Below are 144,179 nucleotides of genomic sequence, written 5' to 3'. Positions count from 1 at the left end.
CAGCCCAGTGGTATGAACATCGACTTCTCCAACTTTAGATAGTTCTTCTGTCCCTCTCTTCCCCTCCCCCTTCTCAGTTCTCCCTCTATCTTCCTGTCTCCACCTATATCCTTCCTTTGTCCCGCCCCCCCTGACATCAGTCTGAAGAAGGGTCTCGACCCGAAACGTCGCCCATTCCTTCTCTCCTGAGATGCTGCCTGACCTGCTGAGTTACTCCAGAATTTTGTGAATAAATACCTTTGATTTGTACCAGCATCAGCAGTTATTTTCTTATAGTCTATATTGATAAATAGCCAGTACTTAATAGCATCACATCTTCCATTGAATGTTAAATTGAAGCAATATGTCCATGTTGGACGTCGGTGCCTATACAAACAGATCTCCAGCCAAGACTGGTGCTCCACCCTTCTATCATTGTGTGCCTCAGATATGCAGGAAATTCCCAACAATTAACATGAAAAATGAAATCCTTCTGGGAATGTGTCACAAATTGTTAGAAAGGCCCATTTTTATGAAACCATGCTCAAGCTTTGTAACAAATCAAAATCTACGTTCCCAAGTAGTAGGAAAAAAAACTGCAGATGCTGGTTTAAATCGAAGGTAGACACAAAATGCTGGAGTAACTCAGCGGGACAGGCAGCATCTCTGGAGAGAAGGAATGGGTGACGTTTCGGGTCTTGACCCTTGGTTGTTTAAGTGACTATAAACGCAATTCATAATAAACTTTAGAGAAAGATACAATGTTTAAACACTAAAAAAGTTCTCTGAAAAATTCTTTTTTTTTTGGAATGAATAAACAATTCACTACAACAAAAGAAATGAACAAAAACCCTCACAAAAATTCTTATTTTTTTAAATGTAATAACTAACATGTGGTGACAAAACTGGAGATACACACACATATGGGGAAGTATTTTCACTGGTGTATAAAGTGTGTTTAATTTTTATTGCTGCGTTCATTTGTAATTATATTGTGCAGATTTGAGTACTAGTATTCCCATCCCTTTTTTTAGGGAAAATGTAAAAGATTATGGAGCATTTTTTCGATGCTTCCCACACACAACAATTGTTAATGTAAAAACAAAGGAATTATATAACCAACTAAATTAATTCCTAAGATAGACACACAATGTTGGAGTGGCTCAGTGGGACCGGCAGCATCTCTGGGTAGAAGGAATGGGTGACGTTTCTCATCGAGAGAGTGGTGAAGACGACACAGCACATCACTAGCAACTGTCTCCCGGCCATTCAGGACATTCTCTACCGGCGGTGCCTGTGGAAGGCACGCAGCATCATCAAGGACCACAGCCACCCAGCACGCAGGCTGTTCTCCTTGTTACCGTCAGGCAGACGATACAGGAGTATGGCTGCCCGTACCACCAGACTTAAGAACAGTTTCTACCATCAGGCCATCAGGCTTCTGAACTCATAAACACATTTCAAATCATATATGTTGATTATTTTTAATATTGTCTTTTTACCTATTTTTAATATTGTCTTTTTACCTTACTAATGTCATTTATAAAATTCTTATTTATCCTTGGAATATTACTGCTGAGGTGACCCGTTGTCGTCAAATACATTTCATTGTATCGTTGACCCTGTGCCAACCTACATATGGCAAATAAAATGTATTATTATTATTATTATTCTCATCATGGAATGGCTAAAGAGCTTTGGAGCCAGTCATTATGCTTTAGAATTAGTAATTGATACTTTAGGAAAGAGCAATGATCAATTCAATCACCAGATTTTTTGGTGTGTTTTTTTTATTGTTAGTTAAAACTGTGTCAACTTCCATTGCTAGGTATAAACATACACCGATCAGCCAAAATATTATGACCCACTGAGCCAAAACATTATGCCCACCTGCCTAATATGCTGTTGGTCCTCCGTGTGCAGCCCCATACGCAGCAGGGTGCGATGCACTGTGTATTGTGACACATTCCTCCCGTGACCACCATTAACATTTTCTGTGACTTGTGCCACAGTCGAACTTCTGTCAGTTCGGACCAGACTGGATAGCCTTCGTTGCCCTCGCGCATCGATGAGCCTTGGGCACCCAACACCCTGTCTGTCGCCGGTTTGTGGGTTGTCCCTCCTCGGACCACTGTCGGTAGGTACTCACCACTGCTGACCGGGAGCACCCCACAAGCCTTGCCGTTTCAGAGATGCTCTGACCCAGTCGTCTGGCCATAACAATTTGGCCCTTGTCAAAGTCGCTCGGGTCTTTACTCCTGCCCATTTCTCCTGCATCCAACACATCAACTTCAAGAACTGACTGTTCACTTGCTGCCTAATATATCCCACCCCTTGACAGGTGCCATTGTAACAAGATAATCAATGTTATTCACTTCGCCTGTCAGTGGTCATAATGTTTTGGCTGATCAGTGTTTTATATCTGTAACTTTCCCCAGTTCTGATGAGAGGTCACTGACATGAAACATTAACCTGGTATCTCCATCCACAGGTGCCTTCTGATGTGCTAAAATATTTCCAGCATTTCTTATGTTTATTTCAGATTACCGGCATCTGCAATATTTCGCCTTTAGAAAGTACGAAGCCCCCGGATGTCTTTGAAGACGGTATTCTTCACTCGAACAGGTAGAAGAGGTTTGCCACCAACTGGATTATTTAGTGAATGCTCAAGGACTGAGCGTGATGTGGCACCAGTGCATAGTTTCCAAAGATCACCTCACACTGGGCAAGAATCCATCGCTACAAAATGCATTCAGCAAGTTAACCTGTAAATGCCAGCGTGATAGTACAATTCAGAAGATTCATAGGTTACACGTATTTTAATCATATCTTGACCCAATACGGTTTGGAGGAGCTGGGCTGGCGCCAAGAATTCGGTGAAGCACACAGCCATGGTGAAGAGTAGTGGGGTTGTGGGAGAGCCACTCTCTCTCAACTGTGGGAACAAACTTAACAACAAGGTTGTCTTTGTGTTGGTCTATGTGGTGACCAGCTTGCTCCCAGGCTCCAGCAGACACCAAGCCAACTTCCATTACATCCAGAGATTGAAAATTGATTGTGTGTCAGAGATACTCATATCATACTCATATCATACTTTATTAGCCAAGTATGTTTTGCAACATACCAGGAACTTCATTTGCCATACAGTCATACCAATAAAAAGCAACAGGACACACAAAATACATTTCAACATCAGCATCCACCACAGTGACTCCTCCATATTCCTCACTGCGATGGAAGGCGAAAAAAAAGTTCAATCTTCTTCCCTTCTTTGTTCTCCCGCTGTCGGGGGCCTCGAGCCTTCCGTTGATGGGACGATCTTGGCTCCCGTAGCCGGCAGTCGGGCCCTCCGTGTCGGGGCGATCCAGCTCCCGCATCGGGGGGGAATCTCAGCTCCCCCGCGCCGGGCGATCTGACCCCGAGTCAGGACTGGTTGGACCTCCTGCGACTTTGAAGCTTCTTGACATCAGTCTCTACGCGAGACTGCGAGCTCCTCGATGTTGAAATCCCAGGCAAGGGATCGCACGCTCCGATGGTAACTCCACGTCCCCGCGGTGGGGCTCAAAGTCAGTCTCGAGCAAGGCCGCCAGCTCCACGATGTTAGGCCGCAGAGCGACCGGAGATACGATCCGGAAAACAATCGCATCTCCGGCAAGGTAAGAGATTGAAAAAAGGTTTCCCCCTCCCCCCCCCCCCTCCCCCACATAAAACAAACCAGAGAACATTAACACATACTTTTAAAACACACTAAAAATAACAAAAAAGATGAAAAGACAGACAGACCGTTGGCAAGGCTGCCATCGCTGACAGTGCCACCCGGTACAATGCATAAACCATCCAAGAAAGGGGGAAATGGTACTTAAAAGAGCAGATCTCCACTAACACTAGAACAGTTCTTCATGTTGAATGTGTGGGACACCTTACAATTAAACAAAACTAATATTGAAAATTTGCTTATCATTTTTCTCCAGAGATGCTGCCTGACACACTCAGCTACTCCAGCACTGCGTCTTTTTTTTTGTTGCAAACTAGCATCTACAGTTCCTTGTGTCTATAATTAATATTGTATTGTTTAATGCCTTAAAATTCTGCACAATGACCTCTTTGATGTTGGATTAAGTTGCATTAAGGCTAGGTAACGTCGAGAGAATGTATTCCATGATTAAACATTCGGGATGCCTTGGTGGAAAGATCTCTGTTAGTGGCCATTGAAATATCTACAGTACCTCCTTTGCATTTGCTCTGGATTGCTGGCATTTTCTGTTTTATTTCAGGTTTTTGATAATGGCAATGTTTTGAGTGAAGGTGCCCAACCATTGTGCATGACTAAGTGTGTCATATTAGACAGTTCCCTGATGTCCAGCTTGGCCTAGCTATGGAGCAGGTATGAAAGAAACATTTCCAAATCTTTCTTCAAAAGATTAAACAGATTGGGCAGAGTGCACCGAATACCAAATGTATCGTGAATTCTACCCACAGGGGTGGAATGCGAAGAATGTAAAGAATGGGATGTTGGCCTCATGCAATTTACCCTGCTCTATTTTCAAAATACTGATTTATGTTCATCTTATGTAGAATGCAAGGCATCCTCTAATATATCAGACAGTTTTTATATTTAAAGGCGTGATGAGTGTATATTGGTTACAACTCAGCACAACTAATTCTATTTTTGATTTTGTCCATCCCTAAACCCAAAGCACTAAAGTTGATTATAGCACCTCACATTGCAATCAAAGTTTACAATCGTTTCAGATTTTTGCCTGTGGGAGATCCCTGAGTTGAAATCAAGAGGCCTTAGTCCTGAATCATGGGACCATCTCCGATGGCTGAGATAGTGGATAGTCAGCATGAAAATCTTTTCATCGTGCAGCTGAGACAGGCTGCTTTAGGAATATGAGCAATGAGAAAATATTAATTCTTGGTTTTATACCCATCTTTAGAAAACTTTGTGAGATAATTGGCCATTGGGGGACCGGTGAGAGGACAGAAAGGCAGGACTGAAGACTCGAAAATGTACGACAAATGACAGCTGACACAGCCGATACAATCTAGGATAACCAAGAGAAGTCTTTCTTTCGAACGTCAACTACAACAATCAAAAGTGGCAATTGGTGCTTCAGAGTACCATAGTTGACGCTTTGCTGCAAATGTTGCCAGTTCCGTAGGACTACCCAGGGTGCACGACGAAGATGTAAAGCAGCTCCCACCCCAACCAAGAGACGTGATCGTGTGGCAGAGATTTGCTTTGTCACGTACTTTGTGGTCTTTATTATGGTCTTTAAGCTTCCTAGCGTTGTGGAAACTTTGTGATAACTTGTGCAAAGTCCAAAAGATGCACGATTTAAGGCACTTTGTGATAACTTTGGTACAAAGCCCAAAAGATGCACTATTTAAGGCAACAGCAGTTTCACCAGACGTAAAGAAAGTAAAAACCTGTTGAAACGAAAAACTGGAGATAGTTGGTGCGTTGAGGACAAGGTTGTGTTTGGACCTGCAATATAATTTTTTTATGTCTTTTGGCAATGATCATTTAACTTTGGAACTTTAACAAAGGTCAAGTTGACATGAATTTAAAAAAAAATATTATCAATCGGGAAAAAAACTGCAAGAAAATAATTTCCATTAGTCGTATGTCAAGGTAAAAAGGCAATGAGAGGTATCATTAGGACAGTGTCTTCCACATTTTATTTTTAATTGGCTCCAGATGCTGCCGAATCAGGTATGTCTAATGTGAACAATGCAAATTGGAAGAGCTGGTTAATCATGCCATATATTTACATATTTAACTTGCAAACTTTCTGCTTTGCAATTATTAAGGCAGATTCTCAATGCTGTAAGATGCCAAACTGGCAACCTGTGTCTCCCACTAACTATACAAAATATCCCATTTACACTTTCAAATGCATGCTTGCATTGCAGATCAAAATCCATCTCACTTTATTTTGAACTGTTACCTCAGTCTATTGTGTTTTACATCACACGAAGAAGTACAAAGTTGGTGTAAGATGCACTACTCTGTTTATTTTTCCTCTTTTCCTTCATTTAGTTTAGATTTTTAGTTTTAGAGATACAGCACGGAAACAGGCCCTTTGGCCCACCGAGTCCGCACCAACCTGTGATCCCCACACATTAACACTATCCTACACACACTAGGGACAATGCATATTTATACCAATCAAATTAATCTACAAACCTGTATGTCTCTGGAGTGTGGGAGGAAACCGAAGATCTCGGAGAAAACCCACGCGGTCACGGGGAGAACGTACAAACTCCGTACAGACTGTACCCATAGTCAGGATCGAACCTGGGTCTCCGGCGCTATAAGCGCTGTAAGGCAACAACTCTACCACTGCACCGCCAGATAGTGAGTGTCCCTGGCCAGGGTCAGTAATTCCTGCCCATTCCTCATCGTACTTGGCTGCCAGACTTAACCAAATGGAGTCATGTGTAGGCCAGACCAGAACAGTATGGTACATCTTTCATATTTGGCTGTTCATGAAGCAGGTTCATTTTACAGCAATTTTACACCTATTATGTCATTTTCATCTAACGGTAGATTTTTTAAATTTCAAATATATTTAATTAACTAAATCTAAGTTAAATTTAAATTTCTCATGGCATAATTTCAGCTCATGTTCCCAGACCATGTCTCCAGGCCAAAGCATCAATGATTGTCACCACCTGAACAGAATGTTAGTAAATTTCCAGAAGGCCCCAAAATTGGTGTAGTGGACAGTGAAGAAGATTGCCTGAGGATCTAGATCAACTGGGGATGTGGGCAATGGGATGGCTGACGGAATTTAATTCAAACAAGTGCAAAATGATGCATTGAGATATATTCAACCCGGCCAGGACATAAACGGTGAATGACAGGGCCCTCGGGAGTGTTATTGAACAAGACATCGGCTTACAGTGACATAGTTCGTTGATAGTGGAAACACAGGTAAACAGAGCGAAGAAGGTGGTGTATGGTGTGCTTGCCTTCATCGTCCAAGGTATTGAGCGTAGGAGTTGGGACATCATGTTACTGTTGTACAAAACATTGGTTCGGTTACACTTGCAGTATTCTATGCAGTTCTTGTCACCATGCTACAGGAAGAATGTGAATATGCCGGAGATGGTCCAAGAAAGATTCACAGGGTATGACGTGTGGGGGGACTTGGGTTAGAAGGAGAGATTAGGTAGGCTTAGACTGGACTGGAGGTGGCTGAGAGGTGAACTTATTGTGGTTTATAAAGTCATGAGAAGCACAGGTAGGGTAGATGGTCACATCATTTTCACATGTATGGACAGGTTTATGAATAGAATATGTACAGTGGGAAATGGTCCAAATACAGGCAAAAGGGACAGGCATTGAAAAGCATTTTGTTTGCATGAATGAGTTAGTTTCTGTGCTGCCTATCACTATGAATCTATGAATCCATGTTCTGTATTTCCGTTACTCTCCTGAAACGTTCATTATCATTGCAACATCTTCAGGGAAAAACACCCGTTAGTGTCAATAGACAATAGAAAATAGACAATAGACAATAGGTGCAGGAGGAGGCCATTCAGCCCTTCGAGCCAGCACCGCCATTCAATGTGATATTGGCTGATCATTCTCAATCAGTACCCCGTTCCTGCCTTCTCCCCATACCCCCTGGCTCCGCTATCCTTAAGAGCTCTATCTAGCTCTCTCTTGAATGCATTCAGAGAATTGGCCTCCACTGCCTTCTGAGGCAGAGAATTCCACAGATTCACAACTCTCTGACTGAAAAAGTTTGTCCTCATCTCAGTTCTAAATGGCCTACCCCTTATTCTTCAACTGTGGCCCCTTGTTCTGGACTCCCTCAACATTGGGAACATGTTTCCTGCCTCTAACGTGTCCAACCCCTTAATAATCTTATACGTTTCGATAAGATCCCCTCTCATCCTTCTAAATTCCAGTGTATACAAGCCTAGTCGCTCCAGTCTTTCAACATATGACAGTCCCGCCATTCCGGGAATTAACCTAGTAAACCTACGCTGCACGCCCTCAATAGCAAGAATATCCTTCCTCAAATTTGGAGACCAAAACTGCACACAGTACTCCAGGTGCGATCTCACTAGGGCCCTGTACAACTGCAGAAGGACCTCTTTGCTCTTATACTCAACTCCTCTTGTTATGAAGGCCAACATTCCATTGGCTTTCTTCACTGCCTGCTGTACCTGCATGCTTCCTTTCAGTGACTGATGCACTAGGACACCCAGATCTCGTTGTACGTCCCCTTTTCCTAACTTGACACCATTCAGATAATCCTCTGCCTTCCTATTCTTACCACGCAAGTGGATAACATTTATCCACATTAAACTGCATCTGCCATGCATCCGCCCACTCACACAACCTGTCCAAGTCACCCTGCAACCTCATAGCATCTTCCTCACAGTTCACACTAACACCCAGCTTTGTATCATCTGCAAATTTGCTAATGGTACTTTTAATCCCTTCATCCAAGTCATTAATGTATATTGTAAATAGCTGCGGTCCCAGCACCGAGCCTTGCGGTACCCCACTAGTTACTGCCTGCCATTCTGAAAGGGACCCATTTATCCCCACTCTTTGCTTTCTGTCTGTCAACCAATTTTCTATCCATGTCAGTACCCTACCTCCAATACCATGTGCTCTAATTTTGCCCACTAATCTCCTATGTGGAACCTTGTCGAAGGCTTTCTGAAAGTCAAGGTACACCACATCCTAGTTACATCCTCAAAGAATTCCAGAAGATTAGTCAAGCATGATTTCCCCTTCGTAAATCCATGCTGACTCGGAACGATCCTGTTACTACTATCCAAATGCTCCACAATGTCGTCTTTTATAATTGGCTCCAGCATCTTCCCCACTACTGATGTAAGACTAACTGGTCTATAATTTCCCGTTTTCTCTCTCCCTCCTTTCTTAAAAAATGGGACAACATTAGCTACCCTCCAATCCACAGAAACTGATCCTGAATCTATAGAACATTGGAAAATGATCACCAATGCGTCCACAATTTCTAGCGCTACCTCCTTAAGTACTCTGGGATGCAGACCATCAGGCCACAGTTTAAGAATAAGTTGTACGGGGCCCTGGTGAGACCGCACCTGGAGTACTGTGTGCAGTTTTGGTCTCCAAATTTGAGGAAGGATATTCTTGCTATTGAGGGCCTTTACTAGGTTAATTCCCAGAATGGCGGGACTGTCCTATGTTGAAAGACTGGAGCGAGTAGGCTTGTACACACTGGAATTTAGAAGGATGAGAGGGGATCTTATTGAAACATATAAGATTATTAAGGGGTTGGACACGTTAGAGGCAGGAAACATGTTCCCAAAGTTGGGGGAGTCCAGAACCAGGGGCCACAGTTTAAGAATAAGGGGTAGGCCATTTAGAACTGAGATGAGGAAAAACTTTTTCAGTCAGAGAGTTGTGAATCTGTGGAATTCTCTGCGTCTGAAGGCAGTGGAGGCCAACTCTCTGAATGCATTCAAGAGAGAGTTAGATAGAGCTCTTAAGGATATCGGAGTCAGGGGGTATGGGGAGAAGGCGGGAACGGGGTACTGATTGAGAATGATCAGCCATGATCACATTGAATGGCAGTGCTGGCTCGAAGTGCCGAATGGCCTCCTCCTGCACCTATTGTCTATTGTCTATTGTCTATTGCCCTGGGGATTTATCAGCCTTCAGTCCCATCATTCTACCCAACACCATTTCCTGCCTAATGTGAATTTCCTTCAGTTCCTCTGTCACCCTATGATCTCTTGCCACTAGAACATCTGGGAGATTGTGTGTATCTTCCTCAGTGAAGACAGATCCAAAGTACCGGTTCAACTCGTCTGCCATTTCCTTGTTCCCCATAATAAATTCCCCTGCTTCTGTCTTCAAGGGACCCACATTTGCCTTGACTATTTTTTTCCTCTTTACATACCTAAAAAAGCTTTTACTATCCTCCTTTATATTATTGGCTAGTTTACCCTCGTACCTCATCTTTTCTCCCTGTATTGCCTTCTTAGTCATCTTCTGTTGCTCTTTAAAAGAGTCCCAATCCTCTGGCTTCCCACTCTTCTTTGCTTTGTTATACTTCTTCTCTTTTATTTTTATGCTGTCCTTGACTTCCCTTGTCAGCCACAGGTGTCTCTTACTCCCCTTAGAGTCTTTCCGCCTCTTTGGGATAAATTGATCCTGCAACTTCTGCATTATTCCCAGGAATACCTGCCATTGCTGTTCCACCGTCTCCCTGCTAGGGCCTCCTTCCAGTCAATTCTGGCCAGCTCCTGCCTCATGCCTCTGTAATCCCCTTTGCTATACTGTAATACTGACACTTCCGATTTTCCCTTCTCCCTCTCAATTTGTAGAGTAAAACTTATCATATTGTGATCACTGCCTCCTAATGGCTCTTTTACCTTGAGTTCCCTTATCAGATCAGGTTTATTACACAACACTAAATCCAGAATTGCCTTCTCCCTAGTAGGCTCCAGTACAAGCTGTTCTAAGATTCCATCTCGGAGACACTCCACAAACTCTCTTTCCTGGGGTCCATTACCAACCTGATTTTCCCAGTCTACCTGCATGTTGAAATCTCCCATAACCACCGTAGCACCATAGTGTCTCACCTGTGAGCATTGGCATTGGTAATGGTTTTGCATTCACTGCTCTGGAGGCTTGATTTCTTTGGTAGCTCTCTCCACTTGTCCAGCCTCTACCATTCAGAAAGCCAATGCATTCGAAACATAGATAGATCTCCATCTCCTGGAGCAAAGTACAAAGTGCTGGGGTAAATCAGCAGGAGTGTTTACGGTTTGCTCAAGGTTACAGCATCGTCAGTCTCTGTGCCTCCACCAGCTGAAGGTTCCCTCTCAGGTCAGACGCCACTTTAGCTTGGAAAGATGCAACCAATGCTCCAAAATGTGTAAATTCCCGACTCAATACCAATGTGTGAGTAACAATACAAAATGTTGGCCCAGCAGCATCTGTAGAGTGAGAAACAAAGTTACAGTTCAGGACAACGACTCTTCATCAGAATTTCATTGGCTCTTGTGGATTATCTTGATCAGGATTGCAACAAGCAAATGGCTTCAGCACCACCTTCTCAAAGCCATTAAATGTTGGTCATGGCAATTATGCCTGGCAATTGACATCTCCAATGGTCTCTGCGGGATCACAGGCCAGTTCCTGCAGTGTTCATCCCAATGATGTCCTCTAATGAGCAGGCAGACCCCTGCGTAAAGCTTGGTGCCAATTACTGTATCCTTCACTTTCTCACTTTGGTGAGAATGTGTGAGAGTAGGATGCAGTTGACCATGAGCCTGAAAGATTACCTGATGCCTGTGGAAATATGCCCTTTCCTTCTCCCACCTCATTGACCTCTCCCTCAGAAATGCCTTTGACAATTAGAATGCCGGCTGTTACCCATAATCTGCCGTGACTTCTTAAACCGTGGGATTACTTTAGTCATTGACCACTAACGGAGACAGATTCAGTTTGGTCTGGCTGCCTTCCACTGCCAGCAGATGCTCTTGAAATGGGGCCCTGTGGACATGTACAAAGACAATAAGCAGCCAGTCAGTCGACTGAAAACCAAAATCATATTAATGAAGTGGCAGCAGTTTTTTGTGTGAACCCCACAGGTACGTGTTTATCGTGTAATACAACCCCAACAAGTGTTTTCCTGTGCTATCCAATACAGACTCAGTATAATATCCAATACAAACTCGATATAATATCCAATATAGACTAGTATGATATCCAAGGTATTTATTCACAAAATGCTGGAGTAACTCAGCAGGTCAGGCAGCATCTCAGGAGAGAAGGAATGGGTGACGTTTTGGGTCGAGACCCATAATATCCTATACAGACTCAGTATAATATCCAATATAGACTAGTATAATATCCAATACAGACTCAGTATAATATCCTATACAGACTCAGTATAATATCCTATACAGACTTGGTATAATGTCCAATTGTCTATTTGGTGCAAGCAGCAGATTTATTGGTAAGTAGCATCATAGTTTATATGTAAAGTAGATGCAAGTTGTCAGTGTTTTCATTATAGCTGGGAATTCTGATTCTCTTTCTGTTTACCACCGGACAATATGATGCAGTCATTGACATTGTTGAAAAAAACATCATTTCACTTGCATGTTGTGAAAACGCCTCTCAGCTTTTCTGGACATTTCCTATTCTCAAAACAGTGGCCACCGATTGCCCTTGAAGATTTACAACACACAGTTAAAATGTATCAAACCACTGCTACTATTGTACGGAACAGTTAGAACAGACTGCCGTGCATATAAAACCACCATCTTGAAGAGCTAATCCTTGGAGCGCTAATATTTATATAATATTTATACAATAAATCTTTATTACTACTCTCCCTCTCCCTCTCCCTCTCCCTCTCCCTCTCCCTCTCCCTCTCCCTCTCCCTATCTCTATCTCTATCTCTATCTCTATCTCTATCTCTATCTCTATCTCTATCTCTATCTCTATCTCTATCTCTATCTCTATCTCTATCTCTATCTCTTTCTCTTTCTCTATCTCTATCTCTATCTCTATCTCTTTCTCTATCTCTATCTCTATCTCTATCTCTATCTCTATCTCTATCTCTATCTCTATCTCTATCTCTATCTCTATCTCTATCTCTATCTCTATCTCTTTCTCTATCTCTATCTCTATCTCTATCTCTATCTCTATCTCTATCTCTATCTCTATCTCTATCTCTTTCTCTCTCCATCTCTCTCTCAAAGGGAAGTTTAAAAAAAAACTTTCATTACTGGAGAAATTGTTCAGAACTGAGTGTCTGACAAACCCATCAAGGTGCTGATGGGAGAGGTCAGATGAAGAAGGAACATGTATTTCCACCCAGACAGGGAATGACCTGAAACTCATGCACCACGCATGATCAAGAGATTGCCAAAGGCTCTCATCAGCCTGAATAAATGCAGGCTGGACTCAGGGGTCTGTCAAGAATAGCAGATCTTTGGGCCAGATCTTCACTTCCCCAATTCTCTCATCAGCACTTGGCACCAATCCAACCTCAACCCTCTCCTCTCCACTACTTCCTTCATGACCCAGCACAAAGCAGATTCCCCAGTCTAAATGCAGTGGAATTGCAGGAAGTTAGCATCCTGCCCCTATTTCAAGTACAGTGGTACAACATAGATGGCCAAATTCCTAAAAACCTGTTGGAGAGTTCAAAACCTGTTGGAGAGTCTTGAAATTAGTGATGTTTAGTGGGAAAATTAAAAACACCCCTTTTGTGACTGTAATGATATCTTCACTACCATCAATCTGGGACAAGGCAACATGGCCACAAATGTGTACGTGGGGACTCATTCTTCATGGGAAGTAGTTAATTGGTTGTAACAATATTTAGATGCTTTCTAAGGGCAAACAAGAAATTACAAACAGGTTATGCAGACTTGAACATTGAAAGCTTTTCTGCAGTAGCACTCAAGTGACTTTCTTCATGGTCAGTAATCCCATCAAAAAACCCCTGCCAGATTAGTACTTGTAAATAATCGTTTTGGGGACAAAGAAGTGCCTCTCTTTTTCTTCTGAAGATAGACACAAAATGCTGGAGTAACTCAACAGGACAGACAGCATCTCTGGAGAAAAGGAATAGTTGACATTTGGGGTTGAGACCTTTCTACAGACTGACTTTTCTCCTGTTCCCTCACCACCAACTCCATCCAACTTCAGCATCCTGTGGCTCAGTTCCTTTAAATTATCCATCAGAATTCATTCCCTGCATTGTCAAATAAGTATGCTGCTGTTAAAATGATAGCTGCAGTTCAACTCTTTTATGCACCCCATTTGTCAAAGAGCTTGCAGAAAATGAACGTAACTTAAAAATCCCATACACAAAGTGGCCACTTGTGTAAATGACATAATATAGTGTTTACACTCACTTTGGCCATTGTGACCAGGCAGAACATCTGCCTGTTCTCCTCATTCATTTAGACAAGTTTGTCAAGTTTTCTTGTCCAATTTCTCTTCTGCAACGAAGTAAACTTAAAATGTATTTACAAGTCATTTCCCGTAATATAGAATGATTGAATGAATGAATGAATGAATGAATGAATGAATGAATGAATGAATGAATGAATGAATGAATGAATAAGTTTATTGGCCAAGTATGTGCATATATGTGGAATGTGCCTTGGTGCTCTGCTCTTAAATGACAACACAAACATACAGTTAACAATTAAGAATAAAGCATAAACACATCAAAACAATAAGGATACACCATTACGGTCTAAACATGTGGGTGAAAATAAACCAGAGCAAAAAAGAGACTCGACTTTGGTTATTGAGTAGAGCTCTCACTCGTGGAAAAAAGCTGTTTCCACATACTAGACCAAGAGGACCCGATAGGCCCAAACCTCTCCTGCATTGGTGCAGCACCCTCTTCTCCTCCCTCCCCCTCCCCCTCCCCCTCCTCCCTCCCCCTCCCCCTCCCCCTCCCCCTCCCCTCATCCCTCTCCCCTCCACTCTCCCCTCCCCCGCATCTCCCCCCTCTCCCCCTCCCTCTCCCCTCCCCCTTCCCCTCAAGTAAAATCTTGTGGAAAATTAATTTAAACTTTTTATTCTAACATTCAATATCGATTCATCCCTACTCTATATTCCAATAAATTTCCTCCTTTACAAAATATGAGCATGTTCTATCTATGTTGAACTGCTAACCTAATTATTTTACGCAGCACATTAACAAAATGCGCTGGAATTACTCAGCAGGCCAAGGTGCACTTGTGGGAAAAGAAACGGGGCTAATATTTCAGATTGGAGACCAGCATCGTCTGGTTTTGATTTGGATTTCCAGCATCTGCTGTTCTCTTTGATTGCCACTTATTTTACACTTATTATACAACAACATTAAGGTAGTTTATACTTTGAAGGCAACGAACATTAAACTGAGGATAAATAATGAATCTTTCAAGTAATTAAAATTCACATCGTTATTGGATTTAGGTCCATTTAAAAAGTCAGAGACACCTTTTGTTTATTTTGCCACTCGCTGACATCATCAGTTATCATTGTCTTTGTGAAGGTTGAGTACATTAAATCACAAAAACATTTCTCTTGGCTAATTTGTTTTTGAGATTGGCAATGAGATTGGAGATAGAGAAAAAAATACATCGGTGTGACATCATGAAAATGAAGGATATGTGGGAAGGAAAGTATTAATTAATTCCTTGATGTGTTGTAAGTCCTATATGTGGAACTACAAAGCAGCATATAAGAGAAGATGAAGCCTCATTCGCTTATTGGTACAAATAGAGTGTGGGCAGTTTCACATCTTTTGCAGAGACTCTCAATGAATAAGATACAGAATACAGAATACAGAGCCTTTATTTGTCATTCGGTGCCGAGGTACCGAACGAAATTACGTTACCAGCAGTCACACAAAAAAAAAAGAACACAAGACACATGACCCCAACACAAACATCCATCACAGTGACTCCAAACACCCCCTCACTGTGATGGAGGCAACAAAACTTCCGCTCTCTTCCCCACGCCCAAGTCCCCGCCGCCGAGCCGCACCGGGCGCTGAAACATCCCGCGGCCGAGCCGGGCGATGGAAGGCCCCGCGGCCGTACCATGCGCTGCTAAGTCCCGCGGCCGAGCCGCACCAGCGATGTAAAGTCCTGTGGCCGAGCCGCACCAGCGATGTAAAGTCCCGCGGCCGAGCCGTGCCGGGCGATGTTAGGTCCCGCGGCCAAGCCGCGCCGGGCGATGGAAGGCCCCGCGGCCGAGCCGCACCTGGCGCTGAACCGTCCCGCGGCCGTACCGGGCGATGGAAGGCCCCGCGGCCGAGCCGCACCGGGCACTGTTAAGTCCAGCGGCCGAGCCGCACCGGGCGATGGAAGGCCCCACGGGCGATGGAAGGCCCCGCGGCCGAGCCGCGCCCCGCGCCGCAGGGGAAGAGACCTAAAAAAGAAAGGTTTCCCTCACCCCACCCCCCACCCCTCCACACCCCACACCCCCCCACCCCCCCACACATACACAGCCAAAAAACAAAAACAAAAACGATCCCAACATCGACACACAACAAAAAAAGGAAAAAAGACGAACAGACGAACAGACTGCCAGCGAGCCGCAGCCGTTAGGTGAACATTTAGGTGAACTTTTGCTCTATAAAGGAATCTTTTTTTTCAGGCATTGCATCCTTTCTGGGCAAAATGATGCAGGACATGAGAATATCCTCCTCGGAATCATCATCATTCTTCTACTTCCGCTAGCCTTTGTCTTGTTCTTTGGTCCTGGCTTTGTAAAAGACATGGGTAAGATTACACTTGACGTACTTGCCTAGTTATAGGAAGGATGTCATTGCGTTGGAAAAGGACAGAAAATACTGACAAGAAGGGTTAAGAATGTGGGAGTTAGAGTGGTGAACATATGGAGAGATATAAAATCATGAATGGCTTTGATGAAGTGAATGGTCAGTCTTTATCCCAGGCTAGGCAAATCTAAAACTAGAGGATATGGACATAATGTGAGAAGCAAAGATATAAAGAGTGCCTGAAGGGCAACCTTTGCACACAGAGGGTGGTGGATATGTGGAATGAGTTGCCAGAGGAAGATGTAGAAGCAGATATAACTACAACTTTAAAAGGTATTTGGACAGGTACATGGATAGGATTTTTATTGTGACTATTGAACCTAAGAAACAGTGATTAACCCATCCACTCAGGCACTTGAACACATCAGAATGTTCTGATATTTTAGTTCAGTTTAGTTTAGAGATACAGCGTGGAAACAGGCCCTTCAGCCCACCGAGTCTGCACCGACCAGCGATCCTCACACATTAACACTATCCCACACACACTAGGGACAATTTTACATTTGTACATTTATACCATGCCAATTAACTGACAAGCCTGTACGTCTTTGGAGTGTGGGAGGAAACCGAAGATCTCGGAGAAAACCCATGCAGGTCACGGGGAGAACGTACAAACTCCGTACAGACAGCACCCCTAGTCAGGATCGAACCTGAGTCTCCGGAGCTGGAAGGCAGTAGCTCTACCGCCGTCCTATTTTGTGGAATACTAATGGAATGAGATGTTTTCAGGGATGGGATGTTAAAACAAGTCTTGGCTGACCTTTTAGATGGCAGAAAGATGTTTCACAGCATGCAAATTTGAAGCATTAAAATGAGCCAAAATTAGCATGTGTCTTTTAGACATTAAATTGCCTCTGTCTCTTACCTATTGATTGTGTTTTGAGTATTTATGTCCTCTTGGGGCATTTCAGAATCCCCACTACAACTTGCATTAGCCCCAGCAATAGGTCTTGGGCGTGCAAGCCATAATTGATAAGTTGACAGAATGCATGGATGTAGTAAATGACAGCAGACAAAATACAGACTTGCTGGAACTCCCGATGGCTGATCATTTTAACTCCCTTTCCCATTCTTATACCAACCTCTCTGTCCTTGGCCTTCTCCATTGCCAAGGTGCAGCCACAGTCAAACTGGAAGAACCTCATTTTGGTAGTTGGGTAGCTTACAACCCAACAACACGGTAGCGGCACGGTAGCACAGCGGTAGAGTTGCTGCTTTACAGCGAATGCAGCGCCGGAGACTCAGGTTCGATCCTGACTACGGGTGCTGCACTGTAAGGAGTTTGTACGTTCTCCCCGTGACCTGCGTGGGTTTTCTCCGAGATCTTCGGTTTCCTCCCACACTCCAAAGACGTACAGGTATGTAGGTTAATTGGCTGGGTAAATGTAAAAATTGTCCCTAGTGGGTGTAGGATAGTGTTAATGTACGGGGACCGCTGGGCGGCACGGACTTGGAGGGCCGAAAAGGCCTGTTTCCGGCTGTATATATATGATATGATGATATGATATGATAACATGAACATTGAATTCTCCAATGTCAAGATTCTAGCACCTTCAGTTGTGCCTCCACTACAACCTTCTTTCTCCTTCCACCAAGCCAATTTTGTATCTAATTGCCTAGCTCAATGGTCCATGTGATATCTTCTGGACCGTTCTACCATGTGGGACCTTGTCAAAAAACCTGCTATAGTACACATAGACAGTGTCTACTACCCTACCCATGTTAATCCTCTTGGACACCACTTCAAAAAGCTCAAGTAAATGCATGAGACACGATTTTCCACACACAAAGCTATGGTAACTGTCGTTAAACACAGCCCAGTCCATCACGGGCTTTGACTTCCCCACCATTGAAGGGATTTACCTGAGTCGCTGCCTCAAAAAGGCAGAGACCCACACCATCCTGGCCACACACTCATTTCACCCCTGCATCGGGAAGAAGGTACAGGAGCCTGAAAACTGTAAAATACAGGTTCAGGAACAGCTTCTTTCCTACAGCCATCAGGCAATTAAACACTACGACCACCAAATAAGGTCCGAACTACGTAGATTTAGGGGCATTGGTTTTGTCTTTTTGCATTATTATTGTTTGTTTGTTTTTTATGTGTGCATAAATGTGTGTGTGTGTGTGTGTGTGTGTGTGTGTGTGTGTGTGTGCGTGTATATATGTATGTATATGTGTGTATGTACACACTGAACTTGATAAACACACTGAACTTTTTTTTCCTCGTTTGTTATATTGTTTACAGTGCACTATGTTTACATATTCTGTTGTGCTGCTGCAAGTAAGAATTTCGTTATTCTATCTGAGACATATGACAATAAAACATTCTTGACTGATCAGTCCTTGCCTATGTTAAACGTGGGAAGCTGGCCTAATGTCTCCAGCTGTAGCTAGTGGAGGTACACTGAAGTTGTGTTTGGAGTCACTGTGGAGCATCCGTTAGGCTGACATCTTTGAGTACAGCACACTTAGAGGCATGGTCACCTCCCAGCCTAAAAGGGTGTAGCACGGTTGCACAGCGGTAGAGTTGCTGCTTTACAGTGCTTACAGCCCCAGAGACCCAGGTTCAAACCTGGCTACGGGCACTGTTTGTACAGAGTTTGTACGTTCTCCCCGTGACCTGCGTGGGCTTTGTCCGAGATCTCAGGTTTCCTCCCACACTCCAAAGACTTACAGGTTTGTAGGTTAATTGGCTTGGGGTAAATGTAAATTGTCCCCAGTGTGTGTATGATAGTGTTAATGTGCAGGGATCACTGGTCGGTGCGGACTCGGTGGGCCAAAGGGCCTGTTTCTGCGCTGTATCTCTAAACAAAACTAAAGCTGTCAACCGGGCAGGGTGGAAGAAAGCAAATAACATACAAGTCCCCCTGGGCATGCCCCTCTCAAGCAGAACAATCATTTTGGATGTTTTTAGGGGTGTTGAATTCTCAGCAGCAGCAAAAACCAACTTCATGGCACAGTGGGTGGCTGAGCAGCAGGAGAAGGAAGTGAAAAGAATAGCAGAGCTGAAGAAACAGGGGATTTAATTGCAAGGGGAACAGATAAGTATTTCTATGCCTCAAGCATGACTCTAGGATGCTGTTGCTTCCCTGGTGTTTCGGGCCAAGGATGTCTCAGAGCAGCTTCAGATTATTACAGAGAACATAAAAGAGTGCAGCGCAAAAACAGGCCCATCAGCCCACAATGTCTGTGCTGAACATAATGCCAAGAACATCACATCTGAATGAAGGAATGAATGAGCGAATAAGTTTATTGGCCAAGTATGTACACATACAAGGAATGTGCCTTGGTGCTCCGCTCACAATTAACAACACAAACATATAGTTAACAATTAAGAATAAAGCATAAACACATCAAAACAATAAGGATACAACATTATGGTCTAAACATGTGGGTGAAAATAAACCAGAGCAAAAAAGAGACTACAGACTTTGGTTATTGAGTAGAATTACCACTCGTGGAAAAAAGCTGTTTTTATGTCTGGCTGTGGCTGCTTTGACAGTCCGGAGTCGCCTTCCAGAGGGAAGTGCTTCAAAGAGTTTGTGCATACCTGTGCATAACCCATAGAAACATAGAAACTAGGTGCAGAAGTAGGCCATTCGGCCCTTCGACCCATTCAATATGATCATGGCTGATCATCCACAATCAGCACCCCGTTCCTGCTTTCTCCCCATATCCCTTGATTCCATCAGCTCTAAGAGCTACCTGTATATCTAACTCTCTCTTGATTACATCCAGTGAAATGGCCTCCACTGCGTTCTGTGGCAGTGAATTTCACAGATTCACAACTCTCTGGGCGAAAAAATGTTTCTTCATCTCAGTCCTAAATGGCCTACCCCTTATTCTTAATAATCCCTCCATTCCCTGCATATCCATTTGCCCAAAAGTCTTTTAAATGCCACTAATGTTTCAGCTTCACCCACCACCCCCGGCAGCGCACTCCAGACACTCACCACTCTGCGTAAAAACTTGTCCTGCGCATCTCCTTTAAACTTTGCCCCTCTCACTTTAGAGCTATGCCCTCTAGTATTTGATTTTTTCCATCCTTGGAAAAAGATTCTGACTGTTTACCCTATCTGTGCCTCTCATAATTGGAAATACTTCTCTCAGGTCACCCAGCAATCTCCTGCGTTCCAGAGAAAGCAATCCAAGTGGCACAGTTACGCAGGGTGGGTCTGCTGCCTCACAGTGCCGGAGACATGGGTTCGATCCTGACCTGCTGTCTTTGTGGAGTTTGTACATTCTAATTTTCTCTGAGATCTTCGGTTTCCTCCCACACTCCAAAGACATACAGTTATGTAGGTTGATTGGCTTGGTAAATGTAAAAATTGGCCCTATGTGTGTAGGATAGTGTTAGTGTATGGGGATTACTAGTCGGCACGGACCCTCTGGGCCAAAGGGCCTGTTTGCACGCTGCATCTCTAAACTAGGGGCCACAGTTTAAGAATAAGGGGTAGGCCATTTAGAACAGAGATGAGGAAAAACTTTTTCAGTTAGAGAGTTGTAAATCTGTGGAATTCACTGCCTCAGGAGGCAGTGGAGGCCAAGTCTGAATGCATTCAAGAGAGAACTAGATAGAGCTCTTAAGGATAGCGGAGTCAGGGGGTATGGGGAGAAGGCAGGAACGGGGTACTGATTGAGAATGATCAGCCATGATCACATTGAATGGTGGTGCTGGCTCAAAGGGCCGAATGGCCTACTCCTGCACTTATTGTCTAAATTAAACTAAACTAAACATACCAATGCGACACACACAGAATCATAGAATTTTATACTCTTGTTCTCCTGAAGTTAATAACTCACATGCATACCATTTCTGCTGGATTAGAAGCTGGAACATAGAGCATTTAGGTATGCGTGTAACTGCATTTGCAAAATGTCCCCATAGAAACATTTTAAAATGGACTGTAGTTGTCAGCAGATCATATTGTATGACGATGTACAATATAGGCTTATCTACATCTAAATATATTGGGTCAAATCAGTCTGAAGAAGGGTCTCGACCCGAAATGTCACCCATTCCTTCTCTCCAGAGATACTGCCTGTCCCGCTGAGTTACTCCAGCATTCAGTTTAAACCAGCATCTGCAATTCCTGGTCAAACCTTGCTGTGTTTGGTCTGTCACCTGGACTCTTAGTTCTCACCTGATTGTTCTTATCTGGGCAGGATACAGAGGTTTGAACTCACGAATCCTCCACAGATGGAAGGAGTAAAGCAAGGCACAGTAATTCTGCAATTGTAAATGGGCCTTGGGGATAATAAATATCATAAAAAAATGTAAATGATCGAAATATTTAAAAAAAAGAATTAATCCAAACTATTAAAATACTGAGAGATGGGAGACTGCAGATGTTGGAATCAAATTACTGGAGGAACTTAGTGGATCAGGCGGCATCTGTGGAGGCAGATACTTTTTGGGTCGTGACTCTGCATCAGGTCTGAGAGTGTAGAGGGGAGAAAACCAGTATAAAGAGGTGACGGATAGCAGTGGGGCAGGAACTGGCAGGCCTTAGGTGGAACCAGGTGAGGATGGGGATGGTGGGCAGAATGAACTAGTTAGGGGAGGGATAGGAGCCCCAGTAGGTTGATGTGGGTGATGGGCCATGGAGTAATGGAACCAGGTTGTGAGTTGGAAAGAAAGGGGAAGGCGAGAGAACGTGGATGGATCAGAATGAGATAGAAAGGAACAGAGAGGGCATGGGTTGCCGAAAATTAGGAAATGTAATGCTCATTGCATGTGAAAAATTGCAATTTCCTACAAACGACAACATTAATATGACCAGATTATTTGCTTCTTGTAACAAAATTTGGATGAGAGATAAATTTTGGCCAGGATAATCCAAACTGCTCTTTTGTCAAATCCTAGAAAGGATGGGTCTGAATGGGTTGATGATACTTTGGTTTGATATCTCAGGTGAAAGAACTTACTTCCAACTATTTAGCCCCGATCACAGCCTCGGCCTTGACAGGGAATCTCAGCAAAGGTAGGCTCCACCAATAGGTTCTATATGGATTCCAAAGACATCCACATGGACATGAACATTGATATACATTCTTATTTTATTGCAATTACATCAGAATATCAAATTACATCACAAAACAGATTGAACAATTTTGTTCTTCAACAAATTTTGGATGAAAGTATTCTGTAATTGTTATAAAGTGGAACACACAATAGACTGCATTCTAAGTTTAAAGTCCATGCATCAGAATACACAGAGCATGTAGTATAACCATAATACCTCACAAACTACTCACCCACCTGTGCCAAAGCACACCTCCTGCCCTATCTATGGAAGGTTCCCACATTAGCCTCATCTCAGATCGTCCAAAACAGGTCAAAGGATAGGTGATAGGAGCAGAATTTGCAGAATTAGGCCATTCGGCCCATCACGTCTGCTCCACCATTCAATCATGGCTGATCTAGCTCTCCCTCCTAACCCCATTCTCCTGCCTTCTCCTCATAACTCCTGACACCCCGTACTAATCAAGAACAGCAGTGGAAGCAAGTCATCTTTGATTCTGTGGCATAGCCTCAGAAGAAGAAAATAAGAAATAAAAGAATGATAAACACTCTGCACCCCTAAAAGAACAAGACGGATATCCCACCGATGATGATGGTCCAATCCGGTTTACTTGTGGTGTTTGCCTTTGCCCACAGTTATCCAAACCTCCCGCTCCATCCATTTACCTCATCTGAGAATTACACCAGTATTTGTGATATTGGAAGTAGTTGTGCTGATTCAAAAGTGTATTTTACTTACAATATTCTTTGAACATAAATGCACATAATCTAAAAACTCATAAGTATTTAAAATTGAAACTCTGAAGGCAGTTAAGCTGCTTTATGATGTCACGAGAAAGTTGTTGACATCATATCAGTAAATTGTGACATATTTAAAAATATTTTCACTTTGGATAAGGAAACTTGTAAATAATGTAAATATGTAAATACTCCCAATTTGTTTAATGAAGCCAAATTCTTGTTAAGAACAAACCATTCCTCTTCTTAGGAAAACCTTTTCAGTTCCAATGTACAGACTGTGATGGAACAGAGTGAGCTATCAGGCACCTAATTAACCTATATATTATCTTTTAGAACTTTATTACGTTGTGTTCTGTTGATTCCCCCATGGGAAGATTGTCAATTTGAAGTAAAATAACCCGATACATCAGTTTTGGGTTCAAACAATTATAATGAAAATCTAATTTTCTGTTAAGAACAATTTCTAATGTCAGCACGTTTTTTTCTTGGCAATTTCAACTTTCTCTCTGAATAAACTGACTGCACACTTGAATAGAATTGGTAGATATTTAGTGTTATACTTCAATGATTATGTTCCCTTCACTAAGACAATAATCAAAAATTACCTTTGTTTGGTATCTTTATAAGCTGAATCTTTGCTAGTATGACATTATTGTATATTTTGTAATGACCATATCATGACTGATAGGCTTTGTACAAATGTTACTAAGTGGTCTGAAATATGGAATTGCAAAAGGAAATATTTTCTAAAGTGCTATATTCTTTATTATTATAATACAATATAATGCAAATCTAGTCACATTTACAGTAACTGAGAATATAGACCCTCACATACAAATCCTTATATGTACAGTTCCCCATTCTAATCTGTATCATTCGGAAAAGGACAGATTGAGAGAATTCTCAATCAATAGAAATAGAAGAAAATCAAAACATTTCTAATTTGTACAATTGTAAGCAACATAGTTCATAAATTATGTATATCCTCAAAACAATATAAAACATGATATTTAGACAATACACAAATATGGACACATGCATAGATAGTATTTTAGTTTCTTTTAGATTTTGTATTACGGTCAAAACTACTTAGATCAATTGTTGATACTGGAATTCTGAAATGAAAATCAATGGTAATAAAAACTAAAATCAATGGTAATATTCAGGTCAGGCAGCATGTGTGGAAAAGAAACAGTGTTGACATGTTGGATCTGAGACACTTTGTCAGAACCTTTTTGAAAAGTAAACTGTGTTTCTCTTTTCACACATGCTGAGCATTCCCATCATATTCTATTCATATTTTTGCTCAATCTGTTGAAATTAGCTTAGGTTATTTGAGAACACTTCCATCCATGTATTGATAACTTTAATCAGCTAAACTAGGCTGGCATTGAGATGGAATGTTTCACTGAGACTCTGTGAGTTAATGGAAAACCAGTGTTCTTTCTTCTTACTTTTTGTGGATAATGCCCAGCTTTTTGCTCTTTTATTGACAAAAAAACCCAGGGTTTTTTTGTTTTTTCCACCTCGGATTCTGTCTGCACCTGCTAAAAGCACTTTCCGTTTTTTGTTGCATTGCAAAAATAATATATTGAAATTATAAAGTATTTAGAGCATTTATCTAAATAACAACTAAAAAAATCTAGTGTGCAAAAATAAAATGAAGTGTAAATATGGTGCACGGTGTGAGAGTTGTTGGCAGAGGCTGAGGGATGTGTGCAGTGTGTGGAACAGAGCCAGGGTTGTAAGGAGAAGTGTCTCGACCCGAAACATCACTCATTCCTTCTCTCCTGAGATGCTGCCTGACCCGCTGAGTTACTCCAGCACTTTGTGTCTACCTTCAATTTGAACCAGCATCTGCAGTTATTTTCCAATGCATAACTTTTTCCTCTTTTAATGACAAAAAAAAAACAGTTTTTGTTTGTTTTTCCCCTCTCAGATGCTGTCTGCACCTGTTAAAAGCGTTTTCCCTTTTTTTTTGTTGCACTGCAAAAGTAACATATTGAAAATATTAAAGTATTTAGGGCATTTTTCTAAAATAACAACTAAAAAAAAAATCTAGTGTGCAGAAATACGATGAAGTGTAAACGTGGTGCAGTGTGCGAGTTGCTGGCAGAGCAGAGGCTGAGGGATGTGTGGAGTGTGTGTGTGTGTGTGCGCGCAGTGTGTGTGGGCGCAGTGTGTGTGTGTGCAGTGTGTGTGTGTGCAGTGTGTGCAGTCAGTGTGTGTGTGTGCAGTCAGTGTGTGCAGTGTGTGTGTGTGTGCAGTGTGTGTGCAGTCAGTGTGTGTGTAGTGTGTGTGTGCGCAATGTGTGTGTGTGCGCAGTCAGTGTGTGCAGTGTGTGTGTGCAGACAGTGTGTGTGTGTGTGTGCAGTGTGTGTGTGCAGTCAGTGTGTGCGCAGTGTGTGTGTGCAGTCAGTGTGTGTGTGTAGTGTGCAGTGTGTGTGTGTGTGTGCAGTGTGTGTGTGTGCAGTGTGTGTGTGCGCAGTGTGTGTGTGCGCAGTGTGTGTGTGCGTAGTGTGTGTGTGTGCGCGCAGTGTGTGTGTGTGTGCAGTGTGTGTGTGCAGTGTGTGTGTGTGTGCGCAGTGTGTGTGCGCAGTCAGTGTGTGTGCGTGCAGTGTGTGTGGGTGCAGTGTGTGTGTGCGTGCAGTCAGTGTGTGTGTGTGTGCAGTGTGTGTGCGCAGTCAGTGTGTGTGTGCGTGCAGTGTGTGTGTGCGCAGTGTGTGTGTGTGCGCAGTGTGTGTGTGCGTAGTGTGTGTGCGCAGTGTGTGTGTGTGTGTGTGTGCAGTGTGTGTGTGCAGTGTGTGTGTGTGCAGTGTGTGTGTGTGCAGTGTGTGTGTGTGTGTGCGCGCAGTGTGTGTGTGTGTGTGTAGTGTGTGTGTGTGCACAGTGTGTGTGCAGTCAGTGTGTGTGTGTGCAGTGTGTGTGTGCAGTCAGTGTGTGTGTGTGCGCAGTGTGTGTGTGTGCGCAGTGTGTGTGTGTGCGTGCAGTCAGTGTGTGTGTGTGCAGTGTGTGTGTGTGCAGTCAGTGTGTGCAGTCAGTGTGTGTGCACAGTGTGTGTGTGTGTGTGCAGTGTGTGTGCAGTCAGTGTGTGTGTGTGCAGTGTGTATGTGTGCAGTCAGTGTGTGCAGTCAGTGTGTGTGTGTGCAGTCGGTGTGTGCAGTCAGTGTGTGCAGTCAGTGTATGTGTGCGCAGTGTGTGTGCGTGCAGTCAGTGTGTGTGTGTGCAGTGTGTGTGTGTGTGCGCAGTCAGTGTGTGTGCGTGCGCAGTCAGTGTGTGTGTGTGCGCAGTCAGTTTGTGTAGTCAGTGTGTGTGCAGTGTGTGTGTGCGCAGTCAGTGTGTGTGCAGTGTGCAGTCAGTGTGTGTGTGTGCGCGCAGTGTGTGTGTGTGTGCAGTGTGTGTGTGTGCAGTGTGTGTCTGCAGTGTGTATGTGCGCAGTCAGTGTGTGTGTGCAGTCAGTGTGTGTGTGTGTGCAGTGGGCAGTCAGTGTGTGTGTGTGCAGTGTGTGTGCGCAGTGTGTGTCAGTGTGTGTGTGCAGGTGCATGCAGTGTGTGTGTGCAGTGTGTGTGTGTGTGTGTGTGCGCAGTGTGTGTGCAGTCAGTGTGTGTGTGTGCAGTCAGTGTGTGTGTGTGCAGTCAGTGTATGTGTGCATGCAGTGTGTGCAGTCAGTGTGTGTGTGTGTGCGCAGTGTGTACGTGTGCAGTCAGTGTGTGTGTGTGTGCAGTCAGTGTGTGTGCAGTCTGTGTGTGCAGTGTGTGTGTGTGTGTGCAGTCAGTGTGTGTTCAGTCAGTGTGTGTGTGCAGCCAGTGTGTGTGTGCAGTCAGTGTGTGTGTGTGCAGTCAGTGTGTGTGTGTGCAGTCAGTGTGTGTGTGTGCGCCGTGTGTGTGTGCAGTCAGTGTGTGTGTGTGTGTGCAGTGTGTGTGTGTGTGTGCGCGCAGTGTGTGTGTGTGCAGTGTGTGTGTGTACAGTCAGTGAGTGTGCAGTGTGTGTGTGCGCAGTGTGTGTGTGGTCAGTGTGTGCGTGTGCAGTGTGTGTGTGTGCAGTCAGTGTGTGCGTGTGCAGTGTGTGTGCAGTCAGTGTGTGTGTGTGCAGTGTGTGTGTGTGTGCAGTGTGTGTGTGTGCAGTGTGTGTGTGCAGTGTGTAGTGTGTGTGTGCAGTGTGTGTGTGCGCAGTGTGTATGTGTGTGTGCAGTCAGTGTGTATGTGTGCAGTGTGTGTGTGTGCAGTGTGTATGTGTGTGTGCAGTCAGTGTGTATGTGTGCAGTGTGTGTGTGCAGTCAGTGTGTATGTGTGCAGTGTGTGTGTGCAGTCAGTGTGTATGTGTGCAGTGTGTGTGTGCGCAGTGTGTATGTGCAGTCAGTGTGTATGTGTGCAGTGTGTGTGTGCAGTCAGTGTGTATGTGTGTAGTGTGTATGTGTGCAGTGTGTGTGTGTGCAGTGTGTGTGTGCAGTCAGTGTGTGTGTGTGTGTGCAGTCAGTGTGTGTGTGTGTGTGTGCAGTCAGTGAGTGTGTGTGTGAAGTCAGTGAGTGTGCAATGTGTGTGTAGTCAGTGTGTGAGTGTGCGCAGTGTGTGTATGCGTGTGTGCAGTAAGTGTGTAGGTGGTTGTATCATCAGCGTTTGTCGTTGGCAGGAGCGAGCGTCGGCAGGGTCAGGGGCGGCGCGGCTGGCCCCGGCGGTGTCACGTGGCCCTGCCTTCGTCTCCGGAACGCTAGGTGACGGACGGACGGTCGGTCGGTCGGCGGGAGCGAGCGAGCGAGCGAGTGAAGCGGCAGCGGGAGTGGCCGAGAACAGCCGAGAGCAGCCGAGCGTTTCCGAGTCGAGCCGAGCCGATCGTCCGGCTTTGCGGACTGAGGAGGAAGGTACGCCATTATCGCCCCGCGCCCCGCCATCCAGCGCCATCCGCAGCGTGGACGCTTCATGGCCGCCCAGCCCCGGCCCGGCCTCACCCCTCTTGTCTTTTTTAATGATCCGCAGGGACAGAAGAAGGAAAAGCAAAAAGGTCTTGACGGCGGCGGCGGAGGGGGAGCGTGTCCTTCCCGGGTAAGGACGGGCGGGTGTGTGTGTGTGTGAGTGTGTGTGTGAGTGATGGCCCCGGACAGACCCGGGCCCGGACAGACCCAGCGGGGGGAGCCTCCCTCCGTCCTTGCTTTGTAGCCCCAGCTCCAACTCCCGCTCCCCGGGGCCGCGAGGGGGCCGGGCCGGGCCGGGCCGGGCCGGAGAAGGCGCCTCCAGACACCGGGCGGCCGGCGGCCTGTTCCCGCGGCCTGGCTCCCTGTTCCCGCGGCCTGGCTCCCTCCCCACTCTCACTGCCGGCCCTGCCTTGCCCTGCTCCTGCCTGGTGCGGGCGGGCGGGCGGGCCACACAGTCAGACACCCTGCCCTGCCCGGCCTGGTGCGGGCGGGCGGGCGGGCCACACAGTCAGACACCCTGCCCTGCCATGCCATGCCATGCCATGCCCGGCCTGTCCCTGCCCTGCCCGGCCTGGTGCGGGTGTGCATGCTGTCCCTCCCCTCCCCTGGTGCGGGTGTGCATGCTGTTGTGGGCTGAGCCTTCCCGACTCCTGCTCCTTGCTCGCTGTACTGTTGACTGCGGGGAGTGCTGTGCCGTGAGCCCTAGTGCCGTGAGCCCTAGTGCCGAGGCCCCGCTCCTCTGCCACCATATGGGGAGCTGGCTGTGGTGCAATGTAACCCAGCCCCCAGCCCATGTGTGCGGCCAGCGAGGGCTACGAGACCACCACCAGAGTGAGAGGCGGTCATGGTGAACCCAGCCCATGCCATGTGCACCGAGGCCTGTGCTCTGCTCTGCCTGCCACCATATGGGTGATGGTACAATGTAACCCACCCCATCGGCGGGGAGGGGAGGGGAGAGCGCACTCAATCTTTCCTCCACGTTGACATTAATGTAGGAAAAAAGCATTTAATGTTTTATCGCGCCGGTGTTGGCTGCAGGGGAGGGGAGGGGAAGGGGGAAAACCACTTTAGAGGTGTTGCGTTTGCTACACGAGCCTAAGCTGACGCGTTAGTACTAGAGGGGGAAGATACACCGGTAAGGAACCATGTGCGAGCATGGCGCAGGCAGTCAGTGTCACCTCCTCCCCTCTCCCACACAGATCTGCGGGCTCACACTGCAGAAAGCCCGACACACTCAACTGCTGATATTAAATGAAAGAATCTGACTTCGCCTTTATCTATATATAGAAATGGATTCAGCAATGGGCATAAAGTTAACCATGTGATCATTAAAAAATATATATACGAGGAGGAGGGGGAAGAGAGCTTGGATTAAAACGGAAGTGCAATAAAGTTTTAACCATCTTTGGGAAATGTGTTTAGCGAGCAATGGGGCAAGTTGTAGCAACCTTGAGCAGTGGCGCAATGCTGCATTGCTTGGAACACGTAAGAGCAATTTGCTGGTCGAGTTTTTATAAAATGCTTGGAGATTGCATGCAGTAAACTTGCTATTTTAAAACAATCTTTTAGTTCACTTTTCAAGTTATAATGTGGGAGATAGTGAAGCGAAATGTTGGGTTCATCGAAATTTCTTCATTTCGAAGTGACCGATGTACATGAATGTCGTGATCGGAAATAGCCATTTACCGATTTCAAAACTATGTTATATTCTTACTGATTTAAAGTTGCATGGTATCGTCATTTGAAGTAAGGCGAAGGTTACCCCTATGAGAGTGACGTGTATTTGTCTAATCCCGTTTGTAAATTGCCGGGCCCAATTCATTTTTTCGGCCGATTTGAACCTGGTACTAAAGTAACACAGCGTGGCATTTACTAATCTATAAAGTGACAGTTATTAGAAAGAAATTAAGTTATGACCGTCAAATTGAAGGCTTGCTTATTTCATATTCGTGAATCTTGTTCAAAATTAATGTTCTGGTTAGGTTAATGTTTAACTTCACAACGAAAATGTAATACACGAATGTTGGAAGTCTTAAAGTGAAGGTTCTCGTGTGATAAAGTTAAATGAATTGAAGCATGCGGTGAATCTCTGCATGTGCATTGGAGGCCTAGCTTTTTTTTATCGACATGTTGCACATGGACGCGCAGTGCTGCTTCCTGACAGTGGGTGTGGTTTTGATGTTCATTGCAATTTGTAGGCCTCTGCACTGCAGTAACAGACAGTACGGCCAAATGGTTTAGCACTATATATGTTCTGATTTTAAACAATGACATATCTTCAGATTATTGCTTTAGGTTTAGTTCCTGTATGTAGTCCGAGTCATTTCGAAAAATTACGAACAGGTTTGTGAATGGTTATTTTAAGGAAACCTGGATTCTCAAACTAGTTAATCAGTGAAGATGACATTTGTAAAAAAATGCGTTTAATGTGACCGTGCATTTTGGAAGAAATGTGCGTATTTAAGTGGTCTAATACTTCCGTGTCAATGTGCAAGAGTCTATTGAATGAATTTTCCTAATGTGGCTGTTTTAAAAATGTAGATGGATGACTAAATGTTGCTTAATATGTTCAGTGTTTGTTTTAAAGTCAGGTGCATCTGACGTTCAGCTGTTATTGATTACTTTGGTCTGGTACATTGGGTGAATTTTTAGAAGGGTAGCAAGAATGAAATGAACCCAACCATCTGCTAAACACATTTATTTGTTGGCTGCCATTACAACACAATTAATTTTAGTAGCAAAAGTTTGAACATATTTTGGTCCTGTTTGCATACACAGTTTAGAGATACAGTGTGGAGACAGGTCCTTCAGCACACCATGTGTGCGCCGACCAGCAATCACCCATGCACTAGTTCGATCCTACGCATTAGCGACAATTTACAGAAGCTAATTAACCTACAAGCCCACATGAATTTGGGAGGTAACAGGATCACCTAGGGAAAACCAATGCAGTCACAGGAAGAATGTACAAACTCCGTACAGATACCACCCATAGTCGGGATCGAACTAGGGTCTCCGTTGTAAGGCAGCAACTCCACTGCTGTGTAACTCTCAATCACAGAATACATTTCTTTAACATTTTACACTACATTCTCCTTCAAGTGGTTAAGTCATCTATTTTGCATTTATCTTGAGTAACAGTGGATTTTATTTGGTTTGGTCAGCAACATATTTTGCTGAAGAAAGTTTGTGATGCAGCCATAGTTGCTGAATTGGTTGGCAAGGTGTAGATAGTAGTGTTTAAATGTAACTGAGTCTCCAAGTTTTAAATATTGGGCAAAGGGCGTTTAAGTTTTTGGCGTTAGAAGAAATTAAGTATAACACATGAGATTAATTCAGTCCATTGCACATTTATAACAAATTGATAATCTTGATACAGTTTGTATCTATTACATAATTGATGTGCAAGATTGTTAGGTTTTGCTTGGAGAAACAAATTGCTGCATCTGGCATTTTGAGCTAAGCTCCATGAATGTCAACGGAGGCAGAATTGGCTTCAAAGAACTCGAATTTTGCTATTTGTTTTCTGAAGTTATGCATTATTGCTGGAATTAGTATTGTTGCGTAGTTTGAAGTATGTTTTTTTAAACTGCTTTTTTAAGGTTAGCTAAATGAAAAGTAATACAAATTTGACCCACAAATCAGTTCAGTCCTATTTATGATAGAATCTTGTAGAACTGAAGAAGAACATTAGTCCTGTAGTGTCTGGCTCTTTGAAACAGTTGGCCAGTTTAATCCCATGCCCGGTTATATTTTGCACATCGGTACGTTTACTAAGTGATGACAGGAGGCTGCCGATGATGAAATTTTGAGCAAAAAAAATCAAAATGCTGGAGGAACTCAGCAGGTCAGGCAGCATCTGTGGGAGGAGATGGATGGACAACATTTCAGGTCTGAGCCATTCTATCTGAAGGGTCCCAGCCAGCCTGTGGGGTTGTCAGTCCACTTCCTACCTCAGATGCTGCCTGACTGACGGAGTTCCTCCAACAGTTTATATTTGCACATTTAGCAAGTGAGCAGCTGTTTTCTGGCTGTGCAATCTGCTGCCATCACTCTCTTGTTGCGTTCCAGATAGTTTATCTTTAAGAAAATTCCATGTGATTGTTCAGATTATTAAAAAGCTGTGAAGTCTGATTAGTGACCCATTTACAGAAAAATATATATATAATTGACAAATTCTGTACAAATGTGAATAGGTCAATTGTGGAATTCAGTGATAATGAATGGTTTCATCTACTTCAACCTGTTTGCATTATTGAAGTCCCTCATTTAGTACTGTATGGACATTGAGTTATTTTGTCAACAATTGGTGACATGAACAACTAAATGGGTTACAGACACAATAATTGGGGCAATAAAGGTATAACATCCCCTTGTGTGAGATAGTATGTTTTGAATAATTAAATGTAGAATAATTTAGGATTTGTATATTTTGTCAAACTTGTAAACGAGCTTGACCCCTGCTTGGCCAGGTATTGGTGTGCAATTTTGGGCTTGTCCAAAACAAAAGTTAAATCCTGTTCTTTCTAGCCTCTTCTTTGATGTAATAAATCAATCCCTTTTTCACAAATTTTTCTCATTGTAAATGTGGTTTCAGCTGGACTGTAGGATGAACAGGGTTGTATCCCGTAGTTATGTTGTAAGTAACATGTGTACTGCCAACAAGACGTGTAAATTTGTGATGGGCCTGTAGTTTTCTGCCAGTTAGAGCACCCCATCTAGTGGCTAAAGTTGAAGCTTGTTTTAAGTTTGTGCTAAAATGACTTTCCGACTGAAGGTCATCTTAGAAAAATGCTAGATATATTGTCCTGTTATAATGTGGTATGGTGAAAGTGCAAAGATAGTTTTTAAATTAATTTAAAATAGAAGCTACTGAGCCTTACAGCATAAGCATTTGGTATTCTTCTCGTCGTGGTGTGTGAACCTGACCACTATTTAAGCAAAATGTGTAGAAAAAAACTGCAGATGCTGGTTTAAATTGAAGGTAGACACAAATGCTGGAGTAACTCAGCGGGTCAAGCAGCATCTCGGGAGGGAAGGACTGGGTGACGTTTCGGGTCGAGACCCTTCAGTCTGAAGATGGGTCTCGAAGCAAAACGTCACCCATTGCTTCTCTCCCGAGATGCTGCCTGACCTGCTGAGTTACTCCAGCATTTTGTGTTTACCTACTATTTAAGCAAGATAAGTAAAGCTTAGGCTTATTATTGCCACATGTACCAAGATACAGTGAAAAGCTTTTTTTTGCATGCTATGAACTCAGATAATACTATACACAAATACAATCAAGCGAGATGCAAAGCACATTAGGTAGAGTGAAGAGAAAGATAGTGCAGTTCTGTAGAGCAGTGATACTGATCCTTAATCTGAATTCAATATTCAAACTTTGTCACAGTGGTCATTGGATATACGTTTTCTTCATTTCTACTTTATCCTCCAGAGGATATTTGTGATAACTTGTGTCCTAACCAAGGTTAGCTATTTGAGTGCAAGTTGGCAAAGGTATTCTGTTCTTTTGTCATGTGACGCACTGGAGTGGAGATAAATAATAAGCAGTGGGCAGAAAAAAAATCATATGGAATTCCCTAAATTTGTCAGACTGTCATGATATATAAAACATTATATTATGGACAAAATATAGGTGGACATTTAAAATGTTTCTGTAACCTGAGAAATGTTGCTGTTGTCAGTTATCTGTACAATAGACTATAATTGCTATGGGGCAGCTTTCGTTTAGTTTAAAGATACAGCGCGGAAACAGGCCCTTCGGCCTACTGAGTCAGCGCCGACCAACTATCCCCGCACACTAACTCTATCCCACACATACTAGGGACAATTTTACTATTATACCAAGCCAATTAACCCACAAACCTGTATGTCTTTGGAGTGTGGGAAGATACCCGGAGAAAACCCACGCAGGTCACGGGGAGAATATACAGACAAGCACCCTTAGTCAGGATCCAACCTCGGTCTCTAGAGCTCTAAGGCAGCAACTCTACCACTGTGCCGACCATTATTGAAAGGAATGAAAAGTGGTGCTGGATCGAAGGGCCAAATGGCCTCCTGCACCTCTTTTCTATGTATAAAACAAGCTCTGGTCAGTGAGGATGTGCTGTTTGAATTCTTGCACAGATTCAGAGTAGTTAATGCACGATTTTTCATTCTAATAGATAGTTTAAAAAATATCTCCTAAACCCTTCATTGTGCATCATCCTCAAGAAAGCAAGTTTGACAAAGTTGTTTGTGAATATGTGAACTATGCGATTGATTCCACTTGATCAAATACTTGAAATAATATTCCAGAATTCCATGAGCAGATCTGTCTCGTATTAGAATTGGAATTGAGCGGAATGGTTGCTCACCGTGGGCCAATTAATTGTTTAAGGGCAATGAAGACTAAGTTTCAAATATAAATGTTATCATCCCCCTGGCCACCCAGGAAAATACTAAACTGCTCTTAGTTCATCAGCTGTGTGTACCTTTTGTTAAGTGTGTGTTTTACATGCTATCAAATCGGATACCATAAAGACTTTATTAAATATCTTTAGATTATTTTAGATTTAGAGATACAGCGCAGAGACAGGCCCTTCGGCCCACCGGGTTCGCGCCACCCAGCGATCCCCGCACACTAACACTATCCTACACCCACTAGGGACAATTTTTACATTTGCCCAGCCAATTAACCTACATACCTGTACGTTTTTGTAGTGTGGGAGGAACCGAAGATCTCGGAGAAAACCCACGCAGGTCACGGGGAGAACGTACAAACTCCGTACAGACGGCGCCCGTAGTCAGGATCGAACCTGAGTCTGCGGCGCTACATTCGCTGTAAGGCAGGTACGGTAGCGCAAAGGGCGGCACGGTAGCGCAGCGGTAGAGTTGCTGCTTTATGCTTTATGCGAATGCAGCGCCGGAGACTCAGGTTCGATCCTGACTACGGGTGCTGCACTGTAAGGAGTTTGTACGTTCTCCCCGTGACCTGCGTGGGTTTTCTCCGAGATCTTCGGTTTCCTCCCACACTCCAAAGACGTACAGTATGTAGGTTAATTGGCTGGGTAAATGTAAAATGTAAAAATTGTCCCTTGTGGGTGTAGGATAGTGTTAATGTACGGGGATCGCTGGGCGGCACGGACTTGGTGGGCCGAAAAGGCCTGTTTCCGGCTGTATATATATGATATGATAACTCTACCGCTGCCCCACCGTGCCGCAAAACTAACACATGACATCATAAACGCATTCTGTGGCCATCTAAAATTGCTTGTAATTTCTACTTATAAACTTTTGTTATCTATTGTATGCTTTTTGTCCCATTCACCTCCAGTACAGTAGATAATACTTTGTTCCCCACAAACATGCCTATGTTAAGCAAACGATGCACCTCCCTTTGTGGTTAATGGTTAATATTTAGTTATTTCACAAAGAGTGCCTGGATAGATGGCAAATCATTTGAGTGGCAAATGGTAATGTATTCCTGATTTAAAAATATATGTATATATAACCATCTGAATAAAAAAATCATTAAAAGAGAACTTGTGTCTGCCACATGCCTATCCGTGATTTTGGAATCATCCAAGGCACTTTCAAGTAATTGAGAGTATTTATGAAATATGGGCAGTGTAACATTGAATTTTATGGAAATCACAATTGTGTTTCAGTGGCTAAGGGTCAGAATGCAGGTAATAGTGATAATTGGCTGAAGTGGTGAACTCAGCTGGCATCCGGCTGGCCCACTGCTTGCCACATGCACAAATAGTTTTAAAGTTTGCAGATTTTTAAAATTCCATTAAAAAAATATCAATAGGGTCATTACGTCCATATAAAATAAAGAAATATGACATGGGTTGTTCTGAAAGGTTCGTTTAAAAACAGGAATCTGATTCAATAATATTCAACTTCGATTTGCCTGAAAACTTGAAGAGAAAGCAAACATATGGGGTAAGAACCTGCAGAGGGATTAATTATAATTGACAGAAGAATACAAAAGAATAAGTGTAAGATTGCCATGAAAACAGTGAGAGGTTCTACAATCATATTAAATGTATCACAAATAATAGGTAATCAAGAGGTAAGTATAAGGAATTTAAAACAATTGGTATCACTAGAGAATAAGTTTGTCAAAAGTATTGCCATTTCGAATCTGTAACTTGCATTTTATAGTTCTTTAAACAGGTGATATCACTTTGTGAATGCATTAGTTGTTACTACAGAGCATTTAAAGGATAACTTGACTAGATAGAGGTAGTATGGTTGAGTGACGAACAAATGGTTGTTTGCAAATTGTGCATTTTTATGTAACTAGCATAATGGTTAAAGGGGAACAGTGGGTTCACTGTATTAAGGTTTTCATAAGACCTTTAGTTTGTGTGCCATAAGGTTACTGTTTAAAATAGGGTGCAAAAGGTTGAGGCACGGAACAGGCCCTTTGACCCAACTTGTCCAAGCTGACCAAGATGCCCCATCAACACTAGTCCCATTTGGTCCATGTCCTATCCATCTACCTGTCCAAGTGCCATTTAAATGTACCTTTCTCTACTATCTCCTGGGGTAGCTCATTCCATATACTCCCCATTCTCTGAGTGGAGAAAGTTGCCCCTCGGGCTCCTGTTAAATATGCAAAATGTTGTAACCTTTATCCTTTATCTTTCATGTTTAGTCTTCTTTGTCTGGATAGCATGCAAACAAAAGCTTTTTGCTGTAGCTTAATACACGTGATAATAAACTAAACATTCTTTCCCCTCTCATCGTAAACCTATGTCCTCTGGTTCTTGATTCCCCTACACTGGGAAAAAGACTGCATTCATCCTTTCAATTTCCCTCATGACACAAAGCACCTCTATTAGATCACTCTTCAGTCTCCTGCGTTCCAAGGAATAAAGTCTTAGCTTGCACAAACTCTCCTTATAGCTCAGGCCCTTGAGTCCTGAAAACCTCCTTGTAAATTATATTTGCACTCTTTCCAGCTTAAAGACATCCTTCCTGTAACAGGGGGACCAAAACTGAACACAATACTCCAAATGTGGCCTCATCAATGTCTTGTACAACTGTAACAGAATGTCCCAACTTCTATATTCCATTCCGACTGATGAAGGCCAATGTACCAAAAGCCGTATTTACCACTCTATCTACCTGTGACGCCACTTTCAGGGAATTGTGTAGTTGTGCTGCTGGATCCTTCTGTTCTACAACACTCTACTAGGCTCTACTGTTCACCGTGACGGCCCTGCTCTGGTTTGACTTCCCAAAATGCCACACCTCACACTTTTCTGCATTGAACTCCATTAACCATTCTTCATCCCGCTTTCCCAGATGATCAAGATCCTACTGTATTTTATGACAACCATCTTTGCTGTCTATGATACCGCTTGCTTTAGTGTCATTGCAAACTTACTAATCATGCTTAGCACATTCACATCTAAATCGTTAATATAGCCACACACAGGGAACGTGTCACGCACCAATCCCAGTCGCACACCACTAGTCGCAGGCATTCAGTTTGAAATCAACCTTCCACCATTGCCCTCTGCTTCCTTCCATGAAGCTAATTCTGTATCCTAGCAGCTAGTTCTCCCTAAATGCCATGAATCTCCCTGAATGGCGGCACCGTGGCACAGAGATAGATTTGCTGCCTTATAGCATTGGAGACCCAGGTTCGATCCCGACTACAGGTGCTGTCTGCGGAGTTTGTACCTTCTCCCCGTGACTGCGTGGGGTTTCTCCGAGATCTTCGGTTTCATCCCACATTCTAAAGAAATACAGGTGTGTAGTTGGATTGGCATGATGTATGTGTAAAATTGTCCCCAGTGTGCGAAGGATAATGCTAATGTGCGGGGATTGCCAGTCGGTGCGGATTTGGTGGACCGAAGGGCCTGTTTCCGTGCTGTATCTCTAAACTAAACTTTAAAAAAAACATGTGCTTTCCAAGACTGCTCGGGGATACAGTGAATGTCTTTGATCTCCTAATTTAAGGAAGGTTTCATTTCACTGGTGTAGTGTTTCTTCACTACTTAAGTGTGGTCTTTATGGCAAGATTGAGCACATGTGGGATATGTGGGATTGTGTTTGTTAGAGTTGAAAAATAGCTGATTTTATTGACATGCTTGATTCTGCTGCAGCTTAAGGTAGATGAGCGAAAATGTTTATCCTTCTGGGGGATTTGGAAACACAGGGCTTAGAATCAGAGTCCAGGTGTGACCACATGAGAATAAGCTGAGGGGATCTTTCTTATGAGTCGTGAATCTTTGTAATTCATTACTGAGGGCAAATGTGGGACTATTATTAAGATTTGTTTTGACTACTGGAGAATTGAAGCGTTATAAGAATTGGCTAGGAAAATGAGGTTAAGACCAAAGCAACGATCAACCCTGGCCGTCTGAATGACCGAGCAGGTTTTATTTACTTAAGACAAATCATTTCAATTAAAAATATATAAATACTGCAGTTAACTGAAGGTGCACCATGAATTTGCAATTTTTGTGTTTTTGGGCAGAGCTGTTTCCAAACCAAGCTGCGATCTAGCTCGACATGCTTTCTATGATGTTTCTGTACAAGTTGGAGATATCCAGACCTCTTCAGTATTATCAGGAAGTACAGGTGTTGGTTTGCCGCTTTGGTTGTTGCATCATTGTGGTTGGTCAATGACAGATCATGGGTTATATTAATGCCAAGGAACTTAAAACACTCAATTACTTCCACTTTGGCACCGTTGATGCTGATTGGGGTATTTAGTCCGTCTGCCTTGCTTCATCATTCCGCCCCCAAATGACTGTGGCAGTGGTTTAAGAAAGATGTTAGGAGCTACGTGACTGCAGAGGTGTCAAGGGGATGGTGGCAATTCTGCATTGTGTAAGATGCAGTTGTAAAAATGTTAGAGGGATTACTTGCCCAGAACCTTTTTCTTTCCAAGGAATACCAAATTGAAATTTGTTATGATGTGTGACATGCTATGATGTTCAATCATGTCTTAACCAGAAACACTAATTTTGGGTCATGGGGGTTTCGATCTCTAATCAACCTCTGATACTTGTTGAACCTTAATAAGTTTAAACTCCAATCCCTGAATTGGTTTTCAAAAATAGTGTGATAATTTAACACTGGATTAACATCAGCCACAAAAACCGTCTCTTCAAAACAATACAATCAAAGCACAAACTGAAATAATTCTAAACTTTGCAAATAATCGTTGCTAGAATGTTGGACCAGGAGTCTTAAATATTTTCATTTACTTTTTGGCAATTAGCATCTTCATTTCAATGACATTGAATACTGTTGCTGAAAATTTATAATTATAAGCATACTTATCAAAAGGAGGATCTGTTGAATTAAGAACTCTCTATATTTTGAAAGATATGTACCGACAAACCAATCGCATCGATTGACTGTACCATGCACTGGCTGGGAAAATGGGTCAGACTGGATGTACAACTCCACCTCCCATGTTAATTTTCCAAATATTGGCTGTGACATTGGCAGTTATTCATCTGCCACTTATCTATTTGGCAGAATTGGGAAAATAATGCAAAGATTCAAAAATGTTCAACTTTAACTTGCGTTTAAAAATAGGTTAGTGTGCTCTGAAACATTGGTAATGGGACCTTTAAAAGACTCGATGAATTTTAGTCAGATGTTAGTAAGAAATATATGGCCACGAAGCCAGTGCATCCCAGTTAATGGCACTGTGTTAATAGAAATGTTTGTTTAATAGGAACATTTGCTCAACCGCGGATTAATTCCTCATGACTTCTAATGGAAAGACTACTGGCTTGTAGGAACAGTATAGATCGGAATTGCTGCTTTATAGGGAACACGTTCGGTCCAGCATTGCAGCTGATCTGTTATTGAATTATCTGATGTAAGTATTTGTATATGAATTTGTGTATTTTTTTATTTGTATAAATATGATGCATGTATATTTCATCAAAAATTGGACTCCCATAACATATGGGTAAACCAAATATTTTTACCTTCAATAGTCTTTCATGCATGTGCACTTTTTCTTGGGGCTCTACTACGGTAATCTTGTTCCCCTTCAATTTACCTAGCTTGTAAAAACAAAGAACTGCAGATGCTGGTTTAGAAAAAAAAGAGTGCTGGAGCAACTCAGCAAGTAAGACAGCATTTCTGGAGAAGGGTTCTGACACGAAATGTCACCTATCCATGTTCTCCAGAGATGCTGCCTGACCCACTGAGTTGCTCCAGCACTGTCTTATTTTTGATTTTCCTAGCTTGGCAGCTTTGGTGAAATGATTGTATGGGAGCATACGTCTCGAAACTGACAAATCAGAAAGATAAAAAAGTGAAATTTGTATGCATGGGTTTTGAAATTGGCCAGTAACCAATTGAGTGTCAATATATTCATCACCTGAAGGTACTTTTTTGTCATCAAAAATAATTGTCTATCCCATGTTTTCCTGATGTAATTTGCATCTTTCATCACTTCAACTCTTTTTTTCCTGAGATCTGTCATGCTCAGTGTCTTATTTGTAGCCTCTCCTAATTTGGTATTTATAATGTAATCATTCATTGTAATGAAACACAGAATTTAAACGCCTATCTGCACACGTGCAAAGCCAGCCTCGATCCAATGCAGAAAAGTACCCATTTTACTTCACAAAGTCCACTTGTTAGTTGCCTTTTGCAGCTTGGCACACTAATGCAACTGGTTGCTTTCGTGAATTTAATAAAATTCAAAATGGAATAAATGTTGGAGATGGAAAGAAAATGCTGGAAGCATTTAACAGGTTGGGCAGCGACTGCGGAGTGGGAGCCAGTTAATATTTCAAGTCAGTGGACTTGTTCCTTGCTGCTCAGAATCTGCAGCAACATTTGAAATTCATACAACTTTTAGGTTTACAACTGTGAATTAAGATCATGTTCTGGGAGAAGAGTGAATACATGCTTTGGAACAATTCCCACAAAATTTGGGAGGTGCCATTTTGATATGTGAATTTCCATTTTGTGTTTTCGTGGAGTCTGTCCCATTTCATATGTGGGAATGCTTATAGTTGGACCCTGGAATGATCATCTTAAGCCTGTGTTATTTAAGTTAGTGTCCCCATCATTTTACTTATTCCTAATTAGTTGCCTTCTGACCTTCGATTATTTGTGATTGCTCAACATTTTAGATGTCCTCGTGATCAGTGATTGAGAAATACCATTTTCCAGCATGCTTTAGCTGAAAATGGGTGAATAACTTGCAATATTTTCTCGGCCTGTAGAGTTTTCTTATTGCCATTGGAATTGTTTAAGAGGCCAAAACAAGGAAACCTTATACATCCATTTGATCACATTAATTTAGAGGTCGCACATGTATTTTAGTTTAGTTTGGAGATACAGCATGGAAACAGGCCCTTCAACCCACTGAGTCCATGCTGCCTGTGACTCCAGTTAATAATTCATTTCTCTATGGGACCTTGTACTGCAAAATTGACTGGCATCTTGTGTGTGAAGTTTTGGTGGCTATAAAAACTAAATTTTCTCCAAGAACAAATATATTTGTGCAACTTTATTGATTTGTTCTTTATTGATTTAAAGTGAATGCTTTACATTGATGGATAATTTGCATAAGACCTTCAGGAGGATGTAAAAGGATATGGAGTGAACATCAAATACTGAGCTCTGTGTATATATAGGTTGCATTTGATAAATAACCACAGGTGCAAAGCAAAAATGAATGTACCTAAATTCAATTAAAATGCTGCTGAAAAATCTTCCATTTATTTGGAACATACATGCAAGTTATTTGCTATAAATGTTATATATAGTGCTTTAACTTCCCAACCTGTTCTGAATTGTGTTAAACAAATATATCTGTATGCAAAAGCCTATGCCTTTGTAATGTTAGGTAGATATGTGAAACTGTTTTGGAAAAAAACCCATTGCTGAAATATTGTTATAAGAAATCTATTAAACATGGAATAAGTTGTGCAAGTTTTAGTTGGGAAAATAATATGTTCGATTTGGGCAACAGTTTAGAGCTTTTTGTCAATTCGCCAAAAACCTCACAGTGGCCAATTAGTTTACCAGAACACGAGATGTGGAATGGCACAGCCACACCTGGCAAAAGTCCCTGCGATCATGCGGAGAATGTACGTATCAAATGGCCAGCACCGAAGGTCAAGAATCCTGCAATAATACTTCTGGTCCTGGATTCCCAGTACTCCTGTAATTTAAAAACTGCATCTGTTCGATGTGCAATGCTGCTGTACTGGGAACCTGACACTATTGCAGCAGTTAGATTATGATCACGTTGTGGAGCCAACCACTGAGGCAATGTGCTGATGCTGCCTCTGAGTGTTGATGTTAGGCAGGTTAGTGTGTGTGGTACAGTGCTGAACTGTGGGGCTTGGGGTGCTCCTTTGTCAACATAATGATCATGAACCATTTCTGGGGGCTAACAGTGGTCTGTCAAAATATGGAGGGTCTGCTGTTCGTTCCAATTGAAGGCCTAAATTCACAGTGCCAGGCGGGGTATGGCCCTGATTTCTCTTCGTCCCCATTAAGCATTACAATAACTACCATGACAATATCTTGATATCTAAAGGAAATTTTGTGATGTCACATTAAGGAATATGACATGGATACAAGTAGTAATGGAAATCGGTGACTAGGCAAGCATTACTATACTTAGAAAAATTAAATTTCTTGTTTGGATCGTGCATCTGCAAGCATTTGTCCAGTTACAGACTATACATGGGGCGGTTGGGGGGGAGGTGTAAATTATTTGAGATGGGCAGCAAGACCTGTTAATTAAATAGATTCTGACATAGACCTGAAAAGAACAAAGGACTATCAGCTCAATTAGTTTAGTTTATTATTGTCACATGCTGTATATGGAAGCGATTATGAAGGGGTGACATTCACAAACTACTAGACGTTGATAATTCATTGTGTATGGTGTATTTTATGTATCGTGAAATGTGAGATTTTCCTTTTACCATTGGCTTGACAGAATTGACAGAGGACCAGAATCAAGCACAGAACAGCCTCGGGACGTTACAGCACAGTACGTACAGTTTTATTGCTTTCTGATTTGGAAAGAATTACATTTTAAAGAACTATCGCAGTATTTGAAGAGTTTTGTGTCTTTGTCTTTTTATTCTATCAGATCAAATTTATTGTCTAATTTACTATTAATAGCAATATATCTGGAGTTTTTATAATCTGAATTTCTTGCTTATTCTTGATCGTGGCAACATTGCTGCAGGAATCCAGTCAGGAGATGGTGGCTATCTCCTTTAAGAGTGAAGAATGTTCAATTATAAACATAGCACAAAAAGTAAGGAAATTTGTGTTTGGTAGATTATTTCTTTGTTGTAACAATGCTTCTTGGCAATAAATCTTATACCGTTGGAAAGCCTGTTTATTTCCCTTTTAAATGGTGCCACATTTGTAAGGAAAATGCATTTGTGGGATGAGCAGCAGAGCTGAGTATATGGGTTGCGCCCATGAAAAATTTGCCAAATCTTCTCTGCCAATGCCAAACAGCTTATTCTGCCATTGACTCTTGTTCGGTGTTGTTTGGTGGATTGGATGATTGAAGTCTGAAGAAACAAGACATATTGGCAATTTAACAATTTATTCATTTAATAAACAGGAGCCACAGTAGCGTGTGGAAGAACCATACACAGCCATAACAGCCTGGCACCTCCTCCTCATGCTGGTCACCAGCCTGGTCACACACTGTTGTGGGATGGCATCCCATTCTTGTCAGCACCTGGGGGTACCAGAAGCTCAAAACAAGAGTCAATAGCAACAGCAGAATAAGCTGTTTGGCATTGGCAGAGAAGATTTGGCAAATTTTTCATGGGTGCAACCCATATACTCAGCTCTGCTGCTCATCCCACAAATGCATGTTCCTTACAAATGTGGCACCATTTAAAAGGGAAATAAACAGGCTTTCCAACGGTATAAGATTTATTGCCAAGAAGCATTGTTACAACAAAGAAATAATCTACCAAACACAAATTTCCTTACTTTTTGTGCTATGTTTATATACATGCTACAGAACAGTAACATTTTTACTTGTTACTGCTTTACATGCCCATTAATGCAATAACACAAATAGACAATCTCAAATTCAATAATCAATTTAATAATCAGTAATATGAGGTAACCAGACCAGAAGAGCACAAAGCTGCAGTCTGTAGTGCAGCCAAAATAGTCCATAATGTATTTTAGTTGCTGGGGGAGGGTTGTTGTTAGTGTTAGTCAATGTTCAAGAGCATGATGGTTGCTGGGAAGAAGCTATTCTCTTGGAGGTCATGGTTTTCAGGCTCCTGTGTCACCTTCCTGGTGGTAGTAATGAGATCAGTGTGGCCAGAGTTGTGTGGGTGTTTGATATAGCTGGCCTTTTGAGGCAGTGTCTCCTGTAGACAGAGCACTTTGATGGTGGGGAAAGCAAAGTCATCCTGAGCCCCTGACTGAAAGTGTGACAAGGCATCCACGGCACAGGCCAACATTTTGTTAACTGTTGAAAGGAATAACACAACAATAAATGCACACTGAAGAGGAAAAAGCACAATGTTTGTTAAATAAAGCTTTAATGTAAGACATTAATCTTTCATTGATTTTTTGTTTGATTCCCTGCAATTGCATTAGTCTTTCAAAAACGTAATCATTTGCAGTTGAGGTAGTTAAAGGAATTATATGTAATTCTAACATTATTTTGATTGTTTTAGTTCTGTGGTGAATGATTTCCATGATCCTGTGAAAGATCAATAAGCTGTATTTCTGGTGTAAAGACACCAACTGTTGAATGAATACGTTGTCCACTTTACGAAGTGATTTCCAAACACAAGAATGTAGGAGCAGAAATAGGCCACCAGACGGACCCCTAAAGTATGTCCGACTATTCAATATGCTCAAGGCTGATCTGTGCTGGGATAAACTCCTCTTCTGCAGTCAAACCCAGTGTCCCTCCCGTTTGTCACATGCAGTTAAACCAAACTTATTGAATGCAAAGGCTGATGCCCTGCCTTGGCATTATCCTTGACGCCAAACATTAAATTTAGTGTCTATTATTTTCAACAAATAAACATAGCACTAAAAGTAAGGAAATTTGTGTTTGGTAGATTATTTCTTTGTTGTATCAATGCTTCTTGGCAATAAATCTTATACCGTTGGAAAGCCTGTTTATTTCCCTTTTAAATGGTGCCACATTTGTAAGGAACATGCATTTGTGGGATGAGCAGCAGAGCTGAGTATGTGGGTTGCCCCCATGAAAAATCTGCCAAATCTTCTCTGCCAATGCCAAACAGCTTATTCTGCCATTGACTTGTTTGGTGTTGTTTGGTGGATTGGACAATTGAAGTCTGAAGAAACGAGACATATTGGCAATTTAACAATTTATTCATTTAATAAACAGGAGCCTCAGTAGCATGTGGAAGAACCATACACAGCCACAACAGCCTGGCACCTCCTCCTCATGCTGGTCACCAGCCTGGTCACACACTGTTGTGGGATGGCATCCCATTCTTCAACCAGCATTTGTCGCAAGTCAGCCAACGTGGTTGTGTTGGTCACTCTGGCACGAACAGCACGCCCAAGCTGATCCCACAAGTGTTCAATGGGGTTGAGGTCAGGACTGCTGGCAGGCCATTCCATCCTCTCCACTCCCAAATTCTGGAGGTAGTCTCTGAGAAACCCTGCTCTGTGGGGGCGAGCATTGTCATCTTGGAGGATAGAGTTCGATCCCAGACTGTGGAGATATGGGATTGCCACTGGTTGCAGAATCTCATCTCGATATCTCTGCATTGAGATTGCCTCCAATGATGACAAGCCTCGTTTTTCCAGTGAGGGAGATGCCGCCCCACACCATCACACTGCCTCCACCAAAAGATGTTACTCTATCAGGCACCTGATTGTCAGCACCTGGGGGTACCAGAAGCTCAAAACAAGAGTCAATAGCAACAGCAGAATAAGCTGTTTGGCATTGGCAGAGAAGATTTGGCAAATTTTTCATGGGCGCAACCCATATACTCAGCTCTGCTGCACATCCCACAAATGCATGTTCCTTACAAATGTGGCACCATTTAAAAGGGAAATAAACAGGCTTTCCAACGGTATAAGATTTATTGCCAAGAAGCATTGTTACAACAAAGAAATAATCTACCAAACACACATTTCCTTACTTTTTGTGCTATGTTTATATATTTGCTCCTTGTAAAACTCCACATTTTGTTTTATATGGCAATATTATTTAGTTTTGATCCATTTTAAGTCTTTATTGTAGACTTAGGTGCAGCGTTAGTTAAATTCAATGATACATTTTGATTGTACTACTTCATCTTTGTGTGGGACAAGTATCGGAGTTTTATGTCATAAAAAGGACCCCAGAGCTAGGAGAGGAGAGGTTGATAGTACTATTAAAGTTGTGGTTGCCATGGAGATTTGTACATTTGCACACTACTTGTATTGCAGAAAACCAAATAACTGTTGGACCTCCTGCCTTACCCAAGTGACACTCTTCACAAATAAGTCTACAATTTTTGCAAGTCATTCCAGGAGATCACAATTATGATCTATTCTTTCCTAGCTTAAGGTCTGTCTGTGTGCCACTTTGAGCAATTTTCAGAGGGGTAGTAAGGGTAAATCGACTAAATGATAACCGAGGCAATCGCAGTCGAGTTTGTCCTTGGCATGTGTTTTCTAGCGGAGGTCACTGGACAGCAATCGAGAACAGGAGTATTAGCTGATTTCTTTTTTTTCTCTCTCTCTCGACTTCCCTAGTCCAGGAGTCCTGAGGCCATTTGTAGCATTTCATCTACCATCTCAGTTGACGTCAGCTAACTGAGTACAGATCAGGGATGGGAACTTTTGGTCTGTGTGGGTAAGTTCCACACTGAACAGTACATTGATTTCCATTTTGAATGGATTAAGATTAAGGTTCTGGGTATTGATGTAAAGTGCTTTCAGTTCCTGCAGTTTTCCACTTTGAATAGTGATGATTAGGATATGGGGGTGGGGGGGTTGAAGAAGAGGTTAAATTACTATTTAGCTTTGCATCAGATTTGGGCTGAATTAAAAGACTTTTCAGGATGCTTAGTTATCAGTACATACTGCTTATTAGTCTGCTTCACTCTTCTTCCCTAACCCTGCCCTGTCTGCCACTTTCCCTTACTTTCCACTTACCCCTCACTCTTTTGGTGCAACTTTAAGTTAGATTTTTTTGTTGATAGATGTTGCCGTTAATGTGGAATGGTTGTACATCTGGAATAACTTGGATGAAAAGGCTATTAATAGATGTTACCTACGTTGAATGTATGTTGATTTCTTGACTTTCCTGATAGTTTTTTGATGACTTTAACTTGAGTAACTTAATTTAAAGTTGCATTAAAAGAAAATAAGGAGAATTTGATACTCAAACCATGAATACTGTTCAGGTGTATATTTATTTTCAGTGAGTTGTGCATCAATGGTATTTTGAACCTTTGAGCCATTTACTAGAATTAATCAAATTCTTCTGTTTTTAATCTGTGAAACCAGATAATGGTTAAGCAGGAATGACAGTTCTGATGTTGTCATTGAATAGATTTCACAACCAGTAGGGGCTCCATGTGGTGTGCCACATGAAATGAACAAAGGACCCCAACTTATTGGAGGGCCTCCATCTGCCGCACACCCCTCCCCTTCTGGAATAACCCAGGTAATTGAACACTTGATTGCTTTTCATTTACCAATGCGGTCTTGCTTTCTAAGTGTGATTCTTTAAAAGTAGCATTTAATTGTTTTTAGACTGCCTATCCCTCTGGCCAGACAACTGCTGCAGTAGTTTATGACCCACAGCAATCTCCACAAATGAACACTCAACCACAACCACGGCAGGTAAGACATTTCAGAATGGAAAGTTTGTCAAACTATTTGAGTAATTGTATAATAATCATAGTCATGTAGCAGGGAAATGGGTCCTTCAGTCCAACTTACCACACTGACCAAGATGCCCATTTGACCCAAATCCTTTAGTTTGTTTTTTTAGTTTCAGAGATACAGCGTGGAAACATGCCCTTCAGCCCACAGAGTCCACGCTGACCAGCAATCACCCATACTCTGATTCTATCCTGCACACTAGGGACAATTAATTCACCTAGAAATCTGCACATCTTTGGAATGTGGGAGGAAACTGGAGCAGCCGGAAAAAACCTCCCGGTCACGGGAGCAAAAACAAGCTCCAGACAGCATCCATAATCAAGCCTCTGGCACTGTAAGGTCTGCGCCACTGTGTCACCGTTGCAACCTTGCTGTATCCTACTAAACATTTCCTGTCCATGTATCCAAAAGTATTTTAAATGTTGTGATAGTACCTGCCAACTCCCTCTTTTGTTCCATTTACCCACCACCCTTTGTGTGGAAAAGGTTACCCCTATGAGTTTCTATTAAATGTTTCCCCTCTCACCATAAACCTCTGTCCTCTGGTTCTTGATTTCCCCTAGTCTGAGGAAAAGATTGTGTCCATTTACCTGATTTATTTCTTATGATCATATACACCTTTCTAAAATCACCCCTCGTCCTCCTGCACTCTTAAGAAATAAAGTCCTAGCCTGTTCAACCTCTCCCTATAGCTCAGGCCCATGAGTCCTGGCAACATAAAATTTGTAAATGTTCTATGCCCCCTTTTCAGTTTAACAACTTCTTTCCTATAACATGGTGACCAAAACAAAACACATTACTCCATTGTGGCCTCACCAATGTCTTGTACACATAACCTGCCAACTTCTATACTCAGTACCTGGACAGATGAACGCCAATGTGCTGAAAGCCTTGACTACCCTATCTACCGACAATACCACTTTCAAGGAACTATGTACCTGCATTCCGAGATCCCTCGGCTCTATACTACTCTCCAGAACACTGCCGTTTACTGTGAATGTCCTGCCCTGATTAGACTTCCCAAAATGCAGCATCTCCCACTTGCCTATATTAAACTCCATGAACCATTCCTCTGCCAACAGATCTAGATCCTGCTGTAACTTTTGCTAACCATATTCGCTATCTACAATGTTACCCACTTTCGTGTCATCTGCAATTTTGCTAATTATGCCTTGTATGTTCTCATCAAATTTTTGATATAAACCACAAACAACAAAGGGCCCAGCACTGATTCCCATGATTCCCTCGTCACAGCCTCCAATTGGAAAAACAACCTTTCACGTACATCCTCTGCTTTCTTCCATGAAGCCAGTTCTCTATTCAGTTGGCTAGCTCTCCCTAGATCTCATGCGGTCTAATCTTCCAGAGCAGCCTACCATGTGGAACCTTATCAAGTGCCTTGTCGAAGTCCATATAGCCTACGTCTATGGCTTTGCCCTAATCGACCATTTTAGTTACAAAAGGCTTGCCCACGGACACCGGTCACTTGCCCTACTCAATTTCTTTAAAGACCGTCCAGCTTTGCCCTCTCCTGTGAAGGGCCTTCTGCATATTGACTGGAACCTTTCCTGAACATATTTCACAAATTCCATTCGGTCCATGCCCATGGCACTGTGACAGTCCCAGCCTATATTAGGAAGTTATAATCCCCTGCTAAAACTACCTTTTTAGCCTGATTGCTGCCTACAATCTCTTTGCATATTTGCTCCTCCAATTCCCGCTGAATATTTGGAGTCCTGTCGTACACTCCCAGCAATGTGATTATCCCCCTTTTTATTTCTTGGCTCCACCCATACAGACTCACCGAATGAACCATCCGCAAAGTCATCTCTGACTACTGCCATGACATTCTCCATGGTCAATAAATCAAAACCCCTTCCTCTTACCCACACCTCTATCTGTCATGCAGCCTCAATATGTGTAAGAAGGAACTGCAAATCTGGTTTGCACTGAATATAGACACAAAATGCTGGAGTAACTCAGTGGGTCAGGCTGCATCTCTGGAGAAAAGGAATAGGTGATGTTTCGGAACAAGACACTTCTTCAGATTGAGAGTCAGGGAGGGGAACACTGAAGGTAGGAAAAGTACAGACCAAAGCAGTGCCTGCTTTAATGACTCAAGAAAGATGGAGCTCACAATGGTGCATTGTTGGCTGGGGATGAGGTGATAATGAAGGAATACAAACGTTGAAAGGCAAGGTGATAACGAAGGAATACAGAGAAATTAATTTAAACTCCCATTCCCATACTGACCTTTCTGTCCTAGTCTGCCTCTACTGTCCCAGTGACCTCCTATTTTACTTGGGCAGCTTACAACTCAGTGAAGGTAGACACAAAATGCTGGAGTAACTCAGTGGGTCAGGCAGCATCTCTGGAGAGAATGGTCCTTCTCTCCCGAGGTGCTGTCTGACCCACTGAGTTACTCCAGCATTTTGTGTCTACCTTCGATTTAAACCAGCATCTGCTGGGTTTTTTTACAACTCAGTGACGTGCATATTGATTTCTCTAACTTCAAGTAACCCGTGCATCTCCTCTCTCTACATCCCTCCTCCACCCTAGCCCTCTTGCTAATTGCACCGTTTGTATTCCTTCGTTATCATCTCGTCCCCAGCCAACAATGAACCATTATGGACTCTACCTTTCCTGGTTTGCTCCAGGTGCTCCGGTTTCCTTACACCCAAAGACGTGTAGGATTGTAGGCTGATTAATAGGCCTCTGTAAATTGCACCTAATGTATAGGGATGCAAAAGGTGGGCCAGCTGTATCTTTCAATTAGTCTATGCCCTTGAATTGTATTCCACTCTCCTTGCAGAAAAACCCATTTCAATATACCTGGCACCCAGATACTGATTTCTTTCCACATTTCTTTCCACAATACCTTGCATTTTGCCATACTGGTACCTACTTACTTTCTCACTTGTGCTTTTGCGACATCTGCATTATTGCCATAACTCACCTAGGTGTGTGCAATTATCTATCGTGTGTTGGAGTTTCATCTCAGTCATGATTGTGAAGTAGCAGAGGTAAGAGGCTGCTAACCTAAGAATCCTGTGGAATATTCATTTAGCTTGTTATCATTTTATTCCTTATTTCCTCTGCTGAAAGGTATTGCACTTTTTCTGATCATGTCTTGGAAATCAAAGTGACTTCCATTGCAAAAATAAATCAGACCCAAATTGATTTGTCAACTTTACATATCTTCAGTATGTTTTCCTTGCTAATTACTTCAAGTTCTTTGCCTCATTGGGTCTTTGGTTTTCCACTAAGTCGGACAAAAATATTTAACGTCCAAAGTACCATTGTAATGAATATTGTTAAAGCCTGTGGACTCTCAGTTACTTTTGCTGATCTTTTATGTACTTACAGAGGTTCTGAACATTGTCAATACTGTTAAATGCCATAGTTGTTAATCATACATTGCACATAACTTAATCTTTGAAATTATATAGACCAGATTCTATATAATGCCCTTTTCAATGTGATGAATATCATTTTATTATACATTACAGGTTTCCCTACATAAATCACAATTTTTTAATTGCACCCAGTTTCTTGTTATTGGAAGATTTTTATTTAGCAATATGTTTGAGTGGAAGTTTCAAAAGTGTCCCAAGTCTCATACAATTTTTGTGAAACTCAAAGCAGGAATGCGTAGCCTCTTACGTTTTAAGCTATGTTCTGCAATATCCACAAAATCCATTAGAACTTTTCCCGTTTCTGCACTTAACATACAGTGCCCTCCATAATGTTTGGGACAAAGACCCATCATTTATTTATTTGCCTCTGTACTCCTCAATTTGAGATTTGTAATAGAAAAAAATCACATGGTTAAGGTGCACATTGTCAGATTTTAATAAAGGCCATTTTTATACATTTTGGTTTCACCAGGTAGAAATTACAACAGTCCCCCATTTCAGGGCACCATAATGTTTGGGACACAGCAATGTCATCTAAATGAGAGTAGTCATGTTTAGTATTTTGTTGCATATCCTTTGCATGCAATGACTGCTTGAAGTCTGCGATTCATGGACATCACCAGTTGCTAGGTGTCTTCTCTGTTGATGCTCTGCCAGGCCTGTATTGCAGCCATCTTTAGCTTATGCTTGTTTTGGGGGCTAGTCTCCTTCAGTTTTCTCTTCAGCATTTAAAAGGCATGCTCAATTGGGTTCAGATCGGGTGATTGACTTGGTGACTCAAGAATTGACCCTTTTTTAGCTTTGAAAAACTCCTTTGTTGCTTTAACAGTATGTTTGGGATCATTGTCTTGCTGTAGAATGAACTGCCGGCCAATGGGTTTTGAGGCATTTGTTTGAACTTGAGCAGATAGGATGTGTCTATACACTTCAGAATTCATTATGCTACTACCATCAGCAGTTGTATCATGATTGAAGATAAGTGAGCCAGTACCTTCAGCTGCCATACATGCCTAGGCCATAACACCCCCACCAACGTGTTTCACAGATGTGGAGGTATGCTTTGGATCTTGGGCAGTTCCTTCTCTCCTCCATACTTTGCCCTTGCCATCACTCTGATATGTTAATCTTCGTCTCATCTGTCCACAAGATCTTTTTTCCAGAACTGCGGTTGTTCTTTTAAGTACTTCCTGGCAAACTTGGTAACCTGGCCATCCTATTTTTGCAGTGGTTTGCATCTTGCAATGTAGCCTCTGTATTTCTGTTGATGAAGTCTTCTGTGGACAGTGGTCAATGACAAATCCACACCTGACTCCTGAAGAGTGTTTCTGATCTGTCGGACAGGTGTTTGGGGATTTTTCTTTATTATAGAGAGAATTCTTTTCTCATCAGCTGTGGAGGTCTTCCTTGGCCTGCCAGTCCCTTTGCGATTAGTAAGCTCACCAGTGCTCTCTTTCTTCTTAATGATGTTCCAAACAGTTTATTTTGGTACGCCTAAGGTTTTGCTGATGTCTCTAACAGTTTTATTCTTGGTTCTCAGTCTCATAATGGCTTCTTTGACTTTCATTGGCACAACTTTGGTCCTTGTTGATAAACATCGATAAAAGTTTCCAACGGTGATGGAAAGACCGGAGGAAAGACTAGGTGCTGAGAGCTCTCTTATACCTGCATTAAGGAGGCATTTAAACACACCTGAGCAATTACAAACACCTGTGAAGTCATGTGCCCCAAACATTATGGTGCCCTGAAATGGGGGGGACTATGTATGAAACACAGTTGTAATTTCTACATGGTGAAACCAAAATGTATAAAAATACTCTTGAATAAAATCTGACAATGTGCACTTTAACCACGTATGATTTTTTTTTCTATTACAAATCTCAAATTGTGGAGTACAGTGGCAAATAAATAAATGATGGGTCTTTGTCCCAAACATTTGAGGGCACTGTATGTTCAGAATAAGACATGCATCATTAAGTGATATAAATCATTAGTGTAAAATGCATTGTTTTGCCAAATGAATTTAAAGGACAAATGCCTTTAAAACATCTGAATAGAACTGAACAATTTTACACCTGACCTGAAAAGTCACCTACTCGTGTTCTCCAGAGATGCTGCCTGACCTGCTGAGTCATTCCAGCGCTGTGCCTATTTTTGTAAACTGGCATCTGCTGTTCTTTGTTTTGCTGTTGGATCAAATGCATTCAGCTTGCTAATGCTTTTCCCCCCTCTTTTCTGTAGCAATACTACGCAAACAGAGCCCAGCAACAGAATAGTGCTTCCAGGGTTCAGAGTAGTGCAACGACTCGACCTGTGGCCTCTGCTACCCATGTCTACCAACCTGGCTCACAGACTATTATGATGATGACAACACAACAGATTCCTGCATATCAATCACAAGGACCGTATTATGTTCCAAGCCAGGCAAGTGCCTTTTCTAAACAAACCTTGTTACTCTTCGGGTTTACTTCAGGACACTGCTTGTTTTCATAGACCTTTAAGTTGACTATCATCTAAGAATTCTAGCAAAAGAAAAGTCTGTATAACAAAGATAGTGGATTTCTGTACTGTTAAGAAACCAATTTCATTGTAATCAATCCTGTGTTCAATTTTGAAGAAAACTAACAAAAGAGACATTCTACTATTGCGTAAGGTGCTAACTTTCCTCAGAGCTCCATGCTAATCCCATTAATGTAAGTAAAACTGCATGACATTGCCACGGTTGCTAACTTCATAATTTCTATACATTTTTCTTGGGCTCTGAAGATATTCAATAAAGCAATTTCCTCATTAAAGATTGTATGACTAATCCTGCATAATTTTGCCTCCCTCCCCCCACCCCCACTCTCCCTGCTCGCACCCCACTCTCCTCCCCACCCCCAATCTTCACTCTTCCCCCACCCCCACTCTGCCCTCCTCCCCAGCCCCACTCTCCCCACCCCCCACTGTCCCCCTTCCCCATCACCCCCCCTCTCTCTTCCCCCACTCTCCCCCTCCTCCCCCCACACTCTCTCCTCCCCCCACCCCCACTCCCTCCTCCCCACACCCCCACTCCCTCTCTACCCCCTCCACCCACTCAGCCCCCACTCCCCTCCGTGGACCCATTGGCGGCGAAAGCTACTTACCAGTGCCCATGGGTACATCGCTGACTGCCGGCGTGCGAATCTCCCCCGGGGCTGGGTGCGGGAGAGGGAGCCGCTGACCCCGGGAGGGTGGCCCCGCTGCCGGCGGCCATCTTGTTTGGGCGAGTGAGGGGGGAAGCGCATATGATGTCGTACTTGCCTCATTGTGACGTCATACGCTGAGCACTTTCTAGAAAGGGGATTTTAAAAGTTTAAAATCTCTCTAGCTATAAAAATGTAGCTTCAATTTGAAAGAGAGTTGTTTCAAATTGTGCCCAGGATAATGGTGAGTAAGGTGGGCCAAAAATGTGGCACTATGGTGTGCGAAACCACAAAGTTATGGTGCATACATACAGACATACACACAAACAAACCAAGAGTTTTAGTAATATAATAATAGAAGATGGATTAATTAATTAAGACGGGGTTAAAATATAGAACACAGCAGAAAAGCCAGTTACCACCTTTTTGGGCTGATTATCAATTAATGTGTAAATTTACATCAAGTACGCTTAGTCGAGTCACATATCAAGTCTTTCTTCATAACTTAGTCATACATTTTATGACCATTGTTCTTTTATTCAATACCAAGAGAATTGGGATGTGTAAGGAAAAAGCAAAATAGAAAAAACAAAACAAAACCATTTTTTCTTTGTGTTGCAAAAAGTATGTCTGTTCAATAACCTTTCTATAAATAGCATAATATACTCATGATAGGCCTGACATTGTACATGTAGTCCAAGAACTACAGACTTTTGGAAATAATAGGCGTTTTTCACATGTGAATATAGTGCAACGTGTACGCGCATTTGGCGTGCAAACCCTTTTTGCTGAAAAGTTGCATTACCCGCCATATTATGAATTTTGATGTAAAATTTTGAATTTTGGACATCAAATGTTGGGAGGTCTGCATAGAATCATTATAATGTTGAAGGTAGACACAAAATGCTGGAGTAACTCAGCGGGGCCAGGCAGCATCTCTGGAGAGAAGGAATGGGTGACGTTTTGGGTCGAGACCCTTCTTCAGACTTGTTTTTAATGACATTATAATGTCTATTGGCAATTAATTAAACTACATTATCTATATACTAAAACACTAGTTTGTTATCTTGTTTGTGACTGAACTTCAGCCAAAACGGTACACGATAGCGCGACAATTTTAGGCCCACCTTACTCACCATTGTCACTTTAATGATAATGCAAGTAGTTTAATTGAAATCGGTGTTATATTTTTAAAGTTATTCACATTTTAAAGTTTAAAAGGAGGGGATGGAGGGGGGAAGGGGGGAGAAGGGGAGAAGGGAGAGGGTGGGGGGGTTGAGGGGAGGGGGGGAGGACAGGATGCTGCACCAATGCAGGAGAGGTTTGGGCCCAACGGGTCCACTTTGTCTAGTACTTTTTAATAATGCTGGCATGTATGGATCAATTTCTAATTTTCTTAAACTGTTTCACTACACACTGCATTTCTTGGGTATCTACTTATTCCCCTATTCTAATTTCTCAGTTTGCAATGTTTCTTCATTTAGTTTTGGTGCATCTTATCCCTTTTATATCATTGTCATTAAGTTGATGAAATGAAGAATTTCAAGTGTCTGTTGAATCTTCACGACAATCCACTGACTTTTTGTTTAAAAAAGCAAGTGTCTCACAGCTCCAACAAACACCGATGAGCCTAAACATTATGACCTGATGAGCCTAAACATTATGACCACCTGCCTAATATGCTGTTGGTCCTCTGCGTGCAGCAGGGTGCGATGCACTGTGTATTGTGACACATTCCTCCCGTGACCATCATTAAAATTTTCTGTGACCTTCTGTCGGTTCAGACCAGACGGGATATCATTCGTTGCCCTCGAGCATCGATGAGCCTTGGACGCCCAACACCCTGTCGCCGGTTTGTGGTTTGTCCCTCCTCGGACCACTGTCGGTAGGTACTCACCACTGCTGACCGGGAGCACCCCACAAGCCTTGCCGTTTCAGAGATGCTCTGACCCAGTCGTCTGGCCATAACAATTTGGCTCAGGTCTTTACTCCTGCCCATTTCTCCTGCATCCAACACATCAACTTCAAGAACTGACTGTTCACTTGCTGCCTAATATATTCCACCCCTTGACAGGTGCCATTGTAACAATATAATCAATGTTATTCACTTCACCTGTAAGTGGCCTATCGGTGTAAATGCAGCTACTCTTTGAACCCACGGTGCTTCTATTGTTTCTTGGGCTGAAATTTAACCAGCTTAATCTCCTTTTAGAGCAAGTCTGAAATCAGTGCTTTGCTTAACCTACCTTTTCAATTCTTCCAAATAAATAGCAGTGAGCTAGTCAATAGGTGATCACAAAATGCTGGAGTAACTCAGCAGGTCAGGCAACATCTCTGGAGAGAAGGAATGGGTGACGTTTCGGGTCGAGACCCTTCAGTGATGTCAGAGGAAGCGGGACAAAGAAAGGATATAGGTGGAGACAGGAAGACAGTGGGAGAACTGGGAAGGGGGAGGGACAGAGGAGCTATCTAAAGTTAGAGAAGGCAATGTTCATACCGCTGGGCTGTAAGCTGCCCAAGCGAAATATGAGGTGCTGTTCCTCCAATTTGCGGTGGGCCTCACTGTGAAACTGGAGGAGGCCCATGTCAGAAAGGTCAGAGAAGGAGGGGGAGTTGAAGTGCTCAGCCACCGGAGATCAGGTTGGTCAAGGCGGACTGAGCGAAGGTGTTGAGCGAAACGATCGCCGAGCCTGCGTTTGGTCTTGCTGATGTAGAGAAGTTGACATCTGGAACAGCAGATACAATAGATGAGGTTGGAGGAGGTGCAGGTGAACCTCTGCCTCACCTGGAAGGACTGTTTGGGTCTTTGGATGGAGTTGAGGGGGGAGGTAAAGGGACAGGTGTTGCATCTCGTGCGGTTGCAGGGGAAAGTGCCTGGGGAGGGGGTGGTCTGGGTAGGAAGGGACGAGTGGACCAGGGAGTTACGGAGAGAACGTTCTCTGCGGAACGCAGAAAGGGGAGGAGATGGGAAGATGTGGCCAGTGGTGGGGTCCTGTTGGAGGTGACGGAAATGTTGGAGGATAATTTGTTGGATACGCAGGCTGATGGGGTGGAAGGTGAGGACAAGGGGGACTCTGTCCTTGTTATGAATGGGGGAAGGGGGAGCAAGAGTGAAACTGTGGGATATAGAGGAGGCCCTAATGAGAGCCTCATCTATAATGGAAGAGCGGAAGCTGTGTTTCCTAAAGAAAGAATCAGTCTGAAGAAAGGTCTCGACCCGAAACATCACACATTCCTTCTCTCCAGAGATGCTGCCCGATCTGCTGAGTTACTCCAGCATTTTGTGATGCCTTCGATTTGTACCAGCATCTGCAGCTATTTTCCTAGTCAATAGGTGGAATTACTTGGTTTTGTTTCTTCCAGCCTTTTGTGCAGTTTGAAAGCTTGAGATTTGCTTGGCATAATGCGTTTCTTTGACGGCACAGGTCATTCTACAATGAAATCAAATATCGGCAATTTATGTCTGTTAATACTGATGACCATTCGAAGTAAATTATTGCTAAGAACTATTTCAAAGCTTGAAGTTAATGTAAAAGTAATTTTTTGTTTTCCAGTTTCGTTCTTCATTTGTCCAGCCAAGTCAGCAGTATCCTGTTCCACCCGGAACTGGATTTTATTCAAACCCAAATCCTGGGGAGTACCCTTATGGTAAGATATTTATAACTGTCCAGTAGTTTTGCTGCTAGGCTGTTGTAGACATTGCTTGAATTGCAGATTTGAGGGGTATCACCATAACGATGCTATAGTTAATGTTCGTCTTGGTGAACAAGCTGAAATTGCAGTAAAGCACACTGCTTTTTAATCAGGATTTAAATTGAGCCCAAATTAACATTGTTGAAGTTTCCTGCTCTCAAATGTATGTTTGTCCACCAACTGTATTTCTAATGTCTTGAATTCATAAAATGATGATGATTCAACTTGAATAGTATTTTAAGCCACCTATTTGAAAACGTTTGAGTATCTTAAGAGTGTGGTGTATTCATAATTGGTGTTGGGACGTCTTTCCCTGCGAATAGTGCAGCTTGCTTGCTTGCTGTTTCAATGAGTGATTCACATATTCCCACTGGTGTTTGTGCTTCCCTCTTTATCCTTGTAATGAAAAAAGTTATCCAGCTGCCTTATCAAAGACCACTATTTGCTGCTTTATCAGGCAGTGTAGGATACCTGCAACTCTGCATGGAGTTTTGTCTTGTGTTGCTCCTGATTCTTTAGAACATTACATTCAATCTTTGCCATTGAAAACGATTTGTTGCTGTTTAGTTTCTCCTAACCTCCAGCTTTAAATCTGCACACCTGTGGAATCATTCTCAATACCAGAAGCTGTGCATAAAATTAAAAAAATAATGCATTAGGTCATTAATGTCGCCATGCATTAGATCATTGCTGATCATTTGATTTTGTATCAATTCCTATAATAACCCTAGATTCCTTGATTACTTATGAAATATAATATCTGTCTTGACTATGTTCAGTGACTGAGACATCACAGCCGCCTTGGATAATGAAATTCAAAGATTTGCCACTGACAATGTGCAAACTTCATGTACAGAATGATGGAACCCGTGTTTTTAGACACTGGCCAGGGGAAATGTTATCTCATCTCTATCCTATCCAGCCCTATAAGACATATGTTTTTAATAAGATCACCTCTGAATAGTTTAAATTCAAGAGTATATATAGAAACATAGAAAATAGGTGTAGGCGGAGGCCATTCGGCCCTTCGAGCCAGCACTGACATTCATTGTGATCATGGCTGATCGTCCCCAATCAATAACCCGTGCCTGCCTTCTCCCCATATCCCTTGATTCCACTAGCTCCTAGAGCTCTATCGTATATATGAAGTATGTTTAATCTCACCATCCACCATCCCAGGAATTGGTTTTCCTGATCCTTGTCTGCATTCCCTCTATTGCTGGTGTATCTTTCCTTTAATAGGGAGACCTTATTGCGTGCAAAATTAGCAGTGAACAATACATGTGGAACAAGAGTTTACTCTTGTATTCATCTTATAACATAGACCAATATTTGTCGCCAATTGTTTGCGGCACTGTGTAACATTGTGGTCCGTGTACTCGGAACATTTGCCCTTAAACGTAGATGCCCTTTCCTTTTTCTACATTATTTCATATCCACAAATGTTCTTGCCTAGGCCCCCATTCAGCATCAGCATCTTATAACTGCCAGCCCACACCGCCACTTCAATTCATATAATTACTAAACTTTGGTATGTTATTTTATTCCTTCATCCAAATCAACATATAAAATTATTAAGGGATTGATCTAGATGCAGGAAATATGTTCCCAAATTTGGGGAGTCCAGAACCAGAGGCCACAGTTTAAGAATAAGGGATAGGCCATTTAGAACTGAGATGAGGAAAAACTTTTTCACCCAGAGAGTTGTGAATTTGTGGAATTCTCTGCCTCAGAAGGCAGTGGAGGCCGATTCTCTGGATGCATTCAAAAGAGAGTTGCATAGAGCTCTTAGGGCTAGCGGAATCAAGGGGTATGGGGAGAAGGCAGGAACGGGGTAGACAATAGACAATAGGTGCAGGAGTAGGCCATTCAGCCCTTCGAGCCAGCACCGCCATTCAATGCGATCATGGCTGATCACTCTCAATCAGTACCCCGTTGTGGATTGTGGATGATCAGCCATGATCACATTGAACGGCAGTACTGGCTCGAAGGGCCAAATGGCCTCCTCCTGCACCCATTGTATCTATATTATAAGCAGCTAATCCTTGCAGTATTCAGCTTGTCATATCTACCGACCCAAAAATCACCAGGTTATTCCAATTTTCATTCGTTGTTTAATCCATACTGGTAGCCTGTTAACACCATCTGAAATGCTTACTGAAATTCCAAATACAGCTCATCATTTGGACTGCCTTTATCAATTTTGCTGGTCATAATCTCCACTCAATATGATATCCTTTCATTAATCGCATGATAGCTGCCTAATCCTAGTACTGTTTTCTCTGTTTCCCATGACCACTTACCTATTGTACATGCATGTTGTTTCCAGCTGGTGTTATGGTAAGCACAATAAGCAAAGTTTCACTTTCTACGTAGTGAGCTCCAATTATTGACCCATTTAACCCTATCTGCATATCGCTCCAGTGTTGTTTCACGGCTCATCCCTGCCATTCTGCTACACTTTTCTAGTCTAGTCGATTTAAAAAATATATTTCAAGTGTCTCCTAATACTTAATTTTTAGTTGTTTAGAATCATTAATTTATATCCATCAGTAGAGAATAGTTAAAATTCATTTTCAACTCTCAGTGAATGAATTCTGATAATTCAGCAAATGGTATATTGTACCTATAATTGACGAAATTGTAATGCCGATAGTAAATGCTGTTTTGAAATGCCAGACCCAATGTTCAGTGCCAGATAACATTTAGTGTCATGTCATTTGTCATAATGGTGCAACTGTTTTGCAAAGGTAGATATATTTAAAAAGCTATGAAAATTAGGATTGCTATTTGGGTTAATGCCTACAATTGCGCAAAATAGAAGATTTTATATTTCAAAAACACATCTGTCAGTGGACTAAGGAATTGAGCAGTATACTAGTGTCTTGCACCATGGAATGGAAGAGCACCTATTTGTGTTCAGCTTCATAACATGGTAAGTTCCTCGTACTTTCTATCAAGATTTTGTATGTCCAGCTGGAAAATTAACATTGCAATGGTTTTTATATGCATCAAATCAATTTGGTGTATTTTCATAGACTGCACAAGCAGTCAGCCAGGTTTTCCACATAATTTCAGCAATCAATTTATCATTGCTGTTTTCATAAGACGTACAGGTATGTAGGTTAATTGGCTGGGTAAATGTAAAAATTGTCCCTAGTGGGTGTAGGATAGTGTTAATGTACGGGGATCACTGGGCGGCACGGACTTGGAGGGCCGAAAAGGCCTGTTTCCGGCTGTATATTATATGATATGATATATGATAAGACAATTTGAGCTTAACATAAATGTAAGCATTATTGACTTGAGTGTCTGATACTTAGTTTTCTAATCTTAAAAAAAGCACATTTGTACATTGTCTTTATTTGGATAGACAAGTTAACAATCTTCCGTACTGAGTAGGAAGTGCAGTTTCGGCAGATAATTTGGTTCAGCAAATGTGGGGTTTCTTCTGATTTGCGTCCTCTGGTCAGCTTGTATTCCTGTATAGATCTGATATTTGTTTAGATATCCAAAAAGGCATAATTTATTTCCCTTGTAGTTGTCCTGAAAATGTAAAATTCTAATTTGTATGGACAATTGTATTAATTCCACCCACTGCAGTTTATTATCTTGAAATAATTTTAGATTTATTGGTGACTTTTGTTGTTGGTAACAGTTGGATTTTCAATAGATCCAGTTTGCAATTGCATCAAGCAGCAGGAAATGCATTGTTTTCTGGCTTCATAAAATTCTTATGGTAATTGGCTTTGATTCGTGTATCCAAATAGTTGTTGCCTAAATATTTACAGTATTAAAATCATATGTAGGAAAATAACTGCAGATGTTGGTACAAATCGAAGGTATCACAAAATGCTGGAGTAACTCAGCGGGTCAGGCAGCATCTCTGGAGAGAAGGAATGGGTGACGTTTCGGGTCTGAACAAGGGTCTCGACCCAAAACGTCACCCATTCCTTCTCTCCAGAGATGCTGCCTGACCCGCTGAGTTACTCCAGCAATTTGTGATACCTTTGTATTAAAAACAGGTGGATAGTCTTACAGCGTGGAAACAGGCCCTTCCGCCCATGCTGGCTTATCTTGCATGGTATTAACAGCTCAATTTCTTATTTAAGGAATATTTTACTTTTAAAATATCTAAAATCTGATTTCATAAATTGGTTAGGATGAATTGTGATTTAGAGGTCTAGTCTGATTCCTGTCTTGAATATATCAAACACAGTCATTGGAGATTATACAATTTGTATAAGGAAAGACCAACTTGTTTCTAGTTGCTGTGTAGCAGTACTTGCAGAGGAACGTTTTCAAGTGAGAAACCTTTGTTAAAAATGCAGTTAACATCCACAAAGCGGCATCCTGATAACTTATGAACAGAAGTATTTGTCAAAATGATTGAAAACAAATTTTAACCAGAGCCAGCCATAAGGTCCCCTGAGTCTGCTCTGCCGTTCAGTAAGGTTGATTATTTGTCTCATTCACTTTGCTTCTTGAAGTATCTTCTTTTCCTTGCTGTACCAAAAAGCCTTCATGCTGTGTCTTCACAACCTCTGCACAAAGAAATTGCAGCATGTCCCTAAAGAGTCAACTAAAAAAAGGCATCAACTGGTGAATCCCTCTTTTAAAACAAAAATTGTATGTAATCTTATTCTTCAAACTATAGTGAGTTGAGATTAGTTTTGCTCAGTCTCTTGAAAGGATATCCCTCTCTTCATTGGAATTGATCTACACTGTCTTGACTCAAAGAATACTGTTAAACAGTTCATTACTGCAAATAAAGCTTTTGCCAAAGCCCTGCATAATTTTCATTTTTAAGAAAAAGATGGTGCTGGAGTAACTCAGCGGTTCTCTGGAGGCAGCAACTCTGGAGGACATGGATAGGTGACGTTCCAGGTCAACCCTCGGGGGTGGAGGCTGAAAAAAAGCCAAGCAAGTGGATACATGTGAATGGGGATTGATAAAGACCAGAGATGAAGAGACAAAAGGCTGAAATGAGGAGAGAAGCACAAAATGTTACGCCAGAGGAAAGGATATAGGTGGGATGGGACGAGGGAAGAGGAAAGGGGTGGTGGGGTAGGATAGTGTGAGAAATGTAAGTGCACATTCAGGTGGGGTACATGGATGAGATGTGGGGGCTTTTGGTTAGTTCCCTAAAATTAGAGAATTCAATGTGGTATTACTCAAGCAATGGAGGAGGCCCAGAAATGAGAGTTCGATGTAGGAAGGGGAGTTTAAATGGTGAGCAACTGGGTGATCCAGAAGGTCCATGGTAGACTGAATGCAAATGTTTGGCAAAACCGTTGCCTGATGTAGGCCTGATCTCGCCGATGCAAAGGAGGCCACATTGGGACCAATTTATGTAAGACTTTGTACACCATGCTTGTCATGGTAAAAGCTAATATACCACTCCTTTGCTAAATACTTGCTTTTCATGATTGGCTCTTGGCTGGTCTGGAAGATTAACGTCTTCTAATCTTGATTCTAAAGAAATAATTAGTAAATTACCAGTTTTTAAAATAGGTTTTTGAGTAGCCTTTTGCAAAGCAACACGAGGTTTCATCAACTACATCCTGAAATATGATCTTGCAATGTTTTTCTCACTAACTTAGATGTTCATACCATTGCCTTAAAAGTTTAGAGATACAAGCATCGAGTTCATGCTGACCATCAATCACTGTCCCCACTAGTTCTGTTATCCCACTTTTGTATCCACTCCCTACATGCTGGGGACAGTTAACTTACAAATTGCCGTCTTAGGGATGGAGCACCCGGAAGAAATCCACATGGTCACACGGAGGACATATGAACTCCATTCAAATACACCCGAGGTCGGGATTGAAATAGGGTGTCTGGCGCTGAGACAGTGGCTCTACCAGCTGTGCCACTATGCTGCCCCTTAGCAGAACAGTTGCATTGAGCAGAACAGCCTCTCATTTTGTTCATAATGCTGACCATGTTTTTTTCCGTAGACTGGATTTCATTGTGTTTTCAGCATTGATGGAATCAGCAGTTAATTTTTAACAAGGACAATTTGTAATAGTTTAGACTTTATACTGTACACTTTCCACATTTGAAATTGGAAAACTACGTGCACTTCAGCTAATTAGTAGGGCGTATACGTTTTCAGCAATTGTCGGTGCTAAATTGAGTAGACTTTAGATGGATTTTTATCTGCGACTTGTTCTTGAAGTTAGGGTCTAAATATAGCCTTAGTCAAAGCTAACAATTAGTACTCGGAGTACAAGATCTTTATTTCATGTTTCAATGGCCACTCCAGGTTTGAAAACAAACATTAAACAGAAGGGAAAATAATGATCTGCATATTTCCTGTATGATAACTTGATCAGTGACTGAAGTTTATAAATTTGTGAGGTTTGAATTTTTTGTCAAGTGCTTTCCTTGTACTCAAATGGACTGTAAACATTTCAATATGAAAAAGAGGAACAACCCATTACATTTTTCAAATGTATTTTGATGATTGTGAAGTTGTTTACAGGTGCAAGTAATATCCTTCAGTTTATTGCATTGATTTGTAGTGAAGTTTCAACTATTGTGCAAGTTTTAACAGGCCTTTTTACTTTTTCATTTATTTTTGACGGTAGTTGATTATTTCCCCAATCGTTTTTACCGGCTGAAATTTTGCTAGTAATGTGCAAATCGTTGGTTAACTTCGTGGTAGATATGTTGTAAATTTTGAAATATTTTTGCCTCAGTGTTATTTATTGACCATTTGGGGGCCTGTAGAAACTCCCAACAAGGTGATCGTCCCCTTGTTTATTTCTCAGCTCCACCCATGTAGCCTCACTGGGTGAATCGTCAGTCATGTCATCTTGAACTACTGCTATGGCATTCTGTTTAGTCAATAAAGCTACTCTTACACCCCCACCTCTGTCTCTTGCCACACCTGTTCCCTCGAACATTATGCTACCACTCCTGTACTCTCTTAGCCAGGGTTCAGTAATGCTGCAGCATTCCAGTCACCATAGAGGTTTTGATAGAGGTTTTTAAAATTTTGAGAGGGACGGACAGAGTTGACGTGGTTAGGCTTTTCCCTTTGAGAGTGGGGAAGATTCCAACAAGGGGACATAGCTTCAGAATTGAGGGACAAAAGTTTAGGGGTAACATGAGGGGTAACTTCTTTACTCAGAGGGTGGTGGCTGTATGGAATGGGCTTCCGGTGGAAGTGGTGGAGGCTGGCTCGATTTTATTATTTAAGAGTAAATTGGATAGGTATATGGATAGGAAGGGATTAGAGGGTTATGGTCTGAGTGTAGGTAGATGAGACTAGGTCAGGGAGAATGGTCGGCGTGGACTGGTAGGGCCGGACAGGCCTGTTTCCATGCTGTAGTTGTTATATGTTATATGTTATATACCTATTCACACCCCGAGTTCACTTACCTTTAATGATCAAATCTCTCGCATTAAAATAAACGCAATTTTAAGATTGCACAAAACCTTTTTTGTAATCTGCTCTAAAATCTCCCTGTGTGACATGAAATTTTTTGGCCATTGCATCCAAGTGCATTAGGAAAATGGATGTAGTAGTGGACCAAGTACATGTTGAAAAATGGAGACTTGTTTATGTATTTAAAAACAGTCCACCAGATGTTAAAAGTAAAACTAGGATTGCTTATATTAATTGTATATCTTTGGTCAGGAAGGTCCAAGTGCCCACTCCAATGTGTGATGAGATCCTGGATTATGGTAGTACAAATTGGCACGGTTCTTCAACCCTGAACATTGTGATGCTTTTGTGGAATAATATTCTGATGGTGTCTATCGCAGCTTTTGTATGTAAATTGAGTTTTAGATGGGTTGTAGTCATACAGCAGAAATGTGCCCTTCGGACCAGCAAGTTCATGCTAACCGTACTAATCTAATTTACCAACACTTGATCTGTAGTATTGAAAAATTGCGCTTGTTTAGGTGCTCTTCAAATGTTCCAAGATTGCTTACCCAGCTCCACCTTTGGGAGTGTGTTCCAGGATGGATGAAAACATTTTCCTCTGCCTTCTAACCATCTAATTCCTTAAACCTCAGCTCCCTTGTTTTAGATGATGCTGCTCTGGGGAAGAATTTCATAATTCAGCATGTTCTTGTTTTCTTATCTATTCCAAGGAAAACTCTGCCATGGGCAGGTATATAGATTGGAAAGGTTTAGAGGGATATAGGCCAAACGCAGGCGGGTGCGACTAGTGTAAATGGGGCTGTTTGGTCAGCATGGCGAAGTTGGGCCAAAGTGCCTTTTTCTGTGCTGTGATCACATGACTCCATTTAATCTCCCTCATAACTGCAACATTCCATTTCAGGCAATCTTCTGCTTAATCTTTGAACACTGCAGTACAGTCGTGTCCATCTGATCCAGATTGTTGTGGGTTTATCAAGTAGCAACCTAGTTAGAAATCAAAGATGCCACTGAGATGAGAAAATTGGAAAATGATGTACATAAGGTTTGTGCCCCCATTGTGCTCATGGGTCAGCTGGAATTCTGCAATCAACTATGAAAACTAAGTAATGGGATCATTAACAACTTGTCCCAAAACTCCAGAGAAATTATCATAAAATTCTCCAGGAGGATTTGTCCACCCATCTTTTTTTTTTAGCTCTGCTGTTAAAATCAGTTTGTATTGTGACTCATAAATGTACTCTCCAGAGACCAGCTATGATTGGTATCCAGCCAATAATGGTTTGAAGGAAAGCATTCTCAGTTCTTGTTGGATTGGGCTCTGCTGGTTTATGAAGAGAGAAATTGAGACTGCATTTTTGTGACGTTTTGGTGGTGTACCACAATTGTTCTCTAAAATGTATACTTAGGAGTTTTGGATTCTAGGGGTTGGTGACTAATGTTTTTTTTCATTTTAGTTTCTCTATAATTTCATAGGTGAGAGGAGCCAAGAATTTTGTTTTTAATCTATTTAACCTTTATTTGGTTTCCTGCCAATGATTAACCTAAAGTAGAATTTTTCTAAAAGGAATCATCAGAGGTTGACCTTTCAGAGGATGGAGTACTTACCCGTAGTTGTTGACACTTTGTCTCTTCAGGAACCTATTATCCAGCAACACAGGGAGTGCAATCATATTCTGCACCAGTGGCGCCTGCCACTGTTATGATAAATCCGGCTCAGCCACAAATGCCTCCAAAAAGAGAACGTAAACAGGTAAGTCCTTGCTGAACTGCATTCTCTTGGGTTGGTATTACAAAGTCTTGCCAATACCTCTCACAATTATTCTCTCAAAACTACATTATGAATAAACACGGTAAATATTTAGTTGGATGTTTTTACTGAAAATTAACTGCCTTTCATGTTTTATTCTAAATTCACTGCTGTCATATTTGATCTTAGTTGATGCTCAATTCATGTGACAGTCCCTTTCTAATGCCCTCTGTTGCCTGATAATATAATTCACCAATATTTTTTGACTAGAATTTTTAATGAATTCATGTTTGGAAAATCCTTTCAAACATTAATGTTTGCCAGCAATAATACTTTAAAATTATACTTTAGGTGGTGCAATGGCACAGCTGGTAGAGCTGTTGCCTTGGAGTGCCAGAGACACAGATTTGATCCTGACCTCGGGTGCTGTCTGTGTGGAGGTTGCACATTCTCCTTGTGACCGCGTGGGTTTCCTCCGGGTGTTCCTGTTTCCTCCTGCATCCCAAAGACTTGCGAGTTATATGGTTAATTGGCTTCTGTAAATTGCCTCTAATATGTAGGGAGTGGAACTAGTGTGGATGGGTGATCGATGGTCAGTGTGGACTTGGTGGGCCAAAGGGCTTGTTTCCATGCAGTATTTCCAGAAAAAACACAAATAATGGCATTTGTCATCATGATGCTCAATTAAAAATGCAAATTGCTTCTTTAATGTGTAAATTGTGCTCACTTTGCATGCCCACTAAAAAGAAATATGTAATTTATTCATAATCATAATAGTAATTTATTAGCCAAGTATGTTTTGCAACATATGAGGAATTTGCCAGTCATGCCAAAAAAGCACCAAGACACACGACTACATAAAAATGGACATAAACATCCACCACAGTGGCTCCTCCCCATTCCTCACTGATCATCATCATCATCATCATATATATACAGCCGGAAACAGGCCCTTTCGGCCCACCAAGTCCGTGCTGCCCAGTGATCCCCATACATTAACACTATCCTACACCCACTAGGGACAATTTTAAAAAAAAACATTTACCCAGCCAATTAACCTACATACCTGTACGTCTTTGGAGGCAATGGAAGGCAATAAAGTCTTCTCTTCGTTCCTCCTTTCCTCCCGCGGTCGAGGAAGTTGAACCATCCGCAGCTGCGATCGAGCTCCCGTGTCGGGGCGTCTAAGCTCCCGCGTCGGGCAGGTCGAACTCCTGTGGCTTGGAGTTCCCTAACCAGGGACTGCGAGCTTCACCATGTTAAAATCCGCAGCTCCCGCAGGCTGGAGCACCAAAGGCCGACCCCTGGCAAAGGGATCGCCCGCTCCGTGATGTTAAAGTCTGCAGGCTCTGCGGTTTTGGATCTCTAGAAGTCCCAACAAGAGGCCGCCAACTACACGATGTTAGTCCGCGCGGCGAGATACATCACGGAAAAAGTCGCATCTCCGTCGAGGAAAGAGATTTAAAAAAACGTTTCTCCCCATCCACCTCCCACAAATACAAAAACTAAAGATAAACTAAAACATACATTTTACAACAAACTAAAAACACAAAGAACGAAACCGACGAAGACTGTTGGCGAGCCCTCCTGGTGGTACTGCGTCTGGGTTTTAAAGCATTACGATGCTGACATTTATATCCTGCTTTGTGGCACTGGCACTGGTGTTAGATAGAGCCTGCGTTTATGCGTCTTGCGCAAAGTCCTGGAGTCAAGGCAAATTTTGCAGTTTACAGAGCCCAAAATCAATCCTTTACCTTTTTGGATATTAACAGTATGCCTGGTGACCTGGTTGGTTTTACTAGACGCCTGCAAATCATTGGTTGACTTGTTTACTTGGTTGCCCATTGTCCATAATCGCCTCCAGGTTACATCTGAAGTGAAACTACCTGGAATGGCAACAGTAATAAGCCCATATGAATGCAAACCACAATGTGGTAATTAGGTTTAATGGATTGTTTTCATACCGGAGATGACCACACCCAGAAACGAGGATTGTGGTTAACAGAAGTTGACAGAGCTAGGGTTAGTCACAAAATGCTGGAGTAACTCAGCGGGACAGGCAGCATCTCTGGAGAGAAGGAATGGGTGAGTTTTTGGGTCGAGACCCTTCTTCAGACTGACGCCGGGGATGGGAGGGGGGGGGAGGGAAATAGATAGATAGATAAGGAAGCGTGAAGGTGTCAAAACAGGGCAAAGGGAATGGAGATCAAGGAAAATGTAGAATAGATCATTGTTAGCTGGGAGAAGAACAACAAAGCAAACAGAAAAAATGTAGTCGGAGACAGTAAGACTGGTCGGAGAACTGGAAAGGGGGAGGGATGGAGAGATCCAACGGGATCCCACCACTGGCCTCCTCTCATCTCCACCCCTTTTCTCTTTCCGCAGTGACCGTTCCCTCCGCAACTCCCTGGTCAACTCGTCCCTTCCCACCCAAACCGCTTCTCACATTTCCCTTGGGCAGCTTAAACCCCAGTGGTATGAACATTGACTTCTCTAACTTCAAGTAACCCGTGCTTTCCCTCTCTCCATCCCTCCCCTTCCCAATTCTCCGTCCAGTCTGTCTCCGACTACATTGTATCTGCTTTGTTGTTCTTCTCCCAGCTAACAATGATCTATTCTACATTTACCTTGATCTTCATTCCCTTTGCCCTGTTTTCACACCGTCACCCTTATCTATCTCCCTCCCCCCTGACGTCAGTCTGAAGAAGGGTCTCGACCCAAAACTTCACCCATTCCTTTTCTCCAGAGATGCTGCCTGTCCTGCTGAGTTTCTCCAGCTTTTTGTGTCTATCTTTGAGCTAGCGATGTTGTCTTGCTTACAGGAAAGTTTGCATATGATCTCTGGCCTGTACGTTGTCTCCTTTTATAGTGTCAACTCGTGTTGCATCTCCATTTTCATTTGAACTTTAAAATTGCACTGATTCTGGAGCTGTTTTAGTTTTGGAGATGCCCACCAAGTCTGCACCGACCTGCAATACCCACACATTAACACTAACCTAGTGTTCTAGATTTTGTTCAGTCAATGACAACAATGAATCTGTTGTGCTCTGGACATGTGTAGAATTGTCGTTTTTGTATTATGCAAAATTGGTGCTTATGCTTTTGTCAGTATGTGCATTCACAGGAGTTGTGTGCCTTGCTGTGATTTATTCTAAAGTGGCTCTTGCGTCATCTTGATGGGGAGAATAGCCAAGCCTATTTGATCAGCTTCTTGTTGCTGATAATAGGGATGAAGGTTATTTGTGGTACGCAAATGGATGGAATTGCAGGAATGCAGGTCTGCAAAGTGTGTAACACCTGAGGAGTCTATAAGGGATGGAGAGGCAACACTAAGGAAGAATACGAATTTTAGTGTATTTTGAAAAATATTGCAATTAATTTAAGTCTTTGAAGTCTTTAAATACTTTATTTTGCTTAGCTTGATATAATATTGACTTGTTTTAAGATTGGGATAAGTCATTTTCTGCTAAACATCTAACGGTTGTCTGGCCTCTAAAGATTGGTCCAGTGTTTCTCAACCTTGTTACCCTTGCAGAACCCTTGAAATAATTTTCATGTCTCAGGGAACCCCGACATAAATATTGGTCACGTACAGCTCCTGTCCACTGATCACTAAAGGCCGTTTCACACTGGCACCATATAGACGTCTCTAAATATATTGCCTATGATTATTATACTGTTAAATGACATAACAGGTGGAAGACTTTATTATAATACCCAAGAATTTTCCAAGAATATGCCGTACATGTATAATAAAATCACGAATATGAAATTAAACGCAAAAATGACTCGCATGCATTTGCATGTGATTAACAAGGATGTGCTTTTCTGCTCTACCTTGGTTCTAGTCCTGGGGAAAACAAACACACACATGACCACTAATTGCAGTCATTTGGAGCATAATGCCATCCTGCTTATTGAAGTACTTGCTGAAGTAAATTCACACATAAATTGATAATCAGCCCAAAAAGGTGGCAATTGGCTTTTCTGCTGTTTTTTATATTTTAACCACGTCTTAATTAATGAATATAGTTATATAATCTTGCACTTAAATTTAATAGTTATTACAGTTCCACCACTGATTTTCTGGCACTCTTGGTTCCAGAAAATCAGAAAATGGTTTATCCATTTTACCTGACCAAAGGAGGTCACTGCCTCCGATAGGGGTACAAATTCAACCCACCGATCGGTCGTGGAAGACCCGATGAGCTCGAGATTGGCTGCCTTTCCCAGCCTAGGTGCCACATTTTCGGGGAGACTTCCAGGGCGGGGGGGGGGTTTTCTTGCGGAACCTCTAGCGGAACCCTAGTGTTCTGGGGAACCCCGGTTGAGAAACGCTGGATTGGTCAATAGTTGGAATTTGTGTGGCATCTTTATGATTTTGGAACTTCCCATTGAAGTTGAGCATTTAATTAGTTCTCAGTTCTTTTTCACACAAAGGGTGGTGGGTGTATGGAACAAGCTGTCAGAGGAGATAGTTGAGGCTGGGACGATACCAATGTTTAAGAAACACAGGTATATGGATAGGACAGATTTAGAGGGATATGGGCCAAACGTGGGCAGATGCACTAGTGTAGCTGGGACATGATGGGCAAGATGTGGGCAAGTTGGGCCAAAAGGCCTGTTTCCACACTGTATTGCTCGATGACTCTTAAGTGGGTACTGCTTCTGTGGGCAGATAAAGCTGTCATTTTATGCACATGTTCCACAATTTTGTTAGTGGCCCAGACTTTTATGCCAGTTACACTCTCAGCCTTTTTAGTTCACATTCTTTTGTCTTGATTTGCTGCAGATGCAAGTTGATATGGTGATGCCACTGGTCATCTAGGACATCTGATGCAATGGTAACTAGTAGTTTGGAGCATAAAACAGTACAACATTAGTCTGAAGAAGGGTCTCTACCCGAAACGTCACCCATTCCCTCTCTCCAATGATGCTGCCTGTCCCGCTGAGTTACTCCCAACATTTTGTGTCTTGTTAACACAGGAATAGGTCCATTGACCCGTGATGCCTATGCATGATACAAATTAATCAACCCCATCTGCTTGCACCTGATTCATATCCAACTACTCCCTACATGTTCATGTGTCTGTCTGAATGCCACTTAAAACTGTCTGTTTCTGCAAACCCTGTCTATATGCCACTCGTATAGTTGCCACTAAGTTCCCTTGACCTCCATTTTGGAGAAATCAATATTTTCATTATTTTATGGCTAGAAAATGTGTTGTGAACTAAAAAAATGTATTGTGAACTAATGTGTTGTGAACTAAAAAAAATGAACGCAGAATGCGAATAGGGCAAGATTTGATTGGTGAGAGTGAGAAAGTAAATAAATAATGTATTTTTTTGAAAGAACTGGAAACAATTTACTTTTGCGGATTAAGAGGATTTTTTTTTGAACTGGAAAGGTTGAGAATCATTTCCAGTCATTTGAAAAGATTATTGCATTGGTAAATACTATGTTTTTGCAGTAAATTTGTTGAGTCAAATGGTGGATCAGCCGCATATTCAGCTTGAACCTTTGTAATTTAACACATCAGTTTTAATTAGTATTAATTGCTTTGTTTTAAAAACATCCTGAGCAAAATCCGTCTGTTTTTTAATTGAAAACTCACTTTTATTTGCCTGGCAAATTCTTGTCAATGCAAATCCGCTGACGAGCAGAGAACACAACTGCAGTTTTGTTATATACCACCATATAATCTACCATGTACACCTTGAATAGATCAGGACTTTAGTTAATGGCTCTACCTGAAAGACTGCATCTCATCAGCTGTTGATCTCTCAAAATATTCCTCAATATCGCACTGAAGTATCAATTTGAATTTTTCTGTAATGGGTCGTGAACCAAAGATTTTTTGTTATTAATGAGTCACCTTCATGGTGTATGATTAGAATTCTGCCTAATGTTTTAGGCTCCTGCTTTTGTGTTGATGTAAACCCCATATCCTTGTTTTTCCCCCCGCTTCAACTAGGTTGATATTTTTTGTTTTCTGTGTGTTTGTAGTGAAATGAAAAGCGTTACCGTTAGCTACTGAAGTGCTTAATGCTATATTGTTGATCTGAGCTTGGCGAAAAGCAGACTACTGGCATTGGACATTCTTGCTTGCTCATGGTTTGTTTGTTGTCCAGCTTTTCATCCAGTAAATAAAGACAGTACTAGAGTAACTCAGCGGGTCTGTCATCATCCCTATTATCTCTGGAGACAAAAGGATTGAAGAGTTGCGAATTGTGAAGCTAGAGGGAATGTGTGTGTGTGTGGGTGGGGGGGGGGGGGGGGGGGGGGGGGGAAGAGTAAGAAGGGACTGCAGATGCTCATTTGCACCTATTATAGACACAAAATGGTGGAGTAACTTAGCGGGTAAGGCAACATCTCTGGAGAATAGGAAGAGGTGATGTTTCAGGTGGGGACCCTTCACCAGACTGAGAGTGAGGAAGAGGGAAACTAGAGGTAATGGAAGGTATAGAACAAAGCAGACCCTGTATCGATGACTGGAACGGTGGAGATAACGAAGGGATATAAACGTTGGCTATGAACGAGGTGATACCGAAGGGATATAAACGGTGAAATTAGCAAGACGACTAGAGTGGGGAAGGGAGGAAAAGAGAGGGAATGCAAGGGTTACTTGAAGTTGAAGAAATCAAAATTCATGCACTAGTTTGTAAGTTGCACAAGCGAAATATGAGGTGCTGTTCCTTCAATTTGTGTAAGACAGTGGAGGAGGCCCAGGACAGAAAGGTCAGTGTTGGAATGGGAAGGGGAATTAAAATTATCAGCAACTGGGAGATCACATAGGCCTTGATGGACAGAGCACACGTGTTCAGGGAAACAGTCGCTGAGTCAACACTTGTCCCGCCAATGTGCAGGAGGCCATGCCAGGGACACTGGGTGCAGTAGTTGTGGTTAGAGGAGCCTTCCCTTTCTAGCAGATGTGGCGGAGGTGGAGAAATTGAGAGTCAGGGATAGTGTCTTTGCAAGAGGCAGGGTGGCTCTGAGATCTGGAGGTCGGTAGGTTTTCAGTAGATGTCAGTTTGTAGTCCAGCAAATTGGTCGATTATTTTGATGTTTGTACTTTGAGGATTTTCATTGGATAAGAACATGAGAAATCGAGGCAGGCTTAGACCATTTAGCCCCTGGTACCAACTGCACCGTTCAGCAACAATGTTATCTCTTCCACTCCAGCACAAACCTATACCACTTGATAATTCTCAGTATGTAAAAATCTATCCACCTGTCTTGAATGTGGTTTTAGAGGTGTAATAAACTGTTGAACAGATTGGGGTTGGAAATATAGTAATAGCTCTGACATTAAATTTGCTGTGCATCTGCACTGTCCAGCATAAGGCACATTTTGAATTTGGGTATCTCCGACTTAAAGATAGTTCATAAAGTAGCCTTGAATGAATAGGTTCTTAATGTGTGGAAGTACTAAGCACATACTTATTTTATAATTTGACTTTGTTCATTTCTTATACAATATATGTTATTCCTTATTGACCTTTGTTAGTTGGGAGAAAATAAATGAAATAATTATAACATGGCTCTCATGTTTTCAGTCTGCATTTAAAACCCCCTCAATTTGTTTTTGAGATGGTTATACTTTCCTTTCCTGTGAGCAGTTGGTCTTCATTGCTAATACAAAGCTACCTACTTTGTTCTCTCATTCCCTACATACAAAAGTTATGTCAATGGCTTTAACTCTATGAGACCCTTGAACAAAGTTTCCTTGATTTCTATATTTTCTGGATATTTTGTTTTTTAGATCCGGATAAGGGATCCAAACCAGGGTGGAAAAGACATCACAGAAGAGATCATGTCTGGAGGAAGATCAGGTTCTACACCAACACCACCACAGGCAAGTATTATAACTGGGTGCTTGCAAGTGTCCTGATTGTAGAACCAGTGAATGATTTATTGTTTTTATTTTTCCAACACAGCTTTATCCTTTTAGTCTTGTAATGAAGGAAACATTAAAAACATTTTAAAACATAACTTGCAATATTTATGGACTAGAAATGGTGTCCTCTGGCAGAATTTGAAGAAAGATGCGTAATATTTTGAGACCATGATCTCTCATCAGGACTGGGAAAGTTAAACTGAACCTTTTAGCGAAAGGTGGGGTAGATGAGAGGGTATTGGTAGTGGGGATAGAAAGAACAAAAAGGAAGGTATGTGATGGAGATTGGGAGAGATTAATATGTATCAGCGGTCACTCGAAGCGAGGATGACTGTCCTCTCCTTAGGGCTTGTGCGTGACTTTGTTTAACGTGGGGAGACTGGTGCACAGATAGCGATCGCACGGCCCTTGACAGATCTGGGTCAGGATCCAGTGGCATGGAGTCCAAGACGACCGGGGACCCTTTTCTGCTGCAGCCTTCATCCGCCTTCCCAGCCGTTGTGACGCTCCACTAAAGTCAGCCATCATCCTCTGCCTGTTCCACTGTTGAGGTCTTGGTTGGATTGCTCTTTGTCAGGGATCTCCCCCTCGACCTTACCGCCATGGGTGACCCTACCAGGAGCGTAGCTCCAGACAGCATCGCTCTCAGGATCTCAGGACCACACAAGCTTCTCCACCACGACAAGGTGACAATCCATGAAGAAGATTAATATGTATAGCTTAGTGATGAACAAAATATGTGACTTTGGAAGGCACAGTTGGGAAGGGACAACCAAAATCTGAAATTATCGGAAGGGAAAATAAATTGCATTTACCTGAAATGATACTTACCCGAACCTGGACATTGTGGAAGGTTAGACTGCATGGCCTGCAGGGGAGCTAACAAACTGGATACAGAATTGGCTTCATTAAAGGAGGCACAGGGTGGTGGTGGAAGGGTGCAAGAAGGAACTGCTGATGCTGGTTTAAACCGAAGATAGACACTAAAAGCTGGAGTAACTCCGCAGGACAGGCAGCATCTCTGGAGAGAAGGAATGGATGTCATTTCGGATCGAGACCCTTCTTCAGGTGGAAGGGTGTTTTTTCAGATTGGAGACCTGTGATGAGTGATATGCCCCGGATCAGTGCTTGGCCCATTGCTGTTTGTGGTTAATATCAATGATTTGAATGTGAATGTTGAAGGCGTGATTAATAAGTTAGCAGATGACTCTAAAGTGGGTAGTATTTTGGATAGTAAAGATGGTTATCAAAATTACAGCAGGCTCTTGATCAGCTGGGCAGTGTCTGAGGAATGGCTAATGTTTTTTAATGCAGATAAGTGTGAGGTGTTGCATTTTGGGAAGTCAATCCAGGGCAAGACCTTCACAGAGAATGGTAGGGCCCCTGGGGTGTTGTGGAGCAGAGGGATTGAAGAGTACAGGTACATATTCCCCAGACAGTGGCACAATATGTAGATAGGCTGGTCAAGAAAGCTTTTGGTACATTGGCCATCATCAGTTACGGTATTGAGTGTAGAAGTTGGGATGCTATGTTGCAGTTGTATAAGATGTTGGAGAAGCCACACTTGGAATACTGTGATCAGGTTTGGTCATCCTGCTACAGGAGGGATGTCATTAAGCTAGAAAGAGTACAGAGAAAATTTGAGGCTGTTGCCTGGACTTGAGGGACTGAGCTATAAGGAGATGTTGGGCTGGCTAGAACTTTATCACTGGGAGTGCAAGAGGCTGGGGCGAAATCTTATGGAGTCTATAAAACCATGAGGGGAATGGATGGGGTAAATGCACATTCATTTGCGGTGGGAAGGGGAATGAAAAACAAGGACTTATGTTGAAGATGAGAGAGACAAGATTTAATACAAACCTAAAGGGGGGTGACCTTTTCACACAGATGGTGGTGGGTGCATGGAACGAGCTGCCAGAGGAGGTAGTTGAGGCAGGTGCTACAACACCTGTGTTTAAAAGACACTTGCACAGGTACATGGATAAGAAGGGTCTAGAGAGATATGACCTAAATGGGACTAGCTTGACTGGGGCATCTTGGTTAGCAGGGATGAGTTAGGCCGAGGGGCCTGTTTCTGTGCTGTATGATTCTATGACCATCTGAAATGTGCTGTTGAGATCAGGTTAAAAGGACCCAATGAAAAGATAAATAGGGCGTAGCTAGCGTCTGTATTGAGTTTTGTTGAAACCTTGCAGGAGTCCAAACCTAAAGTCTTGAGTGAGAGTGGAGTGGTTATTCAGATGACTGTTCTGTCACCTTTGCATAGAGAATGGATGTGTTCTGCAAAGCAGTCATTCAGTTTGCATTTGGTTTTCTCTGTATAAAGGGGACTACGTTATAACCATGTAACACTATGTATTGGGAAATATTCACTGGCCTGGGTTTGCTGAGATAGGAGCTGAAAACTGCATGATTGTCTTTAGAAGATTGTACCTGGGAATTTTTCACAGCTTGTCAGCTAGTAAGATCAAGATAAACACATTTAAAAGGGGTGGTCAGAAGCTTGGAGACCCTTGCAGGCAAAACTGAGCAAAATCCAGGTCATTGTTTGCTGTCCCATTTGGTGCAAAAAGCAACGTTCCTGCATATCATTACATCCCATTTCCCGTAAAAACAAAATTCTGTCCTTTCACCATCTGCAATCAATTTATTTGGAATGTTGTTGCATAATGAATGGCAGTGCTGACTCGAAGGGCCAAATGGCCTCCTCCTGCACCTATTTTCCATGTTTCTGTTGTCGCACAGCATTTTACTACCAAGTTCATTTTACAGCAAAGAAATTGTATTTTGGTTGTGATGGTCGTATATTCGCAAATTCTCTGACCATAATCTTAATTCCTTTATTGTCTTAGCGTGTCTTTGCGCTACAATTTTGCTGAGGTGGTTAGCAAACCAGATAGAAATAATGAAAGATTGATTAACTGCAATTTTTTGTGTTATGTAACAAGGATACGCAAGTATTTGATATAATTTGGTGTATTCTAGCTAAACCTTTAACAAAAATCAGCCCTGCCAACAGGAGAGGAAAAGGACTGTGAGGCAACTAGCTTTTAAATCTGTCTAAGATCTCACTGTTTCATTAATTTAATTTAAATATAATTAAAACGAATAAAATCTTTAAAGATTTAAATATTTAGAGCGGCACGGTGGCGTAGCGGTAGCGTTGCTGCCTTACAGCGAATGCCGACTACGGGTGCTGTCTGTACGGAGTTTGTACGTTCTCCCTGTGACCTGCGTGGGTTTTCTCCGAGATCTTCGATTTCCTCCCACACTCCAAAGACGTACAGGTTTGTAGGTTAATTGGCTTGGTAAATGCAAAAATTGTCCCTAGTAGGTATAGGATAATGTTGATGTGCGGGGATCGCTGGTCGGCGCGGACCCGGTGGGCCGAAAGGGCCTGTTTCCGCGCTGTATCTCTAAACTAAACTAAACTAAACTAAAACATTCAGAAAGTGAATGTTCTGGTATTTTTAACAGTGCAATTAAAGCTAATGTAATTGATCTGTTGCCCTGGCTATTTAATTTGGAAAAGAGGAGGTGGATGAGACATAATTGCATACAATTGAAAGTTCTAAAGTAGATAGGAAGGTCAGATTTCCATTAGCAATTCACCATAACTATGGAATGTAGATTTAATATAATTGGCAGCAAAAAAATTATAGGGTGTAATGATGAAGAAAGAAATTCACATTAGGCAGGAAATGGTGTTAGGTAGACTGATGGGACTGAAGACTGATAAATCCCCAGGGCCTGATGGTCTGCATCCCAGGGTACTGAAAGAGGTGGCTCTGGAAATCGTGGACGCATTGGTGATCATTCTCCAATGTTCTATAGATTCAGGATCAGTTCCTGTGGATTGGAGGGTAGCTAATGTTATCCCACCTTTTAAGAAAGGAGGGAGAGAGAAAACAGGAAATTATAGACCAGTTAGTCTGACATCGGTGGCGGGGAAGATGCTGGAGTCAATTATAAAAGACGAAATTGCGGAGCATTTGGATAGCAATAACAGGATCGTTCCGAGTCAGCATGGATTTACGAAGGGGAAATCATGCTTGACTAATCTTCTGGAATTCTTTGAGGATGTAACTAGGAAAATGGACAGGGGAGAGCTGGTTGTCGTGTACCTTGACTTTCAGAAAGCCTTCGACAAGTCCCACATAGGAGATTAGTGGGCAAAATTAGAGCACATGGTATTGGGGGTAGGGTACTGACATGGATAGAAAAATGGTATGAACATCGACTTCTCCAACTTTAGATAGTTCCTCTGTCCCTCTCTTCCCTCCCCCTTCCCAGATCTCCCTCTATCTTCCTGTCTCCACCTATATCCTTCCTTTGTCCCGCCCCCCCTGACATCAGTCTGAAGAAGGGTCTCGACCCGAAACGTCACCCATTCCTTCTCTCCTGAGATGCTGCCTGACCTGCTGAGTTACTCCAGCATTTTGTGAATAAATACCTTGGATAGAAAATTGGTTGGCAGACAGAAAGCAAAGAGTGGGGATAAATGGGTCTCTTTCAGAATGGCAGGCAGTGACTAGTGTGGTGTAACGCAAGGCTCGGTGCTGGGACCGCAGCTATTTACAATATACATTAATGACTTGGATGAAGGGATTAAAAGTAACATTAGCAAATTTGCAGATGACACAAAGCTGGGTGACAGTGTGAACTGCGAGGAAGATGCTATGAGGTTGCAGGGTGACTTGGACAGGTTGTGTGAGTGGGCGGATGCATGACAGATGCAGTTTAATGTGGATACGTGTGAGGTTATCCACTTTGGTGGTAAGAATAGGAAGCCAGATTATTATGTAAATGGTGTCAAGTTAGGAAAACGGGACGTACAACGAGATCTGGGTGTCCTAGTGCATCAGTCACTGAAAGGAAGCATGCAGGTACAGCAGGCAGTGAAGAAACCCAATGGAATGTTGGCCTTCGTAACAAGAGGAGTTGAGTGTAGGAGCAAAGAGGTCCTTCTGCAGTTGTACAGGGCCCTGGTGAGACTGCACCTGGAGTACTGTGTGCAGTTTTGGTCTCCAAATTTGAGGAAGGATATTCTTGCTATTGAGGGCGTGCAGCGTAGGTTTATTAGGTTAATTCCCAGAATGGCGGGACTGTCCTATGTTGAAAGACTGGAACGACTAGGCTTGTATACACTGGAATTTAGAAAGATGAGAGGGGATCTTATTGAAACATATAAGATTATTAAGGGGTTGGACACGTTAGAGGCAGGAAGCATGTTCCCAAAGTTGGGGGAGTCCAGAACCAGGGCCACAGTTTAAGAATAAGGGGTAGGCCATTTAGAACGGAGATGAGGAAATACTTTTTCTGTCAGAGAATTGTAAATCTGTGGAATTCTCTGCCTCAGAATGCAGTGGAGGCCAATTCTCTAAGTGTGCTTTCAAGAGAGAACTAGATAGAGCTCAAAGATAGCGGGGTCAGGGGGTATGGGGAGAAGGCAGGAACGTGGTACTGATTGGGAATGATCAGCCATGATCACATTGAATGGCGGTGCTGGCTCGACGGGGCTGAATGGCCTCCTCCTGCACTTATTGTCTATAAAGATCAGATTAACATTATCAATGAATGAAAGTGTCGACAACCATGTGCAAAGCAGTATTGTGTGGAGATGGGGTGGTTAAATTAGTTGTATTCACATACAAATTTAGTTTAATATTATTAAAATGACTGTGATTGAGCTCCATAATCTTAGTGTTTGGGAATATGGCCGTATATTCAGATACTGAATATGACCGACAAAATTAAGCATATAAAAACAACCTGCCTCTGTTCTACTCTTTAGTCATTTATGGTTCCAGTTCTCTCCAATTGTATTTTTGCTGTGTACTTGAAGTAGCTATAGTCAAGACCAGAGCACTAAAGGTGGTCTGGTCAGTTAGGCAGCAAAGTTGGCAATTGGAGGTTAATCCTAAAGAGTGGTGGGATGCATTTCCCAAGGTTCAGTAAGGCAATAACATTTGGGGATGGCAAGAACTGTGGAGGAACAAATGGACAGACCTTGGATGAAGAAGTTGACTGAGATGGGATCTTGGGTTATATATCTGGGAAGACTAAATGGAACCTTGAGTCAGGAGGCCAATGAGGGTGATAAATTGTATGATATACTTTCATTGGAGCTAAGGCTGGGTTACAAATGCAGTGATCGCGACCTCCGCAATTCACCGTCGCATCGAACACCACAGCCCCACCCGGCTCGGACATGCCCCGCAAAGAGTGGGTCGCCCTGAACCGGCTCCGCACAGGGGTCGGCCGGTTCAATGCCAACATGCATCATTGGGGGTTACGTTCATCAGCAGCCTGCGTGTGTGGAGCACACCAGCAAACAGCGCAGCACATCATTATCGATTGCACTGTCCTCCGTCCCCCTGGTGGAGGGGTAGACCTCATGGCCCTTGACAACAGCACATTGCACTGGCTACAGCGCCTGGAGGGCGTTACATAATTTCTGCTGCCTCAAATGCAAGAAGAAGAAGAAAAGCAGTGAAGGTTTTGCAACAATAGTTAGCTACAGCTTGAGTAGTGTTCTTGTCACCACATTACAAATAAGATGGGATCGCATTGGAGAGGGGCATGGACTCTCTGTTAGGGGAAAGGAAAATATTGGCTAGGAAGAAGGGTTGAGTGGTCTGAGGTGATTGTTTTGGAACAGGGAGGTGAGATGTGACTGTTTGGACAGGGAGGTGAGAGGTGACTAAGTTATGTAGAGTGATTAAGAAGGAGCTATTTCCCTTCGAGGGATCATGTACGAGCGAATATTAATTTAAATAATGTGTAGAGGAAATTAGGATTTCTTTTTATCCCAGACGGTGATAAAGGATCCGACACTCGCCATCTGAAAGGATGTGGGAGGTAGAAAATTATTTGAATGTGTACTTGAGATGTGAGGAGGGCTATGGACCAAATGCTGGAAGGTGGGTTTAGACTGGCTGGCTTTTAGATTGACGCTGATTCAGTTAGCTAAATAATCTCCACCCCGTCGTAGGTTTTCTGTGATTGTGTGAAAAGTAGGGATTGAGAATATATATATTTTACGATTGAAAACTTAGCTGCGTAATATTAGCTGCGTAATATTACCTCTTCAATGAATATGGAGGGTGTAAAGGCAGAGATGAAACATGGAGACTGGCTCTGGCTCTGGCTCACTTGAACATGTGCTAAGCATCGACCAGCCATTCACACTTAACCCCACATTCTCTCAACTTAAATTAAAATAGTATTGATGATGCTTCGTCTCTAGCTATTTGGTAATTTCTGCCCGGTAATGCTGTTTTTACTTGTTTCAAATAGCTTAAATGCCATAACTTTAATAACAATTTTAAATGGACATTACATTATTTGGAGCAAATATATACGTTAAAAATATTAGTTACAAACCTATCATTCTGTCCTTTCTCATTGCACAGTCTGCAGGAAGTTTAGAAGGAAGTGGTGCTGTACAAGCAAATGGGGAAAGTCCTCATCCAGTCCCCGTTGTCATCCGGCCAGGTAAGGAAATGCTCAGCTGCTCATCCAACACTGGAACCGGTCAACAATTTGTACTTGCACAACAAAAGTGGTGCTATTTTATTCAGTATGGATGGCAGCTAACAAAATTGCATAATTTAGTTGAAATTTGCTCCTGGGCTCATTTTTGTAACTGGTGATTTTATATTCAAATTTGTAGTTAAAGTGGTCTGGCGCTCTACTTTCCTAGAAACTGTATCTAAGTAATTTATAATATCCTGGTGACTTAACCTCCGAAGTTAAGTTGGCTTTGAATAGACCTTAATTTATTTGTTTAGTATTTTTGCTAATGCCATTTTCTTCAGTTGAATTAGCTACTACAGAGCTGGTAACACGTCCCATGCTTTGTTAGTGGAATTTGTAGGTTATTCCCTTGCGTGACTTGACACCTTTTTGTGTGCTTGCTTAACTTTTTGAAGTGCAAAGCCACCGGTAAATCTGGTAAAGGCTCATCTGCTGGAACCCAGTCTTGATTACAGCAGCATTATTATTAATGTCCTTTTCAAAGGCACATGTTGGTTGCTTAAGATTTAAACATATTATTGAAAAAAATCTGCATTGTCATGTCCTCGTATTGGACTTCAGACAACTTTGATCTGTAGTCTAACCCTGTCTAGACAATTATCAACTCTGCTATGTTGATGTCACTCCCTAAAACTCAGCACCAATTTTTTTGAATTGTATGCGATACTTCTATTAAATTATCTTTTTTGATTTTTGTAGACAAACCAAAGTCCCCTGCAGTGATATCGAAACCAGTAGAAGAGCCAAACCAACTTGACAGATCTATTTCGCCTGAAATTGTAGAAAACAAAACTGAAAATGACACTAAACCACCAGAGTCCGAAGAAGTACAAGAAAATACCGTCACAGAGCCAGAGGACACCACAAACATTACAGTCTCTTTTGATGTGACTGTGACAGATTCTGTGCCACCTGATGGTGATGATGGCGGTGATGGTGATGGTGATGGTGGTGATGATGATGATGATGTTGATGATGAAATAAATCCTTTGGCAGAACCTATTTCTTTGACACATGCAGTTCAAGAAATGCAAGAAAGTGAAACAGAGGTAAAAGAGCTGCAGAAAGAGGTGATTCCAGAAGAATGTACCCCAAAAGACTTGACCGTGGAAAGTAATGGTTTTACACCAGCAGAGGAAGTTGAGTCTTGTCAAGTGTCGGAGCCTTCATTAGAACCTCCAGTAGAACCTCCACTTGAACCTGTAATGGATTCGCCCATTGTACAACCTGAAGAACCGAAAATGACAAATGGACTGGAGCTTTCAACAGAGCAGGATTCTGACGTTTCAGAAGCTCTGCAGGAATCTCACATCAGTCCCATTTCTGAGCCCGAGGCACCGAAATGTGAAGAGAATGCAGAAGTAGTAGCACCTTCTGAAGAGAAGGAGAAGGAGAAGGAAAAGGAGGAGGAGGAAGAGGAGGATATTGCAGAAGTCCAAATGCAAGATGCCTTGCCATCAGAAGCTACTTTATCCCAGATTAACGAAAATTCTATGCAAGGTATTAGTAATAGATATTGAGAGTTGAATTAGAGGTCACTGTGGTGGTGATTTAACATTATAACCCATTTGATTGTACTAGCATTAAAAACTAGGAATCGCAGTTTAATTTGTAACTTATTGGGGAGAATTGTACAGCTTATTTGTTTATTTAAAAAAAAAAAGAAATGCTGGATTGTGTAGCATTGCAAACAAAGTCCATTGTTAAATATGTGTAGGAAGGAACTGCAGATGCTGGTTTAAACCGAAGGTAGACACAAAAAGCTGGAGTAACTCAGCGGGGCAGGCAGCATCTCTGGAGAGAAGGAATGGGTGACGTTTCGGGTCGAGACCCTTCTTCAGACTTGGATATGGGCAAAACATAGGCAGATGGGACAAGTTGGTTGGTGTGGGCAATTTGGGCCGATGGGCCTGTTTCCACGCTGTATGGCCCTATAACCATCTCAACTTGCACCAAAATCGCTTTGGACTGCAAGTGAGATTTAATTGACATCAATACATATACTTAACAATGGACACAAAAAGCTGGAGTAACTCAGCGGGACAGGCAGCATCTCTGGAGAGAAGGAATGGGTGATGTTTCGGGTCGAGGGGTCTTGAACACCTGATCTATCTACGACTCCACCTTCAAGGAACCATGCACCTGCACTCCTAGATCCATCTGGTCTACAACACTCCCCAGAGACCTACTGTTCACTGTGTAGGTCCTGTCGATGTTGGACTTCCCAGCATGCAACACCTCATATTCTCATTAAATTCCATCAACCATTCCGCAGCCCACCTGACCAACCCAGCAAGATCCCCTAGCATCTTTTGACAACCATCCACACTATCTACAATACCACGCACTTTTGTGTCATCCACAGATCTGCTAATCATGCCATGTACGTTCTTATCCAAATTATTTATATAGCTGACAAACACACATGGTCACTGTGGTAACAGTATAGCCCATTTCAACCAGGGCACATGCAATTTCTAGTCTAACTTCCCACTGAAGATACCACGGTAATAACAGAAGAAACGCTAGTTGACGTCCTTGTCCATCTCCTGTGGCTTCATGCAGAGTTGACTGCTTTGATTCCTGATGGGTCTCTCTCTCTCCCTTTCCTTTGCCCTCTCCCCTTCCCTCTCCCTTTCCCTAGCCCACCCCCCCCCCCCGCTTCCCACTGACGATACCACGGTAATAACAGGAGAAATGCTAGTTGAGGACCATGTCCACCTGTGGCTTCATGCAGAGTTGACCGCTTTGATTCCTGAGGGGCCTCCTTCCCTGTCCCTCCCTCTTCCCCCCTCTTCCCTCTTGCCCCCCTCTTTCCTTTTATGTAATCAAATCTCTTGGGATTGTCCTTGCTGTCTGCCAGAGCATCTCCTGTCCCCTTTTTCCCCCCTCTTTCCTTTTTATCTTGCTACTTAGTTCCCAGAACTCCTCCAGGGATATACTTGATCCCAACTGTTTATACCTGCCCCATGCCTACTTACTCTTTGTTATTTAACTACTATAAATACCTTATTTTCTCGTTAATATGACAGTTTAAAACAATAAGTTCTGTGATTCTGCTGGCACTTTGACAGAGGTGATATTGTCCGGGAGTCCTTCATATCTGGACATCAGTATTAGTTTATTTTCCCTCAAACTTTGCAGGTGTAAAAGACAGACACAAAAGGCTGGAGGAACTCAGCGGATCAGGCAGCATCTTTGGACAACATGGGCAGGTGATTTCTCGGGTTGGGATCCTACTTCAGTCTGAAGAAAAGTCCCGACTTGAAACATCACAGAGATGCTACCTGATGCACTGAGTTTCTCTGGCATTTTGTGTCTTTGGTATAAACCAGCAGCTTTTTATTACTATAGGCGTAAGAGAATTGTTTTAAGTATAATTTTCAGTTAGTGGTATCTGGTTCATAATTTAATATATGTGCATTGATGCTTGTATGATGTGTACTTAAAACATCTGGAATATGACATGATTCTGTTCATTGTTTCGTTGCACCAAGAATCCAGTGGTGATTGGTCTTTGTGCTGCTATAGTGTTAGAATGGGTATTCCAGAATGGTTGTTAAAAGAATAGTTTTTCAAATTGCAATTGCAGAAAGATAATTTCTTTTGGGTTCAAGACTCCATAAGAATTCTTGGGGTCACAGTTTAAGAATAAGGGGTAGGCCATTTAGAACGGAGATGAGGAAGAACTTTTTCAGTCAGAGAGTGGTGAAGGTGTGGAATTCTCTGCCTCAGAAGGCAGTGGAGGCCAGTTTGTTGGATGCTTTCAAGAGAGAGTTGGATAGAGCTCTTAAGGATAGCGGAGTGAGGGGGTATGGGGAGAAGGCAGGAACGGGGTACTGATTGAGAGTGATCAGCCATGATCGTATTGAATGGCGGTGCTGGCTCGAAGGGCTGAATGGCCTACTCCTGCACCTATTGTCTATTGTCTAACTGTGGAGGGCTAGTGATGGTTTCGGTAATAAGAAGTATAGGAAATACTGAGCAAATCAAGTATCTGGAGAAAAATGAAACATTAATGATTTATCATTTAAAATTGAAAACTCAAAGATTAAAACAAATTTTGATTGTGGAGGGTAAATTGAAAACTAAATAAAGTCTTTGAGAAGAGAGATAGATTAAAAGTGTTGATGGAGCTGGCTCAATGAAGGATTGTAAATAACAAAAGGTGCCTGAAGAGGTGTTAACGAAATTAAAAGAAGCATATGTTAGAAATTTTAAAAAGCTAGAATTGCTGTTATTTGAAAGACTTGAATTCTATTTTAAGCCGAGAAGACATCAATATTGAATTGAATTGAATAAATTGAATTTGAATAAATGTTATTAGCCAAGTATGTATACATACAAGGAATTGGTTGCCCCCCATTTAAGGTCCCTGGAGATGATGGTTCCAAGGAACTTAAATGACTCCACAGATGTGACTGGTGTTGATGGTGAGTGGGGGAAGGGGAGGGGGAGCTCTCCTAATGTCTACTATCAATTCCACCGTCTTGACAGCAATGAGCTCCGGGTTGTTGCCAAGGCACCAGGGCGCCAGCTGTGTCACTTCCTGTCGAGTTGATCAACAGATGAGTTTGCATAGAGTTTTGAAGGAAGGTGTGTAGGGTGCCATTTGGAGGAATGAGTGTTGGATGGAGAGAGTGGTTATAGCTTTCAAATGAGATGATAGTATTGTCCCAGTATTGCTAATCTTGACTTTCCCAGTAATATGGTAGGGATGCGTATCGGTGGCAGTGCACAAAGATTAATTAAACCACTAGTGATAATGAGTTCCTGAGGCTCAGGCGTTTCAGCACAGGGTGCTGAATTCAAACAATCCCTCTACTCTCGGAGCCATGCAAATCATTGCTTGCTTACCAGTTTCCCTTTTGCCATATTTGAAACTTACCCCATTGTGGCAGATAATTAAGCTGTTTCATAATTCTTAGTAGATATTTTTCACAATCAGAAATATAAACAATCTTTGTTGATAAAGGCAAAGGAAAATAAGTCAAAAGCTAAAGCATGCAAAGTCAGAGTAGGAATAGGAGGATATTTCATATGAATACGTGGCTTGAAAAATGGTGCAAGGGGGAGGGATTCAAATTTTTAGGACATTGGAACCAGTTCTGGGAGAGGTGGGACCAGTACAAACAGGACGGTCTGCACCTGAGCTGGAATGGAACCAATGTCCTAGGGGGAGTGTTTGCTAGTGCTGTCGGGGAGATTTAAACTAATGTGGCAGGGGGATGGGAGCTGGAGCAGAGAGACAGAGGGGTGTAAAATGAGGGTAGAAGCAACAGGTAGCAAGGTGAAAAGTAAAAGTGGCAGGCAGACAAATCCAGGGCAAAAATCAAAAAGGGCCACTTTTCAACATAATCGTACAAGGGGTAAGAGAGTTGTAAAAACAAGCCTGAAGGCTTTGTGTCTCAATGCAAGGAGTATACGTAATAAGGTGGATGAATTAAATGTGGAGATAGTTATTAATGATTATGATATAGTTGGGATTACGGAGACATGGCTCCAGGGTGACCAAGGCTGGGAGCTCAACATCCAGGGATATTCTATATTCAGGCGGGATAGACAGAAAGGAAAAGGAGGTGGGGTAGCGTTACTGGTTAGAGAGGAGATTAAAGCAGTGGAAAGGAAGGACATTAGCTTGGAGGAAGTAGAATCGATATGGGTAGAGCTACGAAACACTAAGGGGCAGAAAACGCTAGTGGGAGTTGTGTACAGGCCACCTAACAGCAGTAGGGAGGTTGGGGATGGCATCAAGCAGGAAATTAGAAATGCATGCACTAAAGGCGCAGCAGTTATAATGGGTGACTTCAATCTACATATAGATTGGGTGAACCAAACTGGCAGGGGTGCTGAGGAAGAGGATTTCTTGGAATGTTTGAGAGATGGTTTTCTAAACCAACATGTCGAGGAACCAACGAGAGAACAGGCCATTCTAGACTGGGTATTGAGTAATGAGGAAGGGTTAGTTAGCAGTCTTGTTGTGCGAGGCCCCTTGGGCAAGAGTGATCATAATATGGTAGAGTTCTTCATTAGGATGGAGAGTGACAAAGTCGATACAGAAACAAGTGTTCTGAACTTAAAGAAAGGTAACTTTGAGGGTATGAGGCGTGAATTGTCCAAGATAGACTGGCGATTGATGCTGAGAGGGTTGACGGTGGACATGCAATGGAAGGCATTTAAAGGTCGCATGGATGAACTACAACAAGTGTTCATCCCAGTTTGGCAAAAGAACAAACCAGGAAAGGTAGTGCATCCGTGGCTAACAAGGGAAATCAAGGATAGTATTAAAACAAAAGATGAAGCATACAGATTAGCCAGAAAAAGTAGCATACCAGAGGACTGGGAGAAATTCAGAGTCCAGCAGAGGAGGACAAAGGGCTTAATTAGGAAAGGGAAAATAGATTATGAGGGAAAACTGGCAAGGAACATAAAAACAGACTGCAAAAGCTTTTATAAATATGTCAAGAGAAAAAGATTAGTTAAGGCAAATGTAGGTCCCTTGCAGTCGGAAACAGGTGAATTGATCATAGGGAACAAGGAGATGGCAGACCAATTGAACAAATACTTTGGTTCTGTCTTCACTAAGGAAGACATAAACCGTCTGCCGGAAATAGCGGGGGACCGGGGGTCTAAAGAGATGGAGGAACTGAGGGAAATCCAGGTTAGTCGGGAAGTGGTGTTAGGTAAATTAAATGGATTAAAGGCAGATAAATCCCCAGGGCCAGATAGGCTGCATCCCAGAGTGCTTAAGGAAGTAGCCTCAGAAATAGTGGATGCATTAGCGATAATTTTTCAAAACTCTTTAGATTCTGGAGTAGTTCCTGAGGACTGGAGGGTAGCTAATGTAATCCCACTTTTTAAAAAGGGAGGGAGAGAGAAAACGGGGAATTATAGACCAGTTAGCCTAACATCGGTAGTGGGGAAAATGCTAGAGTCAGTTATTAAAGATGTGATAGCATTACATTTGGAAAGTGGAGAAATCATCGGACAAAGTCAGCATGGATTTACCAAAGGCAAATCATGTCTGACGAATCTTATAGAATTTTTCGAGGATGTAACTAGTAGAGTGGATAAGGGAGAACCAGTCGATGTGTTATATCTGGACTTTCAGAAGGCCTTCGACAAGGTCCCACATAGGAGATTGGTGTACAAACTTAAAGCACACGGTATTGAGGGTTCAGTGTTGAGGTGGATAGAAAATTGGTTGGCGGACAGGAAGCAAAGAGTAGGAATAAACGGGTCCTTTTCGGAATGGCAGGCAGTGACTAGTGGGGTACCGCAAGGCTCAGTGCTGGGACCCCAGTTATTTACAGTGTATATTAATGATTTGGACGAGGGAATTGAATGCAACATCTCTAAGTTTGCGGATGACACGAAGCTGGGTGGCAGTGTTAGCTGCGAGGAGGATGCTAGGAGGCTGCAGAGTGACTTGGATAGATTAGGCGAGTGGGCAAATGCATGGCAGATGCAATATAATGTGGATAAATGTGAGGTTATCCACTTTGGCGGCAAGAACAGGAAAGCAGAGTATTACCTGAATGGTGACCGATTGGGAGAAGGGGAGATGCAACGTGACCTGGGTGTCATGGTGCACCAGTCATTGAAAGCAAGCATGCAGGTGCAGCAGGCAGTGAAGAAAGCGAATGGTATGTTGGCATTCATAGCAAGAGGATTTGAGTTTAGGAGCAGGGAGGTTCTGCTGCAGTTGTACAGGGCCTTGGTGAGACCGCACCTGGAGTATTGTGTGCAGTTTTGGTCTCCTAACCTGAGGAAAGACGTTCTTGCCTTAGAGGGAGTACAGAGAAGGTTCACCAGATTGATCCCTGGGATGGCGGGACTTACATATGAGGAAAGACTAGATAGACTGGGCTTGTACTCGCTGGAATTTAGAAGACTGAGGGGGGATCTTATAGAAACATATAAAATTCTTAAGGGGTTGGAGAGGCTAGATGCGGGAAAATTGTTCCCGATGTTGGGGGAGTCCAGAACCAGGGGTCACAGCTTAAGGATAAGGGGGAAGTCTTTTAGGACCGAGATGAGAAAACATTTCTTCACACAGAGAGTGGTGAGTCTGTGGAATTCTCTGCCACAGAAGGTAGTTGAGGCCAGTTCATTGGCTATATTTAAGAGGGAGTTAGATGTGGCCCTTTTTGCTAAAGGGATCAGGGGGTATGGAGAGAAGGCAGGTACAGGCTACTGAGCTGAATGATCAGCCATGATCATATTGAAGGGCCGAATGGCCTACTCCTGCACCTATTTTCTATGTTTCTATGTTTCTAAAGTGGTGAAGTTTAACGGTAGATTAGAGTGCCGGGATTTTTCAGTAACGATTGTGGAAGATTGGTAATATGGGGGCAGAAAATTTTGACTAAACTAGTGTGTAATATCAAAGCAAATAGAAAGAGCTATGTGTATATAAAAAGGAAGAAGTTAAGCCCAGGTAAATATAGAACACGAGTGGAATGAGACTGAAATGAATAACAGGAAACAGAATATCTTCACAATAGAAGCCACTGCAAACATCGCAGACACCACATCAGATGGTTTAAAATAGCAGGGAAGAACTTGTAACAGAGACGCTCACAAAGACCAAAGTATTAGAGAAACTAATGGACTATAAGCAGAAAGTCAAAGGATTCAAAGGATTTGACTTGGGGTTTGTTTTTAAAAAGTGAGTGTTGAAATAGTTCTTCGATTTGAAGTTTTTCAAAATTCACTGAATTCCTCGAGGAGATTCTCAGGGTTGGGACTTGCTTGTAAGGACAAAAGCGTAGACTTGTTTGGGATGGCCAGCATTGCTTTGTGTGGGGGAGGTCATGTCTTACAAGCTTGTTTTTTGATGAGGTGCCAAAGATGGGGCTGTGGATGTTGTGTACATGGCCTTCATTAAAGCTTTTAAGGGTTAGGCATGGGATTCATGGATGTGCTGGCTCTGGAGAGGGTCCAAAGGAGGTTTACAAAAATGATCCCAGGAATGAGTAGGTTAACCTACGATGATCGTTTGTTGGCACAGGGCATGTACTCGCTGGAGTTTAGACGATTGAAGGGGAACCTCATTGAAATATACAGAATAGTGAATGGCTTGCATAGAGTGGAAATGGAGAGGATGTTTCCACTAGTGGGAGAGTCTAGGACTAGAGATCACAGCCTCAGAATTAAAGGATGTTCTTTTAGGAAGGAGATGAGAAATTTCTTTAGTCAGAGGGCGTTGAATCTGGAATTCTTTGCCACAGAAGGCTGTGGAGGCCAAGTCAATGGATATTTTAAAAGCAGAGATAGATTTTTGATTAGTACAGGTGTCAGAAGTTATGGGGGAAAGGCAGGAGAATGGGGTTAGGAGGGAGAGATAGATCGGCCTTGATTGAATGGTGGAGTAGATTTGATGGCCTGAAGTAGAATGACCTAAATTCTACTCCTATCACTTATGAATGAATAAGTTTATTGGCCAAGTATATACATATACAAGGAATGTGCTTTGGTGCCCTGCTCACAAATGACAACACAAACATACAGTTAACAATTAAGAATAAAGCATAAACACATCAAAACAAAAAGGATATGACTTGGTAGATTTGATGTAAAGTTGGCTTTTCTGTGAAAGAGTAGTGATGGAAGTATTAAGTTGATTAAAGGTCTCTGACCAATGTTCTGTAAGGAATATTGCTGTGACCTCTGTTTATGCTTGATTACACTTGAGTGTAAAGGTAGATGGGCCAATTAGTATCTTTGCAGACGACACAAAAATTGGAACTACGTGTATAGTGTGGGAGGTTAACAAAGGATATAGCAGGATTTCAACCAATTGGGAATGTGGGTGGAGAAATGGCATGTGGACAAGTAAAGCATTACACTTTGGGAGATAAGTGGAAGAGGAAGGTAAACAGTAATGGCAGGACCCTTGAGCATTGACATTCAAGGGGATCTGGGGGTGCAAATCCACAGCTCCCCAAACATAGCAACATGAGTGCTCAAGATGTTAAAGAGGTGTATGGTGGATTGGCTTGCCTTCATTGATCGGGACATTGAGCATAAAAGCCTGTCATGTTGCAGCTGTATAAAACTTTAGTTTGACCATATTTGAAGTATTGTGTGCATTTGTCGTCACGATGCTGTAGGAAGGGTGTGGCGACTGGAGAGGATGCAGAAGAGTTTTGCCAGAATAACAGTATAACAGAGCTTTATTTGTCATTCGGTACCGAGGTACCGAACGAAACTACATAGCAGTCATACAAAAAAAGAACACAAGACACATAACCCCAACACAAACGTCCATCACAGTGACTCCAAACTGTGATGGAGGCAACAAAACTTCCACTCTCTTCCCCACGCCCACGGACAGGCAGCTCGTCCCCGACCGACCCGCACAGTCCCCGCAAGGGGGTGGAAGTCCCTGCGGCCGAGACTGGAATGTGTAAGGTGAGATTGGACAAACCTGGATTTTTTTTCCAGTGCATTGGAGGCTGAGTGTTGACCTGAGAGAAGTATATACATTTAGGAGAGGATTGCAATCCTATAAAACAGTCTGAATTGCAATATTTCATAATGCCAACCTTCTTCATTGTGCATGCATCAAGAGAAAATACAGACACAAAGCTGGAGTAACTAAGGAAGGAACTGCAGATGCTGGTCTGAAGAAGGGCCCCGACCGAAACGTCACCTATTTTGTCCAGAGATGCTGCCTGACCCACTGAGTTAATCCAGCATTTTGTGTTTATCATCAAAAAATATTAGTTTTGCATTTATCTTATTTTTTTCACACATTCTGGGAGCAAATATTTCAAATATTTGCGATAGTAATTTGTGAGTTCTTTTAGGGTTGACTTCCTTTACTTGAAGAGCAACAAAATTAGGAGTTTCCTGTATTACGATTTTATAGGAATATATATATATATATATGCTAGCGAGGCTAGGCATTAGAGTAAGGTGTCCAGCTTTAGTCCCCTTTCGAGATGGTGTGTTGGAATCAGTCCACCAGAACAATACATGTGATAATCTCATTGTCCTATCGTGAGTAACTAAAAAGTTCGATCCTTTTTATTTTTGAGTTTAGAATGAGGGAAGATCTCTTACAGGATCTTTGAGGGTATGACAGGATAAATGTTTTGATGTGTCTGCCAGCTGGAGAGTCAGATGAGGAGATGGTAATAAGATAAGCGGGCAGTCATTTAAAACTGAAGTCAATATGAAGTTCTTTGAGAGAATGGTAAGTTTCTGGAATTCTCTACCCACGAGGTTTATGCAGACCAGGTAAACTGCCAATATATTATTGATAGATTATGGAATTGGTGGCTAGGTGAACGGACAACAGTGCAGTTGAGAGAGGGATAAAATTGGTTATTATCTTGAATGGTGGTGAAAGACCAAGTGGCCATGTCTTGATTGTGTTTAGTTTTTTCCCCTAATTGTTCATGAATCGGTTTAATTGTTCTAACGTAGAGTTAACTCTCGTTTTATAGTAATACAAGTGTGCCACCGATTTTCCAGCACCCTTGGAGCCTTTCTGAATTATCCATTTTGCCTGAGCAACAGAGGACATGGCCTACAAGGGACTGAAATACTGGCCCGCGGACGTTGGCTTCGGTAGTTGGCTATGGGAACTGATCTGCCGGCTTCAGCTGGCCTGGAGTTCCAGTGCCCTGGCCGCAGGGGGCTAACTCTACCTGCCGATTGGCTGTGCAGGTCGGCCATGAGAGTGGAGATGGGCTAGAGTTCCAGAGCCCTGGCTGCTAGGAGCAAATTCCACCCACTAATTAGCGCAGAGGTCCCATTGACGTAGAGACCAGCCACCTTACCCGGACGATGTGCCACATTTTGGAGGGGGGCTTCTAGTGGGATTTCAAGCGTGCACTTGTATTTTTGTCTGGTTTAAAGGAGCATCAGTTGCTGGAAAATCGGTGGTGGACCTGTATTTAAAATAGTCGTGCTGATCCTCAACTGTGCTAATTTATTCTTGATTCCTACTCTTGACTTGGATAGTTTCTGCATGCAAGTTCACTGTCGTCTCTTCTTTTCAGCTGCAGCTGTATCTGTGCCAAAGAAGAAGAGGAAAATGAAGGATTTAAACAAAAAAGAAGCAGTTGGAGATCTACTCGATGCTTTCAAAGAGGTATTGCAATATCAAGCAAAACAAGTTAGAAATACTATTTACAGCAGATGATTGCAAAACATGGCTTTTGGCAAGACCTTTTGGTGCTAACTTGTACATATGTAAATGGCACTAAGTGTGCAGGTCAGACTGCTGTATAATACATCCTCTAAGGTATACAGTAATTTACCTCCTTGCTATTTCCAACTTTGCTGATCGCAAGTATGGATCAGTGCAGAGCCTTTGTGGGGTCATTGACAAGCTGATAGGGTCAACAAAAGCATGGCAAATTCTACACCAGTAGAAAAATTGAAATGCTGGTTAGTTTGTAAGTAGCAAGAATTTGGGCAATATTCGTGTTTAAATGAATTGTTTTTCTTGTACATATGCCATTGAAGACTAATATTCTGCTGTGAGGAAGGATTTGAGTGCAAGCACACAAGGGGATCTTGCCACGGTGATATTTAGAATAGTTGTATTTGGCCATGCCGTGATTACACCTGGACACTTACTATAGAGGAAAAACTATAGAGGATCACAATGAATGGCAGTGCTGGCTCGAAGGGCCAAATGGCCTCCACCTATTTTCTATATTTCTATGATGCTTCTTTGAAATGTTCTACCCCATAAAATTGTGGAGAGTGACTTCAGAACAGTGAGGTTTGTCGATATCAAAGGAATTGGGGGGGGCATGGAAGTATTAGAAAACACGACAAGCCACTATTTCCTTAAAAGGCTGAGGAAGTTCGGCATGCCCCAACAACTCTCACCAACTTCTACAAATGCACCCGTAGAAAGCATTTTATCAGGATTCATCACAGCCTGGTTTGGGAACAACTTCATCCAAGACCGCAAGAAATTGCAGCAAATTGTAGACGCAGCCCAGACCATCACACAAACCAACCTCCCTTCTATTGACTCAATTTATACCTCACGCAGCCTTGGCAAGGCCAGCAGCATAATCAAGGATGAGTCGCACCCTAGCCACTCCCTCTTCTCCCTTCTCCCATCAGGCAAACGGTAAAGAAATGTGTGAAAACTCTCCAGACTTCCCAGCTGTTATCAGACAACTGAATCATCCTACCACAACCAGAGAGCAGTCCTGACCTACCATTTACCTCATTGGTGACCCTTGGACTATCTTTGATTGGACTTTACTGGCTTTACCTTGCTCTAAACATAATTCCCATATGTATCTGTACACTGAATAGCTCAATTGTAATCATGCTTTGTCTTTCTGCTGACTGGATAACACGCAACAATAGCTTTTCACTACCTCGGTACACGTGACAATAAACTACACTAAGTAAGGCCTGAAAAACGTATCTGAGGTAGAAGATCTGGCACAATCTTGTAGAATGGTGATGCAGGCTCAAGCTGAGTGCCCATTATGAAATCCAACATAATGTTTTGGATACATGTCTCAAATTATGTCAGTTGTCATCTGAAAAATAACGGGTTTATATTTCTGCAGTCTCAAGTAAAAGAACCTGCAGCTGAATCTGTTGCCCAGCCTGCAGCTGTAGGTGTTGAAGTGACTGAAACAATCCCTCCGACTCGTGACGAACCCGATGAAACCTGGGAGGAGAAGGAAGATAAACAAGATGTAGAAAACATCAAGCCAGATGGAATGAAGTTGTCAGATCAAAAGTATCAATATAAAGAAGGTGAGCTCTCAGCAATCAATACTAAAATGCAACGCTCACTTTGGGGCTGTAAATCAATCTTGCTGAATGGAAACAGTTTATCTTCATGATTACCAATGGTGCAATGAAATAGAACATTGTCAAAAGGAAACCCTTAAATGGTAATAAGGGTACAATGCATTACAGGTGCTCCTCAGCTTCCCATGGGGTTCCGTTCTGAGAAACCCATCGGAAACTGAAAGTATTGTAAGTCGTAATGCACGCGGTCACGTGGACGGAAGCGAGCTGCGGCTCGCTACACGTCGCTGCCGTTTGCACCATCGCAAAGTCGAACTATCGCAAGTCGAGACATCGTAAACCGGGGAGCACCTGTATTTATTTTGTTAATTAAATTTGTACTATTCCATCCGTTTCTGTACTTTTCAATCTATTTTGCATGTACCATATTTTAATTGGGATATTGTGTTTTAGTATACAAATGAAAGTTGCCAGGCTTTGCTACCTGTAATAGACTTATGCTCATCTAATAACTTCATTTTTAAGCTTTTGATTTACTCATTTGTCACAAGGTGGGATATACTGATAAAAATCTAAATATTTTAGCTGAATATCAGATACAAATATTGCAAGTACTTATGATGTAGTCTCCACTGAAAAACTTTATACTGAAATTTCTGAGCCCAAATTGCATGATCAGTTTAATTTATTTCCACTTTCAGGCAGGCAATATATTCTTTGTGAAGTGCAGTGGGGGGAAAATGTGAAAGTAGCCTTGATGTTAATTTCATGAGATTGTTGGCTGTTCTGGAATCTGATGTCCCCTATTCTACTTTACTGCTTAGACACAAAATGCTGGAGTAACTCAGGCAGCATCTCTGGAGAGAAGGAATGGGTGACATTTCAGACCGAAACCCTTCTTCAGACTGAATATACACAATTAATCTCGACCCGAAACGTCACCCATTCCTTCTCTCCAGAGATACTGCCAGTTACTCCAGCATTTTGTGTCTACCTTCGATTTAAACCAGCATCTGCAGTTCTTTCCTACTACTTTACTGCTTCCTACGCAAGCAGTATTTAATTATTTTAATGGTATGTTTACATCTAGAGTTATGTCACCAGAGCAATTTATTATGAAATTTTAGTTTTAAAGTTTGTTGTATAGTTTTTTCTGGATTTGTCGCTTTTTACCATCACAGTATGTCCGGTTAACTTGGCTGTTACACTGTTTCCAAGAATCCTCGCTGATATGTAACCTCTATATTTGAAATATTCCATCACTGGGTGACAACTTTCCATGAAGGGCCCATAGATTTGAAATAAATTTTGTTTTTATTTCCTTACCATCATCCCTCAAAGCCAAGTCAGAATAGGAAATGGAAATGAAGATGTGAAATCTTCATTACTCTTTTGTCCAGTGACCTCTGTTTCATGGATGTTATCATGATTGTCAGCATGGTCATTGAACTGGAATTTTTGTTTACGTTAATCCAATAAAATATTCCTAATGGGCTCAAGTTCCATCTTTTTTTTGACTGCTTGCTCAGACAAGCCCACTACTGTTTTCTTCCAATCTTCAGAGCCCGTAGAGAATTAAGGTGTCTATTTTCACTGAGCAATATTCATAATTTTGTGGCCCCATCCTCCCATGCCAGCATTTGTGCCTCTTGCATTCAATTGATCACTAAAACATTTGCCAGGAAAGGAGTGAAATAATTTTGTGGCATGTCCTGTTCTTGTACTCCTGACCAAGTGCCAGATAGTATGACTGGATCCACACATCATGGCTGTAAATCATGCTCATACTTGCCTCTCACTGTAGTTTGTCTTTTGGTATGAACCATATTTGACACTATACTATTGATACTTGTTTTCTAATTGTAGATTTTTGCATTAATGTCTTGATGTTTGTAGTCTTCTTTTCAATCTCGTAGCATTTGAGATTTATGTATTGTTTCTGATTTTGTGTGTTGCTCAAGTCAATGTTACCAGTGAATCTCTACAAGATAGATTTTCATTGGACCTGTACATCACCATAGTTGTTCATATAACAAAATAGACTTGGCTTGAGCCAGGTAGCACCTGTGGAGACCAAAATCATTAATGTTACAAGTAGATGGCCATTATCAGACTAGAAGAAGTTGAAAGTTTCAAGATGAGGAGACAGTGGGTGAGGAAAGTGCTAAATGGGCAGTTTGTGGCCAGATGCAAGGCAGAAGATTGATGAAAAGATCAGGCAACATAAGTACTGTTTTAGGACAAAAAATGTGGTTTAAGAACTGGTGAAATAGAAGGACCATTCTTTGCCGGAGTGGGGAAAAATGTGGGTGTTGACAAAGTGTCACGTCTTGTCAAACTCTTACTACCAATGAATACTTCCAAAATGTTGCCATTGTGTTTTAGGAAATATCGCAAACAAATACACATTCAGCTTGCTCCCACAAAATAATGGCACATTATAACCAGATCAGTTATTTATAAATACCATCTAGGGTGTTGGATTATTTGTGTCTATTCAAAAGAAGCTGTTTTGGGAGTAGGATCTCATCTGCCACTTTTAGGAATGGATAACAAGCCTGATGTGGGCATCTTCTACAGCTCTGACTTATATGTTAGAACCTTTACATATGTCTTTGTTTTTTCCACATCAACTATTCAAGGAATTTGTAAAGGCTCTAACATACTAGTTAGACACCCTTTTTGCTCAGGATTCCAACATCTGACATCCTTTCTAATCAATCTGTCAATCTATGCCTTAAAAATATCCATTGACTTGGCCTCCGCAGCTGTCTGTGGCAATGAATTCCACAGATTCACCACCCTCTGACTAATGAAATTCCTCCTCATCTCCTTTCTAAAGGTACATCCTTTTATTCTGAGGCTATGGCCTCTGGTCCTAGACTCCACTAGTGGAAACATCCTCTCCACATTCACTCTATACTATTCGGTAATTTTCAATGAGGTCCCCTCTCATCATTCTAAACTCCAGTGAGTACAGGCCCAACGCTCATATGCTGATCCATTCATCCCTGAGATCTTCCTCGTAAACCTCCTCTGAACCCTCTCCAGTGCCAACACATCTTTCCTCAGATATGGGGCCCAAAACTGCTCTCAATATGCCAAATGCAGTCTGACTAGTGCCTTATAAAGCCTCAGCACTATATCCCTGATTTTGTATACCAACCCTCTCAAAATAAATCCATTTGCCTTCCTTGCTACCGATTCGACTTGCAAATTAACTTTTGGGGAATCCTGCACCAGCACTCCCAAGTCCCTTTGCACTTCAGATTTCTGAATTATTTCCCCATTTAGAAAATAGTCTATACCTTTATTCCTACTACCAAAATGCATGACTCCGCACCTTGCTACGCTGTATTCCCTCTGCCGCTTCTCAGCCCACTCTCCCAACCTGTCCTTTTCTCTCTCCCAGTTTGGTCAAAAGGGTTTTGATCTCAGTCGACTCCTTTTCTCTTTCCACCGATGCTGAAAAAAAAATTAAAAACTGCAAATACTGGAAATCGAAAAATCAGAAACTTTTGAAAACAGCAGATCGCTGTTTTCAAAAGTTTCTGATTTTTCGATTTCCAGTATTTCCAGTATTTAATTTTTTTTTCAAGAAACATCAATTTGTGTTCAAGACAAATGCATTATTTGGATGTCAAATTGAAGTTTAGTGGGAATTTGCTTATAATGCTATGTCTTGGCATTTGATCAGTTGATGGTTCTACTTTAGGAAGCTTCAATTCTGACAGCGACCTTTGAGGTTAGGGTTAATTCCAGTATAATTTTCCACATAAATTATATGTTTCTATTCTATGTTTTCTATGTTTTCTTTTCTATGTTTCTATAAATGGATTTGGAGAGGTAATATATACATCATTGGTACTAGGGTTAATTTGGTGCATACTGCACTGGGTATATCTTGTCAAGTCTTGAGAATCCAAGCGCAATTTCTTAATGTTAAAATATCAACCCCTCTGAAAATCTTTAATTTTAACATTACCCGTTTTTAGCATGCTAAAGCAATGCCTATTATGCATTGGTTTATTAAAAGTAACATATCAACTAGATACTAATGAGAAAATCCTATGTAATACTGTTAGTAAGCAATTACAAGGTTCTACTTGGGACAATGGCAAATAAACGGTGCAATTGTCTTAATTTGTTGCGGTTACCAGTTTAGACAATAGACAATAGGTGCAGGAGGAGGCCATTCGGCCCTTCGAGCCATTCAATGTGATCATGGCTGATCATTCTCAATCAGTACCCCGTTCCTGCCTTCTCCCCATACCCCCTGACTCCGCTATCCTTAAGAGCTCTACCTAGCTCTCTCTTGAATGCATTCAGAGAATTGGCCTCCACAGCCTTCTGAGGTAGAGAATTCCACAGATTCACAACTCTCTGACTGAAAACATTTTTCCTCATCTCAGTTCTAAATGGCCTACCCCTTATTCTTAAACTGTGGCCCCTTGTTCTGGACTCCCCCAACATTGGGAACATGTTTCCTGCCTCTAAGGTGTCCAACCCCTTAATAATCTTATACGTTTCGATAAGATCTCCTCTCATCCTTCTAAATTCCAATGTATACAAGCCTAGTCGCTCCAGTCTTTCAACCTATGACAGTCCCGCCATTCCTGGAATTAACCTAGTAAACCTACGCTGCACTCCCTCAATAGCAAGAATATACTTCCTCAAATTTGGAGACCAAAACTGCACACAGTACTCCAGGTGTGGTCTCACTCGGGCCCTGTACAACTGCAGAAGGACCTCTTTGCTCCTATACTCAACTCCCCTTGTTATGAAGGCCAACATTCCATTGGCTTTCTTCACTGCCTGCTGTACCTGCATGCTTCCTTTCAGTGACTGATGCACTAGGACACCCAGATCTTTTTGTCTTTTTGTAATTTTTTTGTCTTGTACCCGGTGTTTAAATTAGAAGACAGGTCATTTAGCGACTTTAACGTTGACATGATGGAAATTTGCAGCTGAGTTTGTTCTTTGCTCCTGAGGTTCTTCAATCCAGCACAGTTTGTAAATATGTTTGGTGCTTTTGCTCCCTTGTGTTGTGGAGGTAGAGCTGAGGGCCTTAGACCAGACAAGTTTGTTTTAAGAACGACCAAAGACCAAGCTGCCACAAGATTTTTGAGAACAAAGTTTGGGGAGGGAAGAATGTAAGATGGTTGCAGTGTTTTATAAAGTTGAAATGTTATGATTTGACTTTTAACTATTCTAATTCACCCCATTAGAAAATTGGAAGCCACTTAATCCTGAAGATAAGAAGAAATATGACCGTGAATTTCTCTTGGGGTTCCAGTTCATCTCTGCTAGTATGCAGAAACCTGAAGGTCTACCAGCAATTAGTGATGTTGTGTTGGATAAGGTAAGCAGTGCACCCCTTGATCAATTGGTTGTTTCAGCAAACTAAAAGTAATGTTTTTCAAAATAGTCTGTTGCGTTTGATTGATGTAAATTTTTGTGGCTCCAACTGATGCTCTTTTATTCTATTGGGTCCATATACCTGCACCTGGTATTTGCTTTCACCTTCCTGAGAGCAAATTAAAAGTAAAGCTATAGGTTAAAGGATGAGTGGGGAATTTTAGATTTGGAAATTTTATTCCTTATTTGTATGTAGGTGATGGGTACAGAAGTTATGATAGTTTTTATGATTGGGAATGTAACCATCTTATTAAACCGTTTTAAAGCTGGAGTTTTTTACATCACTGTTACTTTCTGTTCCAGTTTGAAGTTATGTTTGTATATTTTGGCAGTTTGAGGAGTTTTGTTGACTGGGCGTGGTCATTGGTAAATTTCCCCATTTAAATGATATTTTAAACAAAACCTGGCTTCAAACTCTGCATCACAATACATGCCAGTTACTGTCACCAGGTAACATTTATAGAAATATCAGATTTCTTCATTTAGTTCAAAAATCTCTAAATTATCTCTTGATGTGAAAATAATTATGGATTATTAGAAATATCCATTCAAACCAAAAATGAAACCTGAGTGGTGATCGCACCCATGAGCAGACCTGAAAGGAATGCTACAACTTTCGCGTTAGGAGAGATAGTTGTGGTCTGGACTGGCAACCATCTTTGACGTGATTCTCAGCAGTGGAGGTGACCAGAACTGTAGAGTAAAACTTGCTTTCTGGAGTTGTGTGGTAAAAGGTTTTGATGTGGTGGAAGCCAATTGGTATTCATGGTACTCTAATCACCATGTTTTTGCCAATCTAACAATCTGGAATAATTCTTTTCTGAGTTCTTTACATGCATATCGTGAGAATTTCCCATTATCTGTTAACTTTAAATTTATTCCCACATTTCTAAACATAGATGTGCAGTATTAAATATCCTGAATGGGAGATTTTTCATGGCTAAAACTTTCCCCCTCCTGTAGAGAGAATGCAGAAGGAGACTTAATTGGTGCCATTAAGCTTGAGAGTATGATGTGTTTCCAGAAGCCACACATTTAAATGGTACGATGAGTGGTGTGCCAGTGTGAGATTCTGATCATTGGATCTAGCTCTACAGCATGTTGTTTGAATGACCCGCTCCACTTAGAACGACACCCGTCTTTCCCCAAATCTGTCACTTTCCTGCATATGTATTTGAAAAGTAATGTCTCAGAAGTTCCTATGCAATTAAATCTGCATTGTTCCTGAGAAAGCCTAAGTGCTTCATGTTTCACAGGGATTACTGTAATAGATGGGCGGAGATTCAGTGTGCAGAAGAGACTGTTTCCTTGCTGTGTAGCTATGACTGGGCAAATGGCAGCTTTCCGCACTTGATCTTGATTACAATAACTTCAGATAAGCAGCTTTTCCAGCTGTGTATTCGCTTTCATTGTTTATTTTCCCTTTGTGGTGTTTTCAGATTTCATTCACATTACACCTCCTGCAGATAGTGTAACCTTTGGTAATTTATTTCCAGTTTTCTTTATGCTGGCACCACCATCTAACACTCCATCTTTTAAACATTTTTTGTTTGCCTTTTTCTCCACAATGTTAACTGTACCTAAACATTTTCCATTTTCTGATTAAAGACATTGACCTGAAACCTTTAAATCTACTGAAGGAACCCAATTCATAACTGGAGCGAAATGGACAATTGACTTTTTGGATCAAGACACTCCACAGGTGCTACCTGACCAGCTGAGTTCCTCAGCAATTTGATTTTTGCTCCAGACTGTAGTGGAGATTTCTAGTAGCAATCTCCTTGACCTGAAACATTAGCTCACTCTCTCTGCGGATGCTGCAGCACTTTATTTTTTAATCTGCAGCTAGCATTCATTTACGTCGATCTTTATAGCCATTGCATGAACTGATTTATTCACCATCATTGAAATTCATTATTAGTCCATCTGTCAACTTCCCCTCATTCCCCCATTTTCAATACCATAGCTTTTATGTAGGATCCAGATTGTTCCCTGTTCTCAGCATAAGTAATCTATACTGTTTTCCTCGGGAACCACTTCTTTACTCTCTCCAAGGCTGTGACATAGTTAAATGTGCCAGGAGTTATAAACAGTGGAGTTGTGACAAAGTATTTTGTAAAAGTTTGGTACGACTTCCCTTTTTGTATTTAATAGTCGGTACCAAATCCTATTTCCAGGTAGATTTCAGTCTAAAGAAGGTTCCTGACCCAAAACATTCTGTCATTCCCACCAAAATGCTGCGTAACCCTTCCAGCACTTTATATTTTGCTACAGATTCCAGCATATGCAGATTCTTGTGCCTCCAAACAATATGCAGATTCTTGTGCCTCCAAAGAATTATGGTGTATGTTGTACGCCATAATATTTTGCTTTCTTCTCCACCCCCCATCCCCACCCCACAACTACCCTGAGGGTGTGAATATGCGCAGCAAATCCTTTTGGTCTTGTTTTATTGCAGATATAATTGCATCATTTATCTAAACCATCTGAGTTGGACTCTTGGTTCTACCCAATTATTTTTCATTTGAAATGTTTCTTATTTTACTTTAGCATGTCCTCTGGGTCTGCTGCTGTTGTCCGTGTGAACTTTGTGGTATTAAGTAGTAACTCCAATTTCATCACGCCCCCCCCACCCCACTACCTCTGTTTATATATGTCATACAGCATCAACACCTTGTTGTGATGCATGCTTCTCTATTATTGTCATGTGATTATTGCCTGCTTTCTATCTGAATACCACCACATAATATTGTTCACTCGCTCACTCAATGTAAGCTTTGCCATCACTCATCCTCAATTGTCCTTGAAAACTTGAAAGAAGAAAAAATATGTGGTAACTGCATGTATTCTGTCATGGCATCATTTGGGTTTCCTTGGAGAATTGAAGCCAGGTCATTGACGATGTTGAGTCCACACCCTGGCTCCCAACAACAGTGACTGTTTCAAACTGGATCCTGTGTGGAAATTGGGTCTACAAATCTACTGCCCTTTCAAATTTTAATTATTTTCAAAGTAACGAGTTAGTTGTGGTCCACATTGTTTAGCTGCAGCAGTGCATATTTGTTTGCCTTGAGCTATAGATGTTGGATTCCTCTGAATTGTAGCATTATGGCAACCGACTATTTCTCTGTTCAATATTTGTTCTTCAACTTTGCAGTTTTCTTAAAGAAAGTGCCTGATATCAAGCAGTATCATTCCCCCACTGTGCATGTTCCATATTATTTCCCCCTTTGGGCCCAAATAGGTTGTTCCATCGATGCTCCATCGAGAGTGTGCTGGCATACTGTATAACCACATGGTATGCCAGCTGCTCAGAAAAGGACAGGAAGGCCCTTCAGAGGGTCATCACGACGGCCCAGAAGATCATCGGCTGCTCACTGCCCTCCCTGGAGCACCTGTTCAGCCTACGCTGCCTCAGTAGAGCAGGCAAAATAATAAAAGATCCATCCCACCCCGGCCACCGTCTGTTTGTTCTTCTGCCCTCTGGTCGACGTTTCAGGTCGATCAAATCCCGAACAAACAGACTTAAGAACAGTTTTTACCCCAGGGCCATACGAGAACTGAACACTACTTTCTGCACTAGGTCACACTGTTAAAACGTTTGTATTTAATATATTTGTATTTATTTGTTTTGCATTTATTGCATATATGTTTTTACGCACCGTCAGGATTGCTATTTTTTAATTTCGTTGTACTCGCAATGACAATAAATGAATATTATTATTATTATTGTTATTATTAATGATCCACTTTCCTTCAATATTAAAAAGCTGAACTGTTTGAACATTTTGATTACCCTATTCGGTCGAGAGTCCAGGAAAATGCTATCTTACACTTGGCTTCTATTATAGAACAAATGATTTGATTTTACTCTTTGTGTTACATTAAGGTTAATTATATATATATAAATATATCTTTTAGCTCTGTTCCCTTTTTTAAAGATTAATGAATTGAGGTGCTACTACATTTTAACAAGAAAAGGTATTAACAGCATCTAAGTTTAAGCAGATCAATAATATAGTTCTAAACTACTCCAGGTCAGAAGGAGAATGAGCAGTAGACAGGAAAGGAACTTTGTATGTGGAGGTTGAGCTTCTCTCAAAGAATGAGGAATACTCTGCCCGTGGTGAGTAATGTAATTCCTCTGTTTTTCTATCAACCTCCACATCCAAATAAATTGAGGATTTGAAATACAGTATTATGTTTATCCTGCTTTTAAAAAATATAAAAGCATGACAACTCTTGAAAATGTAACTGCTCCAATCTCCAGTCATTGTTATTGCCTGATTTAAGAAAGATAAAGGGGGGGGTCAATATGCAAGGCATCAAGGCCAGTGCTTGGAAACTTGATGCATTGCAGGTGGTTGGCTAGGGAAGAATTTGGAGAGATGTGAAGCAGGGCATGTGATCAAGGAAGGGGGACTTTGTATCATCAAAGAGCAAGAGGAGTGGGTGATCAGTGAAGGTTGTAAGTTGGAGGAGGAAGATGGTTGCCAGACTCCTCAATAGCAGCCTTCCTGCACTTATGAATTTTGTTCAGGTGAAGTCAAACGAGTGGTGTATGCCATTTTATATGGCAGGCATATGAATATTCATCATAACTAATGTGTGTAGCAAGTTCAGCTTGTAACCTCGCCTCAAGATGAAAATGGTCCTGAAACAAGTTTGGGCATCTCTGGGTAGTATGTATAAACTTTCGATAGACACAAAAAGCTGGAGTGACTCAGCGGGACAGGCAGCATCTCTGGAGAGATGGAATGGGCGACATTTTGGGTCGAGACCCTTTTGTCTTCACTCCAGAGATGCTGCCCGCTGAGTTACTCCAGCTTTTTGTGTCCATATCTTTGGTTTAAACCAGCATCTGCAGTTCCTCCTTACACATGTATAAACTTTCCTCGTCCTTGATAATGACAGAAAGTTTGAATTTTATTTATTGCTTTTGATTTGTATTTGCTTTTATCGGTCATTTAAATTGTGTTCTACTTATTAACTATTAATGTGTTTGATTTTTTTTTTCTCTACTATACAGGCAAACAAGACTCCTCTTCGTCCTCTTGATCCAAGCAGGCTGGCTAATATGAACTGTGGACCAGACTTCACTCCGTCCTTTGCGCAAATAGGGCGGCAGCAGATTGGAAGAGGGCCAGTAAGTTGAACTTTTGAAATCATAATCAATGTTAACCGTTAATATTTTAAGGTGGTGGCATCTTGCGTATGAGCTTTTGAGCACAGGTGCCAATTTTGAAAGCCTTCTGCTTGGTATAATTAAAATTCTGCAGGCTACCAAATTCTTTGTATCACTAAACACTTCAGGAAGACAAATACCTTAAAGTAAGACACAAAGGGCAGGAGTAACTCAGCGGCTCAGGCAGCTTTGCAGGAGGGCATGGATAGGTGACATTTTGGATCCGGGTCCTTCTGACTGATTGTAGGGGTGGGCGAGAAGAAAGCTGGACGAGAGGAGGCGAGGCCAAAATGTGGCATGTAAGAAGATTATCAGATCATGAGAATTTGTTGGCTTTTAGTTTGTAGCGTCATACGGCGTGGCCACAGGCAGGCCCTTTGACACATGTACATCTAAACAAATCATAAACATGTCCAAAAGTTTCGTAAAAATTGCGACAGTAACTGCGATCAACTACAGCTGGTTCCAGATACCTACCACCCTTTGTGTTTAAAAAAAAGGGTAACATCTTAGGTTCTTATTTAATATTCCCCTCCCCATAACCCCCACCTTAAACCTATGCACTCCAGTTCTCTATAGTATCTACTCTTGGCAAAAGTTTCTGTGTTTTTACCTGATCTACTCCTTTTTGATTTTGTGCACCTGATCTTCCTACACTCCAAGGATAAAGCCCTAGCCTGCTCAACCTCTCCCCACATAACAGGACTGGAGCTGCTGGAGGAGGTAGTTTCAATCCTGTTCTAGTTCCAGTCCTGGCAACATCCTCAAAGCTTCTCTCCACCCTTTCCAGCTTGACAACATCTTTCCTATAACGTGGTGACCAAAACTGAACATAATATTCTAAAGTTCCCTTGGAACATTCTTTAATTAGTGAAAGCTTCTAACTTTTTTGATTGCCAGGTGTTTATGTTTATTGTCCTTACAATGCAAAGGACATTATAGCACATTAGGCTTGATGGATGTAGTCAAATTTTGTTTTAGCTTTCCACGTATTTAAAGCACTCACAGAATGGTTATAAGTATCTTGACTTTCTATTATTGGAGGAGGAAACTGAAGCAAGGAGAAACGTAATTTAACCCAACCTAATTTGTCTCATCCCTGGGCAATTTGATCTCTTGCCCCCACAACTAGGTAACTTGTTTTTTTTTTTTTTTTAAACCCTACAAAATAGGATTCTTAACTGGCGCTCACCTTTGATCACCCTAACGCTTAGCTTTACTTTCTGGCCTTGCATCTTCTATAACCAAGTGGTTAACAATCACGTTTAGCGAGTTATTTCCAAAGCTAAATGGCAATGTGATATGTTATTGCTTATCTGTGCTTTTTCCTCATTTGGGCTGAATGCTGAACAAGCACTGGCAAGCAGGCGTGATGAAATTAATCCTATTCCTAACCTTGAAGCCAAATATATGGGAACACGGGGTCCTTCATTGTGAATATTATAACTTGTTTTAAATTGCTTGCTTCAAAGAGATGATGCCTCATAATTTTGTTTCACAACCTACTTTTAAAGTGTACTCAGAATTGCCTCTTTATTATGTACCAGATTTGAATTAGTAGTTTAGAGCTAGCCCGATGGAAACATTTGTTCCTCAAAGACCAATTGTGTGTATGTTCATTGTTTTATCTAGCCTTCAGGTGTAGGCCCAAGAAGATCTCAACAAGGCCAAAGAAAGGAGCCTCGCAAAATTATTGCAACAGTATCCCTAAATGACGACATACAACTTAAGAAGGCAGAGCATGCTTGGAAACCAGCGGTGAAGAAGCCATCTGATGAGGAAGACTCAGATTTGATAAAAACACAGGTAACCATGTGGCAAAATTGTTGACGCACTTTTACACTTTTACGCTTTTAGATTTTCTAGATTTGTAATGGGTGTTGATATACCCTCGCCTCTGTAACCTTGGCATTCATTTTAATGATAAACACCCATCATTAAAGTGGCTGAAGGGCAGACTTTGATCATGTTAGAAGGTAACTGCAGGAGATTAGGGAAAAATTCATTTATTATGAATTTCATTTATTCATTTATTATGAATTTTTAATGCTAATTTGACTCCCTGATTTTAGGGAAATTGTTGACGTTATACAATGGCTGAATATTACTAGTTTTGGTAGTAAGATCTGAATATAACTGCTGCCAGATATATTCAGTATCAGCAATATTTGCTCTCATTTCTGCCAAACTATTCTTGCACTATAGTCCAATTGTTTGAATACTGGGCAATGTGGCATCTTTGGCATGCCATTTTGACAGCTGTCAAAAGTTACAGATAGCTCAATGCACGAGAGAGTGGGCTGGGCCCTGGAAGTATTGCCTTTATGCTGATAGTTACCACAGATAATTGTAGTCTTGCAATGGACTTGAGGTCATAGTCATACGCATAAACTGGTCCTTTGGCCTAACTCGTCCATGCCGACCAAGATGTCCCATCCAAGCTAGTCCCATTTGTTTGCCTTTGGTCTATATCCCTTTGTCTCTCCATGTACGTATCCAAATGTTATTGTATCTGCCTCAACTACTTTGACAGCTCATTCTATATAGCCACCACCTGTGAAACTGTTGTTCAGCCAGTTCCTATTAAATCTTTCCCCTCTCACCTTAAACCCATGCCCTCACGTTCTTGATTCCCCTGCCCTGGGGAAAAGACTCTGTGCATTCACCTTATCTATTTTCCTCATGACTTTATACACTTCTATAGATCACCCCTCACCCAAGGAATAAAGTCCTACTTATATACTTCTAGGAGGTCTCCCTGCAACCACTGGTGTCCCAGAGAAAAGAATACAAGTCTGTCCAATGTCTCCCACTAATCCATGCATCATTCTGGTCAACCACCTCTGCACCCTTTCCAAAGCCTCCATTTCCTTCCTATAATGGGGGCGACCAGAATTGCATCATAATTTTCTGACTCTGTATACCCGATCAAAGAAGGCAAGCATACCATGCGTCGCCTTTACCACGCCCAGGAGCTATGGACTTGGATTCCAAGATCTCTGTACATCAATGCTATTAAGCTTATGGATCAGTATAATTTTGAAAAACGCACATATAAGGCTAGGAATATGTTTTAAATTTTTTGATTTTACCATAATTATAACTCCCTCTTAATAAGTGCAGGTTCCTTTTTGGCAAGGATTTAATTTGAGTTTTGTGATTTGTACTGGGCATTATCTTCTGAACAAGTAGCTGGCGCTAAATCTCCTTCCTAGCTCTGTTCCCTCCGTGAAGAATATCTGTGCTTTGCTAAGCCCAGAAATGCCTCCGACCCACTGAAAAATCTGTCTGCCCCCTATTTTAAAGTTACCCTTTGACCACAACTTGCTACATGAATAACACTCACCACCACCTTCACCGTCAAATTCTTACGATCGGATACTGTGATTATGCACGTCATAAATTGTAGTACCTAGTTTGAATGTTGCAAGAATCAATAGAAAAAAAGTATGGCAATGTTATTCCTGTGATTGTTGTGCTCATGTCAACACAGATGAATGCAACTTTTTTTGTTCTGGTTTAGGAGCTGTTCCGTAAGGTGCGCGGTATTTTGAACAAACTGACACCACAGATGTTCCAGCAGTTGATGAAACAAGTTGCAGAATTGACAATTGATAATGAAGAGAGGCTTAAAGGTGTTATTGATCTGGTGTTTGAAAAAGCAATTTCAGAACCAAACTTCTCTGTTGCCTATGCCAACATGTGCCGCTGTCTTACAACTGTAAGTACCTACTGATATTTTGAAGTACAATTGTGACTTTGGAAGAGTTTTGAAAGCAGTAAATTAGCATACCAGTTAGATTAAACCTTTGCTGTGATGAATGAATATTATTTTCCTCCAGCACAAATATTTATCTTGAGATATTCATTATGTCTTTGGGGTTTAATAGATTTAAAATTTGAATTTCAAGCTCGAAAAATGCAGATCGACGCTGATTTAACTTTAGATTCCATATTTTCGATCCAGAAATAATGCTTTTCTGTTTACTCCAATTTAACAGTTACCAAAGCAAAATCAAATTGCGATTAATATTTCAGTTTACCACCTGTGTTGTATTTTATATAGGGAATGATATTGTTGATTGTAAAACATTGGCTGCACTGATTTTAGTTATTAAAAACCATGAATGCATGATAGTGCACACTATGGTTTAGAGTGTTAATTTCTTACTGGATTTTCATTTTTTATAACTTAACGCATTCTTTTAACAGCTGAAAGTTCCAATACCTGACAAGCCAGGAGCAACTGTAAATTTCCGGAAGTTGCTATTAAACAGATGTCAGAAGGAATTTGAGAAAGATAAAGATGATGATGCTGAAATAGACAAAAAACAGAAGGAAATTGATGCTTCAGTTATGGTAATGAACTTTTTAAAATTAAAAAATAATAATTTTGGTTTGGGGATTGCATGTTTCTATTTCCTCCAATTTTAGAAGTGTTTCTATTCCTTCCTCCTGCAGTAATTAAGATGCATAATATGTTTGGATCCATTAACACTGTCAGTATTAAACAATTACAGAATAAGAGTTAATTTGCTATTAATCATACATTGGATGATTGCTTACATTTTGAAGTTTGCAGATAAATGATTAATGCTAACGATGGCATCATGGTCGACATGGACATTGTGGGCTGAAGGGCCTGTTCTTGTGCTGTACTGTTCTATATTCTAAGAGAGACAAAAAATGCTGGAGTAACTCAGCGGGACAGGCAGCATCTCTGGAGAGAAGGAATGGGTGATCTTTCGGGTCGAGGCCCTTCTTCGACGAGTGTTTAGCTTTGAGGATGTTCTATGTTCTAATCTGGTTCCTTGGTTACCAACTTTATTTTTGTAAATTGAATTTTCAGTTTTCCTCATACATGCTTGTTCCTATGAACAACAAGAAAATGTTTCTCCAATAATTTATCAGCTGTTCAAAGTTGTTGTTGCTTAGTATCACATGCATTTAACAAGCCTTGGGGCATAAGTAAAATCTTTGTGGAACCATTTGACCATTGCACCTGGCACCTGGTAGCCCTTAAAAGCTATCAAGTTAGTCCCACTCCCTGCTATTTTCACACACCGTTGCAAATTCTTATTCTCTCTGAAGTTATTCATTCTGCTTCCATTATGCTTGTAGATATCGTGCCTGGATTATTAACACCTCACTGCATTACACCAGTGGGTACTCAAATTTGTGGTTTGCAAATGACCTGAAATCTATGAATTTAATTTCAGGCGTTTCTGCCATTGTCTTTTGGTGTAGCAACATGGTTTTGTCGTCGTTTACACTCAATCCTACATGGCCGTGAAGCCTTCTCTGGTCTAGGGTGAATATTCAGCATTTGCTTCCTCATATCTTGGATTATTTATTTCCTAAAATGTGCCCAGAGTTGGAAGTGAATTTCCAATCGAGTCCCTATTATGGCTATAAGGACAAAACATGATTTTCTTGCTTTTGTTTCTCAGTTCTGTGTTCCTTACCAAAACCAATGTGTTACCTTTGCTACTCTTCTCCATTCTTATTTCATTCTTAGCTTAATATATAATGCTCTTTCTAAAGAGGGATCTTTCTAATCTTCTTTCCCAGTACACCCCATCACTCCTATCTATGGAGTCCCCCTTTCCCTTCTCTTTGTCCCTCCTCTCTGAATGTGCCATCTTGACCGTTATAGGTTTCTTGTATTGCTCCAATCACCTATTCCCTTCCCTCTTGACACCACCCGTCCTCCCTCCTCTGTATGTTTCTGGCAATAGTTCTTGCCTTATCTCAGTGCTTTTCCTTTTTCAACATTTCAGAAGTCTAGCCGTTTACTTTGCTACCAATATATTGCCGGAACTGCAATCTGCTCAACCATGTAATTTTCTGTTTATGCCCTACCTAAAAATTATTTTTGTTTGCTTGGGTCAGTCGTGCTGATAAGAGGTCCAAGCCCAAATGGCACCAAACTTGAATGGATGTGGAATACCACTCAAGACTGCTCCATTTGAAATGTTTTTTCATTTATTCTTACCCTGTCACAATTTTTAACCTCCATTGTTTTTTGTAACATTCTCTGAGCTAGGGAGAATAACCAAAACGTCTGGATAAGTTGCAGAAATATAATGCAAACTCAGTGAAGACTACTTGGACAAGATGGGCATTAGTCTGTAGCCCAAGTTCAAAGTAAACAGGATAGTTCTGATGACTTGGCTTTACACTGGTGAAATAGGATACTGCAACCTATATTAAGGACCTGCATCACTTCACCGGGGATGTTCAATGTGACTAATGATCAGGTGTCAAATGGGGATTCATGACACCAACAGGCTTTTACATTATATGAAATGTAGATGTCATTGATGTAATGTCATAATCCTTGAATAGTACGCTGCAACTGCGATCCACTACACTCAATGAGGCTGCATTTCAGACAAGAATCACGCCTGCTCAGTCATTGAAGATCGAGGTGTACTTTGATTGTAATCTTCGACATCATAGGGCAGATCACCCCATTTATTGCACTGGAAGTCTTTTGAATTCATAATTTATCATTTGGAAGAAGCAGTCTAAAAGGGAATGCCTCTATAATATCCTCTGGAGGTCTGACTTATGGTGCCGCACAATTTGTAGAAGAAAATGTACTTTCATCATTTCACCAATACTTGGTCTTTTTCCATCTAGTCTAAGTTTCACAGCTGGTTGTCAGTTCCTGATCCCTTGCTCAAACTAATTTTTCCATGTGAGTTTGAGGGAACTGGCGATAGCAGCTGGGTAAGATTCTCGCAGCCCAATTTTATAGGCAATGGAGGGCTTTCTCTGTTCTCTGACCTATAAATACAGTTTATTGCCTGTTCCTTGCATTTATGCTATTGCCTTTTAAATATGGCTAGCCATGCAAAGTCTTGAGTGCAGACCTGGGATTTGTGGTTGAGATGCAGGTTTGATGGCAGAGTTATTAGAATAGTTTTGCTAATATCTATCTTTTGAGGTTTTTTGGCTGGAATCTAAATAATTCCATGTAACTAATTTAGATGGTTACTAAGATCCATAGTGCACCATAGTATTTCTTTAGTTGATGTGTGGGAAAGTAAAATGTTATCTAAAATTCTTGACACTTTATCATTTAGCATCTGTGCTCTGCAGGTGGCCACAAGCTGATTAAGTGAACAGCTATTGGTCTTTGTATTAACATTGCTTTGACCACAAGAGTTGAAAATGGAGCACTTACTTCCTGATTTTGACCTCCATAAGTTTAAGTAAATAAAATATGAGTTATTATAGAACATAAAACAACATCAGCAATGAAGTAGTGGCCTTGTTTGTAAGAAATCTGCTGACCAGAAGGCAAGGAAAGGTGCATTTCAGTGTAGTGCCACATGAGGGCAGTCAGGCCCTCTGTTTTAGTGGCTTCATCACTTGTTGAATGGATTACGCCACCCTTTTGAAGAATCAACCAAGATTTCTCTCAGAAGGTTGCCTTGAACCTATTGCCTGGTGACTTGGTGAGATTGCTACCATTGAGTTCCAGCAAATAATCTGCCTGATGAAAGCATACTGGTCATACAATTAAAAGCAAGCTACCATGCCTTAGTGGCTCTGACATCCACCATGAAGTGCCTCGAGAGGTTGTGCAATGCGTGCATTTCCTCCAGCCTACCAGGCAACCATGAACCGCGACATAGCAACAGGGCCACAACAGGTGCTAACTCCCTCGCACTACATTCTTCGCTGGAACATTTAGATAACAAGGACATCTATGCCAGACTCAATATTGATCATAGTTCTGTCTGCAACACCATAATCTCAAGCAGACACATCTCCAAACTCTTGGACCTCGCAGTTAGCACCCTCCTCTGCCACTCAATCCTTGACTTTCTGGCCCATAGACCACAATCAGTGGCAACAGAATATCCTCCACTGGTGTCCTGTAACGGCCATATTGTGTTCTAATTGCATTTACAAGTATGCACATGATATCACTGTGGTGGGCCGGAGATGTACAGGAAGGAAATCAAGAGTTTAGTGAAGCAGTGTCAAGACGACAACCTCTCCCTCAATATCTGCAAGATGAAGGAGTGAATTATTAGCTTCCGGTAGCAAGGTTGGAGTATATGCTCCAAATGCCATCAATAGTGCTGAGGTGGAAAGGATCAAGAGCTTCAAGTTTCCAGGGTATTCATATCATATCATATCATATCATATCATATATATACAGCGCGGAAACAGGCCTTTTCGGCCCACCAAGTCGGCGCCGCCCAGCGATCCCCGCACACTAACACTATTAACACTATCCTACACACACTAGGGACAATTTAAAAAAAAAAACATTTACCCAGCCAATTAACCTACATACCTGTACGTCTGGACGTATTCAAAGATCTTTTTCACTCCGGTCATTCCCACTTCTCCCTTCACCCATTGGGCAAAAGATACAAAAGTGTGAAAGCACATACCTCCAGATTAAGATGTCGCCTGTACACAGTTGTAATCAGCCGACTGAACAGCCCTCCTGCAAACTAGGTGTGGCCCCATTACAGTTGTTGGACTTTATCTTCAACTGTAAAGCTGCAATGCTGTAACATAATATTTTGTGCTCTAGTATGTTTCTCTTTGCACTACCTGTTGTCCTTGTGTATGGCTTGATTTACTCGTGTGTACTAGGATTTCACTGGATAGTACGCAACCCAAGCTATTCACTGTATCGCAGTGCACATGACAGGAACATGCAGGTACACCACAGATTTTCTGGCACCCTTTGTTTCAAAGCCTTTCTGCATTATCCGTTTTGCCAGACCAACAGGGGTCATGGCTTCCAAGAGGAGTCCGACGGTCTGCAGAGGCCACCGAGACACTGGCCAATTCATTGGGTGTATTCAAAAGAGAGTTAGAGAGAGCTTTGAGGGCTAGCAGAATCAAGGGATAATGTAGGCCTCAGAAATCGGCTAATGGTACCGATCTGCTGGCTGTGTCCAGGCCGGAGTTCCAGAGCCCGGGCGGCAGGATCATATTTGACCCACCGATTGGCGTAGAAGTCCCAATGAGGCCGGCCGGCCGCCTCACCTCACCTGGCCTAGGCATCACATTTTCAAGGGGATTTCAAATGTGCTCTCGTGATTTTATCCGGATTAAAAGTGTTTCCAGAAAAATTGGTGGTGGACCTTTACCAGTAGGGCTTCATGTCTGCATTGGACTGGATTGTGTCCTTAATGCTGCTTCTCGATGGGTTTGACAGGATGTAATGGCTCATCAGCAAAGGGAGGATAGAAACATAGAAAATAGGTGGCAGGAGTAGGCCATTTGGCCCTTCGAGCCAGCACTGCCATTCAATATGATCATGGCTGATCATCCACAATCAGTACCCTGTTACTGCCTTCTCCCCCCCGAGAATGATAAATGACAGAAAGATTCCCTGTCCCCAATTTGACTCCGTACAGTCCTGAGTCAATGTTCCGATTAAATTCACTGGAATTTAGGATGAGAGGGGATCTTATAGAAACATATAAAATTATTAAGGGATTGGACATGCTAGATGCAGGAAATATGTTCCCGATGTTGGGGGAGTCCAGAACCAGGGGCCCCAGTTTACGAATAAGAGGTAGGCCATTTAGAACTGAGATGAAAAAGTTTTCACACGGAGTTGTGAATTTGTGGAATTCTCTGCCTGCTTCACTGGATGTATTCAAAAGAGTTATATGGAGGTCTTCAGGCTAGCGGAATCAAGGGATATGTGGAGAAGGCAGGAACGGGGTACTGATTGTGGATGATCAGCCATGATCACATTGAATGGAGGTGCTGGCTCGAAAAGGCCAAATGGCCTCCTCCTGCACCTATTTTCTATGTATCCATGTATCTAAGATCTGTTCGCCGGCATCACTGATGGGTAAAGATATGGCCTGGGATTATTGTCGTGCATTGTAGTTAAGATGTTATCTAGAAGGTTATCTGGTGAATTTTGCTGTCAGACTTTGACAGTCTATAGCCAGCTCTCCAAATTTTGGCTCATTACGAGTAAACAAGGATGTTGTAGAAATGATTTTTGGCTGAGTGCTATATCTGCTACCCAATTTATTTGATACGTCCATCTGTTTGAATTATTGTGCTTTAATGTTGAGGTCTGTTGTAGCTGGTTTGTTTGACGGGCCATTTCAGGATACTTATGATTGTTTGATTGTACGGATTTGGAGTTCAATATAATTCTGAGTAAGAATAGTGGAAATTGGTCCCACTAGAAGCCTTTGAACCAGATAGGACTGAGTGATCCAGTTGTTTTGTCATGACTTGATTTAAAATCATAATTTTGAATGGCCCCTGCATCAACAATACAAATGAATATACATGACAATTGCTGCGATACTCTTAATGGTATGTCTCGTTTGGCTCCTGTCTAATGTTGCAGGGATATGTTTTTGTGGATAAGTCAACCTGTATATAAAATGTGTGTCTCCATACTGAGTTGCGTTTATGCTTAAACCTGTATGCTTAATCATATTATAATTACAATCTCCATTTCAGTCTGAAGAAAAAACTCGTCTTCAAGAGCAGTTAAAGAATGCCAGAGATAAAGCCAGGCGACGATCACTAGGCAACATCAAATTTATTGGTGAACTCTTCAAACTGAAAATGTTGACAGAGCCAATTATGCATGACTGTATAGTGAAGCTGCTAAAGAACCATGATCAGGAATCATTAGAGTGCCTTTGTAGGTTGTTAACAACAATAGGCAAAGATTTGGACTTTGAAAAAGCCAAAGTAAGTATGAGAAATGTTTGCTTAAATATTTGATAGAATTGATATATTTTGTTCTTAAGGTATTTGTTTTCTACAGAAAAAGTTACCTCTTTGTATTTTATAGCCTAGGATGGATCAATATTTTAACCAAATGGGAAAAATAATTAAAGAAAAAAAAACGTCATCTAGGATTCGCTTTATGGTGCAGGATGTAATTGATCTGCGACAAGTGAGTTCCATTGACTAAGGTAGTAAATGACCCATATCCGTGTTGATGTACTGTGTAAACAAAATATTGTTGAATCTCAATTTATCTGAAGCATCTTTGGAAACATTAACTACTTACGAATGCAGACAATGCATCGTCACAAAAAGCAACATATTTCACAAAGTTCAACATTTAAATCGTTCGGGTTTTATCTAACTAATGCCACGTCGTAGTCATGAAAACCATTTTGTCCTAGTTAGTGTCCCTGATTATGTATTGAATAACACAGCCAACAAAAAAGCCATTGAACAAGCTATGACACAATTTCTCTCGAGTAATATTTCCATAGTGTCAATGTGTATGTTTCCACAAGTGTTGGATTTGTCTTGACTGAAATTATAGACAATAGGTGCAGGAGTAGGCTATTCGGCCCTTCAAGCCAGCACCGCCATTCACTGTGATCATGGCTGATCATCCACAATCAGTATCCCGTTCCTGCCTTCTCTCCATATCCCTTGACTCCGCTATCTGTATCTAACTCTCTCTTCAAAGCATCCAGAGAATCGGCCTCCGCTGCCTTCTGAGGCAGAGAATTCCACAGATTCACAACTCTCTGAGTGAAAAAGTTTTTCCTCATCTCTGTTCTAAATGGCCTACCCCTTACTCTTAAATTGTGGCCCCTGGTTCTGCACTCCCCCAACATTGGGAACATTTTCCCTGCATCTAGCTTGTCCAGTCCTTTTATAATTTTATACGTTTCTATAGGATCCCCTCTCATCCTTCTAAATTCCAGTGAATACAAGCCCAGTTGCTCTATTCTTTCGACATATGACAGTCCAGCCATCCTGGGAATTAACCTTGTGAACCTACGTTGCTTCCCTCAATAGCAAGAATGTCCTTCCTCAAATTTGAAGACCAAAACTGCACACAATACTCCAGATGTAGTCTCACCAGGGCCCTGTACAACTGCAGAAGGACCTCTGCTCCTATTCTTATCTCCCCTCATTATGAAGGCCAACATGCCATTAGGTTTCTTCACTGCCTGCTGTACCTGCATGCTTCCTTTCAGTAACTGATGCACAAGGACACCCAGATCTCGTTGTACTTCCCCTTTTCCTAACTTGACGCCATTCAGATAATAATCTGCCTTCCTGTTCTTGTCACCAAAGTGGATAACCTCACATTTATCCACATTAAACTGCATCTGCCATGCATCTGCCCACTCACACAACCTGTCCAAGTCACCCTGCATTCTCATAGCATCCTCCTCACAGTTTACACTGCCACTCAGCTTTGTGTCATCTGCAAATTTGCTGATGTTACTTTTAATCCCTTCATCTAAATAATTAATGTATATTGTAAAGAGCTGTGGTCCCAGCACCGAACCTTGCGATACCCCTCTAGTCACTGCCTGCCATTATGAAAGGAACCCGTTAATCCCCACTCTTTGTTTCCTGTCTGCCAACCAATTTTCTATCAATGTCAGTACCCTACCCCCAATACCATGTGCTCTAATTTTGCCCACTAATCTCCTATGTGGGACCTTATCAAAGGCCTTCTGAAAGTCCAGGTACATTACATCCACTGGCTCCCCCCGTCCATTTTCCTAGTTATTAGTCAAGCATGATTTCCCGTTCGTAAATCCTGATACTGCTATCCAAATGTGCCGCTATTTCTTCCTTTATAATTGACTCCAGCAACCACCGATGTCAGGCTAACTGGTCTATAATTCCCTTTCTTTCTCCCTCCTTTTTAAAAAGTAGGATAACATTAGCTACCCTCCAATCCTGATCCTGAATCTATAGAACATTGGAAAATGACCACCAATGCATCCATCTAGAGCCACCTCCTTAAATACCCTGGGATGCAGACCATCAGGCCCTGGGATTTATCAACCTTCAGTCCCAACAGTACCCAACACCATTTCCTGCCTAATGTGAATTTCTTTCAGTTCCTCTGTCACACTAAGATCTCTGGCCACTAGTACATCTGGGAGATTGTTTGTGTCTTCCTTAGCGAAGACATATCCAAAGTACCTGTTCAATTGGTCTGCCATTTCCTTGTTCCCCATAATAAATTCATTAAATTGTAGTCATTTTTTTGACGATGGGTGGAAAATAATGTTATCCATGATATTAAATGTTTTGTTGTTGAACTGCTTGTTTCCAGAATAACTGGGTGCCTCGAAGAGGTGATCAAGGACCCAAGACATTAGAACAGATACACAGAGAAGCTCAGATAGAAGAACAGCAACAGCATTTAAAAGTGCAACAACAACTATTATTTAAACAGGATAAAAGGAGAAATACTGGAAGCAGCGGTAGTACAGGTGAGTTTAATAGTGATGCAAATGTTTATTGTATTTATAGACATTATTCTGGAATTAGAAACTTTATGAATTTTAAACATTCTCTGCCAGCTAAATCTTGGCTTCATATAAATTGTATTTAGGATCACCCACTTAATCCGTAAGCCTGTCATTGGAATTTGGTATATTTTACTGCAGTTATTTCCCGTGTCACTATTTTTGCTTGATGTTGGATATTAATTCAAAGATCTATACATCCTGAACAGGGTGCTTCCCAATAATCATATGATTGAGAGCTAATCTATGTTGTGATCCAACCTTCGTAAAGCAGAATTGTTCATCATACCTACCAGTTTTCCAGAACTCGTATGCATTGGGTAGCACGATGACACAGCAGTAGAGTTGCTTCCTTACAGCGGCAGAAACCCGGGGTTGATCCTGACTACGGGTGCTATCTGTATGGAGTTTGTATGTTCTCCCCGTGACCTGCATGGGTTTGCTTCGATTCTCCCACACTCCAAAGACATACAGGTTTGTAGGCTAATTGGCTTGGTAAAATTGTAAACTGTCCCTAGTGTGTGTAGGATAATACTGGTGTATGGGAATTGCTGTTCGGCATGGACTTGATGGGCCGAAGGGCCTGTTTCCACGTATCTCTAAACTTTTAAAAAAGCATTGGTTTAGTATTACAGGACTTGCTGATTTAAAAAGGCATTGTTGGAATCTTGGCATTCTTGATCTCCTGCTTAAATTGCATATGTAACCATAAGGCAGTATTGCTTATGTTGCCAGCAAGTTATAAACTAGTCGTGTGTGTGATTTGACTTGGGTATTATGATAACAGCATGCATTTTTCAATTACAAAATATTGTTGTCTGTAGGTGGTAGAGGAAGTCAAGGAGCTGATGAAGCTGGGTGGAATACAGTGCCGATTGCTAAAAGTAGCAGGCCTATTGATACGAGTAGGCTAAGTAAGATTACTAAGGTAAGGGATTGGTCTCCTGAAATGCAACTTGCTTTAAAAATATCAAATGGAAATGGTATTTGGTACTTGAATTCTATCCCCTGTCCACACCCACACAAACTGTTTTTCTTAAACAGGCGGCTGGGGCCATAGATTACAACAATCAAGTGCTGGCACCAGCTGGTCGACTTGGTGGCTGGGTTAAAGGGAGCAGTGGTGGATCTGGAAGCAAGCCCAGTGATGCAGGTAACATCAAGATTTAACCATTTTAGGAAAGTCATTCTGGCCAATATAGAAACAGTTATCGAGACGTTAAGGAACTGCAGATAGTCATTTACAAACAAAGACAGTGTTAGAGTAATATAGTATCACCGTGCTGAAAAATACCTCGTGTGGACAAAGGGCGCCCTTGCTGGGGCCACTGCTTCACGGATCTGTGTTCAGCCATGACAGCTCTTCTCGGTATGCATTTTGCGCAATCGTGTGACTGCATGGGGCTTCACTTTGCTCCAGTTTCTCCCACGTCCTAAGGATGCGCTGGTAGATTAATTGGTTAACATAAATTAACTGCTAATGTAAGAAAGCGGCAATAGAAATGAGGGAGAAACATAGAAACATAGAAACTAGGTGCAGGAGTAGGCCATTCGGCCCTTCGAGCCTGCACCGCCATTCAATATGATCATGGCTGATCATCCAGCTCAGTAGCCTGTACCTGCCTTCTCTCCATACCCCCTGATCCCTTTAGCAAAAAGGGCCACATCTAACTCCCTCTTAAATATAGCCAATGAACTGGCCTCAACTACCTTGTGTGGCAGAGAATTCCACTGACTCACCACTCTGTGTGAAGAAATGTTTTCTCATCTCGGTCCTAAAAGACTTCCCCCTTATCCTTGAGCTGTGACCCCTGGTTCTGGACTCCCCCAACACCGGGAACAATCTTCCCGCATCTAGCCTCTCCAACCCCTTAAGAATTTTATATGTTTCTATAAGATCCCCCCTCAGTCTTCTAAATTCCAGCGAGTACAAGCCCAGTCTATCCAGTCTTTCCTCATATGAAAGTCCCGCCATCCCAAGGATCAATCTGGTGAACCTTCTCTGTACTCCCTCTAAGGCAAGTTGATGAGCATATGAAAGAGCATGTTGCAGGTGTAGGGAAAGCTTCCTTGTATCATTCTTATTAACCACTTAAATAACGTTAGACAATGATTCAAAGTCCAGGTGAAGCTGCGTTTTTGTATCCCTTTGTAAATTAACCTCTGAATATGTGGTATTCCCCATGCTAGATCAGTGCTTATTCTGTTAACATTCTGCTCAAGAATAATTAACAGTATATTGGTTTATAAATGTTCACTGTAAACTATATAGCTATTTCCCATTTGTGTATTTAGGTGTGGATTCAGGAAAGACAGCCACATTAAATAGATTTTCAGCTCTCCAGCAGTCTTCATCCACAGATAATTTTGATGCACGAAGAGTGGTGGCCAGGCAAGTTGATGAAATTGATTACTAGAGGTTTATATATAAATCTGTGTTTGTATTGGAATTCCACTGATCTGTGCACAGCAATAGAAATACATTGAATGCACTATGTAGTGTTTGTGCTATTTTGGAATTGCTTAATTTGAAAATAATTTTGGGAGTTTAAGGGATGGAGGCAACCCCTACATTGGATGAGGTTGCCTTCCCAGAAGATGGGCTGTCTTGCAACTTTGTGTGCAGTAAAATGGCGGTGTCTGCAGCTGCATCAGGAAAAGTATGGTAAGAAGCAGCGTATTTTTCGGAGTGGATTTGTGAACATAAACACACATTGTTGGAGGAGCTCAGCGGGTTAGAGAGCATCTGTGGAGGGATTGGACAGGTGATGTTTTGAGTTGGAACCATTCAGATATTTGCAATAAGGGGCAGAAATCTGGCAAGTGATGGGAGAGACGGGACAAAATCTGGCAAGTGATGGGAGAATACAGATGAGAGGGGTTGGGCTGATGGGCGGAAGAAATGACACCTAGAGGTGAAAAGGAGACAAAAGATTGTCGCACGAGAAAAGAGGAGTAAAATGTAACACTAGCGGGAGGGATACTGGTGGAAGGAGCAGGGGGGTTAACAGAGAAATGGGGGTTTTGAAGATGGGAGATGAATGTACAAAGGAGGGGAAAGGAACCTAGTGACTCGGGGTGTGAGAAGTGTGTCGCACCTGGCTGGGAGAGATGGTGGAAGGAGAAAGAAAGGTTAATTGAAATTAGACACTTTTCAGACAATGTGGGCTGTACGTTACCCAAGAGGAATTTGAGATGCATTCCCCCAGTTTGCGTGTGGCCTCACTCTGACAATGGAGGCGATCAAGGACAGAGATCAAAATAGGAAGAGGATGTAAAATGGTTGGCAACCAGGCAATTCAGCAGGGCTTGGCAGACGGTTCAGCGAAATAGTCGGCTGGTTTATGCTGATGTAAAGGACGCCACATCGAGAGCAACAAATGCAGCAGATGATGTTTGAAGAAGTGCTTTTGAACCACTGTCACATCTTGGAGGGGTTGCAAGAGGCTCTGGATGGAAGTGAGTGAGGATGTGATGGGCTGCTGTTTGATCTCGTGTGGTTTTGGGGGACTGGGTGGGTTGAGTTTGAAGGGATGAATGAACCAAGGAGTTGTGGAGTGAGTGGACTCAATGCAATGTAGAGGGAGTGGACTTCAGGGAGGATGGAGACAGGAAGATGTACAAACTAATTTCCCTGTGCTTGGATAAAAGGCTGTTCATTTACCCTATATATTCCCCTTGTGATTTTGTACACCTCTCAGGACCCCTCAGCCTGCTGTTCTCCAAGGAATAAAGTTCCAGCTTGCTCAACCTTTCCTTATAAGCTCAGGTGCTGGAGTCCTGGCAATCCTCCCTGCGCTCTTTCTTTCCTAAGCAGGGTGACCGCAATTGAACACTCATCTGTTTTGCAACCAAATGGGGGGGAAAAAATCATGTGTTGAAATTGAGTTTGAGTCGCAATTCGTTTAACATGGATCTCTTTTTCTGGGATGTTCAACAGGAGTAGTTCAAGTCGCGATAGAAGTGAAAAAGGTGACCGTGAGCGAGGAGACCGGTTTGAGAAAAATGAACGTTTAGAGAGAAGTGAGAGGAGTGATCGGTTTGACAGAATTGAACGCAGTGAAAAGGGCGACAAAAGCGATCGCGTTGAGAAATCTGAAAAGACTGACCGCAACAGGCCTCCACTTACCAAGAGAAGCTACAGCAAAGAAGTAGATGACCGAAGTAGGGAACGGGAACGACGAAATTCTCAAGAACCAGTAAGACGTGTGGCCAGCATGACTGAAGAGAGAGATCGAGGCTATGCGAGAGATCCAAGTAAAGAGCCTGGTAAGTTATCTGATTTTAAAATTTATTTGGGAATTCTTAACAAGAACATTGCATTCTATAGGTACCATTTTAAAATTATACACTACATTTTGCAGTTGTTTGGTGCCTTCGCATCAGGATTACTATAACTATCAAAGCGCTTCCACATTCTAATATTTTAATGAATAATATAGCACAGTTTGGTCCTTTCCAGAATTGTATACTTTCAATGACAAGCTGCTGGAAGACCTCAGTGGGTTCTGCAGCATCTGTGGGGGCAGGGAAGGAAATATTAATGTTTAGAGTCAAGACCCTGCATCAGGGCTGAATGACATGTAGATGCAGCAGGAAATTGGGAATGCTAATGGAATCCTGGCTTTTATTTCAAGGGAAATGGAGTACAAGAGAAATCCTACTGCAACTGTCATTTGGTGTACGGGTATTATATTAGTGCAGACAGTCTGTACTAAGTTTGCTCCTTATCTGGAGACTCGTGGAACTGCGGAAGCTGAAAACTTGAGCATAATGCAGTGCCAGAGTAACTCAGCGGGTCAGACAGCATATGGAGAGAGTGGAAGGTGACCTCTTGGCAGTTTCTTGATAAGATCCTTGGCAGCTTTCCACTGGATGGCTGGCTCTAGGCTTGGGCGTAACACAGGTAGAAACAAAAAACTAAAGATGGAGGTTAACGCACAAAAGAACATAGTGCTGGAGTAACTCAGCAGGTCAGGCAGCATCTCTGGAAAATATGGACAGATCCGTATCCAGATCCATCGAACTGGTCAGGCCCTGACTGGCCTTGAAAAAACAAGGAACTGAAACTGTTGTATGCATGTCAGTCCTCAAAGACAATGAAGTGGCCACATGATTTATTGATTGAGGCTTGAAACTTTTTTCCAGTCGCATCATCGAGTTTGTTTACGGTACCGTTTGAATCATTTAAATTTTGTGTGCAGAAAGGTATTGTAAGCTTTATTCAGTACATGTTGGTAAATAACCACTGATCAAGGCACATTTAAATTAAACATTGCAATTATCTACATTGTGGGAAGGCTGCAGTGATTCAGACAAGTTTTTAAAAAACTTATTCCAATTATTATTTTACCAGTTAAGCTTGAACCAGTCTCTGTTTCTACAACATCTGATAAACCTACCCTTTCTGATGAAGAGCTTGAAAAGAAATCCAAGGCCATCATTGAGGAATATTTGCATATCAATGATATGAAGGTGAGCACAAATGTTAATCAGTTCATTATGTTTGAACAGATTAAGTAGCAGTCCTATTTATTTTGGCGACTTGGAAAATTAGCTCGTCTGCGCTGTAGAAAATTATTCAAGGCAGATTGTACAGCATTGTAACTGGTGGTGTAGGAAAAAAACCTGCAGATGCTGGTTTAAATCGAAGGTAGACACAAAATGCTGGAGTAACTCAGTGGGTCAGGCAGCATCTCGGGAGAGAAGGAATGGGTGACGTTTTGGGTCGAGATTCCTTCTCTCCAGAAATGCTCCTGACCCGCTGAGTTACTCCAGCATTTTCTGTCTAACTTCGATTGTAACTGGAAGTGATGGGCATGGAAAAAACAGTGAAGTCAACTGGCAATTGATGAACTAACAGTCATCCCACAGCAAATACCAGACTGTGTGTGTGCAGCCTACTAATTCATGAATTTGCCCATTGTTTATCAAGTTTTGTTTAGTCATATAGATTGGACAAATTAAATTGTTGTAGGTTGCAATGACCTACAATGATCTATTTGTATTATTCACTGAATGACTAGGGTTGCTAGTTTAAAGCTGAAGTTTCAACTTCAATTAAATTTGTACATATATGATGAGATGTGACCGCACAACGGCACAATTTCTGCACTGGAGACCTAGGTTCTATCCTGACCTCGGGTGCTGTCTGCGTGAAGTTTACAAATTCTCCCTGTGACCACATGGGTTTCCGCCAGATGCTCTCTGGGTTCCGCACACATCCCAAAGACGTGCAGGTTTGTTGATTAATCGGCGCTCCAGTTAGATCTTAGGCCTACTATTGGGGCCATAGACCTGCAAGACACCTAGACAAAATGGCTAGACCTGCAAGACACCTAGACATAAGCCTGTTGTCTTAAGGGAAGTGATGCAGAAACTAGGTGTTGTTGGTTATTATGAATTCATAATGTATCAGGATAGTTTCCTAGAATATACGAGGGACCAACTGGAGAAAAGGCTATTGACATTGGTAGAACTCAAATTTGATTTGAGAGCGAAATTGGCCTTGGAACTAATGCCTAATCTTAAAGGGAATCTCAACGGTATGTCGATTGAGTCGGCTAAAATGGATCAGTAAAGTTGATTAATGATGGACAGACATTTAAGGAAATATTTCTAATCGTGGCATACGGTATAAAAAGACTAAGACAAATGCACATTGAGGCTAACTAAGGAGCTCCAGTTAGATCTTAGGCCTACTATTGGGGCCATAGACCTGCAAGACACCTAGACATAATGGCTAGACCTGCAAGACACCTAGACATAAGCCTGTTGTCTTAAGGGAAGTGATGCAGAAACTAGGTGTTGTTGGTTATTATCTAGCAAAACTTAGGATTTGGAGAGATCCCAGAGAAATGTATGGCCATTATTCCATGTGGAAACAAAGGTTTAGGCCCGTTAACCTTTAATCTACCACTGGGGAAAATGCTGGAATCAATAATTAAGGAGGTAATCAATAATCAATAATTAAGGAGCAGAATATTTAGAAAATCATTAAACAATCAACCAGAGTTAATATGGTTTTATAAAAAGAATATTATATTTGACAAATTTGCGAGTTCCTCGATGTAATAATGGGTTGGATAAAGAGGAACCAATAAACGCAGTGTATTTAGTTTCTAGAACATTTTTGATAGTGCCTTAAAGGAATTACAACGAGGTAAGAGTGTGTTGGCTTATTAAAGAAAGGTTGGTACAGAAAGGGTTTGGCTAAGTAATGATGCACTTGGGTTGAAGGCTGTGTAGAGAAGGTTCACTAAATTCCAGGGATGAAACCATTGATCGTGGTCAACCAGGTTTGATTTGAACTCTTTGGAGTATAGAAGAATGAAGGTTTGCCTTATTGAAACAGATGCTGATGGATTGACAGGATGCATGCTGACAGAATATTTTCCGGAATGGGATTTTCTAGAATGAGGAACATTGTTTAAAATAGGAAGTCACCCTATTATAGGTGGAAATGAGGAGAAATTTCTCCTGAGGGTTGTGAATCTTTGGAATTCTTCACCTCCGATCTTTGAAGAGATTAATCAAGGAGACGCAAAATGCTGGAGTAACTCAGAGGACAGGCAGCATCTCTGGAGAGAAGGAATGGGTGATGTTTCGGGTCGAGACCCTTCTTAATCAAGGAGACAACTGCCAGACATTCAAATTTAAAACCAAGTTGAGGTATATAGGGAGTGAGAGAATATAAAAGTATTGTTGAGGATGAGAATAGATCTGTTACAACTGTTTCGTTTCGTTGGGTTGCTGCTGTCTAAATTACTTAAATTATTGCATCTTATGGGAGGCGCATTCCCAATCTCGTTGTACCCCTGGGTACAATGACAATAAAGATGTATTGTATTGTATTGTAGATCATCCATGATCTTGCTGTATGCTGGGGCAGGATCGAGGGCATAAATGGAGTTGTTATTTTCACAATAAAGAGGTTATAACCATATATTGGCAACGTGGTATTTTATTCTGTGATATTCATTATTATAAAGCAGCATATCTTCTAATAAGCTACATGAAATACAGGCGCTCCTCAACTCTCGATGGGGTTCTGTTCCGAGAAACCCATCTGAAAACAATAATATCGTAAGTCGAAATGCGTTTAATACACGTGATCACGTGGCCGGAAGCGAGCTGCCGTTTGCACCATCGCAAAGTCGAAGCATCGTAAGGCGGGGAGCATCTGTATTTAATATTGTTCATTCAGAAGTTGGGCATATTACTATAACAATATTTTGTGCAATTTTAAAAAGGAAATTGAAAGCCTATTTAATTTTCTTTAGGAAGCATTGCAATGTGTACAGGAACTTGAGTCATCTAAGATTCTACACGTCTTTGTTCGAAGTGGGGTGGAGTCAACTTTGGAAAGAAGTGCAATAGCAAGAGAACATATGGGCATCCTTCTGTACCAACTTGTAAAAGCTGGCATTCTGTCAAAACAACAGTATTACAAAGGGTAAGAATGTACACACTGTGTGCACTATGGACTTGCAAGTTTCGTTACACATTAACCTGTTAATTTTACCCAAAATGTTTTCCAGCCACATCATTTTAAAAAGGCTTTTCCTTTCTGGGAATTTGATCAAATGTTTCTAAATGACCTAAATCACTTTGTTTTCTTGCTCTGCCCTCCCCTCTATCTTACAGGCACTTGATAACTGGGTGTTTATTTCTTAGCTTTAAATAGCTTATAAATTTGAGGTTATACTTCAGCATGAGTGTGATCTGTATTAGTAGATGGAACGAGTACCCTTCTGTATTTAAAACTTAAATGTTTTTAGTTAATTATTTGTTCTATACTAAGGCTTTTATTTTTATGTACCACAGGCTAAGTGATACCCTTGAAATAGCTGAAGATATGGAAATTGATATTCCACATATATGGCAATACCTTGCTGAACTAATTGTTCACATGTTGCATGATGGAGGTATACCAATGGCAGAGCTTTTCAGGTAATGTTTCCATTTGTAATGTGTTCACCTAGCAGCTGTTTCAAAATGATAACCGTCATAGGGTGGAGACTGGGAATTATGGTGAATATTAAATTTCATTTAAAAATAGCTTTTCTAGCACTTTACATCACCATGGAGTTTTAAGCCAATAAATTCTGAAGTGTAGCCGCTGTTAACTCAGCAAATACGTGCACAGAACAAGGTTTTAAGCAGTAATTAAAGAAATGTTTTTTGGTGATGAAGATTGTGGGATATATTTTAGCCAGGACACCAACCATTTTGTCCCTTTTCAAATAACATCAGGGTTTTTTAATGTGAACAAAGTAGCACTTGCAATATGTATGTAACAGCGTTCAGAATGGTTTTGTACCATAGAATGGTGCTCAAACTAATGATCTATTTGTATTATTCACTGAATGACGAGGGTTGCTAGTTTAAAGCTGAAGTTTCAACTTCAATTAAATTTGTACATATATGATGAGATGTGACTGCACAACGGCACAATTTCTGCACTGGAGACCTAGGTTCTATCCTGACCTCGGGTGCTGTCTGCGTGGAGTTTACAAATTCTCCCTGTGACCACATGGGTTTCCGCCAGATACTCTCTGGGTTCCGCACACATCCCAAAGACGTGCAGGTTTGTTGATTAATCGGCGCTTCCAAATTGCCCCAGGTCCGTAGGGAGTGGATGAGAAGGTGGAATAACATTGAACTAATGTGAATAGGTGAGCAATGGTTGGCGTGGACTCTGGGCCAAAGGGCCTGTTTCCGTGCTGGATCTCTAAATGAAACTTAAAGCTAAATATGGATGTCTTCGGGTTAGTTGATTTAATAGATAGTAATGTTTGTTCCTGGCAAATAACGAGTGCAATGTCTTCCTCTTGGCATTCAGTGGCATTGCTTTCATTTAATCTTGCCAATTATAAATATGTTGAGGTTCGCTGTTGATTGGAAAATCTAATTGAAGAAGCTACTTGTATTTTGGTTAAAATGGCTGGTCAAAATATGTGTATTCTGGTCAATGATTGCCATCTAGACTCCAAAGCCATTCTGACTATTTGCAACATTGTGCTGGACATGTGCATCAATGTTAGTAGTGAGAATCACCAAATATTGCTGTTCATTTTGTTTAAATTCTAGAAATCCCCAAACATCGACATTTAGATTTAGAGATACAGTGCGGAAACAGGCCCTTCGGCCCACTGAGTCCGTGCCGCCCAGCGATCCCCGCACATTAACACTATCCTACACACACTAGGGACAATTTTTACATTTACCCAGTCAATTAACCTACATACCTGTACGTCTTTGGAGTGTGGGAGGAAACCCGAAGATCTCCGAGAAAACCCAAGCAGGTCACGGGGAGAACGTACAAACTCCATACAGACGGCGTCCGTAGTCAGGATCGAATCTGAGTCTCCGGCGCTGCATTAGCTGTAAGACAGCAACTCTACCGCTGCGCCACCGTGCACATTCTCAAGTTTGAAGATAGACACGATGCTGGAGTAACTCAGCAGGCCAGGCAGCATCTCAGGAGAGAAGGAATGGGTAACGCTTTGGGTCTAGACCCTTCTTCAGTCTGAAGAATGGTCTCGACCCGAAGCGTCACCCGTTTGTTCTCTCCTGAGAGGTTGCCTGATCCTCTGAGTTACTCCAGCATTTTGTGTCTACCTTTGATTTGAAGCAACATCTGCAGTTATTTTCCTACACTTCTCAAGGTTTGGGGCTGCTTGGGAGAGGGGAAAATGAGCGGTTCACTCGGATCTTCGAGGATAGTTAGAGATGGGCCAGTGATCTTCCACAAAGACACTTTAAAAAAGGAAACGCCTTCTAACATTGCAGATGTATGCAAGCAGCAGGGGACCTGGCGTCGAGAGTGATGGGGGAACAACAAGACTGAGTACTTTTGTAACTTGCTCAGCGCCAGAAAAGTGGCGATTCTTTGTGTACTTTGTGTGAATTGGATGCAAAAACAGAATTTCACTGTGCCTTGATACTTTATACAATAAAGTATAATTGAAAATAGACTGGGGTCCCTCGATGAGCCACGGGTAAAGTTGAAGTAATCCTTTCATTTGAAAGTCTTTTTGAAATTAATGTGTTTTTTAACATCTTTTCCCAACAGAGAAGTGGCCAAGCCACTTATCACCATTGGAAAAGCTGGGCTTCTGCTTGCTGATCTTCTATGTTTACTTTGCAAAGAATTGGTAATTTCTTTTCATTTGTCTAAGAGCATACTTTTCTACGCATGAAATTTTAAGTTTCTAAATCCCAAATATTGTCAATGAAATTGTGCAGAGCCGAAAGAAGGCAGGTTCGTTGTGGAGAGAAGGAGGTCTGAGCTGGAAGGAATTCCTTTCTGAGGAACAGGACGTCAACAAGTTTGTCACTGACAAGGTATTTCATAATTGAATTTGTATCCAAGCTTTGCATTTGGGGCACGGCAATGATAATATACACGCTAGCCATAGTCATACAGCACAGAAACAGGCCCTTTGGCACAGCTTTCCCATGCCGGCCAAGGTGGACTCTATCCCTCTAAACTGTAGATGTAGCCCAGACCATCACACAAATCAATTTCCCTTCCATGGACTCCATCTACACTACACGATGCCTCAGCAAGGCCAGCAGCACAATCAAGGACCAGTCTCTCCTTGGTCACTCCCTCTTCTCCCCTCTCCCATCAGGTAAGAGCACAGAAGTTTGAAAAAGCATACCTCCAGGTTTGTGGACAGTTTCTTCCCAGCTGTTCTTAGGCAACAGTCCTCTCACCAGTTAGAGTGCGGTTCTGACCTCCCATCCACCGCATTGGAGACCTTTGAACTATCTTTAATTGGATTTTATCCTACGCTAAATGTTTATACCCTTTATCCTGTATCTGTACACTGGGCAGCTTGATTTGTAATATATAGCCTTTGTTTTGTTGACAACAAAAAGCTTTTCAAGGTACCGCTGTACACGAGACAATAATGAACTAAAGTAAACCTTTCTATCTACCTGTCCAAATGTCTTTTAAATGTTTTAGTTTCTGTCTCAATTAAATCTTCTGGCAGCTCATTGCTGATGGCCTGGTATTGATTCTGCTACTCTGGATAAAAGGCTATGCATTTGCCCTTTTGAACCCCTCATGATTTTATACATAGCCTGCCCCACCTCTCCCTTTATGTCCTGGCAACATCTTCTCTGCACTCTTTCCTGCTTAACACCTTTCCCATTACAGAGTGTCCCAAACTGAACACGTTGCTCTAAATGGGACCTCACCCGCATGATGTGCAGCTGTAATCTAACATCCACCTTCTGTAGACTGACTGATGAAGACCAATGTGCCAAAAGCCTCCTTGAACATGCTCATCTGCCCACCATGTCTGCGCTGAATATACTGAGATAAGCTAATCTCATCTGCCTACATATGATCCATACTCCATTCCTAGCATATCCATATGCCAATCTAAAAAGCCCCTCAAATGACACTGTCATATCTGCCTCCTCCACCACCCCTGGCAGTGTGTTCCTGGCACACACCACTCTATTTTTTTAAAAAACTTTGTCCCAGGCATCCGAGGGGAAAAAGGTTCCACCAGTCTACCCTGTCTGTGCTGCTCATAATTTTATATACTTCTATCAGGCCTTCTTCATGCAGCATTTTGGTAGACCCTCAAAGCCTCCACATCCTTCCTGTAGTGGGACTACCAGAACTGCACACTATACTCCCAATGCAGCCTAGCCAAAGTCCTATAAAGCTGCAATGTGACTTCCTAATTCTTGCACAAATGGCCCGATCAATGAAGGTGATCATACCACACATTTTCTTTCCCATGCTATGTGTGTTGCCACTTTCAGGGAGCTGTGGACCTGGACTCCAAGATCCCTCTGCACATCAATGCTCTGGTCATCAACCATTTGCCCTCCTAAATTGCAACACTTGCTGGTATTAATGTCCATCTGCCATTTCTCTGCCCTCTTCTGTAATTGATCTGCATCCCGCTGAACACTTTGACAGCCTTCCTCACTGTCCGCAACTCCAGGCATCTTGGTGTCATGTACAGACTAAGTAACCGTTGCTTCTACATTTATATCCAAGTCAATTCTATACATCACAAACAACATAGGTCTCGTTGCAGATCCCCGTGGACTTTGAGCAAGAATAATGGTCTTCTACCATAATCCTTGGTTGTCTAGGAGTCGGCCAGTCCTGGATCCATATGACCAAGTCGCCGTGAACCCTGTGCACTTTTCATCTTCTGGTTCAGCCCATCAATTACAGTTGTGTAATTAGGCAATATGTTTGCTTCCTGAAAAACACATTGCTAGTTTTGATATTTGACCTGGTATCTAATCATATCTATAAATCATAAGCAATTTTAAGAGATTTCTTTGTGAAGATCTTAGAAATACTACTTAATGCAGGGAGTTTGCTGTTAATTGACAAATATTCATGTCCACGCATCATAACACTGGCTGCAATGTGCCATCTACAAAATGCACTGCATTTACCCCAGCAGTATCTCAAAGAGGAAATGTAACGAGACTGATTGCAATGATAGTGGGTTTGCCTCATTAAAGTGGGATTGGATAGACTGGGGTTGTAGATGCCCACAGAATGTTTCCCCTGGGGGAGAATTCTAAAACCATGGGATGTGCTTTCAGAAGGTTGGGCTTTTAAGATAAATTCTCTTTCCACAGAGAATTTTGAAATTTCCTGTCTTGAGAGGGCCACGTGAAGCATCAACATTGTTTTCATTCAAAAACTGAGATGTGTGGATTTGTAGACATAAAGGGAATAATGTGATATAGAGACATGGCAGAGCTGGGACAGCAGCCATGAATGGCATGGCATGCACCAAGGAACTTACTCTGACTTGTCCTGGATTGTACCTCCATGTAGACTCTTGAGTCTGCTCTGCCAATTATTGCAATCATGGCCAATCTCAATCTTCACCACTTTCCCATGTGATCTTTGTAACCCAGCATTTCTTTACAATCCTTAAATCTGTCAAGATCAACCTTGAATGACTTTTCTATTTCAATGATTGGTGGATTGAAGTTTCATCGTACGAAACGAATGCCCTCTAATGTTTGACATTTCCATCCTGGGGAAAAAGATTCTGACTGTCTACTCTATGTCTCATAATTTAATAATTCCATCAAGTCTCCACTGAACCTCTGACATTCCAGAGCAAACAATCCAAGTCAATCCAGCCTCTCTCTGTGGCTGACACCCCCTAATCCAGGCAGCAGTCTGAAGAAGGTTCTGGAACCGAAACGTCACGCATTCCTCTCCAGAGATGCTGCCTGTCCCACTGAGTTACTCCAGCGTTTTGTATCTACCTTCGATTGAAACCAGCATCTGCAGTTCTTTCGTACACAGCAGTCTGGTAAACCTCCTTTGCACCCTCTCAAACGTCTCTACATCTTCCCTGTAATTGGGCTGCCGGAACTGTACGCAAGTACTTTGCATCTCTGTTCACCAAGGACATGGAGGAAGGTGCGATCAGTGTGGGATATACTAATATCAGGGCAGATTGAGAGCCGGGAGATGTTGTTTGGACTCTTGAAGAGCACCAAGGCGGATAAATCCCCACGGTCTGAAAGGATCTATCCCAGCTTATTGCAAGAGACGAGAGAGGTAAATGCGGGGACCTTGACCAATATCTTTGAATCCTCTCACCAGAGGAGGTCCCGGAGGACTGGGAAGTAGCCAATGTTGTTCCTTTGTTGAAGGAGGGGAAGCGGAGATAATCAGGATATTACAGGCCAATTGGCCTCACATCAGTGTTATTCGGAATGGATTCTTTGGGATAGGATTAAGATGTGCTGTAGGGAATGAATGGGTCAGGCATCCTCTGGACGGATGGGACAGACAACATTTCTGGTCAGAGCCCTTTAAATTAATGAAGTGGGGGGGGGGGGGGGGGCGGAGAAAGCTGGAAAATACAGGTGAATCTGCCACCCTTGTCTTGCATTCAGTACTCCTGATGTGGCAGGACCAAGTGTAGACGAGGTGACTGTTTCACTGAGTACGTACACCCTGCCTGTCAAGTTGCATTGGATCTCTGGTTGCTAACCATTGAATCCCCCTTCCCATACCAACCTTTTGTCCTAGGCCTCCACTGTTACCAGAGTGAAGCCACGTGCAAAGTGGATGAACAGCACCTCATATTCTGCTTGGGTACATTACAATCCATTGGTATTTTGGATGTTTCTCTGGGATCCCCTCTCATCCTTCTAAATTTGAGGAAGGACATCCTTGCTATTGAGGCAGTGCAGCATAGGTTCACGAGGCTAATCCCCGGGATGGTGGGACTGTCATATGAGGAAAGATTGGAAAGACTGGGCTGGAATTTAGAGGGATGAGAGAGGATCTTATAGAAATGTATAGAATTGTAAAAGGACTGGACAGGCTGGATGTGGGAGGGGTGTTCCCAGTGTTGGGGGAGTCCAGAACCGGGGGCCACACAGTTTGAGAGTGAGGGGGAGACCATTTAAGGCTGAGATGAGAAGGGGCTTTTTCACCCAGAGTTGTGAATTTGTGGAATTCGCTGCCACAGAAGGCAGTGGAGGCCAATTCACTGGATGAATTTAAAAAAGAGTTAGATAGAGATCTAGGGGCTAGCGGAATCAAGGGATATGGGGAGAAGGCAGGCACAGGTTACTGATTGTGGATGATCAACCATGATCACAAAGAATGGCGGTGCTGTTTCAAAGGGCCAAATGGCCTCCTCCTGCACCTATTGTCTATGGTATGAACATTCAATTCTTCAATTTGTAATAATAACCCCATCCCATTGTGCACACATTACATCCACCACCCTGGTCACCCGGCTTTCCCCTCTAACTCCCTTCCCCGAGTCCCTTACTTTCCTTTTATATCTACTTTCCCCTCCCTGTCCCCTTCTACCAAATATCTCTTCCTCCGGCTTTACGTTTCACTCTTCCTCTTTCCTTATCTGACACCCACTTTTGTCTCCTTTGCACTGCTGGCCTTGTCTCCTGTTCACGTCTAGTCTGTTACTCCAGCCATGCCAATTGCCCCTTAACCCCCTCGCCTGTTTCCACCGATCACTGCCAGACCTTGCTTCAGCCCTTCCTTTTCCAGCTCCATCAGTCAATGGTTGAATGGTGCTTCATTGTCACATGTGCAAAGTGCAAACGTGCAGTGAAATTCTTTTTTATAAAGTCCAATATAGTATTGCCATATCATCTCCTGTAGGCAATTGTACAGAAATGGTCTACTGAGCCTGCATGTAATGGCGCCATGTTCCATGTCCAGTCCGTGCTCCATTTTGCTCTGAGTGGTGCTTGATTCAGGCAAGCCCCAAGCTGCTGCAGGGCACCACCCATCACCTTCCCTGGTCGAACAGCAACCGATGTCCCTCTCTTCGCCCGTCCACGTTTGTGCCCCGGGGTAGCCTCCTGCAGCCAACCTTGAAGGCATGATAGACCAGACCCTCTTCTACTGGCCTCAGTCCTCTCCCGTCTCATCCATCATCGCCTTCTCCATCCTTCCAGGCTCTGCTGCAGGATGAGCAGCAGCAGCTCGACGGGCTCCACTTCCAGCTACTGCCATTCTCCGGCACTCACGGTGGTCTGTCGGCTCTTGCGGTTGGCCACGTATTATTTGCTATCTGACCTGCTTCAGCTTCACCTGCTTAAGTTCCTCCAGCACTTTGTTTTTGGATATAAATGTATATGGGTTAGTTAGTTAGTTTGCAGACGACACTTAAATTAGCGGAGTAGCAGAGGGTGAGAAAGGTTGGCAGAGGGAGAGCAGGATATAAATCTGTCTGAAGAAGGGTCTCGACTATTCCTTTTCTCCAGAGATGCTGTCTAACCTGCTGAGTTACTCCAGCCCTTTGTGTCTGTAATCAGTTACAGATATTGGTGACACAATAGCAGATGGAGTTTAATCTGGACAAGTGTGAAGTGTTAAACTTTGGGAGGTCAAATGTAAAGGGAAAGAATGCAGTTAATGGCAAGACCCTTTGACAGCGTTAATGTACTTGGGATCTTGTGGCTCCATGAAAGTGGCGTGGCAAGTCAATAGTTGAATGTTTGCCATTATCAATCAGGGCATTGAGAATAAGAGTCAGGTAGCAATGTTCTTTTATAAAACCTTGAGGCCGCATTGCAGTCTTGTGTGCAGGTCTGGTCACCCCAACATAGGAAGGGTGGAGGCTTTGGAGAGGGTGCAGAAGATGTTTAACAGAACGCTGCCAGGGTTTGAGAGTATTAGCTGTGAGGGTTGGACAAACTTGCACTGTTTTCTCTGGAGCATCAAAGGTTGTGCTGACCCGAGAGAAAGTATCTGATCACTTACAACTCTTACCTTTAATTTTCCACCATTTAAAAATCTACATTTTTTATTTGTTCTTCTGAAATGGAATTTCATATTTTTCTTAATTGAACTGTTAATGTTTTGCTCATTTGTCCATTGTGCTTTTGCAAGTCACATTTCCACTTTGTATCAGCAGCAAATTCAGATAAATTGTCCTCCGCATGTCCTTAACTGATCCTTGAGGCTCTTGGCCAATTCAAGAATTCCAACTTGAGGTTCCTCTGGTTTAACTCTGCTGTTTGTTTTTTTAACTAATTCCCCATTCATTCTTCCCTTCTTCTGATAACTAACAATTGACCGCCTGGCTTTTGTTTTACTGTCATTGAAAACTGTACATTTGGTATTTGCCTATCTACTAGGACTTTCCAGAATCTGGGGATCTGAGGATGGCAATCAATGCATGATCACAATGAATGGCGGTGCTGGCACGAGGGGCCAATTGGCCTCCTCCTGCACCTGTTTTCTATGTAGTCAAATAACTCAATTTAAAATGTCTAATTTCAATTTTATCTACTTATAGAAAGTAGAATTTACTCTGGGAAATGAATCTGATCTTGAGACAACGCCAGACAAAATGGAAATGTCCTTTGATGAACTGTGCGAACAGTTTGATAACCTAATTAAGGAGAAAGCTGAAAACCAAAGAATATTTGATTGGATTGAAGTAAGTTTACAACGTAATCATGCTAAACTTTATTTTGCAGCAGAGGAAATATCTTAATTTAGAAAGAAAAAGTTATAGATTCACTTTTTAATATTGGGTACTGTAGCTTATATGCCAATATGCACAATTTACTAAGTGGAATTGACTTTTGTAAAATTGGCTTCCCATAAATTTCATATTGTGTTAAATATTTAAAAATTTGCAGTGTTCCGCATTTGTGGAGAGTGGGGGTTGGAAATGAGATCCTTATTATCTTTCGATGCCGAAGTGCAGCTTATATAATCATACAGTAAAGAGCTCAGTGTAGTTGTAAATAGTAATTTAACAAAGTAATATCTGTGTTCTAGGCCAATTTAGATGAAAAGCAAATGATTTCACCACTCTTCATCAGAGCATTAATGAAGTCAATCTGCCATTCTGCTGTTGTATGTAAGTATACCTTTGATTTTTGTCTTAGCATTGAAAAAAATATTCAAAATTATTAATCCGTTCTTCCTTCCTTTTCATCCCCTTTCTTGCTTGCCCATTTTAGTTGAAAACCCTATTCGTGTTGATGTGGACATCATTCAAAATAGGGCAAAAGTCCTGTCAAAATACCTGAATTCTGATCCCCAGCGTGAGCTACAAGCACTATATGCCCTCCAGGCCTTAATGGCAATATTAGAACAACCAGCAAGTAAGTAGAGCATTTGTTTTTTTAACTTTTCGTAGACCACCTGCAGCTTTTGTTTAATCTGAGGACAGGTCTGAAAAAATCCGCACATTTCAATCCTGAAGATTTATTGACAACTTCATAGTGTTTGGAAAGCCTAATGTTGGTCTCTTTCCATTGTATGGATCAACATGTAATCATTCTGAAATGTTGCTGTAGCACAGCTTGAATGAATGACATTTTGCCTGGGCACTGAATTTAACACATCATTCCAATTATTTTCAAGTTTGATAAATCAGAACAACTTCTGTTAGATTTGCCATAAATTTGCTTTTGCAATTGCAGAAATGAGGTTACTTGCTACTTGTAGTGGTTGATATCACAGGTCCTACTTGTCTGACTGCTGAGATTTGGAGAGTAACATTTTGGTTCCGTCGTTTCTTGCAATTCCCACTAAAAGTGTATTTCCTATTGTAAACATAAGATTGGCACTTTAGTTATATACTAGATCAAGTGGACCCGTTAGGCCCAAACCTCTCTTGCATTGGTGCAGCATCCTGTCCTCCCCCCTCCCCTCTCTCAACCCTCCCCTCCCCCCCCACCCTCCCTCCACCCCACCCCCCTCCCTCCCTCCTCCCCTTCCCCTCCTTCACAGCCCTACCCTCCCCCTCTTCCCCTCCCCCCCACTCCATCCCCCTCAACCCCCCTTATCCTTCCTCCTTCACCCTCCCTCCACCCCCCTCCCTCCCTAGGAGATAGATTTAAACTTAAAATGTGAATAACTTAAAAAATATAACACCAATTTCAATAAAACTACTTGCATTATCACTAAAGTGATGATGGTGAGTAAGGGGAGCCTAAAATTGTTGCGCTATCATGTACCGTTTTGGCTGAAGTTCGATCACAAACAAACAAACGAGAGTTTTAGTATATATATTACTAAAGTTTTCCAATGCCATTTGGATGAAAATTTGTAGTGAAAGATGCCACAAGTTAAAAGCCGACAAATGTTCAATTTCTGATGTCACAAAAATGACTATTCAATGGACTATAGATGACTTTGAAAGGGTTTTCCTTGGCCATGTTCAACTCAAATCTGACTGAAATAGTGTTGATTGCAAGCATCTAAACCATGAATGGAAATATGGCACTCATTCACCAAATCTGCAGCAGTAGTTCCAATCATGGCCAGTGCTAATCCTGTTCTCGTCTGAGAGCATATGTCTGGCTCATATCCAAAGCATAAGCATGACCACAAGCATATAGACCATAAGCATGCATATATATATATATAAAACAACCGTGGGGCATGCCACTCACCTTAATAATGAGCAAAGCATTGCAACTTGAGTAAAATTCTGAAATTGGTCTGCACTCCACAGCCTGACCTGAACTCAACACGTACTTGGGATTCTGTACTGCTCTAGTCAGGTTGTAGCCTACAGTAAGATGTGGCAGAATGGTGATTATGTTGAATGTGATCATTTATAGGTGTCTGTTTGGGTACTTGCATTGAAAGGTATATATTTTCTTTTTCTTTTTTTTTGCAGGTTTACTAAGGACATTTTTTGATGTTTTGTATGATGAGGATGTTATATCTGAAGAAGCTTTTTATAAATGGGAGTCCAGTAAAGACTCAGCAGAGCAACAAGGAAAAGGAGTGGCTTTGAAATCTGTGACAGCTTTCTTCACTTGGTTGAGAGAAGCTGAAGAAGAATCGGAAGGCAATTAGAAATCATTATTGACACGTCAGTCATATAACGGATCGCATTAGGCAGATGAGGACTGTCCTTTTGAGTTTTTGCACAATCAAGTGCTTGGTTCTGAGAACGTCAATTCAATAAACCCTTGGTACTTCAAGGTTTTATCTATTTTTTAACATCAGCGGTTCATGTCTAACAAATATAACTATTTAGAAAAAAATGAGGGCTGCTGAGATGGTCCTTAAAATTAGGTGGTTGTCATGGGCATAGGAAAGTGGTGGGGCTTTTTGATTTTTTTTAAAAGAATGGTGGATACCTTGGTGTTAAATCACCAACGATGCAAACTAATTTAGGGATGCCAGGATATATCAACTTGGCTTCCCTATGCTAGATTATTTTGAGGGGCGGGGCACCCAGACCCTTGGACTCCTCTGTTCTTATGCCTATGAGTTGTATAAAAAGCCTTGAACAAGCCTGTAGTGGATTTTAAAAATCAGTAAGAGTTTAACAGTTTAATTAGACAAAACGGATAAACAGTACAGTTCCTAGATGATTCTACTTAATGTAGGACAGTTAGGGCAGTTCTGTAAATAAATGTTTTGCAATATTGCTAAATGTAATGCCATGTTATTTCTGCTGTCTTTGATAAAGTGCAGCAGTGTCTCCTGTATTTATAGAATTCCTGAGTTCATAAGGTGCTTGTAATTATCAACAAGAATGAATCCTTCATTGATTACAGTTTAAATGAATGTGTAAATACTTTTGCTTTATTAAGTATTTAATTAAAAATTAATGCCTCTTTTCACATCCGAAACTGGAAAATAAAGAACATATTGCAAAGTAATAAATGTGTGTTTTAATTCTCCTGGTTTTGCTTCAAGCAGGATCATCTGGCTACAGACGTCCATGTCTAAGGCTTCTGCAGTTCCAAGGCATGAAAATTTAAGTGCGTCAAAATTGTTACTGGGGTGTGCAGCTGTAAATCTGCAGTTTCAAATTTATCGTATGTTGTTGGCAATGTGATGTTTGGGCTCTATAAAACGAAACACTGGGATATTTTTGCATGTCCTTTTAATAATGGGATAAGATATTTTGATCTGTGAAATTAGAAAAAAATCTTTATATTAACATTTTATTCAAGTCAAAGTTGAATGAATGGCATTGGGAGTTTTTCAACACAGTTATACAGTTTGGTCACCTGCAGCAGTTTTTAACTGTTGAAGCAATCATTCACAAATTTTAGAGCAGAGAGTCTCAAAGAGAAAGAGAAACTGCTTGCACGGATTCAAATTCTGTTCTGATCAATATTGTAGCTCTCTCGAACCCATTTCTGTCAAGAAATGCTTGTTAAAAACCGACTTGTGAGTGTCCTGTTTTAGATTGGTCTTGACTATGTCTGTAAAAGCTAATTTTAATGTGCCCCCATCCAATGTATCTCTGTATGTCTTGTTGATATGGAAAAGTTGGTCAGCACATTTGAGGTTGTAGGTTTCAAAGTCTTGCCTGATGGTGCTGTAAATGTAGAAGTCCAAAAAGAGCAATGCACCAATTTTGTTTTGAATATTAAATGAGGAGGGTACTTTTGTGTGATTGAATTAGCATGGGATAAGATCTGGTTTATACTGAGTCGTAAGGCACGCAAATAGCCCATCTGCCCAACTCGTCCGTGCTGACCTAAGCTCATCCCATTTGGCCCATATCCCTCTAAACCTTTGCTATCTGTGTCCACCCAAGTGGCATTTAAATGTTACAGTGCCTGCTCAACAACCTCCTGGCAGCTTGTTCCATAAACCTCCACTCAAAATGAAAATGTTGCACCAGCTTTTATTAAATATTATCCCTCTCCGTAAACCGATATCGTCTGGTTCTTCATTCTGCTGCCCTGGGTAAAAGACTGCATTCATCTTGTCTCCTCATGATTTTGTACACCTCTGTGAGATGACTCATCAGCCTCCTGCGCTCCAAGGAGTAATGTCCTAACCTGTCCTATAGCTCAGCCCCTCAAGTCTTGGCTACATTATCATAAATCTTCTCTGCACGCTTTCCGGCTTAATGGCATCCTTCCTACAGTAGGGTGACCAAAACCGAACGCACTACTCCAAATGTGGCCTCACCAACAACATCTTGTATAACTGTAACAATGTCCCAACTTCAGTACTCAATACCCTGAACTGCTGAACGCCAATGTACCAAAAGCCGTCTTTACCATCCCATCTACCTGTGACACACCGCCTTCAGGGAACTGTGTACCTATCCTCCTAGATCCCTCTGGTCTACAATGCTCCACAGGGTCCAATCATTCACTGTGATGGTCCTGCCATGGTTTGACTTCTCAAAATGTAAAGGGCCTGTCCCACTTAGGTGATTTTAAGGCGACTGCCGGTGACTAGGCTGTCGCCGACAGTTCACCGATGGGTGTCGCGGGCATGATCGTGAGGAGTCTTCCAAGAATCGTAGTGGATCTCAGTGCGTCGCTGAGAAATCGTACGGAGTGAAATCTCTCGGTGACAGCTGGCTTGTCGCCAGGTATCGCTTACTGCGGGCGCTGTCGCATGCTGTCCCCAGGTTTGCTAGGTTCTCTTAGATGCATTTAGAAGCACATAATATTAAAATAAGTAAAGTCATTTCAAAATACCATAAAATGCTTGTGTTTAACCAATTTATTTACCGTCAGGACATTTGACAGGTAGATTGGAGGCGACAGTTTGACGGTCAGGTAAGCGTGGGAATTTTTGTGATATTTATGGCCATCAGCCATTACATTTAAAGTGGGCTCCCAACCCAGATATGCAACCCAGAAACCAGATATGTATCTCCTGTACATTTTCAAAGAATGCCCACACACTTTTCACATAAATCCACTTAACCACTTTTAAAATTATGTTTTTTAATACAGCTATTAGTAAACTGGAAGTAAATCCAGTTTATGCCTTGTTGCAGTGAAGCTTGGTTTTTAAGTAACCCATACAAGATTTTATAGTTCCAAACTCTCAAGTACTTACCAACTTGTCAGTGATTTCAGCGGAAAATTATGACGCCGGGGAAGCATTGACAGAGTGGGAATTTTGCGATGTTTCCGAAGACGCTGTAATCTCGACCTGACTCGGCATTGTCGTCGGGTAGAAGAAAATTTTGGCGATCTGCTACGACTTTGACAGTCGCCAAAAAAATCGCCTAAGTGGGACAGACCCTTAAATTTTGCACCTATCTGCATTAAACTCCTCTCAGGCATTCCTCTGCCCAATTGCCCAGCCGATCGAGGGCTTGTTGTCTTCACCTTCATTTTCTATTTAACACTCATGGCAAAGGTCTCAGCTATTTAAAGTGTAGCATTCCAACACAAAGCCTAATAAAGTAGTGATGGCCTTCAATAAGGATAGCTGAATCTAGCTGTTTGTCGTTCACACAGCTTTACTGGTTGCTTTCAGACAAATTCAACGGGAAGACAATTGCACAGATTTGTTTGTGGAACTTCAATTTAATCCGGAGAAATGCAAATGGGTAAGATAGGCAATTCCTTAGCACAGCATAAGTGAATAATTCCCCGTG

General features: G+C 41.9%; 1 protein-coding gene across 6 annotated transcripts; it reads left to right on the top strand.

The window, feature by feature from the left end:
• The first annotated feature begins 27,770 nt into the window (after nucleotides 1-27,770).
• eif4g1a (eukaryotic translation initiation factor 4 gamma, 1a) lies at nucleotides 27,771-142,342 on the top strand. Of its 6 annotated transcripts, XM_078410182.1 has the most exons (36): nucleotides 27,771-27,940; nucleotides 28,056-28,121; nucleotides 39,690-39,836; nucleotides 42,936-42,989; nucleotides 46,715-46,814; nucleotides 47,517-47,630; nucleotides 47,720-47,809; nucleotides 53,506-53,688; nucleotides 57,983-58,076; nucleotides 67,158-67,273; nucleotides 75,034-75,126; nucleotides 82,584-82,665; nucleotides 83,407-84,207; nucleotides 94,722-94,813; nucleotides 96,267-96,459; nucleotides 101,685-101,818; nucleotides 106,904-107,020; nucleotides 108,692-108,865; nucleotides 110,583-110,780; nucleotides 111,272-111,418; nucleotides 117,536-117,772; nucleotides 117,876-117,980; nucleotides 120,129-120,288; nucleotides 121,149-121,252; nucleotides 121,369-121,477; nucleotides 122,620-122,716; nucleotides 124,265-124,593; nucleotides 125,681-125,799; nucleotides 128,607-128,779; nucleotides 129,151-129,276; nucleotides 131,402-131,483; nucleotides 131,575-131,673; nucleotides 138,132-138,275; nucleotides 138,623-138,704; nucleotides 138,808-138,951; nucleotides 140,478-142,342. In XM_078410182.1, exons 6-36 carry the CDS (start codon nucleotides 47,559-47,561, stop codon nucleotides 140,657-140,659), a joined length of 4,878 nt encoding a protein of 1,625 aa, XP_078266308.1. In that variant the 5' UTR covers nucleotides 27,771-27,940; nucleotides 28,056-28,121; nucleotides 39,690-39,836; nucleotides 42,936-42,989; nucleotides 46,715-46,814; nucleotides 47,517-47,558; the 3' UTR covers nucleotides 140,660-142,342. The 6 variants fall into 6 exon arrangements, with proteins under 6 accessions (XP_078266308.1, XP_078266311.1, XP_078266310.1 ...); XM_078410185.1 differs by lacking the exon at nucleotides 39,690-39,836; XM_078410184.1 differs by lacking the exon at nucleotides 46,715-46,814.
• The last annotated feature ends 1,837 nt before the right edge of the window (nucleotides 142,343-144,179 follow it).

Source organism: Rhinoraja longicauda, chromosome 13 (genome assembly GCF_053455715.1).
Source record: "Rhinoraja longicauda isolate Sanriku21f chromosome 13, sRhiLon1.1, whole genome shotgun sequence".
Classification (NCBI taxonomy): Eukaryota; Metazoa; Chordata; class Chondrichthyes; order Rajiformes; family Arhynchobatidae; genus Rhinoraja; species Rhinoraja longicauda.
The sequence above is the reverse complement of the archived record's forward strand: the minus strand, read 5'-3'. Positions and strand labels throughout refer to the sequence as shown.

Excerpts from the sequence above, each read along its gene's own strand:
- eif4g1a (XM_078410180.1), top strand. The coding sequence starts at position 47,559 with ATGAACAAAGGACCCCAACTTATTGGAGGGCCTCCATCTGCCGCACAC. Across the intron at positions 53,689-57,982 it reads CGTATTATGTTCCAAGCCAG|TTTCGTTCTTCATTTGTCCA; the intron begins GCAAGTGCCTTT and ends TTTGTTTTCCAG. Across the intron at positions 108,866-110,582 it reads CAGATTTGATAAAAACACAG|GAGCTGTTCCGTAAGGTGCG; the intron begins GTAACCATGTGG and ends GTTCTGGTTTAG.